The 106,999-nt window shown below is 47.6% G+C and overlaps 1 protein-coding gene and 2 long non-coding RNA genes across 7 annotated transcripts; 2 read left to right on the top strand and 1 right to left on the bottom strand.

Moving 5' to 3' along the window:
* The first annotated feature begins 10,176 nt into the window (after positions 1–10,176).
* LOC146337752 (uncharacterized) lies at positions 10,177–27,780 on the top strand. Its single transcript, XR_014785089.1, has 2 exons — positions 10,177–11,885; positions 22,871–27,780. It is a non-coding gene; the product is annotated as an uncharacterized LOC146337752 (long non-coding RNA).
* A 17,667-nt stretch (positions 27,781–45,447) lies between these two features.
* LOC146337751 (phospholipase A2 inhibitor gamma subunit B-like) lies at positions 45,448–59,770 on the bottom strand. Of its 4 annotated transcripts, none has more exons than XM_084815242.1 (6): positions 59,685–59,770; positions 58,920–59,027; positions 52,403–52,519; positions 50,527–50,679; positions 48,146–48,286; positions 45,448–46,123 (listed from the first exon to the last, which is right to left on the bottom strand). In XM_084815242.1, the coding sequence occupies exons 2-6, from the start codon at positions 58,966–58,968 to the stop codon at positions 45,945–45,947; spliced, it is 639 nt and encodes a 212-aa protein (XP_084671368.1). In that variant the 5' UTR covers positions 58,969–59,027; positions 59,685–59,770; the 3' UTR covers positions 45,448–45,944. The 4 variants fall into 4 exon arrangements, with proteins under 4 accessions (XP_084671368.1, XP_084671370.1, XP_084671369.1 ...); XM_084815244.1 differs by having other exon boundaries at positions 45,448–46,111; XM_084815243.1 differs by having other exon boundaries at positions 59,714–59,770.
* Positions 56,773–81,869, top strand: LOC146337750 (uncharacterized). 2 transcript variants are annotated; one of them, XR_014785090.1, is made up of 4 exons: positions 56,773–61,210; positions 65,151–65,361; positions 78,682–78,811; positions 81,379–81,869. It is a non-coding gene; the product is annotated as an uncharacterized LOC146337750 (long non-coding RNA). The 2 variants fall into 2 exon arrangements; XR_014785091.1 differs by lacking the exon at positions 56,773–61,210 and having other exon boundaries at positions 63,283–65,316.
* Positions 81,870–106,999: the final 25,130 nt, after the last annotated feature.

Raw genomic sequence — 106,999 nt, 5'->3', positions numbered from 1 at the left:
TTTGAACAGTGACCACCTGCTTCATCGTATTGCCCAAGAAGGGGATATTCCCAATTTCTTGCACAAGGAGGCCTTCTTAAGGGGTGGCCACATCACCGCCTCCTTCAAAATGGCCACAACCACCACCTCTCTTAATGAGGCATTCTTTACTTCCTGGGTCCATACATCCCTTTAGCAGTCCCTTTCTGCTATATGGAAGTAGGCATGATTGGCAGGGGTTGAGCAAATATGAAAAAAAAGATGAACCTCTCCAAGCACTTTGTCCACAAAAGAGAGACAGACAGACAGACAGACAGACTGCAAACAACCATGACAACCTACAAAAATAACAAGCAGCCTTGCTTTGATTGCACATGAGTGCATCAAGATTAGGGATGGACACATGGCAATCTCAGTCTTACAGAGATGTTTCTGAGGTCAAAATCATTTAGGGATGTGTGAGAAATGTGCTCTGTCAAGTTTTGCAGATTGTGGGGTGCCTTTTTTTCTGTCGCCCGCTCACAGAAGGAGTCAATTTTTTTTCCGTAATGCAGAAAAATATGGAAATAATTCCATAAGAAGGTTCACAACAATTTACATAATTTACCTTAGTATGTAACATTTAGCATATTGCCCGCCACTCCATTCAGCTTTTCCCCATCTATATTTACCACTCGGCAGGAACTTGCATATTTTCTTATGAATAAATTTTGTAAGAGTTTTATGAGTAAATTTGGGGAAAGTTAAAAAAAGATTAGAAAGTCCTAGGGGTGGACGAAAGTGACTTACCTGTCCTCGAAGCTTGTTCGTGGTGGGGGGGAGGCGCTTCGCTGCTCCCCCCGTGAAGTTCAGGCCGGGGGGGAGGCTTCCCGCCTCGTCCGGATGAAATTCAGGCCGAGGAGGAGGCTTCCCGCCTCGCCCGGCCATGAACTCGAAAGTTAAAAAAACAAAACAAAACACCCCCGTGATAGGCTACGTGACCATTAACGTAGCCTATCACGGCTAGATCTGCAAAGTCAGCCGTAATAGGCTACGTCAATCGTCACATAGCCTATCACGGGTGACTTAAAAAAAAAAAAAAAGCGCGTACGCTAATGGCGGCCCCCATAGGGAGCCGCCATTCGCATTCCTTATTTGGTTGCTGTAGTCTACGTAAATCTTTACGTAGACTACGGTGAAAATAAGGGCAACGCAAATAGTGTTGCCCTTATTTTCGCCATAGTCTACGTAAATCTTTATGTAGACTACAGCGACCAAATAAGGAACAGGAATGGCGGCTCCCTATGGGGGCCGCCATTATCCGTACGCGCTTTTTTTTTTTAAGTCACCCGTGATAGGCTACGTGACGATTGACGTAGCCTATCACGGCTGACTTTGCAAATCTAGCCATGATAGGCTATGTGAATCGTCACGTAGCCTATCACGGGGGTGTTTTTTTTTTCTTTTATTGCAATGGCGGCGGCGGCAGCCGGTCGAAAGATCGGCTGCCGCCCCCGCCCAGGACGAAGACCCGCCGAACCGCCGGCCGGACCCGCCGCCGGGAGGGACATTCGGCAAAGGTAAGTCCCGTCCCGGGGGGGGGGGTGCGGGATGTGGGGGGGTGCGGAGAATTTCTCCCCAAAACCTGTTCGGGGGGCCGAACACGTTGGCGCTCGGCCCCCCGAAGTTTCAGGGAGAAATTCTCCGCCATCCCTAGAAAGTCCACAAACTTTGTGTGGCCTGAGGAAGTTGGTCTGCACTGGATTCCACAGGTCAGATTCTCAGAAATCCGAGCTTATTTGAGTCCATCTCAAATTTCTCCAGCATCCCTAGATTTACCCCATTTACCCCGTTCACACCTTTGAGACCTAAATGAAAGCCAGTGTGGTGTAGTGGTCTGAGTATTGGACTGGGACTGGCGAGGCCCAGGTTCTAGTCCCACTTGGACATAGAGGTCTCTGGGCGATTTTGAGCCAGTCGCTGACTCTCAGCCTAACCTACCTCACAGCGTTGTTGTGAGGATAAAATGGAGAGGAGGACAACCAAGTAAGCTGCCTTGGGTTCCTTGCAAGAAGAAACAAAATGGGATATAAAAATAATGAATAAAAATAAATGCAGACACAAACACAATTTGTGTTAATAAATCCATACATTTCCGAACTTGCTATCCAAGAAAGCTTGGAGACGAGTTCCCATCATCCATCCTAGGATGTTACTCAAATTAGATAGATTAGAAACTGGCAGATAATTATCCAGTATGGTACAAAACAATCACAATTCCTTTAATAATGATCATACCACTGCTTTTTTTAATGTAACAGAGACACAAGCCTCCTGCAAAGAAGCATTTTTGATCATGAACACACATCTATCCAAATAGAAACAAAGTGAGTCTAACAAGCAGGTGGTCGGCCCTCAGTCCTCCAAGCAACTTGCCCACATCCTTAGGCTGAACAAGATGAAAGTCATGCCTCAGAATGAGAACAGAAGGTCCCTCCCTTAGGCCCATGTAAACTGCCAGCCAAGGCTCCTTCTTGCCAACCAACTGCCAGCCAACCAACCCTTCAACTTGCTTCTCCTTTGTGGGCTTCTGAGCAGTTTCTCTCCAACCCCAACCAAGCCGGTGGAAACTGTCGAATAGCAAGTAGCTTCCAGTCATCTAAGTCATCATGCTATACCAGAGCCTAGGGAGTCAGTCAGCTCCAGATGTGGCACTATAGCACTGTTATTCCCATTTCAGTATATTGGCACACAGAGATTACTCAGTTTGCACCTTCAGAAGTGCGATAGCCTGATCATATTTGTGCCATGAGAATTCTCCAGCAAACGTCTGTTTAAGTTAATTAACACATGCAACAAATTTCCTGAGACAATGGCAGGCAGGCTTGGAACCCATTCACCCCCGAAGCTTCTCAGTCTCATCTACTCAGTACCTTCATCTACTCACCTCTGCCTATGAAGATGACAAGGAGGCAGACGTGCAGTAGGGTCTCCATAATTCCAGTGTTGCCTGGGGCCTAGATCAGAACTGAACCGGAAAGCCAGAATGAAGCAAAGGTTGCATCAGATGCAGCTAGTGTGAGTTACAGAAGAAACGAGACACTCCCCAGAAAGGGTGGGGGAACTGAAACAATATGCCTGCTCTCTTTGTCCTGCTTTCAAGGTTCAGAGGATTTGGAACAAGTAAGTAGAGGTGGGTGGAGTCAAAGCAGCTTTTGAAAGTAGGCCTCCTGAGAGAACCAAACAAATATTCCTTTATGTAGTACAATGTGTTTCTGATCCCTTGAATAATATTACAAGAACCATTTTGTGTGTGTGTGTGTGTGTGTGTGTGTGTGTGTGTGACTCCAAGTAAACTAAAGTCATTCAGGGTAGACATGCATCAACAGAAATCTTCTTCCAGCCTAACTCAGTTTAATATATTGCCTTACAGGACAGTTTAGCGTTTAATGTCATTTGTGCCAAAATTGTTATCTTTCTGGTACCAGGTGAAGACCTCTCTCTTTCCCAGGCATTTGGCAGTACATGATAAGTTGAATCAGTCCTGGATGTGTCTTGAGTTATAACTGTCAATTGAAAGTTGTTTTAGGCTATGCATAGACCCTCCACTTTGCTTCAGATGATGCTTCAGACCTATCAAAGTGGCTCCACTTCACTTCGGAACGATTCAGACTCCATCCACTTTAACTCGGATCTGAATCCGAAGCGAGATTTGAACATTCGAATCTCTCATTTTTGGCATTTTCCCATTGACTTGCATGGGAAAACACAAATGTCCATAACATTTTCACTTTTCATGATACATACATGACATTTGGGAAGATCTCATCCCCCTAGACAGATGTACACCTACCTTATTTCAGACAGTTTGGCCCAGTGGTTTTTGTGCTGGGAGCAGGTGAAATTTGATTTCTTCCACAAAAACTCTCAAAGCAAAGAGCTATAACTTTACACTGTTTCCACAGAAGTGCTTGAAATCTGGGCCCCTCCACAAGCCCCTGGAGGGCATTCCACCTGCCAAATCTCAGGTGGTTTGACCCACTAGTTTTTGTGCAAGTTGCAGGTAAAATGTGCTGTTCTCAGAAACTCAAACCAAAGTTCATAACGGGATAATTAAGTTAGGTGTGGAAGCAGTGAGGAGGTCACTATCCCTAAACTCTGTTATGGGTTTCTTTGAAGTGCAAATAGTACTACTTTCCTATTCACAGTCAATAACCTCTGCCTCTCTTTGGCTGAATTGCCTGGGAATACAGTGGCTGGTAGGCAAGAAGTAAACAAAGACAGCCACCCTGCCAGGTGGGCACACTGACTTGAATGAACAGCAACAACTGTTGTCTGCTGGACTGACAAGAGGCAGGAAGCAACACAGCAACCCTGGCAGGAGGGCACAGCAGCACCTCGCCCACCTCTGCCCCTGCCGAGACCCCGAAGATGCCTCATATCGGGCTTCCTTGCCTTGCAACACTCAGTGTCATATTAAATTATTTAAATAATAGCTGTTAATGTGTGTAGTCCTTTGCCCACTGTTTTTGGAAATGTGGACTGTGTGTACTCCATTGATTCATACTGTTTGCTTGTCCACACAACACAAGCACACGCACAAAAATGGGAAGGAAAGGAATACAGGAATTGAGCAGGGGAAGTGGAGGGGAGCCAAGAACAAGGAAAGGAAAAGATAGATAGATAGATAGATAGATAGATAGATAGATAGATAGATAGATAGAATCAAAGTAAGAACAAACTAATGGTTGGTAGATAATTGAAAAGGTGTGTGGGGGGGAGAAGAAGCAACTACAGTGTAATTTTCTGGATTTTTAAATCAACAAAAAACAAGAGTGAATGGTAACCTATTACAGAAGGGTGGGGTGGGGTGGGGAGACACTAACATAGCTACCATAGCACATGCTTCCTTCTCAGCTTTGTTCTGCCAAAGGAGAGTGGGAAGGGTTAAGGCTTCCTCTGCCATGCCTGTCAGAGACTGGCACAGTTGCTCCCAGTGGCTGCCAGTGGCTGCAGCAGAGGGAGGATTGGACTGGAGCCAAGACAGAAATGCCATGGAGCTCCCGTCCCATCCTGCTGCCACCATCACCACTGCCACCATCATTGCACACAATGGCAGCTCGTCAGGGCAGTGGGAGGCTGCTCAATTATCAGGCGGCTCACACACCCCAATAGATCATCTTGCGCGCCACCCTGGGGTGCGTGCACCCCACTTTGGAGACCACTGCTCTAGCCAAATAACGTTTGGACAGCTCTCTTCTCTCCAGAAACACCACCTCTCTCACAATGAGCAAACAGAGGCTGACTCACAGCAATGGTCCCTCCCTCCCCTTCCCCCTCCTCCTCTCCCCTTCCCCCTCCCTCCTCATCTTCTGCCCCTCTCGATGGCCAGATCTCTCTTGAACTGATACATTTGGCACCTCCGCCTCCTCTCCCCTTCCCCCCTTCTGCCTCCCCCTCCACATGAACTTTCACAAGTTGATGCAGTTTGGAGACAGCTTGTATGGGCTGCTCAGAAGGCATCAGAAGAGCAATGAATCTCCGAGGTGGATGAGGCACTTCATCGATGAGCTGCTTCACTTCGGGGCATCCCGTTGCTATTCTGATCTGCTTCTGATCACAGCGAAGCCCCTTAGAATCAGCCCACTTCGCCTTGTTCTTTGGGCTTCGGACCAAAGTGGTGCACAGCCCTAGTTTTTAGTTATATGTTGTTTGTGAATATTGTCTGGGTGCTTTTATGTAAATGGCTTTTAAACCCAGGCTGAACAAGATGAGAGTCAAGCCTCAAAATCTGAAAAGCAGTCGCCTCAGTTATGCCCATGTATACTGCCCTTAATGTGGAGCCCAAGTCAGAATGAAACAAACAATTTTATCTTCAAAGTTTTCTATGAAATTCTCACACCGTCTTTTTATCTAAACCAAAGAAGTCTCAAGTGCAGTAACTACATCCTGTTTGCAGCTTTTCTTCTTTGAACAGTACAGTTGGTCAGACACCCAACTGACAGAAAATAAGAACTTAGGCTGTGGCTAATGATTACCATTCGTTTCAAACAGTTGTTTGATCAGTATGCATCATGATAGGCTATCATGAAAAAGAGAGAGCACAATATGCCTCTTATTCTAGCAGGACATGCTGAAATTAAGGCCCTGAAGTTTTCCCAAAGCCCTGCCCTCTCAGGGAAGGGGGATAAACAAACTTGTAGCACGGTCATTTTGCTCCTCCAGCATGGAGGAAACCTCCATTTAATTCTTAATTCTCCATTAAGATGGGAATTGGCTTAATTCCCAGCAATTCCCAGCCTACTTCTGGATGTGGTTACTGAGCATATGGTGGCAGGGCCATTTCAACCTCCCACAGAGGAAATTGATTATCTAGGAACCATTTCAGTGCTGCTGAAACTGCAAGTGTGGCCCTGGCAGGCTGATGGGTGGATCCATGAGCACACACAAAATGCCCAGCATTCTGCTGGAAGAGAACATTCTTGTATTGCTAGGCAGGGGAACTGTGAAAATTTAACAGCTATTAAGGCTGAACACAACAATCCCTTCAGGGGTAAGTATAAAAAGATTTGTGCTGGATCGGACTAAATGCCTATCTAGTCCAGCAGTCTGTTCCCATAGTGGCCAACCAGATGACACTTGGAAGCCCACGACAGAACTTGAGTGCATCAACACCCTTCCTCTTGTGTTCCCCAGCAGCTGGTATTTAAGGTAGGGATGCATGGGAATTTCGTTTCAGTTCGCAAAATACTCGAAAGCCTGAACGCGAATGAGAATGGGAGCACATTTTCTATGAAAACATTCAGAAATTTCTGAGCTTGCCTTTATGTCTGCAAAATGTGTACTTAAAAACTGTCTCACAGTGCACAACTTTATCAAAATTGGCAACTTCCTCAAAGGCTTTTATATTGTATGCATTCAAGAATCATGGCCCTGTGAGAAATTAGATCTGAAGTAGGGGTGGACGAAAGTCGCTTACCTGTCGTCGAAGGACGTTCGCGGTGGGGGGGAGGCGCTTCGCTGCTCCCCCTGCGAAGTTCCAGCCGGGGGGGGAGGCTTCCCGCCTCACCCCGGCCGAAATTCAGGCCGGTGAGGAGGCTTCCCGCCTCGCCCCGGCCGAAATTCAGGCCGGGGAGGAGGCTTCCCGCCTCGCCCGGCCGCGAACGCAAAAGTTTTTTTTTTTTTTAAACGCCCCCTGATAGGCTACGTGACGATTCACGTAGCCTATCACGGCTAGATCTGCAAAGTCAGCCGTGATAGGCTACGTCAATCGTCACGTAGCCTATCATGGGTGACTTAAAAAAAAAAAGCGCGTACGCTAATGGCGGCCCCCATAGGGAGCCGCCATTCGCGTTCCTTATATAGTCGCTGTAGTCTACGTAAATGTTTACGTAGACTACGGCGAAAATAAGGGCAACGCAAATAGCGTTGCCCTTATTTTCGCCGTAGTCTACGTAAACATTTACATAGACTACAGCGACTAAATAAGGAACGCGAATGGCGGCTCCCTATGGGGGCCGCCATTATCCGTATGCGTTTTTTTTTTTAAGTCACCCGTGATAGGCTACGTGACGATTGATGTAGCCTATCATGGCTGACTTTGCAAATCTAGCCGTGATAGGCTACGTGAATCGTCACGTAGCCTATCAGGGGTCTTTTTTTTTTCTTTGATTGCAATGGCGGCGGCGGCAGCTGGTCGAAAGACCGGCTGCCGCTCCCGCCCCGCTCGAACACCCGCCGAACCGCCGGCCGGACCCACCACCAGGAGGGACATTCGGTGAAGGTAAGTCCCGTCCCGGGGGGGTGCGGGGTGCGGGGGGGTTCAGAGGATTTCTCCCCGAAACTTGTTCGGAGGGCCGAACACGTTGGCGCTCGGCCCCCCGAAGTTTCGGGGAGAAATTCTCCGCCATCCCTAATCTGAAGGGATACAAAACTTTCAACCTCTGGCTGCTCCATTTAGTGCAGGAAGAAAACCCAGTGGAGGGATTTCCATTCTTGTCTGCACTTCTTTGGAAGGGACAACGGTATTAGTTAAAACCTCTGAGCCTTGGGCCTTGGCAGTTATGGTAAGAAAGTAGGGATGTCAGAGAATTCTGCAATGGATCTCGGTGGGGCCGAATGCCAGTGCATTCAGCCCCCCGAAAACCATCACGGAATGAAGGCCCCGCCCCCTCAACCCACAAAAGGTGTGTGGGACGAAGTGCCTGCCACCCCCACCCCATGAAAGGCGTGTGAAACGGAGCAGTTACCTACTCCCGTCCGCGCTGCTGTGCGAATGGCGGCCGTCCTGCGGCCGCCATTCACTTCCTTCTTCTGCCATGATAGTCTACGGAAATACTTACGTTACGTAGCCTATCACGGCTAACGCAGGGACGCCATTTGCATCCCTGCAGAGGCCGTGATAGGCTATGTAAGTATTTACATAGCCTATCACGGCAGGGGGAAAAAAACCCAGCATACATAAATGGTGGCAGCTACTGCCATTTGCGTATGCTGGGGTTTTTCCCCTGCCGTGTTAGGCTACATAAATTTTTATGTAGCCTATCACGGCAAAAGAAAGGGATGCAAATGATGGCGGCTATGACAGCTGCCATTTGCATCCCTGTAGGGCTGCCCAGCAGCCAGATGTTGGGCTGTGGGCGGCCAGAGGCGGCTGGCGGCTCGATGGCTTGGCCATGGAGCGGACCTGGCTGGCCAGGATTCCAGGGGGAGGCACGGAGCGCCTCCCCCTGGTGAGGATTCTGGGGGGAGGGACGGAGTGCCTCCCCCCCCAGCGGAACCAGGCAGAGCCAGGTAAGCGGGGTTTCGTACACCCATATAAGAAAGCTTGCAATACATATATATTTTATTTATTTATTTATTTATTTATTTATTTATTTCTATACCGCCCAATAGCCGAAGCTCTCTGGGCGGTTCACAAAAACTATATATGTTTACATCCTCCCTGAGTCATAGCCACTCTTTTGTGATTCGTTTGGGCAAATTTGGAACAATTTTTGCTTGAGCTAGAGGATTCTTACTGTGCTATTGCTAGGGTGAAAACAAGGGAATTCAATGCTCGAACAGGGTTGGTATGGAATGCCCAGAGCTTAGCGCAATATATGATGCTCTGTGGCCTTGGGATATGACTCAGTGAAATTCATAAAATAATAAAACTAATAAGGGAGGACTGATGATAAATAACTAGTAGTAAAGGAGGGGGATTCACATCAAACTCTAAACCACGTCCCGCTTGCAAAGGTGACAATCGCACCGCACCCCATTGAGACGGGAAGTCCCGCACTAGCCGGAAGCCCCACATATGCGATCAGCTGACCCGGCCATATGACCTTCAGGGTCACCTGATGGGGGTCATGTGACCCCTCTACAAACTTGCCATGCCACCATGGACCCATAGGAATTGGTTTTAGAGCTCTAGGGGGCACAGGCGCAGAAAAGGCCCATGGTTCCATTTCCAAGCTGCCCCCGGATTGGCCCTGAGGGGTCATTTGACCCCTCTACGAACTCGTCACGCTGCCGTGGACCAATAGGAATTGGTTTTAGAGCCCTAGCAGGTATGGGTGCAGAGATGGCCCATGGGGCCTTTTCCAAGCCATGCCTGGATTGGTCCTGCAGGGCCATGTGACCCCTCTACGAACTCGCCAAGCCACCGTGGCCCAATAGGAAGAAGTCTTAGAGCCTAGCCCTGTAAAGTCATGCTCCACAACCCCATTGACCAATAGGGACAGCCCTGCTCCCAGAAAAACAGCCTTTTATCATGCCAAGACACATTTTCTGCACAGAGAACATGGCGCGGGCAAGCAACCCTCTGGGGCCATCTGCTTTTCCTCACTGGCTGCAGAACGTGACCCCCGAAAATGGTATGTTAGTACCAGTTCTGATGACTCTGCTTTTCCACTGCCTAAACACAGAATATGTTGGAGGCCATTTCACTAGAGAAACTACGTAAAGATTACGTAGACTACGGCGAAAATAAGGGCAACGCTATTTGCGTTGCCCTTATTTTCGCCGTAGTCTATGTAAAGATTTACGTAGACTACAGTGACCAAATAAGGAACGCGAATGGCGGCTCCCTATGGGGGCCGCCATTTGCGTACGCGCTTTTTTTTTTTAAAGTCACCTGTGATAGGCTACGTGACGATTAACGTAGCCTATCACGGCTGACTTTGCAGATCTAGCTGTGATAGGCTACGTAAATCGTCACGTAGCCTATCACAGGGGCGTTTTTTAAAAAAAACTTTTTATTTCGCGGCCGGGCGAGGCAAGGCGCCTCCTCCCCAGCCTGAATTTCGGCTGGGCGAGGCGGGAAGCCTCCCCCCCCAGCCTGAATTTCGGCCAGGCAAGGAGGGAAGCCTCCCCCCCCAGCCTGAACTTCGGGGGGAGCAGCAAAGCGCCTCCCCCCCACCGCAAAGCAAGCTGCAAGACCAGGTAAGTGGCTTTCGTGCACCCCTACCTGCAATTGACCCATCACCCTAGACACATTTAAAAATGCTGCTAGGTTTCCCAAAAACTATGCTCACCCCTGTAAATGACTTTGTAGCATTAATTTCCATTTTTGAGATGGGTCTTGAAACCTCATTACGTGCTTTGGGCAGGGTGTTGCTAAACTAAATTTTAGGACTCAGCTTTTTATCACTAGCTTCCAATACAGGGCAGAGGGCTGGTTCCGAAAGGCTCATGCCACATGTCTCCAGATGGGGGGTAGATTACATGGGTCCTGAAACCGCCTTACGTGTTTTTTTGAGTAGGGCGTTCCTAAATTTCAGTGTTGGGAAAACAGCCAGTGTTCTAATCTAATCTTTACACATTTATATGTAGGGGAAAACTATTCCCTCTTTTTCTTTTCTTTTTAAATTATTATTATTTTATTTTTGTCAGAATTGTTTTTGAAAGAATCATTGAACATGGAGAACACAAGGGCTCCAAGTAAGAGAGTCTTAAAAAAAAAAAAAAAAAACATTCCTTAAGTGCCACTTAGATTTTTTAAAAATCCTACATGGCCTGCTCTTTAGAAGGGTGGGGGCAATGGTCTAGTCCTCTCACATTTGCTGTTAGTAGCTTAGTAAAAAAAAGTATTAATGTAAACATCTGATATTGGAGAGAAAAAAAAATCTCAATAACTGTCTTTAAAATGATGGATACATAGGTATCCATTTTTTAAAAATAAACATGATAGGGTGGTAGGGGACACCTCCAACTTTGTGCATTTATATGTAGGGAAAACAATTATATTATTATTATTATTATTATTATTATTATTGTCAGAATTGTTTTTGAAAGAATCAACTTCTATCACTAGTTTCCATTACAGGGTAGAGGGGATGGGCCCCGAAATGTCTCATGCCGCATGTCTCCAGATGGGGGGGGGTAGATTACAGGGGACCTGAAACCCCATTTTGTGTTTTTGAGTAGGTGGTACTAACTTTTAGTGATGGGTTGGAGGCCAACCTTAGGGGTGGGAGGATCCTTAACTTTATCCAATCACAGTACCAGAGTTCACACAATAGGACTAGCACTGGTAAAAAGATCCCGCACCTCTCTGTGTCTTTACACCCCCCAAACCTGAAGGGAAGCACCTGAAAGCCTACCTTACATGTAAGTATACCTTAACTCTTTTTCCTTCTGCCAACTAATGTAGATGGGTGCAGAAAATGCAATACAGTTTATGCTTCTTTTCCCAATTTACCCCTGCAGAAAAACTAAAACACCCTTCAATATTCTAAAAGAGGTGCAGTATGCCTGCAAGCAAGTTCATTTCATATATATATATATATATATATATATATAATAAAATTTCCCTTTCTGTGGTTATTCTAATGTAAAAAAAAAGGTTCTTTCTCTAAAGCTCGTCTATCTTTTTTTCCCCTTCTTCTTATCCATAGAGCAATCCCCAAAAGCAGTCTTGATGTCACAGGTCTATCAAGAAGGCATGTATTTTCTAGTTAATTTGTATGTTTTAAGGGGTTTTGTGGGGGGGGGGAACCACCTGCTGCTATCCACCTGCTGCTATTGGTAAAAATGAATCTGCATGACCAGGGGGCACCAGTAGGTGGTGATGCAGGATCACAAACAGGTCTGACATGTTAACCATTTTTTATTTTTTAATTATTATTTTTTGTACTTTCAACATTTATATTTTCATTCAGAGCTGTTGCTGCAATCTCTATGCATAGCACAACAGCCATTTTAGGGGAAATAGTGCATGCAAGCAGCTTTGTTTTTTGTCTTCACATTGTGGGAATATGTAGGAATCCACGCGTTTCTATCTTCAAATGTCCTTACAAATCCTTTTTCCTGCAATAAATAGAAAATAGTAGCTTTATCATGCCCTATTTTTTATGGAAGGTTATATGCGGATCAGCTCTGTACTGGCTACTATGCTATACGGTGTTGTGGCTTTAACAACAACTTTTCCAGACACCGCATTGTAGTGCATAACCACTTCCGGGCCACCTGGTTTATCTAGTATAAGCTTGTTCATATTTTCGACCAGATCAGGACTGCTCGCATAATAGCCACTACACAGAAAAAAGGTCCACTTGCTTTTCCCTTGATGAATTTCAATATGTGCATCGCTAGTTAGAGTGTACCAGCTGTGAGGATATTGTCTCTCAACCAGACCCACTTCCCATGACCCTGGAAGGTCCAGAGATTTTGCTAGGCGTATAGTAGGGATGGCAGAGAATTTCTCCCCGAAACTTCGGGGGGCCGAGTGCCAACGTGTTCGGCCCCCCGAACAAGTTTCGGGGAGAAATCCTCCGCCCCCCCGCCCCCCCCCCCCCGGGACGGGACTTACCTTCCCTGAATGTCCCTCCCGGCGGCGGGTCCGGCTGGCGGTTCGTCCGGTGTTCGAGCGGGGCGGGAGTGGCAGCCGGTCTTTCGACCGGCTGCCGCCCCCGCCATTGCAATGAAAGAAAAAAAAAAAAACACGTCCCCTGATGCTATTTGCGTTGCCCTTATTTTCGCCGTAGTCTACGTAAACATTGACGTAGACTACAGCAACTAAATAAGGAACGCGAATGGCGGCTCCCTATGGGGGCCGCCACTCGCGTACGCGCTTTTTTTTTTTTTTTTAAAGTCACCCGTGATAGGCTACGTGACGATTCACGTAGCCTATCACGGCTGACTTTCCAGATCTAGCCGTGATAGGCTACGTGAATCGTCACGTAGCCTATCAGGGGACGTGGTTTTTTTTTTTTTTTACTTTCGAGTTCGCGGCCGGGCGGGGCGGGAAGCCTCCTCCCCGGCCTGAATTTCGGCCGGGCGAGGCGGGAAGCCTCCCCCCCCCGGCCTGAACTTCGCGGGGGGAGCAGCGAAGCACTCCCCCCCACCGCGAAAAAGCTTCGGCGAAAGGTAAGGGACTTTCGTCCACCCCTAGCGTATAGTAAATGCAGAGATGGTGTTCTGTGGGAAAACCTCTGCACAGGCGTTACTAGGCAGGGTAATGTAAAACCCACTGTCACTCATCCTGTTCTGCCCTTCTATACAGGTTCACAAAGATCAGAAGCAAGCACCCAACTGTTGAACTTGCTAGGACAGCCTAACCATTTCACTAGGTGTTACTTTCTCCTACCCCTACATTTTGTAACCAGGACTTCTTCGATCCTGTACACCCTATCCTCCATGGCATTAACCTTCTGTAATTCTTCAGGATAGAAGGTCCCCACTACTAGGGATGTACGAAAGTCACTTACCTGGTCCCGCAGCTTGCTTCGCGGTGGGGGGGAGGCGCTTCGGTTCCCCCCCAAACTTCAGGCCGGGGGGGGCGCCCTGCCTCGCCTGGCCGAAATTCAGGCCGGGGAGAAGCGCCCCATCTCCCCGGCCGCGAAATACAAAAATGAATGTTAAAAAAAAAACCACACATGTGATAGGCTACGTAACGATTTACGTAGCCTATTATGGCTAGATTTCCAAAGTCACCCATGATAGGCTACGTAACGATTTACATAGCCTATCATGGCTGACTTTGGAAATCTAGCCATGATAGGCTACGTAAAGCATTATGTAGCCTATCACGTGTGTGTGTGTGTGTGTGTGTTTAACATTCACTTTGTAATGGCGGCGGCGGCAGCCGGTCAGAAGACCAGCCGCTGCCCCCGCCGAAACCCCACCGAAATGCCGCCAGGACCCGCCGCTGAGAGGGACATTCGAGGGAGGTAAGTCCCATCTCGGGGGGGGCGGGGGGGGTGGAGAATTTCACCACCAATTTCGGGGGGTCGAATACGTTGGCATTCGGCCTCCCCGAGATTTGTGGAGAAATTCTCCGCCATCCCTACCCACTACTGTGTCTCCTTCATAATCTTTTAAGTGGTAGACACGTCTCTCTGCTCTTTGGATGACTTGATCCACTATAAATAACTCTGTGGTGAAATTCTGTTCGTAACCCTTTGCAAAGACACCCTTGCTTTTAGAAACCAGCACATGGTCCCCTTTTCTGAGCAGGGGTGCCTCATATTTCCTTTATGCAGAGCTCCCATAGACTACTTTCCAAATGTCCAGGGAGTTAGACTGATTAACATCCACAGGCCTAGCTTTGATGGCTCTGTGAAAGCTATGGTTATAACTTTTTAGGAATTGCGGTAGCACGTCTATATAAGTGAAGGTATTGTTGGCTGTGAAATACCTCCACATTTTTGTTTTTAAAGTTGAATCTCTCAACAACCCCAGCTTTGACCTCAGTATTGGAAACAAAAACAACCATGTTTTTTGAATATATGACCCGCATCCTTGTTTAGGAACTCCGTTCCTTTGTCTGTCTGTATTTTGTTAGGCTGCCTTCCGTCTTGTGTGAAAACCACTTTAAAAGCGAGTCCAGACACCTCCCTGCCCATTTTGCCTTTTAGAGAGCAAGCCCAGGCATATTTAGACAGAATATCTATCACTGTTAAAATATACTTGTAACCGTTGTTGTATTGAGAAAATTGCTTCATGTTGACTAAATCGGCTTGCCATTGTGCATCCATTTCAGACACTATGGCCCAATTTTGTTTAAAATGGATCCTGGCTGGTTTATGCAGTGTGTAAGCCTCCTGATCTGAGAGCCACTTGGTAACCTCTCTTCTGACCAGCGTTTTGCTCTGTTTCTTTGCCTCCTGAAATAAGGGGTTCACTCCACCCAAACTCCCAACATTACCGGGGGTATAATAAATCTTTTTTAGGATTTCTTCATGCTCTGACATTTTGTAGGTTAACACAAGAATGGACGCTTAGGGTTACTACAAAGCATTTTTATTGGTGCAAAAGAAACCACCACCACAGAAAGCATTATCTTTCTGTGACCGTGTCTGGGGAAATACGTGACAGGCAGGAAATGTTGACTGTTGGTGAACTCTCGATGTTCAGGTTGTCGATATCACCACACATTCCATGTTCCTGTGTAACACAATGGAAAGCTTAGAGTCAGCAGCATGTACCCCCACCCCCAGAATTGCTCTCTAAATACTATTAAGAACAAATCTCAGAAATAAACACTTACTGGTGTGCAGCCTTTCTCTGCCACAACTTCCATCTCCTCTTCCAGATCCTCAAGGGATGTGCGGAAGGTAGACCAGGTTGTGTCAGGATCCCCCAGCTCCATTTACTCTAAAGGCGAGGTGGCTATTTTCATAAGCACCCTGCCATCCATGTCTTCAATAGGCTTCACCTCATTGCTATCCATACTCCAAGTGGCATGTAACTCGGTTTCAGGAAAAGTTCTTTGCCCCATGGGAAATACAGCTAAAGGTAAGCTCTCTGTTACAGTCGCTGTGACAACAGCTGCCTTCCCTGGTTTACTTTTTATGACTCCAGGTGTCATAGGTGCAGTTTCCATCTTTCTGGGCTGAATGCACAAGGGTACTGGGGGATGAGTAAAACCCAAAGGTTCCTCAGTTGCTCTTGGCCACGCCACATTCTCTGTGCAGAAAATGTGTCTGGGCATGATAAAAGGCTGTTTTTCTGTGGGCAAGGCTGTCCCTATTGGTCAACGGGGTTGTGGGGTGTGACCTTACAGCACTAGGCTCTAAGACCTCTTCCTATTGGGCCATGGGGGCTTGGCGAGTTCATAGAGGGGTCACATAACCCCGCAGGACCAATCCAGGTGGGGCTTGGAAAAGGCCCCGTGGGTCATCTTTGCACCCATACCTGCTAGGGCTCTAAAAACAATTCCTATTGGTCCATGGCAGTGTGACGAGCTCGTAGAGGGGTCACATGACTCCCCAGGACCAATCCGGGCGCAGCTTGGAAAAGGCCCCGTGGGCCATCTCCGCACCCGTACCAGCTAGGGCTCTAAAACCAATTCCTATGGGTCCATGGCAGTGTGATGAGCTTGTAGAGGGGTCACATGACCCCGCAGGGCCAATCCGGGCACAGCTTGCAAATGGCACCACGGGCCATTTCCGCGCCTGTGCCCCCTAGGGCTCTAAAACCAATTCCTATGGGTCCATGGTGGCATGGTGAGTTCATAGAGGGGTCACATGACCCCCATCATGTGACCCTGAAGGTCATATGGCCGGGTCAGCTGATTGCATACGTGGGGCTTCCAGCTAGTGCAAGGCTTCCTGTCTCAATGGGGGGCGGCGTGACTGTGACCTTTGCAAATGGGGCATGGTTTAGAGTTTGATGCAAACCCCCCTCCTTTACTACTATAACTTATTTTTTAAGTTAAATCTCCCCATTTTAAATGGATCTGGTTTCAATTATCCTTTTGGAGAATTTACCTATATTGGCTTTTCCAGGGAAAGTGTGATGGATTATGATTTTGTCTTTGTGCAGACTCCTCACAAATCCTGCATTGTCAATTATACAATATGGTATCAAGTGACACCCACCCCTCTTACATTTAAGATTTTAAATTTAAGTGACCACCAGGTGGAAGAAAGATACATCCAGATTCTGTGTAAAGGCTAATCAACTGTTAGTTACAACACAAAGGGTAACATACTAAGTTTTTGCTGATTTGAATAAGAAATTGTATCCTGAGGAAATTTTAAATTTAAGGGAGAAATTGCTGTCATGATCCTGACCTTGCAGTAGACCTGTACTGCCAGATAAAAAAGGAAGTTAAACCACTCCTCTGTAATGAACCAATTCAACCGCAAAAGTTCCACCCTCAACTAATTGGTGGCTGGTATAATAAAGATTGGCAGTCATTGAAGAGAGGACTGCAGAAGATGATTACAGTATATAGAAAATATGATGTTCCCCAGATACCATGGGAATCCTACAACATATGTTGATCTTATAAAGAACTGATAGCTCAAAATAAAATAAAATAAATAAAAATGAACAATATTTTAAACACCAGTGGAATGAATTAACTTGTCCCCTAACTCAAAAAGACACACACATGCAAGAATCAGGAAATGGTGGTAAAAATGGAGGGCAGGCTGCTGTCTGTTTCAGACTGCTACATATCAGCGTAAAGGTGAAAAATCTGTTTTGGTGATCTGTTCAATAAACAGCCACAGTTGACTGCTAGAAACTTAGAAACTTTTACACAAGCACAAAGTTCAGATTGGCCACCAGTCACTGTTTAACAGATAAAAATACTTTTATCCCATCAAAAAGATGAAGAATTATCTTCCACCTGAACTTTTTACTCTCTTTATTGACTGGTGGGTAGGGGTGCACGAAAGTCACTTACCTGGTCTCGCAGCTTGCTTTGCAGTGGGGGAGAGGCGCTTCGCTGCTCCCCCCAAAGTTCAGGCCAGGGGGGGAGGCTTCCCTCCTTGCCCGGCCGAAATTCAGGCCGGGGAGAAGAGCCCTGTCTCCCCGGCCGCGAACTTCAAAAGAAAAAACAAAACGCCCCTGTGATAGGCTACCTAACGATTAATGTAGCCTATCACGGCCAGATCTGCAAAGTCAGCCATGATAGGCTATGTTAATCATCACGTAGCCTATCACGTGTGACTTTGAAAAAAAAAAAAAAAGCACGTACGCAAATGGCGGCCCCCATAGGGAGCCGCCATTCACTTTCCTTATTTGGTCGCTGTAGTCTATGTAAAGGTTTACGTAGACTACGGCAAAAATAAGGGCAACGCTATTTGCTTATTTTGGCACGTCTTAGTCTACGTCAAGATTTACGTAGACTAAGATAGCAAAATTAAGGGGAACGCAAATAGCGTAGATGCTACGCTATTTGCGTTCCCCTTATTTTCGGCGTCTTAGTCTATGTAAATTTTTACATAGATTAAGATGTGCTAAAATAAGGAAAGCAAATGGCGGCGGCCATGGCCGCTGGCATTTGCATACGCGCGTTGTTGTTTTTAAAAAAGTCAGACATGTTAGGCTACGTCAACATTTACATAGCCTATCACGTTTTTTTTTTTAAAAAAACTAGCCATGATAGCCTACATAAATCTTTACGTAGCCTATCACATTGTTTTGTTTTGTTTTTAAACTGGAAATGGCGGTGGTGGCAGCCGGTCGGAAGACCGGCCGCTGCCGCCGCCGCACCACCGCCGGAGCCGCCGCCAGAGCCACCGCCGCCAGGAAGATCCACCCAAGGTAAGTCTCGTCCCAGGGGGGCGGGGAGCAGGCTGTTCCGCCACCGATTTCAGGTTGAACCACAGGGCTCTGGGACCTATCAGTCAGCAGCCCGAGTGTTCAGACCTGTGAGATATTATGCATATTGTGAATGCCAAACCTGCAACCTAGAGCCCCCACCCCCACCTGAGCCCCCATTCTTAGACACTCAACTCCAGCATGAGTTTTCACCTCCAATCCCCCCCAGACACTGACTTCCAGACACCCACACCTGATACGAACCTCCACCATCACATTCAAGACTCCCCCACCCTTGAGCCCCCTCCACTGGCATCACCACCTGGGACCCCATCCTGCAGACCCAGGTATGAACCCCCCATACCCCCTCCCAGCCTGGAGCCACCCCTCCATCCCCCACCCCATCTCACACACACACGCGTACACACACACACACACACACACACACAGCATGAGCCCCCTGACTTCCACACCTCCTGCTCTTTCTATTGCAGCCTTTTTAAAAACACATTGACTTCAGTAAACAAAAAAGAAAAGGTGAATCAACACCCCATCTGCAGGGGCGGGGCACAGCCTCTTTAATTTCCTCTCCATGCCTTAAACTTTCAGCAATTGACATGAACCAAGCTGATTTGCCATGGGGCTCCAAAGGGCCCCTTTAAATCTCCCCCCTCTGGCTGCACACCACAGCTCAGCATGAACATTCTGAAGCCTCCAACTGATTTCCCTCAGCATGAACATTCTGAAGCCTCCAACTGATTTCCCTCAACACAAACAATTGGGTTTTTTGAGGGAGCACTCATATCTCCCCCAATCCTTGACCGATCTTGCTGGATTTTGACCTCACTGCTAGTTAGTGCATTCTCTCCCAGCCTGGCAAATTTGGCAACTTTCCATCTGTATTTTGCATGAGAGGTGTTTGGCCATACCTTTTCACTCTTTTTTCTCAAATTTTCACACTCAGTAAAAAAATCCAACCATAGCCTATGCACTAGAAGACCTATATCTGAAGGGCAATGTGTATTGGCCCCAGGAGCATAACCAAGTCACCAAGAGGGGCCTAGAGATCCATAATGCCTTGCATAAGTTCATTATGGGTGCAATTTCCTTGCTAGTAGGCCTCTGAGCATGTGAGATGAGTGAAAGGCCGATAGCGGCCTCAAGCACATTCCATACTAACAAGCTAGAGGATCTTATCAAGATGGGCCTGGGAAGTGAAGTTTGTTTGTCTTAAAGCTGCAGGTGGCTGTGCTGAGACCAAGCACTGCTAGTCTATGCTGGGAATGAACACTAGGGGGTGCTTGCTACTGTCATGCTGCCTCACTGCTAACATGTATGGTATAAAACCCATTGTACCCCATGGCTCTGGGTTCAGAGAAGCTGTCTGATCCAACCACTGGGTACGCTTGTGTGCTGATTATACTCAATAAAGTATCTCCTTGTAAGTAAACTTGGATCTGATTTATCACTGTCCTGCCACCTCTAAATTAAGAGTTCGAAACCAACTGCAGGGGCAATACACAATGCTAACTTCCATCCATGAGGCCCTACATGGGTGGCTAATCCTTTCCCCCCATAACATGCCAAAATAAGCTTTGTTATGTACCAAACCTAATCTGCTAGCAAATTACATAGCTACCTATGTGTTAAATTTGGGGCAGATTGGACAAGGGGGAGCCTAGGTATGCCCCCCAAACTCACTTTTTGCACCTATGGGGAAAACACACAAAATGGTGTTCACAATCACATTGTGGGCTGCCCACAATATCTAGTGAAGAGGGAATTTCATGTTGCTTTCACACAGGCCTGGCTAAATGTCCTCCTGGGCCCCATCTATATGGCACTGCTTTGACCCCCCCACCCTGTCACAACTGTGCAGCAATGAGGCTTTGAATCACCATGCCCTGTGATTAGGGATGTCAGAGAATTCCGCGATGGATCTTGGTGAGGCCGAATGCCAGTGCATTCTGAAGCCTCCAACTGATTTCCAATTGGGTTTTTTGAGGGGGCACTCATATCTCCCCCAATCCTTGACCGATCTTGCCAGTGCATTCGGCCCCTGAAATCCATCGAGGAATGAAGCCCTCGCCCCCCCACCCCACGAAAGGCATGTGAAACGGAGCACTTACCTGCTCCCTTCCGCGCTACTTTGCGAATGGCGGCCGTCCTGCGGCCACCATTCGCTTCCTCCTCTTCATAGCCATGATAGGCTATGTAAATACTTACATAACCTATCACAGCTAACGCAGGGATGCTATTTGCTTCTCTGTGGAGGCCATGATAGGCTGCAAAAGGATGGGGGGAGTAAAGGGGCATCACAGAGTGACGCAAGCACTACGCACTCCTACAACATGCCCACCACGAAATGTCAAGTCAGTTTGGGGAAGAGACAGACAGCTCACAAGCACAGGGAAATCTGTAGCAAACGAAAAACATCTGAGCAAAACGACTCCTTTGAACTCCTCATTTTCTGGGTGAAAACCACGGATGGCTGCAAAGTGGCAATGCGTCATCTATCACGAGAGGCCTCAACTTGCAGCCACCCCGGAGTAAAAGCCGGGTGTAGATGGGCCCCCAGTAACAGATTATACTGGATGTCTGGTGAAAATCCCAAGGACGTTTTGAATCTGCCCATGTAACACAGTAGTGGTGGAGGAAGACCTTGCTCATTTTCTACTGGAGTGTAAATGTTTACTATTGATTGATTGATTGATTGATTAAATTTATTAATCGCCCATCTGGCTGGTCACCCAGCCACTCTGGGCGATGTACAACAAAACAGTTAAAACAATAAAATTCTAGGGATGTACGAAAGTCACTTACAGTTTTGCGGATCTGCTTCTCGGTGGGGGGGGAGGTCCTCTGTCCCTCCCCCTGGAATCCTTGACAGGGGGGAGGTGATCCATCCCTCCCCCTGGAGTCCTGCCTGGCTGGCTCCACTCTGCGGGGATTCCATGGAGCTGCTGGCCGGCTCCACCCACAGCTGGCCATCCAGCCACTGGGCAGCAGGGACACAAATGGCAGCGGCCGTAGCCACCACCGTTTGTGTCCCTGTACTTAACTGCGATAGGCTACATAAGTATTTACATAGCCTATCACGGCAAAGTAAAAAAAAACGCGTACACAAATGGCAGCAGCTACAGCGGCCACCATTTGCGTTCACTATTTTTCGCCGTTCTAACCTACATAAATATTTACGTAGGCTAGAACGGCGAAAAATAGTGAACGCAAATGGCGGCCGCCATAGCCGCTGCCATTTACGTAAGCTGCGCCCAGCTGCGGCCAGCCAGGAGACCAGCCGCCACCGCCGCACCCACCGCCGCCCCCGCCTCCCTGCCACAGCACCCGCCCCCCCCACCACCCCGCTACCTACTTCCTAGGCTTATATATTTGACATCTCGCTCTTCTCCTAACCCGCAAGCGAAGCACTCATTCCAGGAAGTGAATGTTTCCAAACTTGCACACTGTGTCGCACTCTCCAATTCACTGCAAGGAAGGAAGGTCAAGGCTAGGGATGTCAGAGAATTCCGCGACGGATCTCGGTGAAGCCAAATGCCAGTGCATTCAGCCCCCCGAAAACCATTGAGGAATGAAGCCCCCACCCCCCACCCCATGAAAGGCACGCGAAACGGACCACTTACCTGCTCCCGTCCGCGCTGCTTTGCAAATGGTGGCGGTCCTGTGACCGCCATTCGCTTCATCCTCTTCAGCCGTAGTAAGTATTTACGTAGCCTATCACGGCTAATGCAGGGATGCCATTTGCGTTCCTGCGGAGGCCGTGATAGGCTATGTAAGTATTTACGAAGCCTATCACAGCAGGGGGGGGAACCCCAGCGTACGCAAATGGGGTTTTTCCCCTGCCGTGATAGGCTATGTAAATACTTACGTAGCCTATCACGGCTCACCACAGGGACGCAAATGGTGGCAGCTACAACAGCTGCCATTTGCATCTCTGCAGGGCTGCCCAGCGGCCAGATGTCCAGCTGTGGGCGGCTGGAGTCAGCTGGCGGCTCCGCGGCTTGGCTGCAGGGCGGAGCCAGCCAGGCAGGATTCCGGGGGCGTCTCTCCCCCCATCAATGATTCCGGGGGGAGGGACGGAACGCCTCCCCCCACCTGCGGAACCCAGCGGAGCCAGGTAAGTGGGGTTTCGTACACCCCTAGTCCAGGCCCAGCCTTTTGCATGGTCATTTCTTCATGAGGAGAGTACGCTGGAATCTTTTGTTTTGTCACAGCCCTTTGCTTGCAAATATACAGCATTCAGCCAGGGCTGGTAGGGTGATGCCAATAAACATGCAGACAGACAAATTACTATCCTACTCTGTAAAGAACCATCGTTTCCCATTCCCTTCCAAAGTAACAACAACACTTGGAAGTTAGCCAAACATTGCTCACCAAGTACAAAACCTCTGAATTGTTTCCTTTTTTGTAGCTTTCCAAACCATTTGTCTCCAGTTCAATTCGGGATGGGAGAATGAGCACCGTTCAACCTCATCAAGGTAATCAATTTTCTACCTCAATGCTTATTTCGCCTCACTGTAATTCCTGTACGCAAGTGGCTTCTTTTTCTTTTCCTGAACCAGAAAAGTGCACATTTTCAAATGGGAAAAAATGCACATTTTTCCAAGCATGCATACGAATGTGCAGTTATAATATAAAACAGTTCCTTACTAGCAAAGGGAAGGACTCTCTCTCTCTCTCTATCTCACACACACACACACACACACACCTCCCCTATTCCCCCTCCTGCCCCCAAACACAAGCTTGCTATCATGTTTGCAAAATACATCCCTTTTGACAAAAAAAGCATACTTTAACATGTGCATTTTCCCCCCAAAGATTCATTTTGCAAACACAATCACAACCTCAAGAATTTGCCAGCTTTTTCTGAAAAATGTGTTCAGAGTTGCAAGTGAGGCATTTTCAGCTGTTTTTCTAATAAACATGAAATGCTCATACATCCCTAAATTCAACCCAAGCTAACTTCAAAAAATCTAGAAGCAGCTACCGGTCATCAAGTTGTGCTTAAAGCCTTGAGTGATAGTCAACTCTTCCCCTGACACAACACCAGAATTATTCGCTTTTCAATGTACTGGCCCTGCCAGATATGAATCAATTTCAGTTTTCAGAAATCAAATATCCTGCGTATTGTTGAGCTGAGTCTGATGAGGAAACCTCTGTGTTTGTGTTAATAAACTCATGCATACATAATAAACTGATACTACACTGAATTTTCTGGGACAATGAAACGTTTGAACTCCCCTTAGTCTCAAATGCATCTCAGCTTCATCTACTCACCTGTGGCTATGAAAATGCCAAAGAAGCAGATGGTCAGTGGTATCTCCATTATTGTAAAAATATTGCCTGGGACTGGACTGGCAGCTGGATGGGAAACCCTGAATCAAGCAAAGCCTCTGCCTGTCTCTGATTCAGCTGCATTTGTTTCATAACATCAAATAAACTTCTGCTAGCAAAGGGGAGGACACACACACACACACACCCCTCCCATATTCTTGCTTTTGCCCCCAAAGCTGAAGACTTATTAAGTACATTCTTTCCATGACAATGTTCCTGTTTTATTACAATGTCAGTCCAGCAGTTAATGGGTTTGGTTTGGTTTGTTTGCTGTGCAATTCATGAGAAAACTTGGAAGGAATTTGCTGCTACGTGCGGATAACGTAGAAGCAACTGTTTTGAAGTGATGTTGCAGTGGCGGGACAGGGCAGCCCATGCTAACTTTCTTTGGCTAGAAGTAAGCATTGATAGGTAGTAGTAGTAATAATAATAATTATTATTATTATTATAACATTTCAGCAAAACAAGAAAGAGGAAAACATTGTAGCTACATAGATGTGAATATATCAGTTTCAATACATGCATATGAAATGTTACATTTAAAATGATAAATGGTACCCGATAAATTTAACAATTTAATGATAACTAATAAATTTAATGATGAATGATAGCTTTAATAAAATGATAAATGATAACCAGCTTTATTTAATGATACATTTAATTTTAATGATAAATGATACATTTAAAATAATACATTCAAAATAATAAATCTAAATTTCAGTACATGCATATAGGGATGTACGAAAATCACTTACTTGTTCACGGATTATGTTTATGGGGGGGGAGGCGCTCCGTTCCTCCCCCCCGGAATCCTCCACGGCCGGCTGTGCTTTGCGGCAGCTCTGCGGAGCAGCCAGGCAGGCCCAGCCAGGCCAGAGCCATTTGCAGCCGGATTTCTGGCCACGGAGGGCTCTGGGGGAAAACAAAAACAAAAACGTGTACGCAAATGGCGGTGGCTATGGCCGCCGCCATTTGCGTTCCTTATTTTTGACATCTTAATCTACGTAATTATTTATGTAGACTAAGACAGCCCAAAATAAGGAACGCATGGCCGTAGCCGCTGCCATTTACGTACGCCTTTTTTTTTTTTTTTACCCAGACGTTTTAGGCTACGTAAAAACTTACGTAGCCTATCATGTGTGTGTAAAAAACAAAACAAAACTGCAAATGGTGGTGGTGGCAGCCGGTCGGAAGACCAGCCACCACAGCCACCGCCGCCACCGCCGCCACAGCTGCCGCTGGAGCTGCCGCTGCCTGGAAGATCCGCCCCAGGTAAGTCTCGTCCCGGGGGGATCCACTGGGGGGCGGGGGGTGGTGGCAGGCCGTTCTGCAACAGATTTCGGGGGGCTGAATGCACTGGCATTCGGCCTCCCCAAGATCCATGGCAGAATTCTCTGCCATCCCTAAATATATATGAAAATATAGCTTTCTAAGAATTAGGCATAAACTTCAACTAAAGCAGACCAAATATCCATATAAGTATCTGTCTTAAAACTGAGTATCTGGCCTAATCCACACAGAGCCACACTCAAGATTTGAGGTACCAATATGACTCAAGTCTACTTATGTGAAAAAGTGATACAGTTTATTAATGGGAAATGCACACAGATAAGAAAAGCAAAGAAAATCTTACAAACGCCTCTCAGCTAGGGATGTACAGATTCCCCACCGTACATTCCGGTGGGGAATCTGTAGTGGGGGAGGCAATCCGTTCCTCCCCCACCCCCGGAATCCTCTGGAGTGGCTCCACTCCATGAGGATTCTGGGGGGGGGGAGCCCAGCTTGGGGGCCTGTTACCTTGCTGCCTGCTGGCCAGAGCCATTCGCTTCCTCCCTGCCTATCGCCATTTCTTTTTTTCTCTTTTTTTAATGGTAGTTGGCAGGATGTGCCCATAGACTTATACACAAATACAGCCATCAATCTTCCATTTAAGTCTATGTGTCCATAGGCTTATACGCAAGATTCACGGCTATATTTTGCATATAAGTCTATGGGCACATCCTGCTGATCGCCTTTTTTTTTTTTAAGAAATTGCGATCGGCAGGGAGGACGCAAACGGCTCTGGCTGGCAAGAAGCAACCGAGTGCCATTCTGCCTCCAGTCCTCCTGGAGTGGAGGTAAGTGGTGCCGATCTGCTCAGATTCCTGAGGCCAGATTCAAAAGAATCTGGCCTCCTTTGAATCCACAGCGGACTTCTCCAACATCCCTACTCTCAACTCACAGTTGTAGCTGCCCTGGTTCCTATGAAGCAGCAGGTATTACCCTAGGGGCTGTCTATCCCATCAGGTGGTGCACCTTCCCCCTCTCAGGTGAGAACCAAGAACAAGCCAGTGTGTTAGGATTTTATAGGAGTCTCTCCAAAGTTCCAGAAACTGTCAGCAAACACATGCACATTCCTCTCTTAATTTAGAAGAAAACAGAGGGCCTTAACTTCCGGGCAAGAAAAGACAATTTCCCGCAACAGAGAAAAACAATCTTATCTTCAAAAAGCATGAAGTCTAATGAATGGTGTTATAAGAAAAGGAGTTCATGACAACTGAGTGTGGTTAGAATACGAAACCACAAGTACATGCATAAGACAGAAGAATAAGGAGTGCAAAGGTAAAGGGGCCATGTGCATAAAAGAAAAAGGTTGTGTGCGCCAGGGCTAATTAATATGCAACATTGCACATGCTTGTTTTTACATAGACTATAAAAGCTTCTGTGCTGCGACACAGAGACACTTCTCCTTTTGATATAGAGGTGCATCCTCCGAGAAGTCCTGCTGCAGCAGAAAATGCCACACCCCGAGTCCAGCTTGCTTGGCTTTGTGGTGGGCCATTGCAGGGGGTGGGGTGAGGTGACATCCTCGGCTGAGATTGGTGGCCTGAGGTGGTGCCACCAGAGGTGGGAGTGGGCGGGGAGCTGTCTTAAGCTCTCCACGCCACTCCCCAATGCCTCTCTGGAGCTCGGCTAACCCCCGCCCTCCCTTATGCAGTGTGGGATCAGTCTGGTTGTCCTTTCGGGGGCAAAGGAGGAATTTTTGGCTCACAGTCTTATTGGCCTGGGCTGTGCGTCTTTTCGCCTACTGCACACTGTAAATGGGGTGGGTATGTCCTTAGGCTAATCTGTTGTTTTAGGGCTAATTTACGGTCACATGCTGTTGCTGTTAGGATGGGCATTCGGGATGAGAATAGCAACGGAGAGCATTCAGAGGCACGGTTATTGTGACAGGTGGCACATGAGGCCTCCTGCTCTGGGTTTTGTGGCCCATCAGGGGGATAAGGGTTACCTGGGAGGCCAACTCACCTCACTTACCTGGTGTTGTGCGGCACGGGCGGGAGTGACAGGGGAAGGCCTACCTCCCCCAAAAGGGGTAGCCCTGTGGGGTGGTAAGATGACATGCCACCACACAGGGTTTGAATGCTTTCGCCCATTTCAGGGACAGCTAGGGGCTGCTCCAGTTGAGTTGCCCATAGGGATGTCAGAGAATTCTGCCATGGATCTTGGTGAGGCTGAATGCCAGTGCATTTGGCCCCCCCAAATCCTTGGCAGAATGAAGCCCCCCACCCCCCACCCTGCGAAAGGTGCACGACATGGGACACTTACCTGGTGCCATTCGCACAGCTTTGTGAATGGTGGCCGCATCTGCGGCCGCCTATCGCTTCTTCATTATTGCTGTGATAGACTACTTAAATACTTACATAGCCTATCATGGCAAAATACAGGGATGCAAATGGCAGTGGCTACGGCAGCCGCCATTTGCATCCCTGTGCAGCCCAGTGGCTGGATGCCTGGCTACAGGCAGCCCCAGGCGGCGGCTCGGTGGAGTCGCTGCGGAGCAGAGCCAGCCAACGAGAATTTCAGGGGGAGGGATGGAGCACCTCCCCCCCACCGCGAATGTCACCCTTCGAAAAGGTAAGTGACTTTCGTACATCTCTAGTTGCCCGTCCTGTTTTCCCCTTTGCAGATTTTATCAATAAATGTGGCCCGATTTGAACCCAAGAACCTGTGTCAGCCTCTTTATTTCCCCATCTCCGCTTGCAAATAAACTTACTTATAAGGCCACCTACTGGATTTCCTGTGTCTGAGTTATTGATTCCTCTCCAACAGAATCTCCATCTGAAAATAGGGATGTTGGAGAATTCCGCCATGGACTCCAGTGTGGCCAGATTCTTTAGAATCCGCCCCCCCCAGATTCCATGGTGGAACGGACTGCTCCCCCTGCCACCCCTCGAAGTCACCGTGGACCAGACCTACCTGGTGGCAGTGTCAGCTTCGACAGCAGCTTCAGCGGTGGCTGGGGTGGCTCCGGTGGTGGCAGCTCCGGTGGCGGAGGCTCCGATGGCTCTGGTGGCGGCTCTGGGTCATTTTCCAGCTGCTTCTGGGCTGCTGCAGCAGCAAACGGTAGCGTAGTGGCCGCCATTTTCGTCCCTGCTTTTGGCCGTGATAGGCTACGTAGATACTTATGTAGCCTATCATGGCTTGGCAGGGACGCAAATGGCTGCTGGTGTAGCAGCCGCCATTTGGGGCCACAGCCCGGCTGCGGCCGGAAGTCCGACTGCAGCTGGCCCCGGCCTGCAGCTCCATAGCCTTGCCGCAGAGCGGAGCTGGCCAGGAAGGATTCTGGGGGGGAGGGACAGATTGCCTCCCCCCACTGCGGACCCCAGTGGACGGAGGTAACTGGGGTTTTGTACACCCCTACCTGAAAATGAATGACAATGTGAGTAAAAGAAATTCACAGCAATGGCTATCTGCTTAGTATTAATAGCACAAAGCACTGACCTTCACTGTATCTGTGTGAACAAAAGCTAACTATATAATAGTTGCCAACTACCCTACTTCATAGATATGTATATGCTACTAAACAGTCTTTGGCTCTGTAAAAAGTTCACACCTGACTCCTTGTCATTCTCTTCCAGGAAAATCCACTACAATATCCATTCACAAGTGGCATCTATGTACACTAGGGAGATCTGTCACCGGGAAATATATTTATATATATATTGGCTTGATAGAGTTTCCCAGCGTGCCTGGCTCTACTTGCATTTGTGGGCAAAGCCACAGGTTTTCCCTCAAATCCAGGAACTTTTTTCTGTATTTTTTTTTATTTGTGCAAATCAAGATTTGTGCAAAGTGTGGCTGCAATTTGGTAATTTAATAAATTGCAGCCGCAATTTGGAAATTTGTGAAAGTTGCAGCCACAATTTGTGCAAAACGCTATTTATGTAAATTAAAAAAGGACAATCTGCAGACTGGCACGACTCGATGCAGATTGAGTTGGGTCAGTGAGCAGAAAATGGACAAAGTCGAGGGGGGCAAACCAAGGGAAGGTCATTGAGCTCCACCCCCAAAATGGATTTCCTGACATACCTATATATCACCTGCTCAAATGTTAGGAACACAGAAAGCTGCCTTATTGGTCCATCTAGCCCAGTATTGTCAGCACTGACTGGCAGCAGCTCTCCATGGTTTCAGGCAGGATTCTTTCTCTGCCCTACCTGGAGAAGCCGGGGATTGAACCTGGGACCCTCTGCATGCAAAGCAAGGGCAGCATCACACTGAGCTCTGGCCCCTCCAATTCGCAATGTTGAAAATGTTGCTAAGTTCTCAGTAGGGGTGGACGAAAGTCACTTACCTGTCGTCGAAGGCCGTTCGCAGTGGGGGGGAGGCGCTTCGCTGCTCCCCCCGCGAAGTTCAGGCCGGGGGGGAGGCTTCCCGCCTCGCCTGGCCGAAATTCAGGCCGGGGAGGAGGCGTCTCGCCTCGCCCGGCCGCGAACGCGAAAGTAAAAAAAAAAAAAACGCCCCCTGATAGGCTACGTGACGATTCACGTAGCCTATCATGGCTAGATCTGCAAAGTCAGCCGTGATAGGCTACATGAATCGTCACGTAGCCTATCACGGGTGACTTGAAAAAAAAAAGCGCGCACGCGAATGGCGGCCCCCATAGGGAGCCGCCATTCGCGTTCCTTATTTAGTCGCTGTAGTCTACGTAAACATTTATGTAGACTACAGCAACTAAATAAGGAAGGGGAATGGCGGCTCCCTATGGGGGCTGCCATTATCCGTACACTCTTTTTTTTTTTTTTAAGTCACCCGTGATAGGCTACGTGACAATTCACGTAGCCTATCACAGCTGACTTTGCAAATCTAGCCGTGATAGGCTACGTGAATCGTCATGTAGCCTATCAGGGGGCAGTTTTTTTTTTTTCTTTCATTGCAATGGCGGCGGCGGCAGCCGGTCGAAAGACCGGCTGCCGCTCCCGCCTCGCTCGAACACCCGCCGAACCGCCGGCCGGACCAGCCACCGGGAGGGACATTCGGTGAAGGTAAGTCCCGTCCCGGGGGGGTGCGGGGGGCAGGGGGGGTGCGGAGGATTTCTCCCCGAAACATGTTCAGGGGGCCAAACACGTTGGCGCTCGGCCCCCCGAAGTTTCGGGGAGAAATTCTCCGCCATCCCTAGTTCTCAGTCCATTGCACTATAGGAGATGAGTGATTATCCTTCCACTGTTGTAATATCAGTTTTTTAGCTGTCAAAAGGGAAGAGAGAAACCATTTGTGCTGATTGTGTGTTAACTTCCAGGAAGCAGGTACATAATTTAAGAGGACATTTACATCAGTTAGGGATGTCAGAGAATTCCACCTGGATTTTAAATGGGCTCGAATTCTGGCAAATCCGGTCTGTGGAATCCTTCTTGGAACAGGGTGGCCAGGTCGACCCGGACCAGAGCTCACGTGGACCTTTTTTTTTTTCTCTGCCAAAGGGCGGATTTTTTTAAAATAATTACAAAAATAAAAATGTAAATCGGAAATGGGGGAAGAAAGACCATGAGCGGCTTTATCCTTTTTACGAGGCATTTTCCGGAGGCTTTCGTTCGCTGGGGCTGAGTCGTCCACGGAAATCCTCCATCTTTTCTGTTTATTGTCTGTGGAGGTCAGGTGAGGTCCGGTCAGGTCACGTCAGGTGACGACAGGTCAGGTCCGGTGAGGTCAGGTCAGGTGAGGTCAGGTGACCGGAAGTTACTCAGGGAATCCCCAAGAAGGGCTTTACTCTTACGGAGACCGAGGGCGTGCAGAAAGGATTTTTCAGCAGGAATTACAGAAGTATTTACGTAAGTTATGGAGCCAGAAAAAAAAATGGGGGGGGGAAATCTGGGGCAGGCAGATGGTGGAACGGGGCAGCCCTCAGCTTTGTGGCATCCTTGTGGAGCAAAGCCACTCCATGAGGATTCTGGGGGGGAGAGGAATGGATCACCTCCCCCCCATGGATTCCCCACCAAAACAGATGGTGGGGAATCCGTACACCCCTAACATCAGTGAATATTAATGGGTGTTCCAATACAAGGTTCATCCATATAATACATTTCTCTCAAAAAGATGCAACTATTATGCAAATAATATGCCAAAATATATGGTTAAAGGAAGTATTAGCTGTGTTACTCCTCCAACAATTAGCTGACTTAGAGAAATGCGTATTAAGGAGAAGTTGTGGCATCCAATAGACATGGAACAAGAGGGTTTTGGGGGGCGTTACTTGTTTTTTTCTGAATAGGATGTAATCTGAGATCCATAGATGCTTCAGGTACAAATGCGAAAGTGGCGAATCATTGATCAGACAAAATGGGAGAATCCAGTTCCCTGTTCCATTCCTGCTGAAGACCTTTTGTATCATACTTATTCACCAACCAGGAGTATTCATAAACATGGTTCGCGGGTTTATCGTTTTGGGAGAGTTTGTCCCACAGCTTTGGTATCCTGCTGAAAAATGGTTTGCGCCCCTCATCCCCCAGGAAGGATGGCTGCTGAGTAGGGATGTATGAGAAATTCATTTCAGCTCATGTTTTTACCTGGATTTTACCCAACTTATAACTTCTGGACCGAACATGATCTCAGACACAATCTGCAGTTGAAATCCTTACATTTCCAAGCTTGCAATGAATTTGACATTATGCGTACATTTGAAAAAATGTGCATGAAAAAATGCATACTTCTGAACAATGTGCACAAATACACTTTAATCCATGGGAGAAGAATGCATGCATTTCAAAGATGTGCAGAACTGACACATAGGCTTAGAAAAATTCAAACAACAATATGCACAAATTTTCATGCAAAAGGAGAAGAAGAAAAAACAAAGACTCACATTGGAACAAGCTTTGAGATGGAATTTGGAGAACTTTGGCTAGCTAGAGTTTTCCCGACTTGCACATCCCTACGGCTGAGTGAGTAGAAGACCACACCGGTAGTACCAGTATAGAATAAATACGCAGAGTGGCTTCTGCCATGCCCTTTAACGGGCTTCTAAAAAGCATGTTTTAGAATGGAAGACCTGAATTAAATTAAAGCCAGCAAGCTTCCCATTATTTTAATTATCTACAAGAAACCCTGTAAGGTAAAGAATAGCATTGATCCTAATTCTAGATGTAGAATGCAGCCACAGCACAAGCCATGGGGTTTTTTGCACAGTGCTGGTATCAACTCCCTGTGAGTCGATACAGGGGTTTTATATTAACCTACCTAGGAACATGTGAGCTGGTATTATTCTGGAGAACACAACTGGGGGGGGATATTGAAGCCCATCCAGTGTACTTTTCAAAGCAGTTCTGAATATATTACAAATTTAGCTGAAGGCACTTAGGGCAGACCCTTCACATTTGTGTATTTTCTCCACAATGTGAAGGTCTCTGTAAGCCAAGCAGCATGGCTCAAATGCCAATCTGAGTTGTGGGGGGGGAGGAGGAGGAGGAGGAGGCGGAAGAAGAAGAAGAAGACGACAACGACTATGGAAAAAGTTGTTATGAGGTTTTGTGTACACTTCGTACATGACTGATATACAAAACATACTACATTGTAAAACCAGAGATTACAATGAACAGGCATTCCAACAAAAGAACCACTGGATTCAGAGACCCCAATTGAGCAAGCGAGGGTCTGGGGCTGCCGACTTTTCAATATGTAAAATGGAGAAAGGCGTGGAACATACAGCTAGCCAAGGTGTCTCCAGTAGCAGCCAAGGCATCTCCAGTAACTCTTCATTAATCCTATTAGCTGTATTTAGAGGTGTCTGGGTGTGGACATGGTAGAGCTGAATATTGCACAATATTAGCCTTTAAGGTACAAACATTAAAGGATACATAATCCTTAGAGTGATAAAATGTAATGCAAGCATAAACAGGAAAAAAGAGTATTTTTTAGGGATGTATGAAAGTCACTTACCTTTTCGAAGGGTGACATTTGTGGGGGGGGGAGGTGCTCCATCACTCCCCCCCAAAATTCTGGCTGGGGGGGAGGCGCTCCGTCCCTCCCCCACTAATCCTAGCCGGCCGGCTCTGCAATTGGCGGCAGCCGTAGCCGCCGCCGTTTGTGTCCCTGCAGTCAGCCATGATAGGCTACGTAAAAGTTTACGTAGCCTATCACAGCTGATTTAAAAGGAAAAAAAGGTGTGTATGCAAATGGCGGCGCCCATGGGCGCTGCCATTTGCGTATGCGCCTTTTTTTTCTTTTAAATCAGCCATGATAGGCTACGTAAACATTTACGTAGCCTATCACGGTGTTTTTTAAAAATCTAGCCATGATAGGCTACGTAAATCTTTACCTAGCCTATCACTTTTTTTGTTTATGTTTTTTTTACTGGAAATGGCGGCAGCGGCAGCCAGTCGGAAGACCGGCCGCCGCAGCCGCCACCGCCACCACCGAACTGCCGCCGAACCACTGCCGGAGCTGCCGCCACCAGGAAGATCTGCCCAAGGTAAGTCCCGTCCCGGGGGGGCGGGGGGCAGACCATTCCGCCACCGATTTCAGGGGGCCGAATGCGCTGGCATTCGGCCTCCCCAAGATTCGTGGCGGAATTCTCTGACATCCCTAGTATTTTTTCTACAATACTGTAATGTAGACATAACTCAAGCTTGGTGGGGCAAGCACCTCTAGGATTTTAAGAGTCCTCCGTTGCATGCTGGATCATGGGGTACAATTTAGAAAGGTCTAGAATCAAGGTTCCAGGGTAGAGGGAAAGGGAGTTTAAGCAACCATTACACTTTTGTAAACCACCTTAGAGCACGGGATGAGGGTATGTGTAAAACTGGTGCTGGGTGCATCCCAGAAAGCGAGCCATGTGCTTCTTAAACAATGCTTAACATTGAAAAGAAAATGATTCTCATTGTAAATGGGCCTGTTTTTCTTCATAAACTAGGTGTATGAAGCTGGTACTTTGGTAAAACTCACATTAATCCAGTCACCTGATCTTGAAGATAGTGTTACTTTGTCAGAGCTGGAATTTCCAAAAATGGTAGACGTTCTTTGTAATAGCAGTCCTGAATTTGCTGTACAGAGGAAACGAATAAAAAAGAATAAAAATATAGAGACCACCTGCAGCCCATTTATATGTATGGAAAAAGTATACTCTTAGTTGTAGCCTCTAACTGCCTTGTAAAAAATATCGTTAGTTTCCATCTGTATTTAAACTAGTACCAAAGGGAGGTAGTACAGTTTTGCTTTTGTTTGTTTTTTACGGTAGAAAGCAGCCATGTATGCCTTTAGAAAAGGAATAGAACAGTGATAGGCAAGATGGCCCCCTCCAACTCTTTTGGAGCACAATTCCCATCAGCCCCAGCAAACATGGCCAATGGTCAGGTATTGTGGAGGTTGTAGGGTTTTTTTTTTCCATACCGGATAAGGGTGGACAGATCAGACTGGGTTGAATCCAAGGTCTGCCTTCTGTTGCCAGAAGGGGTCCACTAATAAAGTATGCCTCCATCTGATTTTGGGGACCCCCCTCTCCCCTATACCACAACTCCTCCCCCCATGTCACATTTTCAGAGGGCTGGAGGGGCTGCCATGGGGAGGAGGGGATGGGGATGGGAAGTTCACTTCTGCCAGCCCAGTTGCACAGGACTATATCTGGAATCAACTCCCCGTTTCCAGTCCCTTTCAGATTTGCCTGTGTTAATTCAGAAGTTCATTTCATCCTGTTTCTGTATTAATTTGTTTTTTGAAAGAAAAAGAATCTGCATGAGAATTTGTATTCAAAGGTATTCTCTTATCATGCAGACTCTACTTTTTAATAATAATAATAACAATAATAGTAATAATAACAATAATGGCTTCTTGTTAAGTTCAGATCTCCCCTTATTTTGTTACATCTTGAGCTATCTGTCCAAAAGTACTAGAAACTGTCAATGAGAACATTCAGTTCTGAGGAAAATTGGACAGGCAAACACTGAGGAGAAATAAACAGAATGTACGAACCCAAGCCCAACCCATGTTTGGCTGCCAGCTTCTATTTGACATTTAGCCTTCATTCTTGCTACAACATTCAATAAAGAGCTCCTCTGAACTTTTCAAAAATAGCCCTAAAAAAAAAAAAAAAAAGCCAAAACTGTAATAAGTGAAGAAAGTAAGGGGAATAACTGAAGCTGGGATGGGGCGGACAGGAGGGGAGAGATAGAGAAAGAGACAAAAGCCAGTCAAAGTTTATCCCTTCTTAGCCTGACAGCTTAGCTTTCAAATGTGGGCCTCAGCTGAGCAATAGATGAAATAATAGCAAAGCAAAGAATAATTTGGAAAATCCACAGAGCTACAAGTGAGCACAGCAGGGTTGTATACTCTCACCCTACCTATTCAACCTGTACACAGAACACATCATGCGACGTGCTGGGCTTGATGAAGCCAAGGCTGGAGTTAAAATCGCTGGAAGAAACATTCACAGTCTCAGATATGCAGATGATACCACTTCAATGGCTGAAAGTGAGGAGGAGCAGAGGAACCTCATGATGAAGGCGAAAGAAGAAAGTGCAAAAGCTGGGTTGCAGTTAAACCTCAAAAAAACCAAGATTATGGCAACCAGCTTGATTGATAACTGGCAAATAGAGGGAGAAAACGTGCAGGCAGTGACAGACTTTGTCTTTCTAGGCGCAAAGATTACTGCAGATACTGACTACAGCCAGGAAATCAGAAGATGTTTACTTCTTGGGAGGAGAGCAATGACAAATCTTGATCAAATAGTGAAGAGCAGAGACATCATGCGGGCAGCAAAGGTCCTCATAGTTAAAGTAATGGTATTCCCTGTAGTAACCTATGGCTGCGAGAGCTGGACCATAAGGAAGACTGAGTGAAGGAAGATAGATGCTTTTGAACTTTGGTGCTACTAGAGGAAAATTCTGAGAGTGCCTTGGACTGCAAGAAGATCAAACTAGTCCATCCTCCAGAAAATAAAGCCAGACTGCTCACTTGAGGGAATGAGATTAGGGATGTACGAAAGTCACTTACCTTTCTACTGATTATGTTCATGGAGGCGTTCCGTCCCTCCCCCTGGAATCCTTGATGGGGGGGAGGCGATTCATTCCTCCCCCCTGGAATCCTCGACGACTGGCTGTGCTCCGCGGCGGGTCTGTGGAGCAGCCGGCCAGGCCCAGGCCAGAGCCGTCCGCAGCCGGATTTCCGGCCTCGGAGGGCTCTGGGTTAAAACAAAAACAAAAACAAAAACGTGTACGCAAATGGCGGCGGCTATGGCCGCCGCCATTTCCATTCCTTATTTTTTGCCGTCTTAGTCTACGTAAATATTTACGTAGACTATTACGGCAAAAATAAAGGGGAACGCAAATAGCGTAGCGGACGCTATTTGCGTCCCTTTTTGATTCGCCGTTTTAGCCTACGTAAATATTTATGTAGGCTAAAACGGCAAATCAAAAAGGGACACAAATGGTGCCCACTACGCTATTTGCATTCCCCTTTATTTTTGCCATAATAGTCTACGTAAATATTTAAAAATAATTTGCATACGCGTTTTTGTTTTTGTTTTAACCCAGAGCCCTCCGCGGCCGGAAATCCGGCTGCGGACGGCTCTGGCCAGGGCCTGGCCGGCTGCTCCGCAGACCCGCTGCGGAGCACAGCCGACCGTCGAATTTAGCTGAAGGCACTTAGGTCTCTGCTCTTAACTATTTGATCAAGATTTGTCATTGCTCTCCTCCCCTACAAGTAAAAGTCTTCTGATTTCCTGTCAGAAGACGCTGTCTGCAGCCATCTGTCTGCAGACAGAAAGATAAAGTCTGTCACTGCCTCCACATTTTCTCCCTCTATTTGCCAATTATCAATGAAGCTGATTGCCATCATCTCGGGGTTTTTTAGGTTTAACTGCAACCCAGCTTTTGCACTTTCTTCTTTCACCTTCGTCATAAGGTTCCTCAGCCCCTACTTGCTTTCAGCCATCAAAGTGGTATCATCTGCATATCTGAGATTGTTAATGTTTCTTCCAGCAATTTTAGCTCCAGCCTTGGATTCATCAAGCCCAGCACGTCTCATGATGTGTTCTGCATACAGGTTGAATAGGTAGGGTGAGAGTATACAACCCTGCCATACTCCTTTCCCAATCTTAAACCAGTCCGTTGTTCCATGGTCTGTTGTTACCGTTGCTACTTGGTCATTATACAGATTCCTCAGGAGGCAGACAAGATGATTTGGTATCCCCATACCACCAAGAACTTGCCACAATTTGTTATGATCCACACAGTCAAAGGCTTTAGAATAGTCAATAAAACAGAAATAGATGTTTTTCTGAAACTCCCTGGCTTTCTCCATTATCCAGCGGATATTGGCAATTTGGTCTCTAGTTCCTCTGCCTTTTCTAAACCCAGCTTGTACATCTGGCAATTTTCGTTCCATGAATTGCTGGAGTCTACCCTGCAAGATCTTGACCATTACCTGACTGGCATGTGAAATAGGTGCCACTGTTCAATAGTTTGAACATTCTTTAGTGTTTCCCTTCTTTGGTATGGGGATATAAGTTGATTTTTTCCAATCTGTTGGCCATTCTTGTGTTTTCCAAATTTGCTGGCATATGGCATGCATCACCTTGATAGCATCATCTTGCAAGATTTTAAACAGTTCAGCTGGGATACCGTTGTCTCCTGCTGCCTTGTTATTAGCAATGCTTCTTAAGGCCCATTCAACCTCACTCTTCAGGATGTCTGGCTCTAACTCACTGACCACACCATCAAATCTATCCCCAATATTATTATCCTTCCTATACAGATCTTCCATATATTCTTGCCACCTTTTCTTGATCTCTTCTGCTTCTGTTAGGTCCTTGCCATCTTTGTTCTTGATCGCACCCATTTTTGCCTGGAATTTACCTCCAATGTTTCTAATTTTCTGGAAGAGGTCTCTTGTCCTTCCTATTCTATTATCTTCTTCCACTTCTGTGCATTGCTTGTTTAAAAATAATTCCTTATCTCTTCTGGCTAACCTCTTTAATTTTGTATTTAATTGGGCATATCTCCCCCTATCACTGTTGCCTTTTGCTTTCCTTTCTTGGGCTACTTCCAGTGTCTCAGCAGACAGCCAACTTGCCTTCTTGGTTTTCTTTTTCTTTGGGACGTTTTTTGTTGCCGGCCGCCTCCTGAACAATGTTGCGAACTTCTGTCCATAGTTCTTCCTTTAATTGTTCTACCATGGTGTTTTATTCTTTTATCTTTGCTGTTCACCACTCCAAAATCTTTTAACGTGGAGCAGTATATAAATATTCTAAATAAATAAAATACAGGAAGAAATAATGACATCAAAATGGAAAACTGAGGTGATGGAGAGGACAGGCAGAGTGGAATAAAGTGACTGGACTTCTGAACAGAAGCAGTGCATACTGCAGGATGTTGTTACAGGTCCCACTAATTTCTTGCTTGTTCTCAAAGGCATTCTTGCCATTGAAGCATATGTACTTTTGATATATGTCAACACAGCCGAAGTATTGTTGAATCTGGACATGTGTTTACTTTGTTACAAGATAAGCTACTTTGGACAGAAGTCCTTGAGACTGGTGCCAACAGGAACATTCATTTCCAAGTGAAAACAGGAAGGGTCAAGCTCTGAGGAAAGTGTAATAGAAGCTGTAATTGGCCACGCTGAATTCATTTTTGGGTGGGCATGAGCTCATTACAGGATTTGCTGGCACTGGTCTCCCACTCCAGCAAAATGACACAACTGGCCCGCTAACAGCATGTGCATAGTGGCAGTGCCAGGGCCGGACCACAGGGCAGAGGTCTAGGGCTGTATGCTTGGGTTATGGCCCCCTGACAAGCAATAGTTTGGGCTCCTCTGGAAGCTCCTCCTTCTCCTCCTTTAGAAACCCTAGTAAAAAGAAGCAGTGGCAGGAGGCAAGTGAGGTCTGCAGGCTGATGGTGGATCATAGAATCATAGAACAGTAGGGTTGGAAGGGGCCTACAAGACCTGCTCAATGCAGGAATCCAAGTCAGAGCATCCCTGACAGATGGCTGTCCAGCCTCATCTTGAACGCCACCAGTGTGGGAGAGCCCACCACCTCCCTAGGTCATTGGTTCCATTGTCCTATTGCTCTACCAGTCAGGAGGTTTTTCCTGATGTTCAGCCAGAATATGACTTCCTGTCACTTGAGCCCATTATTCCATGGCCTGCATTCTGGGATGATTGAGAAGAGATCCTGGCCTTCTTCTCTGCGACAACCTTTCAAGGACTTGAAGAGCGCTATCCTATCTCCCCTCAGTCTTCTCTTCTCAAGGCTAAACATGCCCAGTTCTTTCAGTCTCTCCTCATAGGGGTTTGTTTCCAGTCCCCTGATCAACTTTGTTGCTCTCCTCTGAACCCTCTCCAGCTTGTCCGCATCCATCTTAGAGTGCGGTGTCCAGAACTGGACACAGTACTCCAGATGAGGCCTAACCAGTGCTGAGTAGAGGGGAACTAGGACTTCCCGGGATTTGGAAGCGATGCTTCTATTGATGAAGCCCAAAAGAGCATTTGCCTTTTTTGCAGCCACATCACATTGTTGGCTCATATTCAGCTTGTGGTCTACAATGATTCCAAAATCCTTCTCACTTGTAGTGCTGTTGAGCCACGTATCCCCCGTTTCCATTTTCAAGGAATTGGAATTCTCCCCCTTAATTTTGAATAGCAGCAAGCTGAACCAATTGGACACTGCCTTCAAGAGGACACAGCTAATGAGAGCACAGGATCAGTGATAAGACTGGACAGGCATAGCTTGGGCAGAGTGGTACAGGCACTAGTAACCTCAAGGTTGGACTACTACTGCAATGTGCTGTATGGGAGGCTGCCCTTAAGGCTGTTCTGCTGCTACTAAAAAAGATACACTGTGGCAAGCAGCCAGTCAATGCTGGAGGCTGACAGTGCACCATTTTAAAAGAAAGGGGATTTCCTCCTTTAACTCTGAATCACAGTAGGGAAGTTGGAGGAATCCATTTGGGGAGTGGAGCTTGGAGAACTCAGACCCCCAGACTCCGGCTTGATCATCCGTGAGTTGGCCTAACTCAATGCATGATGAGTTGGGCCAACTTGCAGATTTTTCAGGGGGCGCACAAATTGTAACCCCTAATTGTAACACTAAGGGGTGCTTAGCAAACAAACAAATCATACTGGTGGTAGGCAACATCTTGGATGAGGCATCTCCCCCCCCACACACACACACACACACACCCCTCAGAAGAAAGGAGGGATGTCTCTTCTGAGATGGTGCTTGCTGAAACAGGTTCATACCTTGTTGCCATAGCAATTGGCTGGAGTGGATCTCGATGATTTGTATTATTATTCTTGCATTGTTAATAAATTACCAGTTATGGGCCAAATTACCAGTTAGGACCCCGGTTAGAAGAATTATCAACCCTTGTAGCTTGTTCAGCACAACTGTCTTCAAGGAAAGACTCTGAAGGGCTTCCCTACCACCCAGAATAACTACTTTTGAGGTCCCTGGGCAGGTGGGAGTTGGAGCTCAGTGTTCTTTCTGGGAAGGAGTGGGAAGCAAACCCCTTGCAGCTGCGCTTTCTTTAGCTGATGGCTGGGGCCAGATCTTAAGATCAGAAGAGCCATGCTGGATCTGAACAACAGCCTACCCAGTCCAGCATTCTGTTCTCGCTGTAGCCAACCAGCTGCCTCAGTGAGAAGCCCACAAGTAGGACATGGGTGCAAACCACCCTCCCACTCATGTTCCCCAGCAACTGGTATTCAGAGGCATACCACTTTCAGTGCTGGGGGTAAAATATATTGTTTTGGACAACAACTCCCACAGACAGTCCTTGACTGGTTGGGGCGTATGTAAACTGTAGTCCAAAAGGTCTAGAAGGCACCAGGTTGCCTACCTATGTGTTAATGGATCATTATTTCACAATATAAACTGCAGGCATGGTGGCCCTGATCCAGACAGGGACAACAATGGAGGGAAAAGAAAGCATTAAAGGCCCCCTACCCCCCACATTACTAGGTTCCAATATAGGTTGCAGCCCTTGCTTTTCACCTAGAGTTTGGGATGTACTGATTTTGTTAAATCCCTTCCATCTGTGTTTTGTGGATTGTCATGTCTCTTTCATTCCATTGTCTGCTCATTGGCTGAACTTGATTTCTTTTACCAGAATTCTGTTCTCCTTGCCCTAATTCACCTTAGCGCAAATGTGCATCGCATAAATGTGCTAATCCACATTAGTCAATGTAAATCAGCACTAATTCTCTCCCTCCCCAAGTGAAAAACTGGTCTGCCAGTCCATGAAATCTGCATGACTCATAAAAGCCCAGTCTGCTGCAGAATCTGCAGGTCAGGTTCATACAATCCAAACGTTTGAATCCACTGTGGATTTCTCCAGCATCCCAAGGGTAACGAAACAGACATACTGCCAACTAGGGATGGGGGAGAATTTCTCCCCGAAACTTCGGGGGGCCGAGTGCCAACGTATTCGGCCCCCCGAAGTAGTTTCGGGGAGAAATTCTCCACACCCCCCCGCCCCCCGCACCCCCCCCCCCGGGATGGGACTTACCTTTCCCGAATGTCCCTCCCGGTGGCGGCTCCCGGTGGCGGTTCGGCAGGTCTTCGTCAGGGGCGGGGCTACGTAAATCTTTACGTAGACTACGGCGAAAATAAGGGCAACGCTATTTGCGTTGCCCTTATTTTCGCCGTAGTCTACGTAAAGATTTACGTAGACTACAGCGACCAAATAAGGAACGCGAATGGCGGCTCCCTATGGGGGCCGCCATTTGCGTACGCGTTGTTTTTTTTTTAAGTCACCCGTGATAGGCTACATGATGATTAACGTAGCCTATCGTGGCTGACTTTGCAGATCTAGCCATGATAGGCTACGTAAATCATCACGTAGCCTATCACGGGGGCGTGGGGTTTTTTTTACTTTTTATTTCGCAGCCGGGCGAGGCGAGGCGCCTCCTCCCCGGCCTGAATTTCATCCTGGCGAGGAGGGAAGCCTCCCCCCCCGGCCTGAACTTCGGGGGGAGCAGCGAAGCGCCTCCCCCCCACCGCGAAGCAAGCTGCGAGACCAGGTAAGTGACTTTCGTGCACCCCTACTGCCAACTTAATTTTTAAAATGAGATGTGCTTTGGTCCTGAGTGAACATTGTGGGTGCCATGAAAGAGGAACAAATTGTCAGTCACTTCATTTAGAAGGACTATATTATTAGTGCCAGGCATTTATGGGATTTTCTGCCTGAGCTGCCTAAATAACTTATCTAGGCACCGTGAGGTTCCACTTTCTGCCGGGCCTCAGGCAGCAAAATGATTTTGGGCCAGGACTGGCTTTGTGACAGAATGACATTGCAGAGGAAGGAGTTCCAGGGAAATCAGGTTTTGGGACTTTCTAGTCCATCCATAGGCTTTGAAGAGTAGCCTAGAAATGAAGGTCTGGTTTGCTAAAGGAGCCTTCGCTCTGCTGCTCTCAGGTTCCCTGCTGGAGGATTTCCTCACATTGCTCTGAGAGGAGAATTTCTCCTTCCCTACATCAGCTTTGGAAACATGAGGAGGAGGAGGGAGAATGGATTCCCCTCTCCTTTTTCATAACTGTCCAATGATGACTTCCATTCCTCTCTCTCCCCTCATTCTCCCAGACAACCCCTCCTTTCTTTCTTTCTTTCTTTCTTTCTTTCTTTCTTTCTTTTACCTCTTCTTCCTCCTGTGCGGATGCCATTGTCAGCTGGAGAGAGAAGAGGAAGTCGCAAAAGCTGCTGCAGACTGTGTACACAAAGAAGCTGGGATTGCGGATTTTACCCTCGACAGCTGCATTCAGATTTGTTTACAGGACAAGGAACAAAAAGTAAGGTGTTGGAAAGGGAACTACGTGTGGACAAATGATGCTGCTTCTGAGTTCTTCCTTTCTCACCTGGAGCTTTAGATTTCCATCACTATTCTCCCTGATTGTTCATCTCCCTCCTCTAAAAGGTGACTTTTAAGATGGTGCCTGAGTGGGAAAGAAGACGGTAAAGGGGGTGGTGGAAAAAGGGGTGCAGTTGGGAGACAATTCATTGCCTAGCTCTGGATTGACCTCCCCTAACCCAGGATTAGTAGTTAAACTGGGGTTGCTGGTTGGGTTGGTAGTAGAAATCCGTGCATAAAGTAACATTAAATATACAAGATCATCTTCTCTGATAGCTCCTCCACTATGCTTTATTTGCTTCTGCATTCCATACAGTAGACAACTGGCATTGCAAAGTGGGGCATTTGGGAGGGGGTAGCTCAGGGGGATCTTAACAGCTTGTGAACCCTGAGCCCAGTAGATCCATTGCTCAGGGTAAGGATGTCCAGATCATTCTATATCTGCTCTGTGTCAGCTCTGTATGTGTTCAGTCACACATCCATTCCATCCCATTTTCTGCTGAACTTAAACCTTATGAAAATTTGCATTCAAATTCTACACATCTTCCCCTAAAATGTATTTTGGTACATTTTCTCTCTCTCTAAAATGTATATTGTTTATGCCTTTCCTCTGAAAATGTGAATTTCCATGTGCATTTCCCCTAAAATATGCACTTTTTATATGCAAAGTTTTGCATCACAAAATTAGGCAAAATGGGCCATCCAAAGGATAACTGTGGAAGGTGCTGAGGGTGGAGGGCAGGACTATACCCCATGAAAGATATTCCAGGTCCCCTCCCTGAATCTTCAACTTTTATTAGCTAATTTTCATATGTTTGTTTGTTCTTCAACAAAATTGCAGACAGCTGTACAAATTGTATGGAACAGACTTCTGACTGACTACTGTATGCAAAACTGATGTGGGCTGGAAATCGTCCCATTCATCCATCCCTAAACTAGACATTGAGGATTGGCTTCCTAGAATTCTGAATATTCAGAGTAGGGATGTACAAATCCCTTACCTTGTTCCAGGTGTGGCTGTTCTCGGTGGGGGGGAGGCGAATTTTTCCTCCCCCTGGAATCCTCCCCGGCCAGCTCCGCTCTGCAGCGGGTCCATGGAGCTGCCGGCTGGGGCTGCCAGCAGCTGGATCTCAGTCCACTGCCAGGCTGCAAATGGTGGCTGCCCTAGTGGCCGCCATTTGCGTCCCTGTGTTAGCCATGATAGGCTACATATATATTTACGTAGCCTATCACGAGAAAAGCAGGGATGCAAATGGCGTAGCAGACCAGGGCAGCCATTCACGGCCGCAGATCAGGGGCAGCGGATGGACCAGATGGCCGACACCAGGAAAGATCCATCCCAGGGAAGTTTCACGGGGTGGCGGGGGGATTGCTCTGTTCCGCCACGGACATCCCTCACTAGAGTCTGTGGCGGAATTCTCTACCATCCCTAATTCAGAGTAATCCACCAGCTAGTATGGCAGAAGTGTCTGGATTAAAAGAAGTGGTCCTGCACAATATTCACCCTGGAGGACTGCTGTCAGACTGCCATGGAGGACATGAAAACACATGTGGCCCCTCAATGTGATTGCCTGCACCTACTCTCTCCAGGGATCTATGAAAGTCACTTACCTTTCGCGGATTATGTTGGTGGGGGGGGAGGCGTTCCATCCCTCCCCCCGGAATCCTCCGCGGCTGGCTGTGCTCTGCGGCAGCTCTGCGGAGCAGCCGGCCAGGCCCAGCCAGGCCAGAGCCGTCCGCAGCCGGATTTCCGGCCACGGAGGGCTCTGGGAAAACAACAACAAAAAACTGCGTACGCAAATGGCAGCGGCTACGGCCGCCGACATTTGTGTTCCTTATTTTTGCCCTCTTAATCTATGTAAATATTTACGTAGACTAAGACAGCCCAAAATAAGGAATGCAAGTGGCGACGGCCGTAGCCGCCGCCATTTGCATATGCGGTTCCCCCCCCCAGAGCCCTCCGCAGCCACCGCCATTTGTGTATGCCTTTCCCCCCCCCCCCCGACGTTTTAGGCTATGTAAAAACTTACGTAGCCTATCACGTCTCTGTAAAAAAAACAACCCCCGCTGCAAATGGTGGCAGCGGCAGCCGGTCGGAAGACCAGCCGCCGCAGCCGCCGCTGCCAAAGCCACCACCGGAGACGACGACGCCCGGTAGATCCGCCCCAGGTAAGTCTCGTCCCGGGGGGGATCCATGGGGGGGCGGGAGGGCAGGCTGTTCCACCACAGATTTTGGGGGGACGAATGCACTTGCATTTGGCCTCACTGAGTTCTGTGGCGGAATTCTCTGCCATCCCTAACTCTCTCACACTCACAGGTATGTGCAGACACTGGCTGTGTTGCAGGAATGGGGGACTTCTGGTCCTCAAGGTGTGGCAGAACTGCAACTCCCATAAACCTTAGCCAACACAGCCTGTGCCAAGGGCTGATGGGAATTGCAGTCTGACAACATCTAGAGGGCCACATGATCTCTATCCCTGCTCCACTGGCACAAAGGGAGGCTTTTCAAGAGCCTAATTGCACAGGGGGGCAGGGAGGGGACATTTTTTGAGAGAAACCTGTAGCATTCAGTAGAAAAGGACTCAGCCTCCCCTCCCCAGCAGCCACCCCCCGAAAATGACCCCTTGCTGCAACTATAAGACTCCATTCACTCTGATGGAGGCTTTTAAAACATCTTAATACAGTGTGGCAGGGGAGTTGTGAAACTGCCTTATTTCTGACCACCGATCAGAGAGAAAAGGCAGGGAGGCTGGCAGGCAGATGGGGGCACTCCCACGTTCTGGACAATATGCAGCAATATGCATTGCACCCCAGAGCTTTTCTCCATGATAGAAGTCTTCGATTCAAATAAATGGGGTGTTCTTTTATTAAAGTAGCTTTTTAATGGATTCAGGAGAAGCTTATCCATCCATCCATCCATCCATCCATCAGCGTGGGAGCTAAGAAGTGCACAACAACAAGCCTTCAACTGAGAGGTTATCAGATAAGACAGGCTGTTTAGATGAGAAGGTTGAGGTGTGATGATGACATTCTGGATTGGAGGAGCCAACTGGTTATGCAGCTTCGGTGGAAATGCTGGGGGCTGCAGTGCATTCAATCTTAGTCAGGCCGACATCCACACCCTCATTGTATCCGATTAAGCCCTTGGCATCCATTTTAACCAAGGAGCAGAAAGCCTCAGAAGCACAGGCCTTGGCAGCAAATTCCAAGGATGGTGGACCTGTAGGAATAACTGAGATGGTGGTCAACATTGAGCTTGCAATGGATACTTCTCAGCCCAATAGAGCTGCCCCCACAGTTCTCCTCAGGTGAAACTGGAGACTCTGGATGGGGCAAAACATCCAAGGAATTTTGAGGGAGGCCAAAAGAGTCGACAACCCTAGCAAAATCCCCAGGCGCTGTTCCCTGCACAACTCTGATTGCGATTGGCTGAAAGCAGGGGAGGGCAACATGCAGCCCCTGTGTGGAAGGATGAAGCACCTACATTGTACTCCTACACATTCACCCGGGATCCAAGTTTAGTTTTGCAAATGCACCCCTGGCTTTGCCCCTAATGGCAAAGCCAAGAGAAAGCTATTGCCAGTCCGGTGAACTTCTCAGGGAACTTGTGTGGTATATATGGTTGCTGCATTCAGAAATTACATTATTATGTTTATAGAGCATCTTAGGTGTACATCTGTAAGGTGTAATGTGTGAGTAAGCCCTCCAATTCCCTCATGAAGTAAGCATGATGGTAAGCCTAGGTTTATTGCCATGTACTGTGTGTAATGCCTCTAAATCTCTCCCCCCCCCATGTACTTTGAGATTACTAATGTGCAAGGAGAAGTGCCACAGTGATGTATAGTGTTGGATATCACCCTGGACTAGAGAGACATAGGGTCAAATCCCCACTGAGTAAGGATGGGGGAGAATTTCTCCCCGAAACTTCGGGGGGGGGCGAGTGCCAACGTATTCGGCCCCCCAAGTAGTTTCGGGGAGAAATTCTCCGCACCACCCCCGCCCCCCGCCCCCCCCAGGATGGGACTTACCTTTCCCGAATGTCGCTCCCGGTGGCGGGTCGCAGCGGCGGTTCGGCAGGGCTTTGACAGGGGCAGGGGCGGCAGCCGGTCTTTCGACCGGCTGCCGCCGCCGCCATTCCAAGAAAAGTAAAAAACAAACAAACACCCCCATGATAGGCTACGTGACGATTAACGTAGCCTATCACAGCTAGATTTGCAAAGTCAGCCATGATAGGCTACGTAAATCGTCACGTAGCCTACCACGGGGGCGTTTTTTTTTTAACTTTTTATTTCGCGGCTGGGTGAGGCGAGGCGCCTCCTCTCCGGCCTGAATTTCGGCCGGGCGAGGCGGGAAGCCTCCCCCCCGGCCTGAATTTCAGCCGGGCGAGGATGGAAGCCTCCCCCCCCGGCTTGAACTTCGGGGGGAGCAGCGAAGCGCCTCCCCCCCCACCTCGAACCAAGCTGCGAGACCAGGTAAGTGACTTTCATGCACCCCTACTACTGAGTCATGAAAACTAGAGGGCCATCACACTCTCAGCCTACCTCACAAGGCTGCTGTGTAGACAAAATGACGGCTGCTCTGTGTCAGGGTTGTTGAATCTCTTCAGCCCTGGGGCTTCATTCCACTGGTTGGCCAGGCCGAAAGCAAAAGGGGGCTATGCCAGGGACAGGGCCCAAATGCCATAAACACTAGCACATTTCAGATTAGAATTCTGACTGCCAGGAACTCAGCCTCAACAGAGGCATTTCAAGTTTCTTAGAATGGGGGGAATGTGTGCAAAAGTTGGAAAAGCCACCAAACGACTGGCAGGCAGGAGAGAGGCATGAAGACAGGGGAAGAGGCATGAGGCCGGGGGAAGAGGGTCCCTGCTAGGCTGGATTGGGAATTCCAGAGAGCTAAATTTAGCCCCTAGACCTGAGGTTTCTGAATTTGCGCAAATTTGCATTTGCACAAATACGCATTTGTGAAATTTTGTTTGTGTGAAAATGCACACATTCACCCAGATGGGCATTTTCAAACTTTAGCCTATGGGGAAAATGCACAAAAGCTGGGAAACCCACCAAACAACTGGCAGGCAGGGGAGAAGCAGCAGGCCAGGAGAAGAGCATCCCTGCTGGGCCAGATTGGGAATTCTGGAGAGCTAAATTTAGACCCTGGACCTGAGGTTCTGCCCCCTTGCTTTATGTGCACCACTCTGCCTTCATGGGAAGAAGGCCAGGGTAGAAACACGGTGTTGGAAACTTCAAATTAGTACCTGTTGTATTCGCTGAGATATCAATGCATTTGATCTGAGATCCAACACAGGCAACAGGCTCTCCATTACATGTATGCGAAAAAATTCCAATGCATCCAGGACACTGGTGTCCATTGGGTTTGGTTTCTGGCGGTGGCAGCACTGCAAATTAAAGTAGAAGGTCAGCAGGTCTTCACTGGTGCCAGGGCCCATCAGTTCTCAGCCTCGGTGTCTCTGATCAATGTTAAGTTTCAATCCGGGAATAAATGGGGTGAGGATAGGGGCGGAAAGAACCTTTTGAGGAAGGGCAGGGAGATAGATAGATTAGATAGATAGATAGATCATAGATAGATAGATACATAGATAGATAGATAGATAGATAGATAGATAGATAGATAGACAGACAGACAGACAGACAGACAGACAGACATGATAGGTACACTAACAACAGAGTTATTTAAAAATATATTTAGAGCTAAAAATTTCAGCTTCCCCCCTCATCAATAGTTGTACTGTTCAGTAGATGTCAGGAGTGGCAGTTTGGAATGCTGGGAGGTTAACATTACTAGGGAGAAAAACAGAACAAAACAGAGGTATGACTGAATTCTCCAGATTAAGGCCATTTGAACTACAGGTTCTAAAGCTGTAGATCAAGAACTGTTTTGTTTGTTTGTTTCCTTTTGTCAAGCATGTCAGTGTCCTTCGATTGTTTGATTAGAAGGAATTGTAAATCGGAGATACTACGTGCAGGTGGGTTAAAGCGTCTTGCAACAGGCTACTCTAGATTTTTTGGTGAGAATCACAGATTTGTGCTTACAGAACCTTGCTCTTATGTCCATTGTATTTCCCCCTATATGTTGCATACCATCAAGGGGCTGGAGCAGCTCTCCTATGAGGGAAGGTTATTGCAGCTGGGATTGTGTAGCTTGGAAAGAAGGAGGGTAAGGGGAGACATGACAGAAGTGTACAAAATCCTGCATGGTGCACAGGGAGACATTTTTATCCCTCTCTCAAAATACTTGAACCCAATGGAGTCCTCCCATGGGGCTGGTTGGTGGGAGATTCAGGACAGATCAAAGGAAGGACTTCTCCACGCAGCACACAGTTAAATTATGGGATCCACTACCATAAGATGTAGTGATGGCCACCAGTTTGGATGGCTTGAAAAGGGTAGGGTTGGTGGAGAATTTCTATTTCAATGCTATTTGCATTGAGAATTTCAATGCTATTTGCGTACGCACTTTTTTTTTTAAAGTCACCCGTGATAGGCTACATGACGATTTACGTAGCCTATCACAGCTGACTTTGCAGATCTAGCCGTGATAGGCTACGTTAATCGTCACGTAGCCTATCACGGGGGCGTGTTTTTTTTTAAAAAAAGAAACTTTTTATTTCGCGGCCGGGTGAGGCGAGGTGCCTCCTCCCCAGCCTGAATTTCGGCCGGGCGAGGCGGGAAGCCTCCCCCCCGGCCTGAACTTTGTGGGGAGAGCAGCGAAGCGCCTCCCCCCCACCGCGAAAAGCTGCGAGACCAGTTAAGTGGCTTTCGTGCACTCCTAGAAAAGGGGGTTGGACAAATTCCTACAGGAGAAAGCTATCAATGCCTATTAGTCCTGATGGCTATGTGCTACCTGCAGTATCAGAGGCAGTATGCCTATGTACACCCACTGCTGGGGAACATGGCAGGAGGGTGCTGATGCACTCATGCCCTGCTTGTGGGTTCCCGGCTGACAGCAGGTTGGCCACTGTGTTAACAGAATGCTGGACTAGATGATTCTTGTTCTGATCCAGCAGGGCTCTTCTTATGTTCTTACATTCAATTAAATAAATCACATTAGTGGAAGTGTACACACTAACACACGCTAAATAGGCAGTGACGATAGATGAAGGTGCTCTTGAGGAAGTATAGACAACATCTCTGAGAAGCTACAGAGAATGTTCACACCTCAGGGTTTGGGGGTGGGGGAGAACATCCAAATCAGAGGATACTGTTGGGTTGAGCACCAACATCTCTTAAGGAATGAAGACCCAGTGGGATGCCCCACTCGGCAGTATACTTCCTGTCCCCTACTTAATTCTCAGGTGAGGAAAATGTGGCTTATCTAGGGATGGGTGAGAAATTCATTTGTTTCACATTTTAATACAAACTGACCATATGCACTTCCCAAATGGATATGAAGCTGGAACACAGAACCATCTTCATGAGTTCACACTGCTTTGCATTACTCTGGTCAAAAATTGTGTACAAACAAGCATGCATTAGGAGAAATGCATACAAAAATGTATAAATTTCTCCCATTGTATTTCTGTATGCATTTCTGCCCTTAGAAGCTGAGAGGATGTTGGAAGATCACCAGATCCAGGGTGTTGCCAGACAAGTTCCTACACCTTCTGAACATACATACCAGGATACGTGACTGTTTTACAGTCATCCCCAGTGCAGCAGACCATGTTTGCTCTCAGTTGCAGTTTGTTTCCGAAATTGATCTCAGATAGATGACTTTTGCAGGTGCCGGATTTGGCACAACCCTTGCTGACAAATGTTATTGTCACAGGAGCTGCATGGGTGAGAAAGAGTGGGGGTGGAGGGAGTATCTTATTAAAACTGGAGGCCAACAGGAGTCTCCGGGATCGAGGTTCCTTAGGCTTCTTATCAATTATGAGTTAGCTCAAGGACACATACCCATATGGATCAATACCACTTTTTAGTAAATAGGGCAGTGTATAAATGTTAGCAATCAATTAAAAATAAATCAAATAAGAGGCACATATGATATCCATTTCTGGGACACACCAAGTCCAGGACCACATATACTCTGCATTAAATAAATAAATAGCCTACGCTAAGAAAAGCAGGACTTTGTGGCCTGTATGCATCATGCAAATCCAGAGTATTAATGTAGATCTGCTTATTTTCACAATTCATTGTGCAATTCTCCCTTGCTTTGCTATCATGGTGAGGGGCAAGTCACTGAAGCACTGCCCTCCCCTCCCCAAACAGATTCAGGCTTCTGAGATTTCAGTGCCCATACATACAAGGCCATGCTTTCATCCATAAGGACTAGAATCCTTATGGTGGGCAGGGGGGATGGGGGTTGTAAATGAACACTGAGTTTCCCAAGAAGCCAAATAACATAAATACACCTAACCAAGTCACCTGGTTGAAATTCCCTCTGTAACTGCCACCAATTTGAGGGTCTCTGGAACTCAGAAGCCTGGCACGAAGAGGATGACTCTACCATCTGGGGACCCAAAGTGATACTTCTAAACACTAGGGATGGCCATGAATTTCTCCACGAATCTTGGGGAGGCCGAATGCCAACGCATTCAGCCCCCCGAAATTGTTGGTGAAATTCTCCACCACCCCTCCCCGCCACCCCTGGGATGGGACTTACCTCCCTCGAATGTCCCTCTCGGCGGCGGGTCCCGGTGGCGTTTTGGCGGTGTTTCGGTGGGGGCAGGGGCGGCGGACGGTCTTCCAACCGGCTGCCGCCACCGCCGCCATTACAAAATAAAGTAAAAAAAACCAAACACCCGTGATAGGCTACGTAATGATTTACGTAGCCTATCACGGCTAGATTTCCAAAGTCAGCCATGATAGGCTACGTTAATCGTTACATAGCCTATCACGGGTGACTTTAAAAAAAAGAAAAAGAAAAGCGCGTACGCAAATGGTGGCGCCCATGGGCGCCGCCATTTGCGTTCCTTATTTGGGCCCGGGTAGTCTACGTACATGCTATTTGCATTGCCCTTATTTTCGCCGTAGTCTATGTAAATCTTTATGTAGACTAGCCGGGCCCAAATAAGGAACGCAAATGGTGGCGCCCATGGGCTGTACATTTGCGTATGCGCTTTTTTTTTTCAAAGTCACCTGTGATAGGCTACGTAATGATTAACGTAGCCTATCACAGCTGACTTTGGAAATCTAGCCGTGATAGGCTACGTTAATCGTTACGTAGCCTATCACGGGTGTTTTTTTTTTCCATTCACTTTTTATTTCACGGCCGGGGAGACGGGGCGCCTCCCCCCCTGGCCTGAACTTTGGGGGGAGAACTGAAGCACCTCCCCCCCACCACGAAGCAAGCTGCGGGACCAGATAAGTGACTTTCATACATCACTACTAAACACTGAAGGTTCATTCACCTTTTCAGTGCTAAATGTGGGACTTGAACTCAAGTCTACCCCATCCAACTTGTAACACTCTAGCTTCTAATCTAGGGTGGCTAGGCCATGCGCTTCTTATGTGCTATATATTAGCCCAGGGTTCTCAAGACCACGTACTGCTTAAACACTCCCACACACTGATAAAGCATGTGTCTTCATCAGCATCACAAGACTTCATTTCGCCAGTACAGGTGCTGCCAATTTCATTGCAATTCTCACACTCAAGACAGATGCCTGGAGAAGGAAGACATGAAACAGTTGTTAGCAGTTTCTTCATGGAATGACATCCTTGCATTCAAATAGGGAATACTTTTGTCATTACTATGCAATCCGCGTGTCTTCATCACAGCCTTGTGTGTGTGTGTGTTTTGGGGGGGGGTCTTTCATCTTTTATCTGTGATAAAAGGAAGATCCTCTCCCTGCAGGAAGCATAGAGTCTGAATGTAGATTTGTGGGTGTTAGTGGTTGTGGAGAGAACCAAGGAAGCCAGGGGTTGCAAACAAGCAGAGAGATGGAATTAGTAGGAACAAGGGTTATAAGGGAGGAATGTAAGCTAATGTCATGAACCTGGGTTCCAGCAGTGACTCAGACACAGACCCAGAGGCTGTGTGACCAGTGGTGCTGATGGGGGAAGCACCAGGCATTAATGCAACCACTTAAACAAAGCCTCATGGGTAGAGTCCTTGGTCTTCACCAGACCCCCTCTCCGGGAGACCAAGGTTGCTGAGTACATGTACTGAAGGTTGGGCCCGAAGGGCAGTCTGAGGATTCTGCTCGTGTACCGTCCACCCCGCTGCACGACTGACTCCCTGGCCGAGGTGCTTGAGGTGGTCTCTGATGTGCCTGTGCAGTCCCCTAACTTGTTGGTGTTGGGGGACTTCAACGTACATTCGGGGGCCGTCTTCACAGGGGCACCTTGGGACTTTATGGAGACCATGGCTTCCTGAGAGCTGCACCACATTCCAACTGGGCCCACCCATGTAGCCGGTCATGCACTAGACCTTGTGTTTGCTTCTGGAGAAGAGGGGAGTGATCTGGAAGTCGGGGGTATATCCACCACCCCCTTGTCATGGTCAGATCACTATCTGGTGATGTTGGACTTCTCGGTTCCACAACCCCTCTGCAGGAGTGGAGGACCCATTAAAATGGTCCACCCCAGGTGTCTTATGGATCCAAATGGCTTCCGGAACGCACTTGGGGGTTCTCTGGGGCACGCCAACAGCCACTCGGTCGAGACCCTGGTGGGTGGCTGGAATGCCGCGATCACTGGGAGATTAGATTGGATCACTGAAATGCCCTCTCCCCCTCAACAGGGCTCAGACTACACCATGGTTCAATCAGCAGTTACGAGCTCTGAAACAGGAGGTGAGATGGCTAGTGCACCAATGGAGGAAGTCTCGCTCCAAAGGTGATCAGACATGGGCTAGAGCTTCACTTTTGCTGCCTTCACGTGGTGGTGAAGGCAGCAAAAAATTAGGGATGTCAGAGAATTCCGCGATGGATCTCGGTGAGGCCTAATGCTAGTGCATTTGGCCCCCCCGAAATCCATCGTGAAATGAAGCCCCAGCCCCCCCCCACGAAAGGCATGCAGGATGAAGTCCCTGCTGCCCCCACCCCATGAAAAGCGTGCAAAACAGAGCACTTACCTGCTCCCGTTCGTGCTGCTTTGCGAATGGCGGCCGCCTGGCCGCCATTAGCTTCCTCCTCTTCCTAGACGTGAAAGGCTATGTAAATACTTACGTAGCCTATCACGGCTAATGCAGGGACACCATTTGCGTCCCTGAGGAGGCCGTGATAGGCTACATAAATATTTATGTAGCCTATCATGGCTCAATACAGGGACGCAAATGGCGGCAGCTACGAGAGCCACCATTTGCGTCCCCGCAGGGCTGCCCAGCGGCCGGATGTCCGGCTACGGGTGGCTGGAGCTGGCCGGCGGCTCCGCAGCTTGGCCATGGAGCGGAGCCAGCCAGGCAGGATTCCGGGGGGAGGGATCGAGCACCTCCCCACCACCACGGATGCCCCTGCGTGGAGCCAGGCAAGGGATTCGTACATCCCTACAAAAAAGGAATATTATGCTGCCTCTTCTCTTAATGGATCACTGCCTTGTTGTGGCGAAGGAGCTTGCATAACTCAGTGAAACCATTAGGTATGCCGTGCAGGGCCACCCAAGACGGACAGGTCATGACAGAGAGTTCTGAAAAAATGTGGTCCACTGGAGAAGGAAATGGCAACCCACTCCAGTATTCTTGCCAAGAAAACCCCATGAAATGTATCACAAGGCTAAAAGATATGATGCCGGAAGATGAGCCCCTCAGGTCGGAAGCTGTCCAATATACTACTGGGGAAGAACAGAGGGAATTTCCAAGTAGCGCCAGAAAGAGTGAAACGGCTGGGCCAAAGCTGAAAGGACACTCAGCTGTGGATGTGTCTGGTGGTGAAAAGAAAATCTGATGCTGTAGATAACAATATTGTTTAGGAACCTGGAATGTAAGATCAGTGAATCAAGGTAAGCTGGAGGTGGTCAAACATGAGATGGTGAGACTGAACAACGACATCTTGGGAATCAGCAAACTAAAATGGACAAGCATGGGTGAATTTAATTCAGGTGACCATCATATCTACTACTGTGTATAAGAATCCCTTAGAAGAAATGGAGTAGCACTAGCGCATTCGGCCCCCCATAATTGGTGGAGAAACGGTCTGCCACCCCCCGCCCCCCCGGGATGGGACTTACCTTGTTTGAATGTCCCTGGCGGCAGCGGTTCTGGTGGCGGTTCAGCGGTGGTTCGGCGGTGGCAGCTGCAGCAGCCGGTCTTCCGACCGGCTGCCACCACCGCCATTTCCAAGTAAAACAAACAAACAAACAAACATGATAGGCTACATAAAGATTTACGTAGCCTATCATGGCTAGATATTTAAAGAACACCGTGATAGGCTACGTAAATGTTTACGTAGCCTATCACGGCTGACTGCAGGGACGCAAACGGCGGTGGCTATGGCTGCCGCCATTCGCATCCCAGCAGGAGAGGAGGTTTCGCGGCCGGAGGGACGGGGCGCCTCCCCCCCGGCCAGAATTTCGGGGGGAGGGACAGAGCGCCTCCCCCCCACCGCGAAGCAAGCTTTGGGATCAGGTAAGGGACTTCCGTCCATCCCTAAGTAGCACTCATAGTCAACAAAAGGGTGGAAAAAGCAGTACTGGGGTACAATCTCAAAAACAAGAGAATGATCTCAGTACGAATCGAAGGCAAACCATTCAACATCACAGTAATTAAAGTCTATGCCCCAACCACTGAGGCCGAAGAAGCTGAGATTGATGGGTTCTGTGAAGACCTACAACACCTTCTAGAACTAACACCAAAAAAAGATGTCCTCTTCATCATAGGGGATTGGAATGCTAAAGTATGTAGGGATGTCAGAGAATTCCGCCACGGATCTCGGGGAGGCTGAATGCCAGCGCATTCATTTCCAGTCGCCGTTGCCGCCATTTCCAGTAAAAAAAACAAACATACAAACATTGACTAAGACTGTGAAAATAAGGAACGCAAATGGCGGCACCCATGGGCGCCGCCATTTGCGTATGCGTGGGGTTTTTTTCTTTTAAATCAGCCGTTAAACATTTACATAGCCTATCACATATCCCTGCTAGGCAGCGGCCGGATGTCCAGCCGCTGGCGGAGCCGGCCGGCGGCTCCGCAGAATCCCTGCGGAGCAGAGCCGGACGGCCAGAATTTCGGGGGGGAGGACGGAGCGCCTCCCCCCCACCAGAATTTTGGGGGAGGGATGGAGCACCTCCCTCCCACCATGAATGTCACCCTTCGAAAAGGTAAGTGACTTTCATACATCCCTACACCCTTCATCCAAAGATATCAGTGGCTTTGCAGCATGGGTGCCGATACGGATGGACGAAAGTCCCTTACCTGGTCCTGCAGCTTTTTTCAGGTGGGGAGGCGCTCCGTTTCTCCCCCCAAAATTCTTGGTGGGTGGGGAGGCACCCATCCCTCCCCGCCGAAATTCTGGCCGGGGGGGAGGTGCCCCATCCCTCCCCGCCAAAATTCTGGCCGGGGGGGGGAGCACCCTGCCTCTCCGGCCACGAAAGAAAAAAGTAAAGTAAAAAAAAAAAAAAATGATAGGCTACGTAAAGATTTACGTAGCCTATCACAGCTGACTTTGGGGGGAAAAAAGCGCGTACGCAAATGGCGGCGCCCATGGGCGCCGCCATTTGCGTTCCTTATTTTGGCACGGGTAGTCTACATAAAGATTTACATACACTACGGTGAAAATAAGGGCAACGCTATTTGCATTGCCCTTATTTTCGCCGTAGTCTACGTAAATCTTTATGTAGACTACCCATGCCAAAATAAGGAATGCAAATGGCAGCACCCATGGACGCCACCATTTGCGTACGGGCTTTTTTTTTTTTCAAAGTCAGCCGTGATAGGATATGTAAAGATTTACATAGCCTATCACGTTGTTTTTGGAAAATCTAGCCAAAGGTGTTTTTTTTTTTACCTTACTTGGAAATGGCGGCAGCTGAAATGGACGGTCGGAAGACCGTCCGCCGCCACCGCCAAAGCACCGCCGCCGCCAAACCGCCGCTGCCAAACTGCCACCGAACTGCTGCTGAACCGCCGCCGAACCGCCGCTAGGACCTGCCGCCGCGAGGGACATTCGCACAAGGTAAGTCCCATCCCGGCGGAGGTGGGGGGTGTTGGAGAATTTCTCCACCAATTTCGGGGGGACGAATGCCAATGCATTTGGCCTTCCAGAGATTCATGGAGAAATTCTCCGACATACCTACAGCATACTCACCTCCAAAGGCCTCACACGCCACCACCAGTGCAGGCAGAGTCCCAGGCAGGAGCTTGTGGAGATGTGACGGCATGCTCAGCCCATGGCTAGAGACCTGCCCCTTTAAGGCCTTCCACTTTTCAAGAAGGGGTGGGGCCTGAGAGGGGGAGCTGGATACTATTTTTAGTCATTTTATTTATTTATTACATTTGTATCCCACCTTTTTTCCTCCTTAAGGAACTCAAGGTGGCCTACATAGCCCTCCTCCTCCTCTTCCTCCATTTTATCCTCACAACCACAACCCTGTGAGGTGGGTTGGGCTGAGAGTCTGTGACTGGCCCAAAGTCACCCAGTGAGCTTCCACAGCCCAGTGGGGACTAGAACCCCAATTTCCCAACTCCCAATCCAACACTCTAGCCACTACACCACACTGGATATCAAGGCATCATTCTGGTTCCTGGTGTTGTTACAGCAAGTTGCTGAGTAAGAGCTTTCCTTAGTACTGGGATGGTTCTCTTCCCCCCTCCCCCCCATCATAACTTGAGGACCAGGGCATGGCAACAAAATCAAGCCATCTTACATTTGTGAAGTAACAGAATTGTCTTCTATTCATGTAGTTAGTTGGCTTGGGGGATATTATTGGTTTGTTTGTTTGTTCGTTTGCTGCATTAATACCCAGCCCTTTTTTCCTCCAAGGAACCCAAGGCAACATCCATAATCCTCCTCCTTTTCTCCATTTTATCCTCACAACAACAAGCCCATGAGGTAGGTTGGGCTGAGAGTCTGTGAGTGGCCCAAAGTCACCCAGTGAGGTTCCATGGCTGAGTGGGGACTAGAACCTGGATCTCCCACCTCCCGGTCTTAACACTGTCACTAGTATACCACACTGGTTCTTAATGTCATATTATGACATTAAAAGTTTTTTGCTGGTGTCTCATCACTTTCAGCCTATGGGTCAAAGGAAAAGGAGATGATGATGAGGTTTTCAGGAGGTTCAACAGAATACGAGAAGAAGAACTTTGGAGATCCAAAGGCAGGTTTCCAATCTGAACAAGGAACTACCCTCTTGATCGCTCGGATGTGGCAAGAAGATTCAATTAATTCAAAGATATGAAAGTGTATGGCAGACAGAAAGAAGTCAGTCAGAAAAGGGCAAGAGAAGAGAGGTGGAGAAGAGAGAGTTTTAAGCCTAGTTTGGTAGAGGTATCCAGGGGTGGGGGAGATTTCTTCTTGGTGGAGGTAGAAAAGGTCACAGGAAGGGCAAAAAGGAGTGTGGGACACAATTTTACCTGTTCTCCCTTTCCACTCATGGAATCAGGTATTTCTAGTCTGTAATAAACTTTATTTTACTCAGGATGTCTTAATCGAAAGAGGTCAAGGATCTGGAGCTTCTAGATCTGCCGTCCCTCTGTCCGATACAATTTTTCATTCACACCATGCAGTTCATCCCAAACTCCCCCCACCTGGCCACAACATTTAAAACATACAAAACAGCAGTGAGCTTCTTACACACATTTCTTGGACATTTTTTTTCACATTCAATGCTGTTGGTTTTGCACAATTTTCCTCTTCTCGCAAAACAACCAGTTATTGCTAATATGAGCAGAATTCAAGGAGAGTTGAGGAGACAATGGTGTTTAGAGAATCTTGGTGGGCTCAGAGATCACTCATTATCCCTGCCTACTTGCAAATGATCTCGGTCTGGGATTCCTGGATTAAATGTGGGCCCCCAAACTAGTCCTATAAGGCCCCCTCCAACGCCATGATTGCATTATTACAGGAGCTACTTTACTTGATCCCGGAGCACCCAAAATCTGGGGCATTGCTAATGACATCGCCTCACCTGTAGCTAGGAGAGCAGCAAGGAGACTGCAGGCCAGGAGAGACCACATGGTGAACAAGAAAAGATGCACAACGCTGGGGTTGCAGTTTGGACTCTGGCTGGAGGTGCCTAAAAGAGACATCAGAAATCCACTGGTGTTATTCATAAGCCATGCTGCATCAGACCAAAGGTCCATCTAGTCCAGCATTTCTTTAACATGAGCATTTGCTTGCCTGCAGTACAGGCTCCATGTGTCTCCATGCAGGCAGGCAGCACACAGAGTTGTACTACATCATGGTTTCAAGAGTTTCTTGGAATGAAGTGTGGAGTCTGCAAGATTGTGCAAGCGAATGAAGGAATAATGCATGTATCCTTCAGAATATGAACAGAATCAGCAGTCCTCGTGGGAAATCCCCCCCCCCCATAACGTGGGATTTGGTAAGCTAAGCTTACAGGAAGTTATTTAATTCCAACATTTTCAAATGTTGGAGCAACTGTAGCATTGTGCCTAGAGTTTCAACCCTTTTGCAGGAGATCTGGTTTAAAATCTCCCCTCAGCATACAGAGCTTCCTGGTGTCCTTCAGGCAGTGATCTGTTGGCCTAACCTGCATAATAAAAGGTTGTGAGTTCTGCAAGGAAAAAATGAATGGAAACTCTGTTTGCCACTCAGAGATTCACTGAGGAAAACCAAAATACAAATGTAGCTCCTCATGTCCTTCAGTAGGAGAAACTGGATTTTCTTTGTGGAAGAGTTCCAAGCCCCTAAGAAGAAAGGGTGTGCTTACCAAGAGCTTCAAGAAGCAGTAGCAGTTACCTTTGCCAAAGGTTACCAGACACGGTGAATGGATCTGCACAGCTTTCTCCCTTGCCTAGCACTTTGGGGGCTTCGTTCCTACTTTTTGTAGTCGAGCTGTGTTGTCATATTTTGGCTTCTTCTCAAAAAATCCATCAGCCAAGTGGGAAAGGTCTCGTTGCCTGAACTAAAGAACAAACAGACAACCCCTTTCTGGATGGAAATTTTCAAGGACAGCGTGAAGCAATGGGTCAGAACAGGAACACTGGGAGGGAAAACTCCATGGCATGCTGTTGGTTCTGGGGAAATTTGTCAAATGGCCAATTTTGATTTGCCTCATTTACAAAACTACAGTGGCATCACAAGCCTTAACAATGTGCAAAAACAACCCAAGAAACTCGCAGTACAGTTCAGTTTTTGCTTTCGTCAACATCCCTAGTCAGAACTCTTTTTTTTTTCCTGAGGAAGATTTTCCTAACGCGTTTTAACTTTCATTCCAGGCAAAATTTGGGTGACAGTTGTTGAAATCCTAGACTCATTGTAATGCTAACTGAGACACAGAGGGGGATGGCATATTTCTGTATATGTCAGAATGAATATGTGTATTTCTCTCTGCATGTATTTATGAGAGTGTGTGTATGAATGTCAGCATGAGAAATTGAGAAGGCATTAGGGCTGTGCATGGACCCACCGATCCACTTTGGATACCACTTCGGATCCTCCAGAGTGACCCCTATCAACTTCAGGCTGATTTGGACCCCCTCCACTTCAACGCAGATCCAAATCTGAAGCAAGATTCGGATACCTAGATCACCCATTTGAGGCGTTTTCCCTTTGACTTGCGTGGGAAACCACAAACAGCCATATGTTTTTATAGTTTTTATGATACAGACATGGAATTAGGGGCCTCTCCACCCCCCTGGAGAGGACGCCACCTGCCAAACTTCAGACAGTGGTCTTTGTGCTAGGTGGAGCTAAAATCGGATGTTTTCCACAGAAACTCTCAAAGCAAAGCATTATAATTTCTCCCTATGTTCATGCACACATGTGACACCCTGGCCCCTCCAAGCCCCCTCAAGGACATAACATAACCCAAAGCCCAGGCAGTTTGGCCCGCTGGCTTGTGTGCTAGGCGCAGGTGAAGTTTGAGTTTTTCCAGGAAAACTCCCAGAGTGAAGAACTGTAATTTCTCCCCACCTTTGCCCCTGCCAACACCCAGATGATGCCTCATATTGCACTGGATTGTTTTGACACACAGTGGAGTGTTATTGGAATAAGAACTTAATTAGTATAAATAGTATGCATGTAGTGCATTTTGGACGTATTGTGTTGGAGGAACACCACACAAGCACACACACAGACACGGAGAGCAAAAGAAAAGCAGAACTACCTAAGCAAATAAAGGTTGTTTTTTAAAAAAATAAAATAAAAACAATATTGTTTTATATTTCATTTTTGTTTAGGGAAGGCAGGCAAAGTTCAAGAAATACAGGAGGATGGTGGAGGTGATCAGATAAGGTAAGGGCCAAGACCAAGCAAACAAGAAAACCCTTCTTTAATTTCTGTTTTGGGAGGAACAAAACAGAAAAGAAACAGAAAGTTCACTTCAGAACATGGGCTGCTCTCTCGTGTGCCTTTATTTAAGAATTTAGAAAGCAAGAAAAAACTAAATGGTTGAATATTACTTCGGGGCGTGAGGGGGTGGGGAGGAACATGCCCAGAAGTCAATGTTTGTTTTTAAAAATCAAAATAAGACTGGGTTATTAAAGAGCTAGAAAACACAGAGTTGAAAGATGAAAAGGACATGGAATGGAATGGAACCAGAAGCTGTGAGGGTCTAATTAGCAGGAAACTTTGCGAGGTCTCCAGGCGAACACCTCATACAATGATGGAAAGGTGGGGGGGAGTGTAGCGATGAGTGAAGAAACGCTATGTTTATATGAAAAAGATATTGAAAAGAGAGATGAATACACACAACGAAACAGTCAGAGGATGACAGAAATAGAAGGCAGCTGCAACAGGTGCCCAGGCAGAAAACAAACACTCCCAAAGGGGCAGCTCATTCACGGACCTAAGGACCGATCCCAGCACAAACATAGCTGTTTTGGTTTTAGAAATCGAGGAAAGCCTGGCTGATAGCAATCGAGAACGAAGGAATAGAAGGAGGAGGAACTGTAAGGACTGCACACATGCACACACACCAGATCAGCTAACCATACGCCAGCCCTCTCCCAAAGACGCACGCAGCTTGGGCAATAAACAAATGTAGCTGTTCGCCCAAATATATATACCCCCTCCTCCACCATTCTCTCTGGAGACTGCTGGAGTAGTTTCGGCCTGAGAATTCCCATTTGCCAAACCACACTCCCTTCTCCTCCATTGCGTGCCTTCCCTCTCACCCCCCCCGCCTCCCGCATCCCGTCATCTTCCCCTTCCCTCCTCCTCCTCCTCCTCCGCATGAGCATTCTGAAGTTGATACATGTTGGAGACAGCCTGTCTGGATTGCTCAGACATTCAGAAGAGCTCCGAATATACGAGGCGGAGGAGGTGCTTCGTGGGGAAGGCGCCTCACCTCGTGAAGCCTCGGTACTATGATACTTCATATCATGAGGAGGGTCCTCCGAATCAGCCCGCTTTGCCTCATTATTCGGGCTTTGTAATGAGGAGGTGCACAGCCCTAGAAGGCATGCATGTCTGAATGGGTGTGGGGGTGTATGAGAGCAAGTGTAAGGTGGCCCCACCTACATTTTGCTTTGGTCCCCCCCACTGCTGGTATACAGTGCCTGGAAGGTGAACTTTGAGGAAATGTGGGCCTCAGGGTGAAGTGGTCCTCCCACCCCTGCCCTAGAGAACTGGTGTTTGACCTCCCTCAGTATTTTGGTTGTCTTGCTACAGGCATGGGCAACATGTGGCTCAGCAGATGTTGCTGGACTGCAACTCCCATCATCCCCCACCATTGGCTATGCTGGCAAGGGCTGATGGGAATTTAAGTCCAACAAGCTTTGGAGGGACAAAAGTTGCCCACCCCTGCCTTAGTGAAACTCCCTTGGCTTCCAAAATTCCATCAAGATCTTCAGATGCTTCACTTGAAGAGGCACCATTTGGCTGCCTGAGGAGAAGGACAAAATGGTACTCTACCACCACCCGTCAGTGAACAGAAGCTGACCAAACTGGCACTGGAATCTTACTTCAGTAGTGTCAATGGAACAACATCCTCCAAAACGCTTGAGGGCAGCAGATAAGCTGAGGGAGTGAAGGACAGGCTGTGTGGCACATAGCTCTGTCCTCCAACACCTCACCACCATTCCCTATTCCATCCTGAGCATCCACCACCGCCCGTGGTGTCTACCTCACTTTGTCTAACAGTCAGGCCCATCCTGGCTTCAACTTGACATCTGAAATCAGAAGCATCCATAGAAAGGCCCCTGAAAATGGCTTGAAAGGCCCAGAGAATGGCTAACATGAATGAAGTCACTTCAGTCCTTCAGTCATATTATGCCATAAATCTCCCTAAAATGCTTAAAAATATTTATATTGCTATCACAGATCAACAACTAAATTGTGCAACAGCAGAACCCTGAACTGTTAAAAAAAAAAAAAAGACTTGTGTAATTCAAAAGTTGTGTAAGGTATATTTGTATAAGACAAAGCGGACAAGAAGGAGAATGTAATGTACCAGCAATTACGACTGATGTGTTTGCTGCTGTCTAACATTACACACACACACAGTTACTTAATTTATATTTCTATGAATTCTATTTTATATTGTTTGACATTATGTTTGTAAGCTGTCTTGAAGAACTGTACAATGGAAAGACAGGATTTAAAATCCTTCGAACAAGTAAGTAAATTGGTAAATAAATTCAGCTGCAAATGGCACAGTGGAAGGAAATGGATGGAACTAACATTGCCCAGCAGGACTTCTAAAGTAGAAATAAAAAGCAGCCCCAGAGGTTGCAACTTTGAGTGGAGTAGCAGCAGGGAGGGAGGGGTGCTTAACTCTTTACAAGCTATTTCCCTCTCATAATTGTCCCGCTGCCACTGCCATGGATGAGGAAGAGGTGAAAGAATCCTCTTGAGCAGTCTTTAAGAGTTTCTGATTCCCTCGATAAACAGGATTTTCAAAGCATGTCGGGAACCTATAATTGGTGCAGCTGTCTTTTTTTGGTTTTGGTCCTCCTGCCCATGCCCCTAAAGGGCAGCCATGAAGATTCCCTAGAAAACAAATTAGTCATGATTAATTCCTATGCTTGAATTCTTGCTTGTGCGAACGCACACACAGACACATACAGAGGCAGAATGACACACAAAGAAATAAACATACATCTTCTCTTGTTACCCCTGTTTGCTTCAGTTCTTCAGACTCTGTTCCTGAAAAAGTCAGTGCAGGCACAAATATCTGCCCTCCATCTTCTGCAGTGGAGACAGATGCAAATAATTGATTCAGTTTTTCTTCCATCTCCCTATCCTCTTTTATCATAGCTGTGGAAGTTCCTTGTCTTCCAACAGTCCAGTCTCCTCTCTAGCCATTTTCCTGTTTCTGATGTAATTGAGTATATTTCATTATTACTGTTGGCCTTAATATTTTTAACAATATTCTCCTCACATATTTGTTTGCATCCCTTATAGCCTGGTTGCATTTCTTTTCCCAAAGTCTGTAGTCCTTGCTGCTGAGATTTAGCCTAAAGTGAATTCGGAGATACCTTCTCAAGTGGGCAACTGAGGATCTTGAAAGAACTCAAGAGATTTTGGCTAAGACAACCAGAATTTGGAGGGAGAATAAAGGAGACATGATGTTCCATAACACAACAGTTTCTTGGAAGATAACAGTCAGGCCTGTCCCAAGACATTTTGGTGCCTTTGATGCCTGAGCTGAAGGAAGCTGACGGGACTACCAGCTGAACCTTTTCAAGGTTCAATGGCAGCAATAGAATTACATCCTCAACTACACTTGAGGGCAGAAAGCCAGTTTAGGGGAACTGTTCAGGATGTGTGGTAAGCACCATTCTGTCCTCCAACTGAGGCAAATAGCCAGGAGGAACAGCCAGAGGACTGCCACTTCTGCCCACTCCCCAGCATCTGCTGCCTGCAGTGATCACTTCACACTGCCTAATGGTAGGACTGGCCCTGATAATATCCCTGGGTTGTCACCCAACCTTTGCTTGGAATGAAAATTAAGGTGAACATGAAGATGGAGATTTCTCCTCAGCAGAAACATCTCAGAGATTATGAGGGGCGATTTCCGAGATGGGCTTTGTACATCTCTACAGCCTTAATCCAGCTGCAATTTTCTGAATCAGGCAAGGTGAGGCTTGATATTGAGCAAATTGTTCCAGAACCAAGAATACATCAAGGAGTTTTTCTTCCCCTTGTCCCTCTCCTGACCCATTGGGTCATGCTTGCCTTAAAAAGGACAGTAGGTTTCCACCCAGAAATGGTGTGTTTGTTTTCTCCTTAGGTTGGAGGAACACAGATATCCCAGTTGGCTGACAGATACCTGATGGATAGGTGGGAGGAGCAGCTGAAATGACACCACAACCCTAATATAAAACGGAAGACGTGAATGCCCCCAAAAAGTGGAGAGAAAGGGATAAAGAGACAAGCACATCCATTCTGCCCACCCGGTAACCTTAGGAAAATATTGTCTTTGTTGCCACTTGAAAATCTTGGTAAGCACATCTTTCCTTCTTAGGGACCTGGAATCTCAAATCCTGTTACGAGTAGGGATGTACAAAATGCTTACCTTGCTCTGTTCCAGGGCATCCGTGGGGGGGGGGGAAGGCACTCCATCCCTCCCCAAGGAATCCTCCCCGGCTAGGGATGGGGGAGAATTTCTCCCCGAAACTTTGGGGGGCCGAGTGCCAATGCATTCGGCCCCCCGAAATCGGCGGTGAAATTCTCCACCCCCCGCCCCCCCCCCCGGGATGGGACTTACCTTTGATGAATGTCCCTGCTGGCGGCGGGTCCCGGCGGCGGTTCGGCGGGTCTTCGTCAGGGGTGGGGGTGGCAGACGGTCTTTTGACCAGCTGCCGCCATTACAAAGAAAGTAAAAAAAAAAAAAAACACCCCCGTGATAGGCTACGTAACAATCTGAAAGTGGAGGAATTAACATCTGTCCCTTTGTCATGGTCAGATCACTTCCTGCTGAGGTTTAGACTTCTGGCGGCCTTTCCCCTCTGCAAGGGTGGGGGACCTATTAAAATAGTCCGCCCCTGGAGATTAATGGATTCCGATGGATTCCAGAGGGCTCTGGGGGATTTTCCTGCTGGTATGGCTGGTGCTCCTGTCGAAGCCCAGGTCGCTCTGTGGAATGCAGAGATGACTCGGGCGGTTGACACGATCGCGCCCAAGCGCCCTCTCCCTCTGCGCAGAGCCCGGCCAGCTCCTTGGTATACACCTGAGCTGAGGGCAATGAAGCAAGAGGGGAGACGGCTAGAACGCAGGTGGAGGAAAACTCGTGCTGAGTCTGACCGAACACAGGTAAGAGCCCACTATCGAGCCTACTCTGTGGCGGTGAGAGTGGCAAAGAGGCAGTTCTTTTCCACCAGCATTGCATCTTCTCAGTGTCGTCCGGCGGAGCTTTTCCGAGTGATTCGCGGCCTGTTACATTCTGGGCCAGGGAGAGAGATGGTGGAACCCTCGGTAGCATGCTGTGACGAGTTTGCGTGGCACTTTGAGGATAAAGTCGCTCAGATTCGTCATGAATTGGACACCACCATTAATGCAGTTCCATTGGTAGAGGCGTTCAGAGCACCATCTGGTCCAGTTTTATTGGATGAGTTTCAGTTACTGAGGCCTGAGGATGCAGACAAGGTGCTTGGCCAAGTCCGATCGACCACTTGTGTGCTTGACCCTTGCCCTTCATGGCTTATTAAATCAAACAAGGAGGGGTTGTCCGGCTGGGTCCAGGAGGTTGTAAATTCCTCCTTGAGAGAGGGAGTGGTGCCTGCCGCTTTAAAAGAGGCAGTAATTAGACCACTCCTGAAAAAGCCTAACCTGGACCCAGAGGATGTTAACAATTATAGGCCAGTGGCCAACATCCCCTTCCTGGGCAAGGTGCCTGAGCGGGTGGTTGTAGGACAGCTCCAGGCACTCTTGAATGAAACAGATTATCTAGATCCATTTCAATCGGGCTTCAGGCCTGGTTTTGGAACGGAAACTGCCTTGGTCGCCCTGTGGGATGACCTCTGCCGGGAGAGGGACAGGGGGAGTGCGACCCTGTTGATTCTCCTGGACCTCTCAGCGGCTTTCGATACCATCAACCATAGTATCCTTCTGGATAGGTTGTCTGGGTTGGGAGTTGGAGGCACTGCACTACAGTGGTTCCGCTCCTACTTGGATGGCCGATTCCAGGAGGTGGTGCTGGGGGATTATTGCTCTGCGCCATGGCAATTGTGCCATGGGGTTCCGCAGGGCTCTATTTTATCCCCCATGCTGTTTAACATCTACATGAAACCGCTGGGGGAGGTTATCTGGAGGTGTGGGCTGAGGTGCCATCAATATGCGGATGACACCCAGCTCTACCTCTCTTTTTCATCAAAACCAGGTGAGGCAGTGGCTGTTCTGAACCACTGCCTGGGCACGGTAATGGACTGGATGAGGGCTAATAAACTGAAACTCAATCCAGACAAGACGGAGGAACTGTTAGTGGGTGGTTCGTCTGCCCAGCTAGGTGATATTCAACCTGTTCTGGAGGGGGTTGCACTCCCCCTAAAGGATCAGGTTCGTAGTTTGGGGGTGCTCTTGGATCCAGAACTGTCACTTGAGGCACAGGTGAACTCAGTGGCACGGAGCTCTTTTTATCAGCTTAGGCTGGTATACCAACTACACCCTTATCTGGACAGAGATAGCCTAGCTACAGTTATCCATGCTCTGATAACTTCTCGTCTGGATTACTGCAATGCGTTATACATGGGGCTGCCTTTGAAAACGGTCCGGAAACTTCAGCTGGTCCAAAATAGGGCAGCAAGATTGTTAACAGGGACTGGCCTGCGAGCTCATATTACGCCAGTACTTTTCCAGCTGCACTGGCTGCCAGTCCATTTCCGGGCCCGATTCAAAGTGCTGGTGTTAACATTCAAAGCCCTTAACGGCTTGAGGCCAGGTTAAATGAAGGATTGCCTCCTCCCATATGTGCCTGCCCGGACCTTAAGGTCATCATCAGAGGCCCTTCTCCGTGAGCCCCTGCCAAAGGAAGTGAGGCGGGTGGCTACTAGGAGGAGGGCTTTTTCTGTTGTGGCACCCCGGCTCTGGAATGAGCTCCCTAGTGAGGTTCACCTGGCGCCTACATTGTACTCCTTTTGGCACCAGGTGAAGACCTTTTTATTTTCCCAGGCATTTTAGCTTTCTAAATTTTTATCTTTGCTGTTTTAAATCTGTATTTTAAACTCCTGTACTGCTGCTACGTTTTATTGTGGTTGTATTGTTATATTGTGGTTTTAATGTTCTATATATTTTAAATTGTTTTGTTGTGTGTTGTTTGGTTTTAGTTTTTGTGAACCGCCCAGAGAGCTTCGGCTATTGGGCAGTATAGAAATGAAATAAATAAATAAATAAAATAAATAAATAAATAACGTAGCCTATCACGGCTAGATCTCCAAAGTCAGCCGTGATAGGCTACGTTAATCATCACGTAGCCTATCACGGGTGACTTTGAAAAAAAAAAAAAGTGTGTACGCAAATGGCGGCCCCCATAGGGCACCACCATTTGAGTTCCTTATTTGGTCCCTGTAGTCTACGTAAAGATTTACGTAGACTACGGTGAAAATAAGGGCAACGCTATTTGCGTTGCCCTTATTTTTGCCGTAGTCTACGTAAATCTTTACGTAGACTACAGAGACCAAATAAGGAACGCAAATGGCGGCGCCCCATGGGGGCCGCCATTTGCGTACGCGCTTTTTTAATTATTATTATTTTTGCCATAGTCTACGTAAATCTTTACGTAGACTACAGGGACCAAATAAGGAACGCAAATGGCGGCGCCCCATGGGGGCCGCCATTTGCGTACGTGCTTTTTTTTTTTTCAAAGTCACCCATGATAGGCTACGTGACGATTAACGTAGCCTATCATGGCTGACTTTGGAAATCTAGCCATGATAGGCTACGTAAATCGTCACGTAGCCTATCACAGGGGTGTTCCTTTTTTTTTTTTTTTTTCGCGGCCGGGTAGACGGGACGCTTCTACCCGGCCTGAATTTCGCCGGCAAGGGATGGGGCGCCTCCCCCCCAGCCTGAATTTCGGCCGGGCGGGGCGCCTCTCCCCCACTGCGAAGCAAGCTTCGAGGACAAGTAAGGGACTTTCGTCCATCCCTATCCCCGGCCGGCTCCGCTCCATGGTGAGTCCGCAGAGCTGCCAGCCAGGGCCGGCCACAGCTGGAATTCTGGCCACTGCCAGGCTGCTGCGGCCACAAATGGCGGCCACTATGGTGGCCATTTGTGTGGCTGCCAAGCCGTGATAGGCTATGTAAGTATTTATGTAGCCTATCACGACAAAAGGCAGCCACGTAAATGGTGGCCACTATGCCATTTGCGTGGCTGCCTTTCTCCATGCTAGGCTATGTAAATACTTATGTAGCCTATTATGGCAAAAAGCAGGGGCACAAATGGTGTAGCGGCCGCCATTTGCAGCTCTGCTTTTTGCCGTGATAGGCTACGTAAGTATTTACACAAGTCATACACAAATCAGTATGACAGTAAGGGTCTAATTATTCTATGCATGTTTAGACAGAAAAAAAAAAGTCCTGGCTGTGGCATGCAGGGAATCGTAGGACCTCTGTCTAAACATGCATTGGATTGCACCCTAAATTATCTGCCTAAGAACCACATTTTCTGCGAAATTTTTGAGTATTTCTCTACCTCTGTTTCACTGGTTTAAAAATGTACCCACTAGTATATAATCACTTAGTATTTTCCCTTGCCAATAGGTTGGATCCAGGATCTGCCTTTTGCAAGAAGAGCTCTACTTGTGGATGGTTCCTTTACTCAATTTTTGGAATTTTCCTCACTAGCAACTCAGCTCACCCCATTCGTGGGGTCTCCTAGCTTTCCGTGTAGCATTTTCATGGGTCTGATAGGGCCACTGTGGGAAGGAGGAGGTGGAGAAGTCCACTTCTGTCACTGCAGTTGATCCAGTGTGAATCTTGATCCAGCCTGTCTCTGACGCTTGATTGCCCTTTCCTCATAATATCTGACTCTCTTCCTGGGGTCATGTTCAAGCAGCTCCTTAAAATGCATTTCCTCTGTGTTGCTCATCTGACTCTCCCTCCCTTGCTTTCTTGTATGTCTTGCCTCCAATTTACGCTATTAGTCTGACGGCAGGAGCTGGTTTTATTTATTTATTATTTGGATAGATTTCATTCATAATAGGCATGGTATGAAATGTAAGTCTTGCTAAAGCACCCTGCTCCCCCAAAATGGTCATTTCAAGAATCACGTTGTGATCACAGCTGCCACCAATTTGCCACCTGCCATTTTGGCCCACCCCTAATCTGCAGTGCACACCTTCTCTTCCTGTGACTCAGTTTAAATTTGCTTTAAATGGCAGCTATTATTCCACAGATTACATTTCTCAGCATGCTCAGGATTTAATTTGGCAACTTTCTAATATTGCTCTTAATAAAAGGGGGGCATTTATTTATTTATTTATTTATTTCTATACCGCCCAATAGCCGAAGCTCTCTGGGCGGTTCACAAAAACTAAAACCAAACAACACACATTAAAACAATTTAAAATAAATAGAACATTAAAACCACAATATAACAATACAACCACAATAAAACCTAGCAGCAGTACAGGAGTTTAAAATACAGATTTAAAACAGCAAAGATAAAAATTTAGAAAGCTAAAATGCCTGGGAAAATAAAAAGGTCTTCACCTGGCGCCGAAAGGAGTACAATGTAGGCGCCAGGCGAACCTCACTAGGGAGCTCATTCCAGAGCCGGGGTGCCACAACAGAAAAAGCCCTCCTCCTAGTAGCCACCCGCCTCACTTCCTTTGGCAGGGGCTCACGGAGAAGGGCCGCTGCTGATGATCTTAAGGTCCGGGCAGGCAAATATGGGAGGAGGCGATCTTTCAGGTAACCTGGCCCCAAGCCATTAAGGGCTTTGAATGTTAACACCAGCACTTTGAATCGGGCCCGGAAATGGACCGGCAGCCAGTGCAGCTGGAAAAGTACTGGCGTAATATGAGCTCGCAGGCCAGTCCCTGTTAACAATCTTGCTGCCCTATTTTGGACCAGCTGAAGTTTCCGGACCGTTTTCAAAGGCAGCCCCACGTATAACGCATTGCAGTAATCCAGACGAGAAGTTATCAGAGCATGGATAACTGTAGCTAGGCTATCTCTGTCCAGATAAGGGTGTAGTTGGTATACCAGCCTAAGCTGATAAAAAGTGCTCCGTGCCACTGAGTTCACCTGTGCCTCAAGTGACAGTTCTGGATCCAAGAGCACCCCCAAACTACGAACCTGATCCTTTAGGGGGAGTGCAACCCCCTCCAGAACAGGTTGATTATCACCTAGCCGGGCAGACGAACCACCCACTAACAGTACCTCCGTCTTGTCTGGATTGAGTTTCAGTTTATTGGCCCTCATCCAGTCCATTACCATGCCCAGGCAGTGGTTCAGAACAGCCACTGCCTCACCTGGTTTTGATGAGAAAGAGAGATAGAGCTGGGTGTCATCCGCATATTGATGGCACCTCAGCCCACACCTCCGGATAACCTCCCCCAGCGGTTTCATGTAGATGTTAAACAGCATGGGGGATAGAATAGAGCCCTGCGGAACCCCATGGCACAATTGCCATGTCACAGAGCAATAATCCCCCAGCACCACCTTCTGGAATCGGCCATCCAAGTAGGAGCGGAACCACTGTAGTGCAGTGCCTCCAACTCCCAACCCAGACAACCTATCCAGAAGGATACCATGGTCGATGGTATCGAAAGCCGCTGAGAGGTCCAGGAGAATCAACAGGGTCGCACTCCCCCTGTCCCTCTCCCGACAAAGGTCATCCCACAGGGCGACCAAGGCAGTTTCCGTTCCAAAACCAGGCCTGAAGCCCGATTGAAATGGATCTAGATAATCCGTTTCATTCAAGAGTGCCTGGAGCTGTCCTACAACCACCCGCTCAAGCACCTTGCCCAGGAAGGGGATGTTGGCCACTGGCCTATAATTGTTAACATCCTCTGGGTCCAGGTTAGGCTTTTTCAGGAGTGGTCTAATTACTGCCTCTTTTAAAGCGGCAGGCACCACTCCCTCTCTCAAGGAGGAATTTACAACCTCCTGGACCCAGCCGGACAACCCCTCCTTGTTTGATTTAATAAGCCATGAAGGGCAAGGGTCAAGCACACAAGTGGTCGATCGGACTTGGCCAAGCACCTTGTCCGCATCCTCAGTCCTCAGTAACTGAAACTCATCCAATAAAACTGGACCAGACGGTGCTCTGAACGCCTCTACCAATGGAACTGCATTAATGGTGGTGTCCAATTCATGACGAATCTGAGCGACTTTATCCTCAAAGTGCTGCGCAAACCTGTCACAGCGTGCTACCGAGGGTTCCACCGTCTCTCTCCCTGGCCCAGAATGTAACAGGCCGCGAACCACTCGGAAAAGCTCCGCCGGACGACACTGAGAAGATGCAATGCTGGTGGAAAAGAACTGCCTCTTTGCCACCCTCACCGCCACAGAGTAGGCTCGATAGTGGGCTCTTACCTGTGTTCGGTCAGACTCAGCACAAGTTTTCCTCCACCTGCGTTCTAGCCGTCTCCCCTCTTGCTTCATTGCCCTCAGCTCAGGTGTATACCAAGGAGCTGGCCGGGCTCTGCTCAGAGGCAGAGGGCGCTTGGGTGCGATCGTGTCAACCGCCCGAGTCATCTCTGCATTCCACAGAGCGACCTGGGCTTCGACAGGAGCACCAGCCATACCAGCAGGAAAATCCCCCAGAGCCCTCTGGAATCCATCGGAATCCATTCATCTCCAGGGGCGGACCATTTTAATAGGTCCCCCACCCTTGCAGAGGGGAAAGGCCGCCAGAAGTCTAAACCTCAGCAGGAAGTGATCTGACCATGACAAAGGGACAGATGTTAATTCCTCTACTTTCAGATCACCATCCTCCTGCCCAGTCAAGAAAACCAGATCAAGCGTGTGTCCTTTTATATGCGTTGGGCCAATGACATGTTGGGACAGCCCCATGGTTGTCATGGCGGCCATGAAGTCCTGAGCCGCCCCGGATACAGCGGCCTCAGCATGGAAGTTGAGATCCCCCAGGACCATCATCCTGGGGGTCCTCAACACCAAGTCCGAGACCACCTCCGTCAGCTCAGGCAGGGAGTCTGATGGGCAGCGGGGTGGGCGGTACACCAACAGAATCCCCAATCTGTCCCGGGTACCCAACACAAGGTACAGACACTCAAGATCTGCACTCGAATGAGCAGGAAGCCTGGAGAGGGAGATTGAATTCCTATAGACCACGGCAACCCCCCCTCCCCGACCCTCAAGTCGGTGTTGGTGCTGCACCGAGTACCCAGGAGGGCACAGCTGGGAGAGAGTGACCCCTCCCAGTTCCCCCACCCAGGTCTCAGTAATACATGCCAGGTCAGCCCCCTCATCCACAATCAAATCATGGATGAGGGAGGTCTTATTTTGGGCCGACCTGGCATTCAGCAGCAGCACCACCAGACCCGAGGGCAGACTGGTAAGGCTGCCAGGAACCATCAGGTTGGGGGAAGAACCAGAAGAGGGGACAGCTGTAAGGTGTCTAGCCCCTCTTCTCCTCAGCTGGCCTGTTAATCCCCCAACGCCATACCTCCCCCTGCCCGTGACCACAGTTATGGTGGCACCTCCCCCACCCCCTGAGTTGTCCAATAGTCCTCCCAGGCACATATTAAAATATTAAGATATAAAATATACAACAGTTTAAAAGAATATAAAAGAGATAAAAGAGAACAGCAGCTAAGAAGGAGCAGATAGTCCACGTTTGCCCCTTCCCCTGGTCTTTAAAGCTGCTGCCCTCTGCTGCTGCTGCTATTTGCTGCTGGTACTGTGGCTGCTGGTGTCTCTGGAGAGGCAGTGGGTGGGTCTTCATATGCTGTTCCATGTTTCTCCAAGTGCGATACTAAGTGTGCACTTAGCGTCACACTTAGCACGATGCCGAGGTGCTGCCTCTGGCAGCCCCGCCTTAAGTACCTGTGGGCGGGGGCAGAAGCAGGCTCAGGCTCAGGATCCACCTGGTGCAGCTGCTGGCTGGTCCTCCTTCCCCAGGCTCCTTCCATTTCCTAGTTTACTTTGGGGAATGATTCTGCTAGCCTTATTTACCATACCTCTAGGTTTACAAACAGCAACAAGAAAATAAAAACAACAACCAAGTAGCAGTTCTGGCTATTACTGTCAGAAGGGTTTGTCAGTGGGCTAGTAAAAATAAATAAAATCCCAGTGGTTCGGAAAAGAGTGAAACCTAGTGAAATGGTAAGAATGAATGCTGTGCCAAAAATGTCTTCCATGTTTTGTTTTGGTTTTTTTCCAACCATTCTCATTTGATTTGAATTTTGATAGGAAAGGAATTGCTTTCAGAAGCATTTTCAAAGGACAAGATGATATGATGATGTTGGTGACATCTTGTGCATAGGATGTCGGGTTCTTGCACTTACTTTAGTTATAAGGTAGCCAAGGATGTCTGAGAGGGTCCTGTCTTTCATTGGACAATCATTTTTCCAGTGGGCTGCAGCATCCCCAGCTTCCTGCACTTCAGTAAGAACAGGGGAAGAAGTCATGAGCATATCCTCCCAGAAGGCCTTTTTTTTTTCAGAGCAGGAGGTGCAGGCAGCCAGGGAGACTCCAGAGTGATGAAGACATGTAAGAGAAAGAAAACACACACACACACAGCACCCTTCGCCACCTCACAACAATAAGGTTAACTCAAACACAACACCCAAAGTAATTTTAAAGAAATTCCCAAGTACCATGGGAACGCTAAAGCCTTTGATTGTGTGGATCACAACAAACTGTGGCAAATTCTTAAAGTGATGGGAGTACCAGACCACCTTACCTGTCTCCTGAGAAACCTGTACGAGGGTCAAGAAGCAACAGTAAGAACCAGAGATGGAACAACCGATTGGTTCAAAATTGGGAAAGGAGTACGACAAGGCTGCATATTGTCACCCTGCTTATTTAACTTATATGCAGAGTACATCATGAGAAATGCCGGGTTGGATGAATCACAGGTCGGAATTAAGATTGCTGGGAGAATTATCAACAACCTCCGATATGCAGACGATACCACCCTAATGGCAAAAAGCGAAGAGGATCTCAAGAGCCTCTTGTTGAGGGTGAAAGAGGAGAGTGCAAAAGCTGGTTTGAAACTCAACATTAAAAAAACGAAGATCATGGCATCTGGCCCTATCACTTCCTGGCATATAGAAGGGGAAGAAATGGCAGCAGTGACAGATTTTACTTTCTTGGGCTCCAAGATCACCACAGACAGTGACTGTAGCCATGAAATTAAAAGACGCTTGCTCCTGGGGAGGAAAGCTATGGCCAACCTAGACAGCATAGTAAGAAGCAGAGACATCACCTTGCCGACAAAGGTCCGTCTAATCAAAGCTATGGTTTTCCCAGTAGTAATGAATGGCTGTGAGAGCTGGACTATAAGGAAGGCTGAGCGCCGAAGAACTGATGCTTTCGAACTGTGGTGCTGGAGAAGACTCTTACGAGTCCCCTGGACTGCAAGGAGGTCAAATCAGTCCATCCTAAAGGAAATCAAACCTGACTGCTCATTGGAAGGACAGATAATGAAGCTGAAGCTCCAATATTTTGGCCACCTAATGCGAAGAGAAAACTCCCTGGAAAAGACCCTGATGCTGGGAAAGACTGAAGGCAAAAGGAGAAGGGGACGGCAGAGGATGAGATGGCTAGATAGCATCACGGATGCAATGAATATGAACTTGAGCACACTCCAGGAGAGAGCACAGGACAGAAAGGCCTGGCGTGCTATGGTCCATGGGGTCACGAAGAGTCGGACACGACTGAACGACTGAACAACAACAACAAGTACCATGAGAATAAGGCAGAACCATGGAAGCCTTTTCACAGGGGAAGAACACTTTTGGGAAATTGGAGGATATATCAGCACACTGATACTGAAAACTGGATGGGCGCATAAAAGTCTTTGGCCTTCAGCTTTGTCTTTCTAGCCTTCCAACTGCATTTCTTTCACTTATATTGTAGTCTGTTTTAAAAGAAAAATAATAATAACAGAACAAAGTAAGGTGGGGATATATCTCAAAAGACACAAAATGTCTAGGTACTTCATGGGTTGACACTAGGGATGGCAGAGAATTCCACCACAGATCTTGGTGAGAACTCTGTGGCAGAACGGCCTGCCACCCCCCCACCCCCCCGCGGATCCCCCCCGGGATGATACCTGGGGTTGATCTTCCAGGTGGCAGCGGCTCCAGTGGCGGTTTCGGCGGCGGCGGTGGCGGCTGGTCTTCTGACCGGCTGCCGCCAGCACCATTTCCAGTCTTGTTTAAAAAAAAAAAAAAAGACATGATAGGCGACATAAAGATTTACGTAGCCTATCATGGCTAGGTTTAAAAAAAAAACAAAAAACGATGTGATAGTAAATCTTTACATAAATCTCTATGTAGCCTATCATGGCTGGGTGGGTTTAAAAAAACAACAACTGTGTACGCAAATGGTGGCTACGGCCGCCACCATTTGCGTTCCTTATTTTTCGTCGTCTTAGTCTACGTAAATATTTATGTAGACTATGATGGCGAAAATAAAGGCGAATGCAAATAGAGTAGCGGGCGCTATTTGCGTCCCTTTTTGATTCGCCGTTTTAGCCTACGTAAATCCGCCGCCATTTGCATACACGGTGTTTTTTTTCCCCCAGAGCCCTCCATGGCTGGAAATCTGGCTGTGGATGGCTCTGGGCTAGGCTGGGCCTGGCCGGCTGCTCCGCAGAGCTGCCGCGGAGCACAGCCAGCCATCAAGAATTCCGGGGGGGAGGAACGGATCGCCGCCCCCCCATCGAGGATTCCGGGGTGAGGGACAGAATGCCTCCCCCCCCACCATCAACATAATCCGCGAAAGGATTAGTCACTTTCGTACATCCCTAGCTGACACTCCCTAAGAAGGAATTGAAGCAGCATGGGTGGAGTTCCTAATTTTGGTGTTGTGTGCTTAGTTGGGCCTTTCACAGCAGGCACTTCTTGATGGCAGGACAAAAAGTCTGGGGAGGAGCTCTGTCAAATCCTCTGCAGGCAAAAATATCCCAGGTTTGGATCCCAGTTTCTGGAAACTACTGGTAATTCTCTCAACGACAGCTTAAAAGCAGTGGTCAAGCATTGACCCCCTTCTCACTATTGGGAGGCCACAATCAGACAGAAAAGGAACACATGGACTGAGGGCAATAAAAGCTCTGTCATCTCTAGAAAGCCTGGCTAGCAGAGACGCAAATGGCAGTGGCCATAGCTGCCGCCGTTTGCGTCCCTACAGTCAGCGGTGATAGGCTACGTAAATGTTTACGTAGCCTATCACGGCTGACTTAAAAAAAAAATAACCACAACGCGCATATTTGCTTTCCTTATTTTGGCACGTCTTAGTCTACGTCAAGATTTACGTAGACTAAGACGGCGAAAATAAGGGGAACGCAAATAGCATAGCGGATGCTATTTGCGTACGCGCGTTGGTTTGTGTTTTTTTTAAGTCAGCCGTGATAGGCTACGTAAACATTTATGTAGCCTATCACAGTTTTTCTTTAAAACTTAGCCATGATAGGCTACATAAATCTTTACATAGCCTATCACTTCTTCTTTTTTTAAAACTGGAAATGGCGGTGGCGGCAGCCGGTCGGAAGGCCGGCCGCCGTAGCCGCTGCCGCTGAACCGCCGCTGAACCGCCGCTGGAGCCACCGCTGGAGCCACCACCGCCAGGAAGATCCGCCCCAGGTAAGTCTCGTCCCAGGGGGGCGGGGGGGCAGACCGTTCCGCCAACGATTTCGGGGAGACGAATGCACTGGCATTCAGCTTCCCTGAGATCCATGGCGGAATTCTCTGACATCCCTAGTCCCTGCTCTTTGCCATGATAGGCTGCGTAAAGATTTATGTAGCCTATAACAGCAAAAGGCAGGGATGCAAATGGCGTCTGCTACGCTGGATGCCATTTCCGGCTAGGGATGTCAGAGAATTCCGTGACGGATCTCGGTGAGGCCGAATGCCAGTGCATTCGGCCCCCCCAAAATCCATTGCAGAATGGCCTGCCCCCCCTGCCCCCCACAGATCCCCCCTGGGATGAGACTTACCTGGGGCAGATGTTCCGGATGGCGGAGGCTCGAGCAGCGGCTTTGGCAGTGGCGGCGGTGGCAGCTGTTCTTCTGACTGGCTGCCGCCACTGCCATTTGCAGTCTGTGTTTTTTTCTTGTTTTTCCCCATGGACGTGATAGGCTATGTAAAGACTTACGTAGCCTATCAAGTCTGGGTTTAAAAAAAAAAAACAAATACGTACGCAAATGGTGGCGGCTACGGCTGCCGCCATTTGCGTTCCTTATTTTTTGCTGTCTTAGTCTACATAAATATTTACGTAGACTATTACAGCGAAAATAAGGGGGAATGCAAATAGCGCCCACTACGCTATTTGCGTTCCCTTTTCTTTTTTTCGTCTTAGTCTACATCAATATTGATGTAGACTAAGACAGCGAAGAATAAGGAACACAAATGGCAGTGGCCATAGCTGCTGCCATTTGCGTACGCGTTTGTTTGTTTTTTTTAAACCCAGACAGAAATCTGGCTGCGGACAGCCCTGGCCTGGGCCTGGCCGGCTGCCTAGCGGAGCCACCGCGAAGCGCAACTGGCCATCGAGGATTCCGGGGGGGGAGGACTGGATCGCCTCCCCCCCATCGAGGATTCCGGGGGGAGGGACGGAACGTCTCCTCCCCCACCATGAACAGAATCCGCAAAAAGATAAGTCACTTTCGTACATCCCTATTTCCGGCTGCAGCTGGAAGTCCGGTGGCGGCGGGAGCTGGCCAGCAGGTCTGCAGACTCGCCGCAGTGTGGAGCCAGCCACAGAGGATTCCGGGGGGAGGACCAGATCGCCTCCCCCCCCGCAGACCCACAGGCGGATGAGGGTGAGTACAATCCGGACACCCCTAGTGTAGAGATACCCTGAGAATCTACATTCCCGGTTCTGCCTGCACTGGTTCAAAAGTAACTGTTTTCTAAAGGAAGTATTCTGGCTTTCTAATTGTATGTCAAGGAAATGGTTACATAGGGACTCTATCTTGTTTGAAAGCCCTTTCCCTTACTGTAATTTGAATGTGGTGAATACATAGTATGTTAATAAACAAAAAATTACCAGGGAAAGTAATCCTATGGTCCCTAGACAGCATCTGGAGGGCTTAGGAATATTCAGACTCCGGGATCCAATGCCAGGGACAGCGCTCTGACCTCGGACCCAGGAGTCCAAGCTCCCAACCTCCTTCCCTGCCCCCTCGCAGCTGGTGTGGAGAGAACCACATTGGCTGCCTCTATGAGCTCACAAATGCAAGCTGATGGGGGTGAGCTGATGGGAGGGGAGGGAAGGAGACCATGGACACGCAGATATGAGCTCTCTCAAGCAGTTCTCAGACTTTATCCCTCCCCGATGCTTCTGCTAGATGGGTAAAAACACCCATCTGGCTAAAATGCAACGTGGGACGCACGAAATGCCTCCTGCTCTGCATGAAAATGCCTCCTTCTCTGCACTGGATAATTGTAAGCCTCCGGGTTTGGAGCTGTATGAGTATCAAAGGTGTAAGCAATAGGACTGAGCCCTAAATTAATCAAGATATGATTTTTTTCAGGGAAAAATATGTTTAGGATGTAGGGATGTCAGAATTCCACCATGGATCTCGGTGAGGCCGAATGCCAGTGCATTCGGCCCCCCGAACGCCGTGGCGGAACGACCTGCCCCCCCGCCCCCCTGCAGATCCCCCCCGGGAAGAGACTTACCTGGGGTGGATTTTCCGGGCGGCAGCGGCGGCAGTGGCTGGTCTTCCCACCAGCTGCCACCGCTGCCATTTGCAGTCTTGTAAAAAAAAAAAAAAAAGACGTGATAGGCTATGTAAAGATTTACGTAGCCTATCATGGCTGGGTTTAAAAAAAAACACACAACTGCGTACGCAAATGGCGGCGGCTACGGCCGCCGCCATTTGCGTTCCCTATTTTTGGCCGTCTTCGTCTACGTAAATATTTACGTAGATTATGACGGCGAAAATACAGGGGAACGCAAATAGCATAGCGTAGCAAATATTTACGTAGGCTAAAACAGTGAATCAAAAAGGGACACAAATAGCGCCCGCTACGCTATTTGCGTTCCCCTTTATTTTTGCCGTCATAGTCTACGTAAATATTTATGTAGATTAAGACGGGCAAAAATAAGGAATGCAAATGGCGGCAGCCGTAGCCACTGCCATTTGCATACGCGGATTTGTTTGTTTTTTTCCCCAGAGCCCTCCGCGGTCGGAAATCCGGCTGTGAATGGCTCTGGCCTGGCTGGGCCTGGCCGGCTGCTCCGCGGTGCTGCCGCGGAGCACAGCTGGCCGTGGAGGATTCCAGGGGGGAGGAACGGATTGCCTCCCCCCCCCGTCGAGGATTCCGGGGGGAGGGACGGAATGCCTCCCCCCCCCCATGAACATAATCCGCGGAAAGGTAAGTGTAGGGGTGGACGAAAGTCACTTACCTTTTCTCGCAGCTTGTTCGCGGTGGGGGGGAGCACTTCGCTGCTCCCCCCGCGAAGTTCAGGCCGGGGGGGAGGCTTCCCGCCTCGCCCGGCCAAAATTCAGGCCGGGGGGGGAGGCTTCCCGCCTCGCCCGGCCGAAAATCAGGCCGGGGAGGAGGCTTGCCGCCTCGCCCGGCCACGAACGCGAAAGTTAAAAAAAAAAAAAAAAACACCCCCTGATAGGCTACGTGACGATTCACGTAGCCTATCACGGCTAGATCTGCAAAGTCAGCCGTGATAGGCTACGTGAATCGTCACGTAGCCTATCACAGGTGACTTTAAAAAAAAAAAAAAAAGCGCGTACGCGAATGGCGGCCCCCAAAGGGAGCCGCCATTCGCGTTCCTTATTTAGTTGCTGTAGTCTACATAAATGTTTACGTAGACTACGGCGAAAATAAGGGCATTTCTGTGTGCATTTTTCCTGAGATGAGCTGCATAGGAAAGTTCACAAAAATTCACATTTTGGAACACGACTCCATCTTGGCTTGCTGAAAGGCTCAGGAATTGCAAACTGGGTAAATCTGCAAAATATCTCAACAAAGAAAATTTCTCACCCTTCCTTAATCAAGATGCTTTTTGCACATTCTGCACATTCACAAAGAAACATGCCTGCAGTGTCAAAAGAGCTGTTCTATGTGAATGCACTGTTCCTCTTTCTGTTGCATGAACTTCATGTCTTAATTCCACTCCAGTTTAGCTGCTCACATTTCCAGCTGTGCTTGAGAGTTCTCTTCCCTCTATTCTTCCCCATTCATGTACAGATGTGGAAATGTGCTATTGACACTGGGACAAACTTACAGGAGTGTTGTGCAAAGGTAAAAAAAAAAAAAGGTCATATATTGGCTGATCATGCATAAAGGCCCCTGGTGATATTGCGGGAACTCTTTTTATTATATTTTCCTCTTAAATAATATATTTTATGCTTTTTTAATACAGACTTATTTTGGCCCTGTATGCACTGGAGATGATGACTTCAACTACTTGGAAATGACTCCCAAGAGCTCTCTCCCCCATCGCCACTCCCATGTATAATAACAAAGCCACACAAAAAGAGTTTGACCGAACATCTGGAATCCACAGTATTTTGTTTTACATTTCCATCTTGTCAAATGGTTGCAGCAGACTGTAAAAGAAAACCTTTTTTGTGAACTGCCCAGAGAGCTTCGGCTACTGGGCAGTATAGAAATGTAATAAATAAATAAAACAAAATAAACTCATAGCCCACCTACCTCATTCTGCATAATGCATGGTATACCAAGGTAGTCAAATTCTGTTCAGAAAGCAGCCGGCTTCATTTTTTTAACGCTCCCTCATGTAAACAATTCTCTGTACATAATAAACTAGGCAAGGATAGTTGCCAATGCGGGAGAAGCACAGTTCCTTTATTGCTTCAGAATTTCAGTCTGTACTACAATTCTGGCTTGAGAATGTCTGAGCTTATGTCTTGAATATTGAAGGCAAAAGGAGAAGGGGACGGCAGAAGATGAGATGGCTAGATAGCATCACCGATGCAATGAATATGGACTTGAGCTCGCTCTGGGAGAGAGCGGAGGACAGGAAGGCCTGGCGTGCTATGGTCCATGGGGTCACAAAGAGTCGGACACGACTGAACGACTGAACAACAACAACAAGAGGTGGACAAATCTGTCCATTTCAGTTTCTCTCAGTTTCTCATTTTTCCAAACTTCAGTTCATCTTGACATTTGAGAAATTTTCCAATCCTAAATTGAGCTCTTCTCAAATGCTGAGTTGTTGTTTTTAAGTAGTATGAAAATTTGTGTGCATTTCTGTGTGCATGAGAAGCTGAAATGGAAAGATTCATCCATTCCTATTCAGAACATCCACCACAGCCTCCAAGGCATCAGTGGAAACAGAGAGATAGAGCTTGGTATCATATGCATACAGTATTGATGAGACCCAACCCCAACCCCCCAGACGACCTCTCCCACTGGAGCATCACGTATATACTAAAGAGCAAATGGGATAAAACAGAGCCCTTATGTAGTCCATAGCATAAGGGTGAAACAATATTTTCCCACCATCACTTTATGAGAATCTTCAGCAGAATAGGCCCAGAACCTATGTAAAAGTTCCATACCAGCTAAAGATCCCAGAAGGATACCATGGTGTATGATACTGAATGATACTGAAAGGTCCAGCAGAACCAATAATGACACACTTCCCTCTGTCCAGTTTCCAGTGTAAATCATACACTAGGCATGCAATCCTATGCATGTTTAGACATAAAAAGGTCCTACAATTCCCAGCATTCCCCAGTCATCATGGACTGGGGACATGCATAGGATTGCATTGCACCCCAAGGCAACCAAGGCCACTTCCGTCCCCACACTGGTGCTGAACCGACACTGGAATGGATGCAAATCAAGAGCTTCACCCAAGAAAGCTTGGAGATGATTTGCTACCATCAATTTTAGAGGCTCACTCAAAAAAGATACATTAGAAATTGGCTGATAATTATCTAGGATAGTGGGAAACAATCATGATTTCTGTCATAATGACCTTATAATTGCTTCTTTTAATGTAACAGAAACACAACTTCTGCACAAGGAAGCACTTATGATCATGACCACACATTATCATTTCGTATTTATGATATTTCTGTACCGCCCTAGAGCCGAAGCTCTCTGGGTGGTTTCAAAGCTAGAGATGGGCCAACAAGAAGGTGGTCAGCCCTCAGTCCACCAAGCAACTTGCCCACATCCTCAGTCTGAACAAGATGGAAGTAATTCCTCAAAATCAGAAGAGGAGGTCCCTCACTTAGGCCCATGTAAACTGCCAGCCAAGACTCCTTCTTGCCAACCAACTGCCAGCCAACCAACCCTTCAACTTGCTTCTCCTTTGTGGGCTTCTGAGCAGTTTCTCTCCAACCCCAACCAAGCTGGTGGAAACTGTCGAATAGCAGGTAGCTGCCACTCATCTAAGTCATCATGCTATAACAGAGCCTAGGGAGTCAGTCAGCTCTAAATGTGACACTATAGCACTGTTATTCCCATTTCAGTATATTGGGACACAGAGATTATTCAGATGGAAGGTGCAAACTGAATTATCTCGGCCAGAGTCCAACCTGCAACCCCATCTTTTCTTGTTCGCCATGTGGTCTCTCCTGGCCTGCAGTCTCCTTGCTGCTCTCTTAGCTACAGGTGAGGCGATGTCATTAGCAATGCCCCAGATTTTGGGTTCTCCGGGATCAAGTGAAGTAGCTCCTGTGATAATGCAATCATGGAGTTGGAGGGGGCCTTATATGACTAGTTTGGGGGCCCACACTCAATCCAGGAATCCCAGACCTAGATCATTTGCAAGTAGGCAGGGAGGGATAATGAGTGATGTCTGAGCCCACCAAGTTTCTCCAAATACCATTGTCTCCTCAACTCTCCTTGAATTCTGCTCATATTAGCAATAACTGGTTGTTGGTTATTCCAACAACCAAGATGGCTTGATTTTGCTGCCATGCCCTGGTCCTCAAGTTATGATGCGGGGGGGGGGAGGGGGAGAGAACCATCCCAGTACCAAGCAAAGCTCTTACTCAGCAACTTGCTGTAACAACACCAGGAACCAGAATGATGCCTTGATATCCAGTGTGGTGTAGTGGCTAGAGTGTTGGATTGGGAGTTGGGAGATCAGGGTTCTAGTCCCCACTGGGCCATGGAAGCTCACTGGGTGACTTTGGGCCAGTCACAGACTCTCAGCCCAACCCACCTCACAGGGTTGTGGTTGTGAGGATAAAATGGAGGAAGAGGAGGGCTATGTAGGCCACCTTGAGTTCCTTAAGGAGGAAAAAAGGCGGGATATAAATGTAATAAATAAATAAAATGACTAAAAATAGTATCCAGCTCCCCCTCTCAGGCCCCACCCCTTCTTGAAAAGTGGAAGGCCTTAAAGGGGCAGGTCTCTAGCCATGGGCTGAGCATGCCGTCACATCTCCACAAGCTCCTGCCTGGGACTCTGCCTGCACTGGTGGTGGAGTGTGAGGCCTTTGGAGGTGAGTCTGCTGCCCCCATGCTGCAAAGCCACTGATATCTTTGGATGAAGGGTGGTCTAAAAATAATTTAAATGAATAATAAAATAAAACGAATTCATGCACTGGCTCAGGGACTGCAGTCTCTGGTCCAGGTTCAGGGGTCTCAGGTTCAACAGACTGCAGCATCTTGGTCCCAAGGATTTCTGCTATCTTGGGCTGGCAAGTAGGGATGCTGGAGAAATCCACTGCAGACTCCAATGCAGCCAGATTCCCAAGAATCCAACCTGTGGAGTCCACAGTGGACTAGCCCTCCTCACCTGCACATCCCTGGCTTTTGCATGGGGCATCATTCCAGCTTTTGAAAAGGCAAGATACACTAATGGCAACTGCCATTAGCCTAGTTTGGAAAAATACAGCAATAACTATGCCATTTGTAGCTGTAAAGCTCTTCCTTCTACATCGTGGCCGTGAAGCTCTTACAGCGGAAATTTACATAGAAGTACGCACTTTATGGCTGCAATTTACTTAGAGGTAAGTGCTTTGTGGCTGCAAATGGCATAATTATGGTGGTGATTTCCCAAAATAGGCTAATGGCAGCTGCCGTTAGCATATCTTGCCTTTTGAAAAAATGCCCACACAAAATCTGGAAAGATGCCCCACAAAATCTGGTGGATGCACCAGGGCTCAGGGAAATCCGCTTAGTTCAAAGTGGCCCAGATTTCCCTGTGGTGGACCCCCCCCAGACCAGATGTTGGAGGAGTTGCCCATCTCTATTAATTTATTTTTTTATTTATTAAATTTATTAATCGCCCATCTGGCCAGTCACCCAGCCACTCTGGGTGATGTACAACAATAAAAACAGTTTACACAATAACATTCAACATTAAAAACATCACATTTCTAAAATTACCCTAGCCCACCCCAAATGCCTGCCTGAACAACCATGTTTTTAATGCCTGGTGGAAGCTGATTAAAGAGGGGGCATGGCGGAGTTCCCTAGGGGGGAGTTCCACAGAGTGGGGGCCACCACAGAGAAGGCCCTCTCCCTCGTCCTCACCAGCCTAGCTGTCCTGGCTGATGGGACAGAGAGAAGGCCATCCGAGGCTGATCTTGTTGAGCGGCCTATCTGGTGTTGCTGGACAGCTAGAGGCACTCCTTGATATAGGCTGGGCCGGAGCCATATAGGGTTTTAAAGGTCAAAACCAACACCTTGAATTTGGCCTGGAAAACAACTGGTAGCCAGTGCAACTCCTTCAGCACTGGAGTGATATGATCTCACCGGCAGCTGCCTTTAATCAGGTGAGCCGCCACGTCCTCTACCAGCTGCAGCTTCCGAACCGCCTTCAAGGGTAACCCCATGTAGAGTTCATTAAAGCTGACTGAAAGAGAGGAGACCAGGGCATGTACTACCGATGGGAGCAGATGGTCGAGAAGGTAGGGGTGCAGCCGCCGTATCAGATGGAGTTGGTACAGCACTGTCTGGCTCACAGCTGACGCCTGAGCCTCCATGGACAGCTGGGAGTCTAAGATGACCCCCAAGCTGCAGACCTGGTCTTTCAAGGGTAACTGTACCCCATTCTACACCAGGTCAACATCCCCCAACCTCCTCTTGTCTCCCACCAAAAGTACCTTGGTCTTGTCAGGGTTCAGCTTCAGCTTATTCCTCCCCATCCAGCCACTCACCGTCTCCAGACATTTGGACAGGGATTCTACGGCCAACCTTGGTGAAGATTTGAACAAGAGGTAGAGCTGCATGTCATCCACATACTGATGACACCGCACCCCAAACCTTCTGATGATAGCCCCCATCAGCTTCACATAGATGTTAAATAGCATTGGGGAGAGGATGGAACCCTGTGGCACCCCACAAGTGAGCGGCCATGGGTCCGAAACCTCCTCTCCCAGTGCTACCCTCTGGTACCTGCCAGAGAGGAAGGACCGGAACCACTGTAATACGGTGTCTCCAATGCCCAACCACTCCAGGCGGTCCAGGAGGATACCGTGGTCAGTGGTATCAAAAGCTGCTGAGAGGTCAAAGAGAACAAGGAAGGAGCATTCGGCACTATCCAGAGCCCTCCTCATATCATCCACCAAGGTGACCAAGGCTGTTTCTGTCCCATGCCCGGGCCTGAAGCCTGACTGAAAAGGATCTAGATAATCGGCTTCTTCCAAGTGTGCCTTCTGCATCACCACCACCTGCTCAATCACCTTGCCCAAAAAAGGCAGATTTGAGACTGGGCAAAAGTTGTTCAGAACTTGGGGGCCAGGAGGGCTTTTTTAAAAGTGGCCTAATCACTGCCTCCTTGAGGGCTGATGGCATCACTCCCTCCTCAAGGGAGGCGTTCACCACCGCCTTGATCCCCTCACCCAGCCTCTCTCTGCAGCTCATAATGAGCCAAGATGGGCAAGGATCAAGTAAGCAGGTGGTAGGCCTTACAGATGAAAGCACCTTGTCCACTTCATCAGAAGGAAGAAGCTGGAACCAATCCCACAAAACCGGTGTGCCACAGACCGCCTCCTGCTCACTAACTGTATCCACAGCGCACGGAATAACACTCCTAATCTGATCAATTTTATCTGCAAAGTGCCTTGCCCAGGCCTCACAGGAGGCCTTAGAATGCTCCAGCAGTTCCGGAGCAACTGAACCGACCAGGCTCCGGACCACTTGGAACAGCCTCCTGGGACAGCACTCTGCAGACACGATAGAGGCAGCATGTTGTTCAGTCATTAAGTCGTGTCCAACTCTTCATGACCCCATGGACCATAGCACGCCAGGCCTTCCTGTCCTCCGCTCTTTCCCAGAGTGTGCTCAAATTCATATTCATTGCATTGGTGATGCTATCTGCATTCTTTGTCCTTTATCATGCCCGTCTTTGCACAAAACGTTCCCTTGATATCTCCGATTTTCTTGAAGAGATCTCTAGTCTTTCCCATTCTGTTGTTTTCCTTGATTTCTTTGCATTGTTCATTTAAGAAGGCCTTCTTGTCTCTCCTTGCTATTCTCTGGAACTCTGCAGTCAGTTGGATATATCTTCCCCTTTCTCCCTTGTTTTTCACTTCCTTTCTTTCCTCAGCTACTTGTAAAGCCTCATCAGACAGCCACTTTGCTTTCTTGCATTTCTTTTTCTTTGGGATGGATGGAGCTGCTGCCCCCTGAACAGTGTTATGGACCTCTGTCCATAGTTCCTCAGGCTCTCTGTCTATCAAGTCTAATCCCTTAAATCTATTTGTCACCTCCACTGTATATTCATAAGGGATATAATTTAGGTCATATCAGAATGGTTTAGTGGTTTTCCCTACGTTCTTCAATTTAAGCCAAAATTTTGCAAGAAGCAGCTCATGATTTGAGCCACAGTCAGCTCCAGGTCTTGTTTTTACTGACTGTATAGAGCTTCTCCATCTTTGGCTGCAAAGTACATAATCAATCTGATTTCTATATTGACCATCTGGTGATGTCCATGTGTAGAGTCGCCTCTTATGCTGTTGGAAAAGACTCCAGTACTGCTTTTCCCACCCTTTTGTTGACTATGAGTGCTATCCCATTTCTTCTAAGGGATTCTTGCCCACAGTAGTAGATATGATGGTCACCTGAATTAAATTCGCCCATGCTTGTCCATTTTAGTTGGCTGATTCCCAAGATGTCGATGTTCAATCTTGCCATCTCATGTTTGACCACCTCCAGCTTACCTTGATTCATTGATCTGACATTACAGGTTCCTAAACAATACTGTTCTTTACAGCATCTGATTTTCTTTTCACCACCAGACACATCCACAGCTGAGTGTCCTTTCGGCTTTGGCCCAGCTGCTTCACATTCCCCCTTATTTTCACTGCCTTAGTCTACGTAAATATTTACGTAGACTAAGACGGTGACAATAAAGGGGAATGCAAATAGCGTCCGCTACACTATTTGCATTCCCATTTCTTGTCTTCGTCTTAGTCTATGTAAATATTTATGTAGACTCAGAAGGCCAAAAATAAGGAATGCAAATGGTGGCAGCGGTAGCCACCGCCATTTACGTACGCTTTTTTTTTTTTTAACCCAGACGTGATAGGCTACATAAGTCTTTACATAGCCTATAATGGCTGAATTCAGAGACGCAAATGGCGGCGGCGACAGCAGCCGCCATTTGCGTCCCTGCTAGCCAGCGGCCGGATGTCCGGCTGCTGGCGGAGCCGGCCAGCGGCTCCACGGAATCCCTGCGGAGGATTCAGGGGGGAGGGACAGAGCGCCTCCCCCCCCAGCGGAACCTAGCGGAGCCAGATAAGCGGGGTTTCGTACATCCCTAAATTTGGCCCATAACTGGTAATTTATTAACAATGCAAGAATAATAATACAAATCATCGAGATCCACTCCAGCCAATTGCTATGGCAACAAGGTATGAACCTGTTTCAGCAAGCACCATCTCAGAAGAGACATCCCTCCTTTCTTCCGAGGGGTGTGTGTGTGGGGGGGGGAGATGCCTCATCCAAGATATTGCCTACCACCAGTATGATTTGTTTGTTTGCTAAGCACCCCAACCCCCCATGCCTACTGACTGATTAACTCCAGTCACCTTTGCATTAATTGGGGTCACCTCTTGGTTGTGGGGGGTTACGCTTTGTGCGCCCCCTGAAAAATCTGCAAGTTGGCCCAACTCATCATGCATTGAGTTGGGCCAACTCATGGATGATTGAGCCGGAGTCTGGGGGTCTGAGTTCTCCAAGCTCCACTCCCCAAATGGATTCCTCCAACTTCCCTACTGTGATTCAGAGTTAAAGGAGGAAATCCCCTTTCTTTTAAAATGGTGCACTGTCAGCCTCCAGCATTGACTGGCTGCTTGCCACAGTGTTTCTTTTTTAGTAGCAGCAGAACAGCCTTAAGGGCAGCCTCCCATACAGCACGTTGCAGTAGAAGTCCAACCTTGAGGTTACTAGTGCCTGTACCACTCTGCCCAAGCTATGCCTGTCCAGTCTTATCACTGATCCTGTGCTCTCATTAGCTGTGTCCTCTTGAAGGCAGTGTCCAATTGGTTCAGCTTGCTGCTATTCAAAATTAAGGGGGAGAATTCCCTTTCCTTGAAAATGGAGGTGGTGGGCTCTCCCACACTGGAGGCCTTCAAGATGAGGCTGGACAGCCATCTGTCAGGGATGCTCTGACTTGGATTCCTGCATTGAGCAGGTCTTGTAGGCCCCTTCCAACCCTACTGTTCTATGATTCTATGATCCACCATCAGCCTGCAGACCTCACTTGCCTCCTGCCACTGCTTCTTTTTACTAGGGTTTCTAAAGGAGGAGAAGGAGGAGCTTCCAGAGGAGCCCAAACTATTGCTTGTCAGGGGGCCATAACCCAAGCATACAGCCCTAGACCTCTGCCCTGTGGTCCGGCCCTGGCACTGCCACTGTGCACATGCTGTTAGCGGGCCAGTTGTGTCATTTTGCTGGAGTGGGAGACCAGTGCCAGCAAATCCTGTAATGAGCTCATGCCCACCCAAAAATGAATTCAGCGTGGCCAATTACAGCTTCTATTACACTTTCCTCAGAGCTTGACCCTTCCTGTTTTCACTTGGAAATGAATGTTCCTGTTGGCACCAGTCTCAAGGACTTCTGTCCAAAGTAGCTTATCTTGTAACAAAGTAAACACATGTCCAGATTCAACAATACTTCGGCTGTGTTGACATATATCAAAAGTACATATGCTTCAATGGCAAGAATGCCTTTGAGAACAAGCAAGAAATTAGTGGGACCTGTAACAACATCCTGCAGTATGCACTGCTTCTGTTCAGAAGTCCAGTCACTTTATTCCACTCTGCCTGTCCTCTCCCTCACCTCAGTTTTCCATTTTGATGTCATTATTTCTTCCTGTATTTTATTTATTTAGAATATTTATATACTGCTCCACGTTAAAAGATTTTGGAGTGGTGAACAGCAAAGATAAAAGAATAAAACACCATGGTAGAACAATTAAAGGAAGAACTATGGACAGAAGTTCGCAACATTGTTCAGGAGGCAGCCGGCAACAAAAAACGTCCCAAAGAAAAATAAGACCAAGAAGGCAAGTTGGCTGTCTGCTGAGACACTGGAAGTAGCCCAAGAAAGGAAAGCAAAAGGCAACAGTGATAGGGGGAGATATGCCCAATTAAATACAAAATTCCAGAGGTTAGCCAGAAGAGATTAGGAATTATTTTTAAACAAGCAGTGCACAGAAGTGGAAGAAGATAATAGAATAGGAAGGACAAGAGACCTCTTCCAGAAAATTAGAAACATCGGAGGTAAATTCCAGGCAAAAATGGGTGTGATCAAGAACAAAGTTGGCAAGGACCTAACAGAAGCAGAAGAGATCAAGAAAAGGTGGCAAGAATATATGGAAGATCTGTATAGGAAGGATAATAATATAGGGGATAGATTTGATGGTGTGGTCAGTGAGTTAGAGCCAGACATCCTGAAGAGTGAGGTTGAATGGGCCTTAAGAAGCATTGCTAATAACAAGGCAGCAGGAGACAACCAGGTATCCCAGCTGAACTGTTTAAAATCTTGCAAGATGATGCTGTCAAGGTGATGCATGCCATATGCCAGCAAATTTGGAAAACACAAGAATGGCCAACAGATTGGAAAAAATCAACTTATATCCCCATACCAAAAAAGGAAACACTAAAGAATGTTCAAACTATTGAACAGTGGCACCTATTTCACATACAAGTAAGGTAATGGTCAAGATCTTTCAAGGTAGACTCCAGCAATTCATGGAACGAAAATTGCCAGATGTACAAGCGGGGTTTAGAAAAGGCAGAGGAACTAGAGACCAAATTGCCAATATCCGCTGGATAATGGAGAAAGCCAGGGAGTTTCAGAAAAACATCTATTTCTGTTTTCTTGACTATTCTAAAGCCTTTGACTGTGTGGATCATAACAAATTGTGGCAAGTTCTTGGTGGTATGGGGATACCAAATCATCTTCTCTGCCTCCTGAGGAATCTGTATAACGACCAAGTAGCAATGGTAACAACAGATCATGGAACAACGGACTGGTTTAAGATTGGGAAAGGAGTACGGCAGGGTTGTATACTTTCACCCTACCTATTCAACCTGTATGCAGAACACATCATGCAACGTGCTGGGCTTGATGAAGCCAAGGCTGGAGTTAAAATCACTGGAAGAAACATTAACAATCTCAGATACGCAGATGATACCACTTTGATGGCTGAAAGCAAGGAGGGGCTGAGGAACCTTATGACGAAGGTAAAAGAAGAAAGTGCAAAAGCTGGGTTGCAGTTAAACCTAAAAAAACCCAAGAGTATGGCAACCAGCTTGATTGATAATTGGCAAATAAAGGGAGAAAATGTGGAGGCAGTGACAGACTTTATCTTTCTAGGCACAAAGATTACTGCAGACACTGTCTGCAGCCAGGAAATCAGAAGACGTTTACTTCTAGGGGAGGAGAGCAATGACAAATCTTGATCAAATAGTTAAGAGCAGAGACATCACGCTGACAGCAAAGGTCTGCATAGTTAAAGCAATGGTATTCCCCATAGTAACCTATGGCTGCGAGAGCTGGACCATAAGGAAGGCTGAGTGAAGGAAGATAAATGCTTTTGAACTGTGGTGTTGGAGGAAAATTCTGCGGGTGCCTTGGACTGCAAGAAGATCAAACCAGTCCATACTCCAGGAAATAAAGCCAGACTGCTCCCTTGAGGGAATTATATTAAAGGCAAAACTGAAGTACTTTGGCCACATCATGAGAAGACAAGGATACCCTGGAGAAGATGCTGATGCTAGGGAAAGTGGAAGGAAAAAGGAAGAGGGGCCGACCAAGGGCAAGATGGATGGATGATATTCTGGAGGTGAGAGACTCGACCTTGTGGGAGCTGGGGGTGGTGACGGCCAACAGGAAGCTCTGGTGTGGGCTGGTCCATGAAGTCACAAAGAGTCGGAAGCAACTGAGCAAATAAATGCCAAAAAGAACTATTAAAACTATTAAAAAGAAACAAGTTCTGATAAGACTCTCTCAAGGATGGCTTCCCGAAATAACAGTGTCTTACCTGATTTATCCCAACAGTCAGTCTTACTTGCTTACACATTTTAAAGCTTGCAATTGGGTTTTCAAAATGCATTCTTTTTGAAAATGCACACTTTAAAAGGTACATTTTTCAGACAGGACACATTTTCATGTTCTATGTAGGGTGGGGGTGGGGGAGTGTGTACTTAAAGAAAACAAAGCAACCCACATTTAGTTCCTGATTGAATATGCACATTTTTTTCTGTTCAAAACATTTGGGAATGAGAATAAGGCAAATGGATGGGAAATGGAGAATCTCAACAAGCTCGAACATCACTCATTTTTCCAGCCCTACCAAGACATGGCATATGCTCCGCATCCATTTTTGTGCTTCCCATCACATCCAAATGGCTGCCAGTGTGTGCTGCTGAAAAGGGTGCATTTTCGATTAAACCAAGGTGAAATCACGCTCCGCCAAGAGCACAAATGGAGTAGTAAAATGATGGCAGCAGTGCCTGGCACCAGTTTTCAGTGCACCATGGAAGATTCCCAGCCATGACCATAGCATACTAGGGATGTCGGAGGAATCTGCTCGCTGAACTTTCATTAGCTCAGACCCTCGGACTTTGGCTCATTTCCCAGTGAGATGGTCCAACTCAGTCCGCATTGAGTCGGGCCAGTACTCAGATTTCTGCTTATGTTTTGTTTTTGAATACCATTATTTGCATAAATAGCAATTTGTGCAAATTGCAACCACATTTTGTGAAATTTGCGCAAATTTTGGCCATAAATTGTGTGAATCATGCAAATTATAGCTGAAATTTGTGCAAGTCATGCAAATTGTATCTGCAGTTTGCAACAATTTTTATTTATGCAAATTTAAAAAAACAAAAAAACAAAGGAATTTGCTCTGTTCAGGAAGAAACCTGTGACTCAATTTGCAAATGCAAGCAAAGCCAGGGACACTGCAGAAAGCCACTGAGCCCAAAAGAGTCAGATTTCCCAGCAATAAACATCCCACGGACTTGAAATAGTCACAACTGCATTGAAACCTGAGCTGAAAAACAACAACTGGCCAGAAACCCTACCAGTTAGCAGCTCCATACAGTGCTCAACCCACCCACCCCACACACATTGTTATCTTGCTTTCCTTGTTCCTCCTACCACCCTCCTCCTTATATTCTCTCTTACCTTTAAAGTGTTTTCAGACAACAGCAATTCTGCTTAACTCTATACAGTTTTGTGCCCATTTTACTGTACACCTAGAAAAACCATGCATTTTATACATCTTTGGCAAGTTATAACATATAAACCATTCATATGATTTTTAACATTTATCCCAAGAGTATTGATGTTGAAGAATATTGACTCTATATGAGAAAGTGAATAGCAATTGGCACATTTTTCAGAGTTTATGCCTGCTTTTCTAAAATGGACAGTGATGGTGGCTTTCTACATTTACCCAATGTGGCAATAACTGCCCCAACAAATCCAATCTATGTGTAATTTTAGTATATATCTTTCCAGTTACCTTACACACTTCATTCTCAATATAAATTAATTCATTAGGAATAGTTCTAATGTCCACAGTATATATTACTGCCTTCCCCCACACACACACACCAGTTCTTCCCAAGACATTTCTAACATCTCTTTTTCACCACTGAATTCTTTGATGTGACCCTGACCCATTCATTTCCTGCACGTAGACAATTCACTGATCCCATTGTTACCAAACTTCAGTTGCCATCTTTAGATAGGGAGTGCACTGAGGAAAGTATGGATACATTGCTGGCAGATAAATCCACGTTCATTTGAGCTGATACAATTTGATAGTCCAGTGTGACAGATATAATGTAGTCCTTTTTATAGCACAGTACTTAATAAATGACATCTTTTTCAGATACAGTTCTGGCATCTTCTGTGGTTGTCTCAACATTTGCAGGGATCACAAACAAATGGTTGGTTATTGATGCAGTAACTGTTGTCATCTTTGGTCAACTGATATGCAGTTCCTCAGGGCAGTAGGACTCACATCATAGTTCTGGAACATTCTGGTGGGTCTGCTCACACCTGTTCAGCAGTTAAAAGGTATATCGCCACATAAATTGATTGTTGTTCAGCACTCTGCAGATGCGATAGAGGCAGCATGTTGCTCAGTCATTAAGTCGTGTCCAACTCTTTGTGACCCCATGGACCATAGCACGCCAGGCCTTCCTGTCCTCCACTCTCTCCCGGAGTGTGCTCAAGTTCATATTCATTGCATTGGTGATGCTATCTAGCCATCTATCTATCTATCCTCTGCCGTCCCCTTCTCCTTTTGCCTTCAATCTTTCCCAGCATCAGGGTCTTTTCCAGTGAGTTTTCTCTTCGCATTAGGTGGCCAAAATATTTGAGCTTCAGCTTCAGTATCTGTCCTTCCAATGACCAGTCAGGGTTGATTTCCTTTAGGATTGACTGACTTGACCTCCTTGCAGTCCAGGGGACTCGTAAGAGTCTTCTCCAGCACCACAGTTCGAAAGCATCAATTCTTCGGCGCTCAACCTTCCTTATAGTCCAGCTCTCACAGCCATACATTGCTACTGGGAAAACCATAGCTTTGATTATACCTTTGTCAGCAAGGTGATCTCTCTGCTTCTTACTATGCTGTCTAGGTTTGCCATAGCTTTCCTCCCAAGGAGCAAGCGTCTTTTAATTTCATGGCTACAGTCACCGTCTGTGGTGATCTTGGAGCCCAAGAAAGTAAAATCTGTCACTGCTTCCATTTCTTCCCCTTCTATATGCCATAAACATAAATTGATAGACAGTTCCAATTTATTTTTTTACTTGCACCCACTGAGGGTGTCTTGTTCATTCAAATCTACAGACTTGCATCCAGCATTGGGAGCTGTAATTAGATCAACACTTTGCCTAGTTTTGGAGAGGGGAGATTTTCCATTTTTGTTTAAAGAAATATTAGGACTGGGTTGAATGGGGTGGATCTTCAGAAAACTTTCACAGGGGGTGGACATAAAAGTTGAAATATTTTCATGTGAGAGTGTGTTCTCTCTCTTTCTTATTTTCTTTCTTTCTTTCTTTCTTTCTCTGTTTGCTAATACCTTAGATGAGATGGCAAGACCATGTTTCTTTCTTCCCTCCCCTTCTTTTACACTTTTGATCGCCAGCCATGGTTTGGCAGAGCATCCGGCATTGTGGCCAGCCGCTGCAGATGTTCTGATTGGTGGTGCTAGACCTCGGGATTTGCAAAGCTGTCAGTGTGACTTTCTCCAACATTCACATTCCTTAAATCTTGAGTTCTTTCTGTCCTGAATGTGAAGAACTTTGCAAAGGATGGTAAATTCTGATAAAAAATGAACTGAAGTTCCCACCCAACTGCATCGGCCAAATTCAATAGCCACAGCTATTCCCAATCCCAGCCTGGAGAAGGCCACGGTGTACCTGCCTGTCATACAGCTGTTGCAGAAGAAGAGCCTGTTAGGGGAAAAAATGAGGTGGCAACCCTACTTCTCCCCCACAAACATGTTTGACTACAACAGGGATTCAGAGACAGGCTTTCAAGCACAAATAATTCAAAACCCTGGGCCTGGATGAATCTGCCAGTTTTGGTTTCTCTCACATCAGATTTTTTAAAATCTCAAGCTCCCCCCCCCCCAATATAGAGAACTTTCTGAGTTTGGGGAAATCCTTATCAAGACTGAACCAAAATGATGTTCTCACCTGGTGCTGGCATCCGGTTTGGGGGGAGCCTTGGGCAAGACACCTCCGATGCCCCCCCCTCTTCCAGGGAGTCTCCCTTCTCACTGCCATTGTCACCAGCTGCTTTTGCTCCTCCTCCTCTTCCTCACCATTGCCACCACTTGCTTGTTTGACAGGCAGAGAACCAGGGAGCAAGGAGGCCATGGCATCTACTGCTCCTCCTTCGCACCACCACCGCTGTCTGGGCCAGAGTGAGGGGCAGGTGATGCATTCTGCATCCCAGAGTGCAGGACATGGACTAATGGGCTCAAGTGACAGGAAGCCAGATTCCGGCTGAACATCAGGAAAAACTTCCTAACTGTTAGAGCAATACGACCATGGAACCAATTACCTAGGGTGCCGGTGGGCTCTCCCACACTGGAGGCATTCAAGGCGAGGCTGGACAGCCATCTGTCAGGGATGCTCTGACTTGGATTCCTGCACTGAGCAGGGGGTTGGACTGGATGGTCTTGTAGGCCCCTTCCAACCCTACTATTCTATGATTCTAAACAGGCTGTGAGGGTGAAGGGGAGGAGCAACAATTCCAAGGGGCTCTTCTTAGTCAGCCCTGCTGGGGTCTGTGCTCTTGGCATGTGCCCAACCATCCCTGCTCTTGATGTTGGCCCTGTTCTCACCCATCCCTAGCTATACCCTGCTGCTCCCCACCTCTTGACAACCAGGAACAGGGCCTTTTTTGTGGTGGTGCCCACTCCCTGCAATACCCCCCTCAAAATAAAACATGCACAGACTCTATTGTGGTTAAGGCACATATTGAAAACATTTGCTTTTGCCTTGGCATTTACTGATACATGATGCTTGATATAATTTTAAGTTTATGGCCTACTGATTTGTTAATTGTTATTTGTATACCTGTACCTTTCTAAAGCAGGGACCACAGTGGCTTAGTGGTTAAGATGCTGAACTGCAGACTGGAAGGTCGGCAGGACAGCAGTTCGAGACCCAAGTGCTGCGTGACGGAGTGAGCTCCCGTCTTCAGTCCCAGCTCCTGCCAACCTAGCACTTCAAAAGCAAGAAATTGCAAGTAGATAAATAGGTGCCATTTCGGCGGGAAAGGTAAGAGCGTTCTGTGCGCCTCGGTGTTCAGTCATGCCGGCCACATGACCATGGAAGTGTCTTCGGGCAGCGCTGGCTCTTCAGCTTAGAAATGGAGATGAGCACCACACCCTGGAGTTGGACACAACTGGCTGGGGACACCTTTACACTTTTACCTTTACCTTTCTAAAACTCCTATGCACATTTATATTGTAGCATTCTCTTTGTACCCAACTTGGATACATTGTAATGGTAGGCAGCAAAATAATATTTTAAATAAATAAACAAATAGATGGGGCTCTATGTGGTAATGTTTCATCTTCATAGAAGGTGCATTCCTTGGACAGAAAGATAGCTGCCCCCATATTTTTGTACAAGGAATGTGCTTGGAAGATGGGTCATCTTAGGGATGGATAAATCTGTCAATTTTGCTTTCCCTCAGTTTCCCATTATTCCAATCTTAAGTTTGGAAAAGCAGAAGCCCCCTTTTAAATGTGAGATTTTAGGCTGGTGTAGAGATGCTCAGACATGGAACAACCGATTGGTTCAAAATTGGGAAAGGCTGCATATTGTCACCCTGCTTATTATTGTCACCCTTGTCGTGCATATGTACGACAAGGCTGCATATTGTCACCCTGCTTATTTAACTTATATGCAGAGTACATCATGAGAAATGCCGGGTTGGATGAATCACAGGTCGGAATTAAGATTACTGGGAGAATTATCAACAACCTCCGATATGCAGACGATACCACCCTAATGGCAGAAAGCGAAGAGGATCTCAAGAGCCTCTTGTTGAGGGTGAAAGAGGAGAGTGCAAAAGCTGGTTTGAAACTCAACATTAAAAAAACGAAGATCATGGCATCTGGCCCCATCACTTCCTGGCATATAAAAGGGGAAGAAATGGAAGCAGTGACAGATTTTACTTTCTTGGGCTCCAAGATCACTGCAGACGGTGACTGTAGCCATGAAATTAAAAGACGCTTGCTCCTGGGGAGGAAAGCTATGGCCAACCTAGACAGCATAGTAAGAAGCAGAGACATCACCTTGCCGACAAAGGTCCGTCTAATCAAAGCTATGGTTTTCCCAGTAGTAATGTATGGCTGTGAGAGCTGGACTATAAGGAAGGCTGAGTGCCGAAGAATTGATGCTTTCGAACTGTGGTGCTGGAGAAGACTCTTACGAGTCCCCTGGACTGCAAGGAGGTCAAATCAGTCCATCCTAAAGGAAATCAACCCTGAGTGCTCATTGGAAGGACAGATAATGAAGCTGAAGCTCCAATATTTTGGCCACCTAATGCGAAGAGAAAACTCCCTGGAAAAGACCCTGATGCTGGGAAAGACTGAAGGCCAAAGGAGAAGGGGACGGCAGAGGATGAGATGGCTAGATAGCATCTCCGATGCAATGAATATGAACTTGAGCATGCTCCGGGAGAGAGCGCAGGACAGGAAGGCCTGGCGTGCTATGGTCCATGGGGTCACGAAGAGTCGGACACGACTGAACGACTGAACAACAACAACAAGAGATGCTCAAGGTGTGTGTGTTTTTGCTGTGTGTGTGGTGGTGGTTTGTGTGTGTGTGTTTGTGGAGGTGGTGTGTGTGTGTGTGTGTGTGTGTCTGTGGTGGTGGTGGTTGGGGTGGATGTGGCTGCTTTTTCTAAATTCTAGACAGTCTATTAGTAACAGGGTCCACATGTCTTACTCCATTCTCTGACTGAGTGAACACATAGATTGACATGACTGGCCTTGGACCCTGTTACTACTAGACTGTCTAGAATTTAGAACAAGCAGAAACCCTGCCCCCAGCCACCACCAGAAACACACATACCTTGAGCTAGGGATGGCGCGAGCATCTGGCTAGGGGGGCTCGAAGCCCGGCAAGAAGTTGCCAGTTCAGGCCTCCTGCTGGACACCAGTTCGTGGACCTGAGCTCTTGTCCGACTCGCAACGTGCTGAGTCGAGCAAGAACTTGGGCACCTGCTCCCTCAGCAAGGAGGGAGGAAGAAGGCAGCACCTCTCTTCCTTCCCCCAGCCTTGCTACAGCAGCAGTGGCATGGGAGAGACTGGTTGTTTTCCGTAAGTTGTCCTGGCCTTGCGGAAAATGAGCATGTCCCTTGCTGCCGCCACAGTAGCAGGTGGGGGTGGAGGGAAGAAGGAGGCACCTATCCTCTTCTCCCCCCTCCCCACATGCTGGAGGCCAGGGTGAGAGGTTAGGGCCTGGCTGCTGAGGCCCTCCTTCCCTGTGCCAGCCCTTGACAGCTGGTGCAAGGAAGAAGGGTGACAGCGGCACCCCAGTGCTCTTGCCCTGGCCTCCTCTAGAGAAGGCCAGGGCAAGAGGCTGGGGGCTGGCCTCCAAGGCCCTTTTCCCCTGCACCGGCCCTTGACAGCTGGCGTGAGGAAGAAGGGTGACGGCGGCACCCCTGTGCTCTCGTCCAGGCCTCCTTTAGGTAGGCCAGGACAAGAGGCTGGGGGCTGGCCACCAAGGCCCTCCTTCCCCACGCTGGCCCTTGACAGCTGGTGCAAGGAAGAGGGGCAGCTCGCGCAGCTTGTGGGCTGGTGGGGTGAGCAGAGAAGCTCACCGAGCAGGCCTGGCCTGCGTGAGCTGCGGGGGCAGTTTGTTGATCTCCCCCCGCCCCGGATGGAGTTGGGCTTGTGCGTCCCTACCTTGAGCATCTCTACACTAGCCTAAAATCCCACATTTAAAGGGGGGGGGGCTTTCTGCTTCCGTTTGAAGTGCAGGATCACAACGGACTCCCTTTACACGTGCTTCCTTTCCCCCCTTCCCTTTCCCCCTCCTTCTCCATCTTCTCTGAGTCATCCATATGTTTAATTAATGTAGCTCCTCTTCTTAAGGCTTTTCCTTTTTCACAGAGGGAACTCAAGCAGAACACAAGTGGGGAATTTGATATTTCATTTTATCTCCAATCTACTTAAAAATGGAATACAGGTCATTTAGTGCAGGAGATGCCCTGGAGGTTCGGGACGTCAAGTAAAGGGCCAGTAAACCTCCATGACTGAGCAATCTCAATAGCAGGATAAAAGTTCCATGTGAAAAAGCCCCTTGTCTGTGTTTTGTAGAAGAAGAAACAGAAGGAGCAGAAGCAGAAGATGGAGACGAAGAAGGAGAAGCTGTGCTCACGTTTAGCTCTGTGGATTTTCCCAATTATTCTTTGCTTTGTTATTATTTCATCTATTGCTCAGCTGAGGCCCACATTTGAAAGCTAAGCTGTCAGGCTAAGAAGGGATAAACTTTGGCTGGCTTTTGTTTCTTTCGCTGTCTCTCCCCTCCTGTCCCCCCCATCCCAGCTTCAGTTCCTTTCTTCACTTGTTACAGTTTTGGCTTTTTTTGAGAGCTATTTTTGAAAATTTCAGAGGAGCTCCTTATTGAATGTTGTAGCAACTAGCAAGAATGAAGGCTAAATGTCAAATAGAAGCTGGCAGCCAAACATGGGTTGGGCTTGGGTTTGTACATTCTGTTTATTTCTCCTCAGTGTTTGCCTGTCCAATTTTCCTCAGAACTGAATGTTCTCATTGTCTTTGACAGTTTCTAGTACTTTGGGACAGATAGCTCAAGATGTAACAAAATAAGGGGAGATCTGAACTTAACAAGAAGCCATTATTGTTATTATTACTATTATTACTATTATTATTATTATTATTGTTAAAAAGTAGAGTCTGCATGATAAGACAATACCTTTGAATACAAATTTTCATGCAGATCCTTTTTCTTTCAAAAAACAAATTAATGCAGAAACAGGATGAAATGAACTTCTGACTTAAGACAGGCAAATCTGAAAGGGACAGGAAACGGGGAGTTGATTCCAGATTTAGTCCTGTGCAACTGGGCTGGCGGAAATGGACTTCCCATCCCCATCCCCTCCTCCCCATGGCAGCCCCTCCAGCCCTCTGAAAATGTGACATGGATAGTCAGGGGGAGGAGTTGTGGTGTAGGGGAGAGGGGGGTCTCCAAAATCGGACAGAGGCACATTTTATTAGTAGACCCCTTCTGGCAACAGAAGGCAGACCTTGGATTCAACCCAGTCTGATCTGTCCACCCTTATCTGGTATGGGAAAAAAAACCCTACAACCTCCACAATACCTGACCATTGGCCATGTTTGCTGGGGCTGATGGGAGTTGTGCTTCAAAAGAGTTGGAGGGGGCCATCTTGCCTATCACTGGTCTAATCTTTTTCTAAAGGCATACATGGCTGCTTTCTACCGTAAAAAACAAACAAAAGCAAAACTGTACTACCTCCCTTTGGTACTAGTTTAAATACAGATGGAAACTAACGATATTTTTTACAAGGCAGTTAAAGGCTACAACTAAGCATATACTTTTTCCATACATATAAATGGGCTGCAGGTGGTCTCTATATTTTTATTCTTTTTTATTTGTTTCCTCTGTACAGCAAATTCAGGACTGCTATTACAAAGAACGTCTACCATTTTTGGAAATTCCAGCTCTGACAGAGTAACACTATCTTTAAGATCAGGTGACTGGATTAACGTGAGTTTTACCAAAGTACCAGCTTCAAACACTTAGTTTATGAAGAAAAACAGGCCCATTTACAATGAGAATCATTTTCTTTTCAATGTTAAGCATTGTTTAAGAAGCACATGGCTCACTTTCTGGGATGTACCCAACACCAGTTTTATACATACCCTCATCCCGTGCTCTAAGGTGGTTTACAAAAGTGTAATGGTTGCTTAAACTCCCTTTCCCTCTACCCTGGAACCTTGATTCTAGACCTTTCTAAATTATACCCCATGATCCAGCATGTAACGGAGGACTTTTAAAATCCTACTGGTGCTTGCCCCACCAAGCTTGAGATATGTCTACATTACGGAATTGTAGAAAAAAAAAATACTCCTTTTTCCTGTTTATCCTTGCATTTCATTTTATCACTTTAAGGATTATGTATCCTTTAATGTTTGTACCTTAAAGGCTAATATTGTACAATATTCAGCTCTACCATGTCCACACCCAGACACCTCTAAATACAGCTAATAGGATTAATGAAGAGTTACTGGAGATGCCTTGGCTGCTACTGGAGACACCTTGGCTAGCTGTATGTTCCACGCCTTTCTCCATTTTACATATTGAAAAGTTGGAAGCCCCAGACCCTCGCTTGCTCAATTGGGGTCTCTGAATCCAGTGGTTCTTTTGTTGGAATGCCTGTTCATTGTAATCTCTGGTTTTACAATGTAGTATGTTTTGTATATCAGTCATGTACGAAGTGTACACAAAACCTCATAACAACTTTTTCCATAGTCATCGTCTTCTTCTTCTTCTTCCTCCTCCTCCTCCTCCTCCCCCCCCCCCACAACTCAGATTGGCATTTGAGCCATGCTGCTTGGCTTTCAGAGACCTTCGCATTGTGGAGGAAATACACAAATGTGAAGGGTCTGCCCTAAGTGCTTACAGCTAAATTTGTAATATATTCAGAACTGCTTTGAAAAGTACACTGGATGGGCTTCAATATCCCCCCCCCCCAGTTGTGTTCTCCAGAATAATACCAGCTCACATGTTCCTAGGTAGGTTAATATAAAACCCCTGTATCGACTCACAGGGAGTTGATACCAGCACTGTGCAAAAAACTCCATGGCTTGCGCTGTGGCTGCATTCTACATCTAGAATTAGGATCAACGCTATTCTTTACCTTACAGGGTTTCTTGTAGATAATTAAAATAATGGGAAGCTTGCTGGCTTTAATTTAATTCAGATCTTGCATTCTAAAACATGCTTTTTAGAAGCCCATTTTAAATGTGACTATGGTGATGTGTCATCTTACAGGTAAACTTGCAGTATGTTTTAAAATACATTAGAATACGTTCTCAAAAAAATAAAAAGATATTCTGCAGGAAACGAATAGGCAGCTTAATGTCAAACTATCAACAAGAGAGAATTTCCTGTGTCTTGTCTCCAAGAGCTGATTTTCAGCATTAGTGGTTAACATCCCTAGCTTAAATGCTGATAGTTCTGTCAAAGCTGCAATTATGACATTTTTAGGAATTGTGGCCGCACATCTACATAGCTGAACATGGCATTAGCTGTACATTTCCTTCATGCTTTTCTTTTTAAAATTCTGTTAAACTTCTTCCATATACTAAACTACATGTATCACCAGGGTAAAACCCTATTGGTTCATGGTGGCCTGACAGGGGTAATATAACCCTGATCCACTGATCTCTCCCCTGAGGTGGGTTATCCAGAAAGGGTTGGATTCCAGTGGCTCAAGGCCATAAATCATCTTCCATCTGGGAAAAGGGGCAGGACACAGCCTTTTGACAGGAGCTACCCTTTCTCCACCACTTAGGGCATTATGATTCTGTCAGTTTTATCTGTCTTCTACCCCCCTCCCCCAATTTGCAATTCAAAACCTTTGCTTGCTTGTCCTTTGCAGGCTGCATTCCTAATTAGATGTGCAATTTAAACTTAGCTGATATATTTTGCTAACCTCCTCCTCCTCCTCCTCACCTTGCAGGTTTGGTTCATATTGTTGCCTGTTAGTTCTGCCTGTGCTGATGTTAATATTTATTTTCCCTGCACTCATACGCGCACTAGGACAAAGGGCATGGCAGAAGCCACTCTGCATGTTTATTCTGTACTGGTACTACCTGTGTGGTCTTTCTCCACCAAGCCGCCTGTATTTTGCCATGATAGGCTACGTATATATTTACGTAGCCTATCATGGCAAAAAAAGGGAACGCAAATGGTGGCGGCTATGGCAAAATCTGCAAAGGGGAAAACAGGACGGGCCACCCGCAGCCGGGCTTCTGTCCAATGGGCTGCACAGGGATGCAAATGGCGGCTGCCGTAGCCACCACCATTTGTGTCCATGTATTTTGCCATGATAGGCTACGTATATATTTACGTAGCCTATCATGGCAAAAAAAGGGAACACAAATGGCGGCGGCTATGGCGGCCGCCATTTGCGTTCCCCTTTTTTGCCGTGATAGGCTACGTAAATATTTACGTAGCCTATCACGGCCTCTGCAGGGACGCAAATGGCATCCCTGCATTAGCCATGATAGGCTACGTAAGTATTTACGTAGCCTATCATGGCAATAATGAAGAAGTGAATGGCGGCCGCAGCCGCGACCACCATTCACAAAGCAACGCGAACGGCACCAGGTAAGTGTCATGTTTCATGCACCTTTCGTGGGGTGGGGGGGTTCTTCATTCTGCCACAGATTTTGGGGGGGCACATGCACTGACATTCAGCCTCACCGAGATCTATGGCGGAATTCTCTGACATCCCTATGGGCAACTCAACTGGGGCAGCCCCTAGCTGTCCCTGAAATGGGCAAAAGCATTCAAACCCTGTGTGGTGGCATGTCATCTTACCACCCCACAAGGCTACCCCTTTTGTGGGAGGTAGGCCTTCCCCTGTCACTCCCGCCCATGACGCACAACACCAGGTAAGTGAGGTGAGTTGGCCTCCCAGGTAACCCTTATCCCCCCGATGGGCCACGAAACCCAGAGCAGGAGGCCTCATGTGTCACCTGTCACAATAACTGTGCCTCTAAATGCTCACCATTGCTATTCTCTTCCCGAATGTCCATCCACCAGCACCAGAATGTGACTGTAAATTAGCCCTAAAACAACAGATTAGCCTAAGGACATACCCACCCCATTTACAGTGTGCAGTAGGGATGTCATAGAATTTCTCCACGAATCTCTGGGAGGCCGAATGCCAGCGCATTCGGCCCCCCAAAATTGGTGGAGAAACGGTCTGCCACCCCCCCCCGCCACCCCCGGAACGGGACTTACCTTGCTCGAATGTCCCTGGCGGCGGCAGCTCCGGCGGCGGTTCAGCGGCGGCGGCTGGTCTTCCAACCAGCTGCCGCCACCGCCATTTCCAAGTAAAAAAAAAAACACCAAACAAACGTGATAGGCTACGTAAAGATTTACGTAGCCTATCACGGCTAGATTTTAGAAAAACACTGTGATAGGCTACGTAAATGTTTACGTAGCCTATCACGGCTGACTTTGGGGGGGGGGAAAGCACATACGCAAATGGCAGCGCCCATGGGCGCCACCATTTGTGTTCCTTATTTTGGCACGTGTAGTCTACATTAATATTTACGTAGACTATGGCGAAAATAAGGGCAACGCAAATAGCGTTGCCCTTATTTTCGCCGTAGTCTACGTAAATGTTTACGTAGACTACACCTGCCAAAATAAGGAACGCAAATGGCGGTGCACATAAGCGCCGCCATTTGCGTACGCGCTTTTTTCTTTTTTTTTTTAAAGTCACCCGTGATAGGCTACGTAAACATTTACATAGCCTATCACGGCTGACTGCAGGGACGCAAACTGCGGCAGCTACGGCCGCCGCCATTTGCATCCCAGCAGACGAGGTTTCGTGGCTGGAGGGATGGGGCGCCTCCCCCCGGCCCGAATTTCAGCGTGGAGGGACGGGGCGCTTCCCCCCCAGCCAGAATTTTGGGGGGAGGGACGGAGCACCTCCCCCCCACCACGAAGCAAGCGTTGGGATCAGGTAAGGGACTTTCGTCCATCCCTAGTGTGCAGTAGGCGAAAAGACGCACAGCCCAGGCCAATAAGACTGTGAGCCAAAAATTCCTACTTTGCCCCCGAAAGGACAACCAGACTGATCCCACACTGCATAAGGGAGGGCGGGGGGCAGCCGTGCTCCAGAGAGGCATTGGGGAGTGGTGTGGAGAGCTTAAGACAGCTCCCCGCCCACTCCCACCTCTGGTGGCACCACCTCAGGCCACCAATCGCAGCCGAGGATGTCACCTCACCCCACCCCCCGCAATGGCCCACCACAAAGCCAGGCAAGCTGGACTCGGGGTGTGGCATTTTCTGCTGCAGCAAGACTTCTCGGAGGATGCACCTCTATATCAAAAGGAGAAGTGTCTCTGTGTTGCAGCACAGAAGCTTTTATAGTCTATGTAAAAACAAGCATGTGCAATGTTGCATATTAATTAGCCCTGGCGCACACAACCTTTTTCTTTTATGCACATGGCCCCTTTACCTTTGCACTCCTTATTCTTCTGTCTTATGCATGTACTTGTGGTTTCGTCTTCTAACCACACTCAGTTGTCATGAACTCCTTTTCTTATAACACCATTCATTAGACTTCATGCTTTTTGAAGATAAGATTGTTTTTCTCTGTTGCGGGAAATCGTCTTTTCTTGCCCGGAAGTTAAGGTCCTCTGTTTTCTACTAAATTAAGAGAGGAATGTGCATGTGTTTGCTGACAGTTTCTGGAACTTTGGAGAGACACCTATAAAATCCTAACACACTGGCTTGTTCTTGGTTCTCATCTGAGAGGGGGAAGGTGCACCACCTGATGGGATAGACAGCCCCTAGGGTAATACCTGCTGCTTCATAGGAACCAGGGCAGCTACAACTGTGAGTTGAGAGTAGGGATGTTGGAGAAGTCTGCCGCGGATTCAAAGCCTCAGTAATCTGAGCAGATTGGCACCACTTACCCCCACTCCAGGAGGACTGGAGGTAGAATGGCACTCGGCTGCTTCTTGCCAGCCAGAGCCATTCGCTTCCTCCCTGCCTATTGCCATTTCTTTTTTTCTGTTTTTTTAATGGCAATCGGCAGGATGTGCCCATAGACTTATATGCAAAATAGAGCCATGAATCTTGCGCATAAGCCTATGGACACATAGACTTAAATGGAAGATTGATGGCTATATTTGTGTATAAGTCTATGGGCACATCCTGCCGATTGCCATTAAAAAAACAGAAAAAAAGAAATGGCAATAGGCAGGGAGGAAGCGAATGACTCTGGCCAGCAGGCAGCAAGGTAACAGGCCCCCAAGCCGGGCTCCCCC

The sequence above is a fragment of the Heloderma suspectum genome, chromosome 10 (genome assembly GCF_057233095.1).
Source record: "Heloderma suspectum isolate Gila_16-S chromosome 10, 16-S_ref, whole genome shotgun sequence".
NCBI lineage: Eukaryota > Metazoa > Chordata > Lepidosauria > Squamata > Helodermatidae > Heloderma > Heloderma suspectum.
This window is presented reverse-complemented; position numbering and strand designations above follow the sequence as displayed.

Excerpts from the sequence above, each read along its gene's own strand:
- LOC146337751 (XM_084815242.1), bottom strand. The coding sequence starts at position 58,968 with ATGTGGTCTCTCCTGGCCTGCAGTCTCCTTGCTGCTCTCCTAGCTACA. Across the intron at positions 52,520-58,919 it reads TGCTGCTCTCCTAGCTACAG|GCATCTGTCTTGAGTGTGAG; the intron begins GTGAGGCGATGT and ends TTCCTTCTCCAG. Across the intron at positions 50,680-52,402 it reads TGTGTGGGAGTGTTTAAGCA|CTCCTGTGACAATAACATTT; the intron begins GTACGTGGTCTT and ends TCACCCATGCAG.